This window comes from Amblyomma americanum, chromosome 8, assembly GCF_052857255.1.
Source record: "Amblyomma americanum isolate KBUSLIRL-KWMA chromosome 8, ASM5285725v1, whole genome shotgun sequence".
Classification (NCBI taxonomy): domain Eukaryota; kingdom Metazoa; phylum Arthropoda; class Arachnida; order Ixodida; family Ixodidae; genus Amblyomma; species Amblyomma americanum.
Window position 1 is genome coordinate 51,008,480 of NC_135504.1, and position 144,179 is coordinate 51,152,658.

Below are 144,179 nucleotides of genomic sequence, written 5' to 3' on the forward strand. Positions count from 1 at the left end.
TTCTTTATAAGTATTTTTGCTTACGGAATTGCAACAAAGGAAAGGACAAAAACGAATAGACAGAGGCCCGGCTGCCCCCTTCAACGAACAAAGCTGAAGCCAGGCTGGCTTTTATAATCAGCAGAGTGCAAGGATTGGGTAGATGACAAAACGAAAGCAAGCAAAATGAATAGGCATGTCTGAAAAACGAAACAAAGAAGCAAGCAGCAAGCGTGCTGCTACGGGATGGGGAGATACCGATATAAAACGCTGATACAACAGAACATAAAGGCGGAAGATAAGAACCACGTGTCCTTGACGCTCTGTAAAGGGCATAGCATTGTAAGCGATGTAGTACATCATAATACACCTAAAACGTGCTAACTGGCAGTATGGTTAACTAATAATAATTTAATAGTAAATTTTCTGACAAGAAATGCTCCAATGGCGGCTAGTTGCTTGTCATTGGCGGTTGGTTGGTTTGACAAAGTATAGCGCGCCAACCTGAAGATGAAGAATTTTTTAACTATTATTATTAGGCTCCTTAATTATTGAGAGGCGTGTAGCCTACCGCAAGTAACATTCATATCAGTTTTCGGAATTTCGGAAACGCGGTTACCCTCGGCGCTGTGGCCCAACAAATTATGCCTACATCGCACCAAAATACATGCGCTTTCGGGAAGCTTGCCGGAAAAGCCACCTCTTCAGTGCAGGTAACTCGTCGTGAGCCAAAAAAGGGCTCATGAGTCGCCAACAAACAAAGCTATAAGAAGTAAAACCAGAAAAAAGTGAATAATGTAAAAGATAAAAATGTGAACAAGCAACAGAGAGGAAAAATTGAAATAGCTGTAAAATGATAAAGGTTGTGTGTATATAGGAAGATGAATGGATGTATATATACATTATTAGAGAGGGGTATAAGATTAAAACTTCAAAATACTGCCTGGTGAATGAGGCAACCTTTCGTATATCACCGTACAAAAGGCACGTTATTTCGATTAGAAAGAAATGATAGGCACGTTAACGCACTTCCCTTGGAATAACTATAAAAAGACTTCCCTTTACAAATGTTTTTACGTTTCGCCAGTAAAAAGACAAAACGCTTTATAGCAGTAAGTCCGGTCGCCTAGCTGGGCACTGAGGCGAGCGCTCTTTTATTATCTGTGCCGTACAACCTTGAACACTTGAGATGTCCTCATGCTCAATCCTGTTCTAAATTTTACTGGGTTAACTGACTCAAAGGTGCAGTGGACCCGCTCACCTGTAGCCAGACTCAGGGCTGTCCCCAAGAGCATCGTGAGCAGCAGTCCCATGAAAGCGATCCACAAGAACGACACCTGGTACAGCGGGAAGACGTCCGAGCTGCAAAGAAAAACGAAACAAAAGAAAATTACAGCCGCTCACACTCAGGGTACGAGGCGTCATCAGTGTTAGCTAGTGCGCGAAATGATTTAACACAATGACGACCCCAAGCACGGCTGCCAACGCCACTGAACTAACACAGATAGCCACAATAGCATGTGAATGAATGGGCGGATCCGTGGGCGGAATCGTGACTGTCCCGGTTTGAGCTTCCGGGTCCTATTCGATTCCCGATTTTGTCTTTCGCCCAACGGTGGGCACTAGTGTGGAGTGGCAGTGTAGCCGAGCCGGCAGATTTCTACAAAGCTGCACAGTTATCTGTCTTATGGGGCTTGCATGCGGCATGCAGACGGGACAGCTACGATGACAGCGCGAAACCGGAGGAAATAGGAAAATACAGCTGGCGGGGCCAACAGTGCAACGCGCCGCCTACTCGACCGCGTAGAATGCGTGACGACGACCAATGCCAATATAAGGGCAATTGGTAATTCTCTACTTTACACCGTAGGCAAGGGAAAAGCAGTTCGCAATTGGTAGCCAGGTGCTAGAAGTAGTAAGGGAATACGTCTACTTAGGGCCGGTAATGACTGCTGATCTGGATCATGAGCGGGAAATAACTAGAAGAATAAGAATGGGGTGGAACGCATATGGCAGGTTCTCTCTGATCATAATTGTCATTTTATCAATATTCCCTAAGAAAAAGTGTACAACAGCTGTATCTTATCGGTACTCACCTACGGGGCATAAACGTGGAGGCTAACGAAAAGGGGCTTAAGTTAAGGACAACGCAGCGAGCCGTGGAAAAAAAATTTTTAGGTCTAATATTAAGAGAACGGAAGCGGGCAGAGTGGGTGAGGAAACAAACTCGGGTTAATGGCATCCTAGTCGAAATCAAGAGGAATAAATGGGCTTGCGCAGGGCATGTAATGCGAAGGGAAGAGGACCGCTGGTCCATTATGGTAGCGGAGTGTACTCCAAAAGAAGGCAAACGTAGCAGGGGAGGGGGCCAAATGTTAGGTGGGAGGACGATATTAAATTTGTGGGCATACGGTGGGTGCAGCTGGCAAAGGACAGGCTTAATTGCAGAGACATGGGAGAGGCATTTGCCCTGCGGCGGGCGTAGGCAGGCTGATGATGATGACATTCGTAGATCGCGGGCGCCTTCGTACCATTCCTGGTGCCAGTGGTGCAGCGGTTAAGCGAGAAGCCACTGCTTTCAAACACTGCCATCGGTGGGGCTTGCGAGACCCTGGTTGCGCTTCCGGAGCAACCTGTCCCGACCAATCACTAAGTGAATTGCCACCTCACACAGTGACATGGTGGCACCATGCAGACAGGCTCACAACTGTGAAATCGGTGAGTGGGGTACTAGGTAATCTAGTCACCACCACGCCGTCAGATACACATCTGTAAAAACTATTAAAGAGATGAGCCTTTATTGCCGAGATGTCTTGTGCACTGTTCCGCAACACGTTGGAGCAGTCGCTGTAAAACTATGCACACGCATTTACACGCACTGTGCGCAGCGTTTATAATTATGTACGTGCCACCCATCTCCCTGCGCACTGCCATGTGTCGTCTCTTCTCGACATATGGTTCGGCACGCTCTGCTCCATCTTCCCTATTCATTCTCCCTCTCTTACTTCCCTCTCCTAGTGTTCGAAATGGAAGGAGAAGAGACGGTGACACCGACGACATGGAAGGAGATGGTGGTCACGACAGCGTGAAACAAGGGGAAATAGACATTGTTAGACAAGCGCAAAGACCGACAAAGAAGAAAAGGGATAACAACGCTACGCTGCCAGGAGAGCGCTCAATACTTAAGGGTTTCTGTCGTCAACTTGGTAGTCTATCCTCCCCGCAGCAAAGCATGTGGTTGCGCTCTCGATCAGCCCCACATCCCTCCCAAGCCAGGCACTCTTCAGGCCCTTGGCCTCCCCCGTACTCCAAGCTCTGCATCGTACCCTTTCACCGCAACATGTTCCCGACCCTTCACTAATGAGTGAGTCTATAGTTATAACGAGTCAGCTATTATGAAGCACTCGTGAAGGAAAGAGAGACTTGCGGATCCAGCGCATATGTGTGGCGCTGACGGTCCAGCGCTTAGACAAGCTCTCCCATTTGCGCTACTTTTGGGAGCCGGATAATTCAGTCCATCGAGTTGGTGCCAAATGTCCCTTCCATTCCCAACTCAACCTGACGTGGTTCCTGACGGCATAAATGTTTGACCGCCGCGCATCAGTGGCGTTTGATGCCGCTATATAACAACGTTCCAAAACTTCGTCACTGGAAAATTGGTGCACTGACGTGTGAATAAATGCGAATGCCTACGGTTTGAGAACATAGCTCTCGCGTGCTACGTATGCTAAGAACCAAACAATCTAGATTGGAGCATGCAAGGTGTGCAGTAAGCGCCGTAGTCACTTATTATCTGCGTTGCAAGTTTGGGTACGGCACCAACCTTTGGGGCAGTGACCCATCTACCCGCGCGGTGACACCGGAGCCTTCCTCGGTGTGGTTGGCCTCCAGTGGACATCGGTCCAGCGTCCCTAGTATAACGACTGAGTGCGACGCGCCGGCCAGCATCCGGCCCGCAGCGTGCCACAGCTGGAACGCGCACACGAGCAGGCATGCGCATGCTGTTCCCTGCAATGTAAAGCATCCTGTTAAAACATGTTGCCCTGTTCCGAAAGCAGAATCACTGGTTCGCATACTGCAAACAGCATAGTGCGGCTGAACAGTGGGCACAGACGTTTGTGCTGTGCGGTAATAAGAACGTCTACAATCCGGCTGCCCCATGCAAGGCGAGCAGAGCATGCGCAACAGCCGCATCACAACTCACAGCGCATAGGACACAGAAGATACCACATCTACCGCGACAGGCCTAAAAAAGCGAATTCCTTCTCGAGTAAGTGCACCGAGGTTGTTCTAATGCAATCCTGACCTGACAAAGTGATATGGTACGCTTCCATGATTTCTCGCTCTTGCTTTCCCTTGCCTCTACCAAGAATTATTACATTGCTGAACAGTGGATAACACCCACATTCATTGCAATGGCGAGGCAAGTTGAGAAGGAATTCGGTCTTTTAGGCTGTTCACGGTAGATGTGATATTTTGTGTGCCCTATGAGCTGTGAGTTGTGATGCGGCTCTTGCGCATGCTCTGCTATTCTTGCTGGGACTATGCTTTGTCTAATTAATCTCAGTTGATAGTCCAGTCGTGGCGTGAACACTCCTTCTCTCGTCCCTTGTCTTTTGTGACTGTTTTTTTTTTCAAGTTATTATGAACCAACGGGCCCGCATTTCAACGCTTATGCAAGGCGGATTTAGGTCCTGCGAGGATCAACGATCGACGGATCCTAAGAAAACTCCTAGTATCGTTGATCTTAGGTGTTGTGGTTGGCCAAAAGCGCTTTTACCAATCATTTCATTTCGTAGAATTCGAGCACCACGAAGGATTAAAAAACTGGTGGGTGCACGGTGGCATAGGGTGACCTTACACAGATGTAAGACGCGGATGCTCAGACCACTTGGCCACCGCTGCGGTACTCAACGAATCTCACTGCAACCACGGAGGAACTTTGAAGAACTCGTCTGGACATGAAACACAGAATGTCGATTGGCCCAGCTTGGAGTCCTGGAGTTTAATGTATACTGATAGTGGAGCCTGGTGAGAAGACGCAGCGGATTTCGCGCATTTTTGTGGCGGCTAGTAGATGTGGTGGCCAGAGACCATCGGGTGAGTGTTACGACCGTGTGGTGTGTACCCTGTACTGCGATCGCCTCTTGCAGTATATCACATCCGTCCTCTTGAACTCCCTTCAGAGTGGCGCGGAAAAACATCCTTAAGGGCGTACTCACAGCTGTAGATGGGGGAAATTTTTAGACCATGCCCTGTCGAGCATTATACGCATCTCGTCAGGGGCGAAAGTTATTTCTATGGCATGATGAGATATCCTACATTTAATTACCAGCCCTTTCATTAGCCCCAGCACATGAAATCTTGACAAACGCTTCCAGTTTGCGCGACCTCTGCCTTGTGTCGAATACCGCTGGTCGCTCAAAACCATCGCGGAAATTTGGAATGTTGGGTACAATGCATTTATTTTCTATGGCCGTCAGAAATAGCTGGTGAGAGCGCAGCAAGCATTCTATAGGTCATTTTTTTAGCGATGAGGAAGACTGACCCGTGATAATCACCATGTTCGTTTCGGATCTCTCCGGACTCTCTAATTTTCTCAATGTTACTAGTTTAAAATATCCCTATTTAGTTACGCAGTATTCGTCGCTGGCTGCCAAGAGATGGCGCAAGTTGCTGATGTCAGTTAAGGTGGGGCAAAATTGAAAAATGTTTATTTTTTTTAGGAAAGGAAATGACGCAGTGTCTGTCTCACATATCTAGGTGGACACCCGAACCGCGCCGTAAGGGAAGCGATAAAGAAGGGAGTGAAAGAAGAAAGGAAGAAAGACGTGCCGTAAACTTAGGAGAATAAGGCAGCGGCGCGGTGGTGGTGGTGGTGAAACTTTAGTTATTACTAGAGAACAGACCCAAAACCGCCCCCTATACTTAAACGACGGCCGCTATCCGTTGGACAGCAGCGGCGGCGTCTTCAGCCAGCTGGAGGAGTTCGATCTGTGTCCCCGGGTCGGGGCGAGCATTAGAGCCGCCCAACGATCAGAGTCGGTAAAGAGGCGACTCGCGGGATAGGCATTGCGGGCAGTTCCAGATCATATGATTTAGATCGGCTTTGCTATCACAATTTTCGCATTTGTCTGTGACGCGGATCAAAGCGGAACGTTTGTCGCGGTGAAGAGATGTACTACTAGCATATGCGCACTTTGTCAATATTAGAATGCGTTCTACTTTTTTTTTCTACTTGATCATGTTTGCATGGTTCTGAGTGTTGTTGAGAGGCGACAAAGTGATTTAACGCAGCCGGCGAGAAGCTGTGCGCCAGCTTTGGTAGAGCTGCATGGAAGTATGATATCGGGTGTGAGTATACGTCGATGAAGCATACCTTTGCGTTGACCCATGGCGAGGACATGGCGAGCAAGACGAGGCCCGCGAACGGACCCCCAGCGGTTGAGTACAAGGAAAGGAAGAGCTGCCGACAAAAAGGAACTGAGTTAGGAAAGAAAGTAAAGCAGCCACGGGCAAACAGCGGCTGTAAAAAGAACTCCCGAGAAGCAAGAAATCGTACGTACCTTGGCTGCAGCACCCATGTGAGGCACAGCAGTGGCAAAGAACGTCATTATGATGCCACTTGCGAGGGCTGAAAAGATTTCTTCCTTGTAATAAATTGCTCGCACAACGTGCGGTGCAGGTCAAACATTGTACGAAAATCACAATGCTGCCATGCATTGGAAGAGGTCGAAAAAAATAACTACGGCTTTTATACTATTAAAATTAACAAAAATAATGAGCAAAAACGTCTTTTTTAAGGTCGCATTGTTCCCTGAACGTTTCCTTCCAGACAGTATCTAAAATGCCAATGGCTCAAAACGCAGGACAAAAAAGGATTGTCGGATAATAATGCAGCTCACTTTGGTTATAGCTTACAGTGCTGCGAGCATGGCGTCGGAGACATTAAGTAGGTCACTAGGTGCGATGGCGGCAATGTAGGGGTTGCATAAAGGAAGCAAATGTTTCAAATACTAATTGCGCCTCTGCTGCGACACTAATGTGCAATGAAGAACGGGAAAAGAGCGTCGAGTTTTCCTTCTGCGAAAAATGACCCCCCCCCCCCCCTCCTGTGGTATCTGTGTTCGCGGCAGGCAAGCAGATTCCCTCTCTGCTTCGTTGTTATTTCGGCATTGTAGTAGTAATGCGACAGCATTAAACGCCTGACCGGGCAAAAAAATGTGCCGTTGGTCATAAAAGTCACCCATTCGCTGAAGAGAAGTGATGTCACCAGGCGGGATAATTCCCATTAAATGCGTTAGCAGCTTCTGATATTATCGCATTGCTAACACCTAAGGTAATTAGGTGTCCCTATGAGTTTTCCTATGTCTTTCTACATTTTCTGCTTTCATTCCGCGCTCACGGAGTCTTGTGCTTTATCGCGGTGTTGAGCCCGACAACAGATTCATCACTTCGACGCATAACTTCATTTTCTCTTTGTACGCGCCCCTTCGCATATACTCCCGAAGTCGCGGCGCAAACATGCCGCTCTGTAAAACGCCCTGTAAACAGGGAATAGCAGATGAAAGGGGACAGTCCCTTCCCTGCATTGTCCCGCTGCTCCTTGCACTGTCACGCTAGCAGGGTCACGAGAATCGACCGACGCCATTGGCTGCAAGGGGGTCCTTTGTTTAGGAAAATAATAATAATAATAATTGGTTTTTGGGGAAACGAAATGGCGGTTATATCGTTGGACACCTGAACCGCGCAGCAAGCGAAGGAGGGAAGTAAGGGAAGGAGGGAGTGAAAGAAGAAAGAGGTGCCGTAGTGGAGGGCTCCGGAATAATTTTACCTGGGGATCTTTAACGTGCACTGATATCGCACAGCACACGGGCGCCTTAGCGTTTCGCCTCCATCGAAACGGGTTCGAACCCGGGAACTCCGGATCAGAAGCCGAGTGCCGTAGCCACAGCCTCCGCGGCGCCGCTCGGCCCCCGTGGCGGGTGACCAGGAAAAACCGCTTCGTTCTTGAGAGAGAGAGAAAAAAAACTTTATTGGCGCCAGACATTGGTCGATTCAGCGGGACCCGGGTGTCTTCATGTTGAAGTTCCGAGTCTTCCAGGGGTGGTGCCCTTATTCCAGGGCCCCACTGAGTCTTGCTACCTCATACGCATGTTGGACCAGTCCTTTTTGGACCGCCAGCACGCTGCTGGTGAGCAGGCTCTGCCACTGTTCCACATTGGGCTCTTTTAGTCTATGGAAGGAATAATTGTTTTTACGCTCCCATGTAATATGGTATAAAGTGGGGGTGGCTCCACAGCACTTGCATGTGTCCGCGTACTGGTTCGGAAACATTTTGTGAAGTATGTGTAAGTTATGAAAGCTTCCTGTTTGCAGTCTACGCCAACCGACTGCCTCATATTACGTTAATAGCTGGTGTGGTGGAGGATACGCTATCCTCTGTCCTCTGTAGTGATTTAGGATTTCCGCGTACGATGGTTCCACCGTTGTGGTTGGCTCAGGGTCACTTGATGTATCTGCTCGGTTCGTAAGCTCGCGAGCTAGATCGTCGGCCCTCTGATTACCAGTCACCCCGGTGTGCCCCGGCACCTAGAAAATTTTTTGTTGAATTTCTTTGTTTGGGGGTCCCGCCTTGAGGATGATGCGTAGCGCTCCCTTGCTGATCCTACTATTAGTGTAGTGCCTGCATGCTTCTTTGGAGTCGGGGATTATTGTGAGCGATTTATTTCTGCGGTATCCTTCAGTTACTGCTAGCGCAACAGCAGCTTCTTCCCCCTCGGATACTCTGCAGCCGCTCTGTGATATACTGGTGACTAGGTCCCCTTGATGTTTCACCACCACCGATACTACTCTGTGTTCCTTCGTGTTTCTGTTCCATCGATGCAAAGCCGCATCTGTGTATACTACATTTGTTTTTTTCAGCTAAGTGCTTTTCTACTTACTCTGCTCTCGCAGCCCTTCTCCCTGCGTGCAGATTAGGGTCCATGTTGCGAGGGATTGGGCACACCCTGAGTGTTTGGCGAATATCAGGTATGCCCGCAACCCGATCTTCCACTTCTTCACTTAAGTAGCCCAGCCTTCGGAGGAGCGCTCGGCCGGTGGTTGACTGCTGGAGCCTGTACATTTGGGCCCCTATTTGAGCTTCCTTTAGCTCGTCAAACGTATTGTGTACTCCCAGCATGAGGAGCTTCTCGTCTGACATATTTCTTGGTAGATTTAGGGCCGTCTTGAAAGCCTTCCTGAATAAAGTGTCTGCTTGTTCTTTTTCGTGCTGTGTCATCTTGGGGTAGGGGAGTGAATATGTTATGCGGCTGACCACCAGGTTCTTGACTAACTTGATCGTGTCACTCTCCTTCATGTCAAATCTTCTCGGTGATACTCTGGTGATCATTCTGCTGACCTGTTGCATTGATTGTTGGAGAAGGCTTAGGGTGTGGCTGCACTTCCCTCTGCTTTGGATCCACATTCCCAACATTCTGATCATGTTGCATTCCGGGAGGACCTCCCCTTCAATTTTTATGTTGTATATTTCTTTGGATGGTCTCTATGGATGGTCTCTTGCCCACTCGTAGAATTTCTGACTTCTCGGTGGAGCATGCCAGGCCTCTCTCTCTGACGTAGTTCTCCACGCATGTGGCTGCCTGCCGCAGAAGATCTTGTTTTTGCCCTGGGGAGCCCTGGCTGATCCAGATCGTTATATCATCGGCGTACATAGCGTGCTGTATCCCCTCTATCTGGCTCAGCTGTCTGCCTAGCCCAATCATGGCTATGTTGAAGAGGACCGGCGAGATCACTAAGCCTTGCGGGGTGCCTTTGTTTAGTGTTTAGAAGACCTTGCTGCGTAGGTCCCCCAGTCCAACCGTATATGTGCGGTTTGACAGGAAGGCCCTTACGTAGTCGTGTACTCTTCTTCCGCAGTTGGTGCTGGTTAGCCCTTCCATGATGGCGTCATGACTGACGTTATCGAACGCGCCCTTGATGTTCAGTGCCATGATGATGTTCTCCCCTGTTTTAGGGTGGTTTCTGCGACTTCCTCCTTGATCTGCAAGATGTCCTGCGTCGATAGATTTGTCCTGAAGCCGAACATACTGTGCGTGTACAGATCTTCATCTTCCAGGTATTGGTGTATTCTCCTTGTGATGACTCTCTGAAAAAGCTTTTCTAGGCACGACGTGAGCGAGATAGGGCGCAAATTTTTTATCTCCAAACTGTTTATCTTCGTTCTTGAGTTGTATCCGACTATAACACGTGCAATTGAAACTCAGGCATACAACAGATTTGCGTCCTTTTCAAGTGGAAATATAATAATAATAATAATAATAATAATATTATTATTAATAATAATAATAATAATAATAATAATAATAATCAATCAATCAACCTTTATTTTTCGGTGCCCAGGAACAACCCAAAGGTCTTGGTGCTGGTACACCATTCACACGCACAAAATGTAAATTTGTCTTCCACAAAGGAAGAGGCTCACGGGAGGTAATGCAGCAGTCAAGGCGATAGAAAAAAAGACATAAACTAGGCGTGACAGCAAGCATGAAGCAAAAAAGTGAAAACAAGAAAACAGCGAGAACTGCGGTAAATGAAAACAGCTAGAACAGGCAACAGACATATAAACAACTAATGAAACAATAAACAAAGAGAATGAACACAAGAACGACCGATAACAGCCAAGTACAGCATATAGCAAAATACAAACAAGAATAAAGCCAATACTAATATGAACGAATAAGAAACCTCTGAAATACAAGCTAGAAATACAATCATACACAATAAGAAATGTAATTAGTTAACGCGTTACAGACAGTCAGGCGTGAGTACACAGTATTAAAGAAATAACATTAATGAAAACAAGTAGACGTGATGAACAATTAAGGAGAAAAAAAAAACAATATAATACCAGTGCAAATGCACAAGTGTAGTAAAGTCAGAATGCATGAAAGGGGAAGTTATGTATGAGAAAAAGAGTGCTCAAAGTGGAACGTCACGGACATCCAATATAAAAGAAGGGAGAGAATTTTCGAATATATCAAGGTGAGGACAAAGAGAATTGAACAACTTTTGCATTCTGTCCAGAGGGGAGAGGTAGTGCAGGAGCGCAGAAACTTGGAATGGTCTGAATTCCCTTATGCTCTTTCGCGGTACACGCAAAAGGATACGCGCTGGGAGCTGAGGGCATAGAATGTGACCATGAAGAAGTTTATACAAGAAAATTATATCTGCCCTCACGCGACGGCAGCTAAGAGAAGGAAGCTGCAGTGAGTTACTCCGCCTGGGACGAGAGCTGGAAGTTTTGCAAGAAAACCGAAGTTGAAATATGCGTAAAAACTTTAGCTGAACTCTGTCGATTTTTTCACAGTTCGACTGGCAAGTGCCGTTCCAAACAACAGACGCATATTCCAAAAGCGGCAAGCATACGGAGAGGTAGAGCTTTAAGAAAGGAAGTGGGGCTCGAAACTCTCTCGAAAGCCTGCAGATGAAGCCAAGTGTACGCATAGCCCGCAGAGCAATGCGTTTTGTATGAGAGGAGAAGCTGAGGCTGCGGTCGAAAAGTACGCCGAGGTCATTAATTTCATCAACCCTCGGCAGCAGCCTACCATTCACAGAATAAGAGTAGAGAAGACTGTGCGTTTTACGCGTAAATGAGACAACCTTGGTTTTAGATGAATTGAGAGTGAGCCCATTCTTCAAGCACCAATCAGAGAAGGCGGATATGTCCGATTGCAATGACAAGCAATCATGAAGAGTATGTATTGCCTTGAACATTTTTATATCGTCCGCATAAAGGAGAAACGAGGAGTTTTTGACAACGGAGGAAACGTCATTGATAAAAACAGAGAACAGAAGCGGGCCTAATACCGAGCCCTGAGGAACTCCGCTGGTTGGAGGAATAATAATAATAATAATAATAATAATAATAATAATAATAATAATAATAATAATAATAATAATAATAATAATTGGTTTTTGGGGAAAGGAGATGGCGCAGTATCTGTCTCATATATCGGCGGACAACTGAACCGCGCCGTAAGGGAAGGGATAAAGCAGGGAGTGAAAGAAGAAAGGAAGAAAGAGCTGCCGTAGTGGAGGGCTCCGGAATAATTACGACCACTTGGGGATCTTTAAAGTGCACTGACATCGCACAGCACACGGGCGCGTTAGCGTTTTGCCTCCATAAAAACGCAGTCGCCGCGGTCGGGTTCGAACCCGGGAACTCCGGACCAGTAGCCGAGCGCCCTAAGGAAATGGCGCAGTATCTATCTCATATATCTTTGGACACCTGAACCGCGCCGTAAGGGAAGAGATAAAGGAGGGACTGAGTGAAGAAAGGAAGAAAGAGGTGCCGAAGTAGAACTCCGGTCGTGATTCAGGTCACCTATCTATTCGTGAAGTTTTTGGACACTATGGAAGATCATTTTGGCGCTGCAGTGGCACTGTAATGCTAGCATGTCGGCTTAAGCCCCTCATATCCCTGAAGGATATTATTCGGTGATGTGCAGTAAGCTTCGCACCTAGCAGCCGCACCATGATGACCGCCTTGCGCTCGCCCATTTTGACAAAGGGCGTGACCACATCGATGTAGAAGATGGCAGCATGGGAGTTGACGACGGAGGAGACTGTGCTGAAAAACGAGATGCCAAGGAATGAAGGGTTCACGACAAGCTAATATTATGGCTATGCGATTTTTTTTGCTTTGCAAATAAGATTTGGATCTGTCAGTGGAGGCCCACTTTCATCCCTTCTGAACACTGACAACAGTTTGAGCAGCAAGATTACTTCTGATGGCAGCGTCTATGGATCGCCTGATGTGCAACAATCTTACAGGAGATGAAAGCTTTGTCCTTACAGGGAAAACATTCTCTTCGTCAGTGCATGCAATCGCAGTCTCAATTATGGCCGTTAATTGTTTCCTGCACCAACCGTTATAAGACTTTCCGAGTTGTAGTTATCGGTGGTGGATTTCCTTTACTCTTCTACGCGCCTGTTTCCAGGAACCTTGTTTCTGGCGTCACGAAGTTACCGGAAATGCAAGACCTTACACTAAACCTTGTACTCGAAAATCCTGTAAGAAAGCATGGCCGAAATGCGTTTAGGAACAAATTAAATCATACCATTTGCTTGTAGCCCTCATCCACTACCCCAAATACGCATTGCCTTTCAGAGCGATGCACGACTACGGAACGCACGTACTACACAGCCGGATGAAAACGCGATCACTCTCATGGTTGTTCTTCTAGTATGTAGCGCTACATAGACGCTTAGGCCTTGCGGACTTAGGCAGCGCGCTCAACTTCACAAAAACTCCAAGCTTAACTGGCTTATAATGCCGTTGTGTTCAGCAAGACGCTATGGTTTGCTGGAGCTTGTGGCTAATTGGCAGAGCGAGTTAGCCAGGTAGTACTTAATAATGTAGTGCTTTACCCGGTTTCTTGGTAGCAATTTGACACTCGAGGAGAGGTCACATCATAGCTATGACCTTATTATGAAAGCAGGGTAAAGCACTATCGCAAGTGTTTCCAAACGAAGCAAAACGCTTTAAGTCTTCGGCATCATTGTGCAGGAGACCGCGCCAGAGAAGACGAACACAAGGACAAGTAATCCGTTTGAGCTATACTAGGTTGTAAGGAGACACAATTGCACAAAAATAACTTGCGCGAAGACACACAGAGACAGAACTGGCGCCAACTACAAGCAGAATTTATTTTTCGGAAAAAAAGCCATAACAAACCACACAGGTGTGGCGCCAGTCCTGTCTCTGCGTGTTCGTCCTCGTGTCTTCGCGCAAGTTATTTTTGTGCAGTTATGACAAGTACAAAGGAATGACTGTACCGAAGAAAAGCGTTCTACTGTTCCATCTTTGCTTTGTGTATATATCTTCGACTTACACTAAACACTATGGCGCAGTTTACAGCCCAATGAACAACTAACTAGTCGCCGTTACTTCACTCATGGGCCTCCATATACCCTGGAGAAATTGCGATTTTGGTGATGTCTGCAGGAGGCAGAACCTTTGTTAGGACACGCATTCGACTTGTTACGTGAAGGATCGCTTAAATGTGGAATCACAGCAATTCGTTGGTGACCAGGACTCCAGGTGAGTGTATGTAGGAATCTTACCTTGTGGAAGCGCCAAGAAGTCCTGCCAGAAATAAGCCTCTGAGCATGGTAACTTCGGAGAGGCGCTCTTTTATAAAATATGGAACAATCTGAACCACAAGAGAAAAAAAAAACAAAGAAAAGATAACGTTAAGAGATAATGCTCGAAATTGAAGCCTCATTTTTGAGTAAGGAGCTCGCGAGGCCCGGTGTAGCATGGATGCTCCGAGCTCAAGTGCGTCGGACCTCCACACGAACACTCGGCCTTTTTACGATGGAGTGACTGATAACAGCGTGAGCCGACAGCTTCCAACTTGTGCGATTTGGTCGCGAAAGCGTGAGAAAGGTTCATTTGCGAGAGACGTAGCTTCGCGCTCATAGCTCCTAAAGCCGGAACCAACTCGAGAACAAAGTGGCGAATGTCCATAAAAGGAGGCTTTCCAGCCAATCCCGTCGACCGACTGTCATGACGTCGGACTTGTTCTTGCGTCTTCTAGAGTGACAATGTGGGGACTTCCAAGTACTATGGGATTAATCACGGATGGAGTGGATAAAGAAGACGTTTGGACAACTGGCCGACGTCACTGGCTGAAGGACTTCCTTTCAGGGGCAGTCGCCGCTTCTTTCTTGCGTTGTAATTGGCCATTGCCAATTGGAAGACGTGAGACCACGAGTAATATGCACCGGCCCTCCCCTTTCTGTCTCCCTTTTCCCTTTAACCAGTCCCGTCAAATCTTCCCTCAAGGCGCGGTTCAGGTGTCCACCGAGAGTGAGACATAATAACGAGCTGGTAGAAAGGCAAAAAGCAGCAGAAGGCGACAGCGGAAGAGTTGACTGACGTATGCACTCTTTAATGTGTGTGCACAATAATAATTGTACGGAATACACTGAATAGAGCCTTGTTAAAGCTACTTAAAGCACAAATCAGCAGTGGACTTGGGAAGGAACAGTTGCTTCAAGGATACGAACTGGTGATTTTCACAAAATCGACGCCACGCTGCGGCGGCGTCATGAACTAGTTTAATAAGAATCGGCAGCGCACGGAAACATTTGTTTGCTCCTTTACTAGTGCTTGAAGCGTTCAGATGTTGTTACCATAGCTCTCCTGTTAAATATTGGGGATTTTTACGACATTGACGCCACACACTGCGGCTCGATCACTACTATGAGAAACACGTCCGGCAGATTCGCGCTGCGTGCTACCGGGGCCACGTAGCAAGCACGTCCTCGGAGCATCGTGACAAAAACAAAGCTCGGCAGCACTGCTGAGTGCCATTTTTTACGTCAACGAAACAGAAAAGCCGGGAGATCCCGTATGACAATGACCTATAGACAGTCTGTAGACTTCTTATAGACTATATTGCCTTCCTATAGATATTTCCTTTTCTGAATTCATAGTCTATAGACTGTCTCTCTCTAATATAGTGAAGGGCTCCGGAAATTTTGACCACCTGGGGCTCTTTAACGTGCACTGACATCGCATAGTACACGGGCATCTAAGAATTTCGCCACCATCGAAATGCGACCGCCGCGGCCGGAATCGAGCCAGCGCCTTTATGGTCAGCAGCCGAGTGCCATAACCACTGAGCCACCGCGGCGGCTTATATACAGGGTGTCCCAGCTAAATTTAGCTAAGGTTTAAATATATTCCGTGACATTCTAAGACAACGGGACCAAATGCATGCTGCTGGCTATTATGCGTAGTAAGTCACAGCGTTTTTGTATTGTGCTTAATTGCATAATTCCCGAGATTAGTTAACCAAGTTCGCAAGCAACGAAGACAGGCGAAAAAGTTCAATGAAAAAGTTGTAGAACGGTCCGCAATATGTCCAACTTCGCAGCTTCTAACTTTCCATCTATAACGTATCAGCTTTCTTTCGCTCACTGCAGATGCCTGCTAAATACAAAAATGCCACGTGACATGTCCGCTTCCGCTCCGCGATTGCAGTGCACTCCAACGCTCCGCGTAGGAAATAATAATAATAATTGTTTTTTTTTGGGAAAGGAAATTGCGCAGTATCTGTCTCATATATCGTTGGACACCTGCACCGCGCCGTAAGGGAAGGAATAAAGAAGGTAGTGAAAGTAGAAAGGAATAGGTGCCGTAGTGGAGGGCTCCGGAATAATTTCGACCACCTGGGGATCTGTAACGTGCACTGACAATCGCACAGCACACGGGCGCCTTAGCGTTTTTCCTCCATAAAAACGCCGCCGCCGCGGTCGGGTTCGAACCGGGGAACTCAGGATCAGTAGACGAGCGCCCTAACCACTGAGCCACCGCGGCAGTCCGCGTAGGAACAAACAGATCATTTAGCTCGGTGTGCTGCTGCTTATAAAGGTGATAGGTCTGCGACGCAGGCTGTGCGATTTCCGCGAGCGCAAGCGATAAGGACTGTGTCTGCTTGTCGCTATCAAGTGCCACAAGAGAAGCATACCGCTGGAGTAAATCGCACAGCCAGCTGCTGCGTCGCTGCCCTGTCAGCCTGAAGTACTTGATAGCGGCGACGCCGTTTTCACCGTTTTAACGTGCGTATCCTATTCAAGCGCTGCCGAACAACGCTTATTGTTTCCGTCGATCGAGACTGGGATTCTGCGCATGCGCAGATACGTCGCACTTAAGGCGGTTTGGGTGCGGTGTACATTCATGAAATGGGCGATCTGCGCACTGCAGATGCGATTCCAATAAGGAAAATAACAAGAGCCAAAATAAGACGCGCTCAGAAAATTGGGAAGATGACAGGATAGAGGAAAGGCGGAGGGAAGATCATCATTCCTGTCATCTTCCCTGTTTTTTGTGCGCGTCTTCTTTTGGCTGATGTTACTCTCCTTATTGCAAAGTACCAACTAGCCTAACAACGTGTTTTACTAAAATGCGATTCCCTCTGTCGCGCGCATTCACTATTGGTTTGGTTTCATGGAGTTAAACGTTCCGCAGCGACTCATGCAATGAGGGACGCCGTAGTGGAGGGCTCTGGAATAATTTCGATCACCTGGGGTCCTTTAACGTGCACTGACATCGCACAGCACACGGGCCTCTATCACTTCACCTCCATCGAAATTCGACCGCCGTGGCCGGGATCGAATCCGCGTCTTTCGGGTCAGTAGCCATAACCACTCAGCCACCGCGGTGGCTGCGGATTCATTATTGGTGGCACGTCGGCCTTTCCAGTACACCCGGTATCTTACAACTTTGCAAAGTACCTGCCATGTGTAGACGAATGCATGAGACTCATAAGGGGCCGTTACCTGGTCGTAAGTGGTAATGGCACCGGCAAGGAGTGGATCGCAGTCTCTGTACCAATACAACATGACTACGGCTCCAAGTATCACCAGGGCAAAGAAGGAGAGGACGCAAGCTGCACCTGCGACGGCAACCCTGTTGTAGCAAAATAAGGTAAGCGTGAACAAAGCTCGCTGAAAATTTTCATATGTCGAAAAAAAGAAACGCGTGAAAAAGAAAGAAGAGTCATACGTGCCATCGTGCCTGTCGTAGCGTCTTCGCTGCCATGAACCTCTGCACCGGCATCTGGTCGAATCCTACGCGCACGAGACAGAAAGGCAGCGTCCCAGCCAGGCCACTCCAAACGTTCTCGTCTCTGGTCAGGTCAAACTCGGTGCTGCATGAAGGCAAAGGTAAATAGGGGGAAGGAGGGGCAATTGATGTGAGATTAGGCATACCCGACAATTCTCGACAAAAGCGTCTTTGAACGGGAAAAACTTTATGAGCGCAATTTTTTTTCATATATTGTAAGATTTGACTATAGCAGTCAATATAACTACAGATCTCCCTTCAGCAGACTTGCATTTTTTTTGTTGCTATTAACGAGTTTTCTACCGTCAAAAGCGTCCCCCATTGGCTTTTTATGCAAGCCTTGAGTGCTCGATGCGAGCGATAGAAACATAATAAAAGAAAGATTTTGCTACATATCGGAAAAGGTTCATTACCTTCGGTATTTCTATGCCAGTACCTTACAGTTTCACAATATTCAACATTTTTGTCCCAGAATGTAGGACATGTTCATGGATACTCTGCACCCGATACGCCGAATACTGACACCTTCGCGGCATAATAATAATATTAATAATAATAATAATAATAATAATAATAATAATAATAATAATAATAATAATAATAATAATAATAATAATAATAATAATAATAATAATAATAATAATAATAATAATAATAATAATAATAATAATAATATTAATAATAATAATTGGTTTTGGGGGAAAGGAAATGGCGCAGTATCTGCCTCACATATCGTTGGACACCTGAACCGCACCGCAAGGGAAGGGATAAACGAGGGAGTGAAAGAAGAAAGGAAGAAAGAGGTGCCGTAGTGGAGGGCTCCGGAATAATTTCGACCACCTGGGGATCTTTAGCGTGCACTGACATCGAACAGCACACGGACTCCTTAGCGTTTTGCCTCCATAAAAACGCAGCCGCCGCGGTCGGGTTCGAGCCCGGGAACTTCGGATCAGTAGTCGAGCGCCCTAACCACTCAGCCAACGCGGCGGATCCCTTCGCGGCAGCGTGGAATCGTGGAATCAAAAATTCAGTCGTCTGAATGGAGGGCTTTCATTACAAATACAGCCTCTCCTGCTTAAGTGTTTGTGCAGCACAATGACACAAGTTTAGATTTCGAAGCAAGGGCCACACTCCAGGCTAGACGAGGGCGGAGCAGGGCCTTAACGATTGGTGTAGGCGTGAGTGATACGCGTGTTCTGCTGCTGCGTATGTGTTAAAAATGGGTTCACTCTCTGCAGACGCGTTCACCCAAGCTCTCTGCGAATCACGCGAATTTCTACTCGATAGCGTTAGAGAGCTCGTGTCGCAGAAAATTCAGCGTCGTCGGCGTCGTTGACCGTGAGCGAAAAATCCAGAGTGAAGCAACCTATAGGAGCTAGGCGGGCCAGCTAGGTCACGTGTCTATTTGACGTCATCACAAACGACCCAACGGATTGTGAGGCAAGCTGTCAATTAATGATTGGTCTCGAAAGGTCGCTGGGGAGAAAAACCTGGAGTACACAAGTCCCACCTGTGGCAGCACCTTCCATCGCAGGGCAGTGGCGCATCGCCTAACCGCTGCACCACTGCGCCAGGAGAAGTATGAAAACTCCCAGTGATCTATGAATGTTAAGTAGAGTGCGACCAATGCTGCATATATGGACACTAACTTAATATCTATTTGCGTCATACCCTTAAGGCGTAGCTTGAGTGTCCCCTCCAATATTTATCTGCAAGATCTGAGTTTTGTGGGCTCAAGGAAGTTCGTAATACGCGTGAATGCCAGAGCATACCCTGCACCTAAAGGTGCAGGAAACAAAGGTCAGCAAATACCCGATAAACTTTCCAGGACAAAGTAGGGCAAAGCGTCCTGGGTTGAACTTTTTGCTCCCACAACGACAAAATGAGACTGCATCTCTGAATTTATTTCTAGCATGCGCAGCAGTGGCATACACCATGGTGAAGGTACCCCTCAGGGGCCCTGTACTCCAAACAACCTTCGCAATAAAGCTGCGCCGGGTTTCAGATGCGTATTTCAGCTCAAGAATTTGTTCCAGAAGCACTTACTGACTGTTCTCTACTGACTAAGAACGCGCAAACAGAAAGGATTGAGAAGGCAGCAAACTTTCCTCTAGCGAACACCCTTCTATAAAAGGGTGTGCCTAATGTCACGAAGGCAGGAGGAACTTAAGCTTACAACCGCGTCATGCTTGGGACTATCAAATGTGCTTCAGTGCGCCGCTACACGGCTTGCAAGCAAGTCCTGTGGGCTGCATATTTTTGCTAAAGACTGTACATGTAGTCCATGTGGATACATGCAGTCGTCTACTGACAACATGTATCTTCTGTTCTTCTGGAGCAGTAAATAATGGTGATATCGCAATTTTGAGGTTCGTTTCGCGCGGCTACATTTTCGCATACCCTTATTAACTTTGTACCTGCACAAATCGGGCCTGGACGATTCTCTTTTGTGCCCGCTCTGTGCTGAACCCGAAGGTATTGATGAGTTTTTAATGTACTGTACCGCTTCTTCTCTATAAGGACGCGCCTGCTGGAAATATCCTTTCAAATCTCTCCACGTTTGTCTACTGAGGTTGTTTTCTCTCGCTGAGATTCTTTGCTCCGACACGACTGCAGGAATGCGTATTCCGCCACACAAAACATTTTTTAGAATCAAAAAGTTGGTCTTCTTCATGGTTTTCTTTATTCATAGTTTATATCCTACTGATGCGCATGACTCATTGTTATTCAAATCCTAATATTTCATGCACGTAAAGTTCTCTTCCAACTTTGAGTCCTTAGCCTTCCAACTTTCAGTTGTCCATACAATTCGTATTTAAGATTAATCTATCAGTCGTCTGCTCCAAAATATTTTATTGTAAAATTCTTGTGGGCATCTGGAAGCCAGTTCCTGTGTCTTCTCCATTACCCCACACTGTGTATGCGCCATTTTTACTTGAGGGCTACAATAACAGCAGATGAAAAATACAAAAACTGGCGTTCCTCGCACTGACCGTGATTAAAGCGAACGCTTCAGCAATGAGTGGCAGTATCTGCCTACATAGAAAGTTCAAAGCTTCATCTTCCCAACTGTACCCAAGGAAAAGATAATGCTTATCTAATCAGTGACCGAACAAGGATGTTTATTACCGCAAAAATTGGCCGCTAGCCATTGGCGGCCAAGAGCAGACAACGGCTTAAGTTTGAAGGCTTAACCGCGAAACCCGAGAACAATAGGAGAAAACAAAATATAGATCCGAGCTTTGTGGAAGAAAAAAAATGCTGTTTCAAGGCTTTCCGCGGGCTCTAAAAGCCGTTTTCAGCTTCACTTCAGCTCAGGCCATTTTCAAGCTCAAGAATATTTGTGCACAGAGGGAGATTTATAACAACTTCTAGATTGGCCCGGAAGTCATGAGTGTTGAATCCCTGTCGTCCATATTTGAGGACACGCTGGCATTTTTGTTTAATTTCTGCGCACCGCCCGAGGTCATAATATATTTTAGCTCCCCGACTCGTAAAGAAGCAAAATCGTGAGAAAAAAAAAAAGAGAGGTCATGCTAGAGCAAGGTTTGAATGCGCTAACAGGCAGTCGACCACTGCTACCATCATCTTAATCACACCGCATCATTACTCTTCTTCTTTTGTTGCTTTTATTTCTTAAAACATTTGTTTATTGTTTGTTTTTCACTGCTGCTGATTGCCGCACAGACTATGTTCCCCTCTATCCATCGAGTAACACGGCACTCGTTGTGGCTATGGGGTTCCATGTTCCCTTCGCACGCGATATTGCTGTGTTTGAATTTGACCTGTGGAACTTTTTTCCTTGATTTTTTTTCTGTTTGTCTGACGCAGGAAAACTGCACACGCATCACTGGAATCTCTCACAGTAGCCGGTAATAGTAGCACATAAAAATAAACCTGTGCAGTATGAAACACTCCGGGCTGTGAAAGAGTTAACGGCATTTCCACACACGCACGCACATGTACACGCACACATACGCACACTCACACAGACCGTAAAATCATCCGAACCTTTAACACGATAGCGTATAGGCTTCCCACCTGCAGAAAATTCGTCGTAGGCGTTGTGAGCGACAAATTAGTCGGTGTAGGGTAGCCCAGATGGTCACCTTATGACCAACATGGGACACAAGATTCTGCTCGGCGTCGGACAACCCACCATGGTCGAAAAATGAGGCTTTCACGTGGCTTTGTGGCGTCATCACAACCTGGCCATGGGATTGTGAGCAAACTTTTCCAAACCCAAATTTTCTAAAAAAAAATTCACGGGATGGTTACGACTATGTAACACGAGATTCAGCGTATATGTGTAGGCATTTAGTTTTGGCAGGTGGCTGTTCCAAACAGAGCCATCCGTATGTGCGTGCAACCCAGGTTGGCCGTGACGTAAGGTGACATCAGACGACGAGACTCAAGCAGACGCAAAGCATTAATAGAGGCCTTAACACAACCTACGTGGAGTCATGTGGGATGATAGCCATATCCGGGTTGCCATGGTAACCGGTGTCTGCTTTAGCATTGTTAGCATGGTAACGCACCCACAGGTTACGCCGACGGCGACGCGCAAACAGGAGACGGGCGCCTAACAGCCATAGCTGTAAAACATTGATCGATGCCTATCGATACCTTTCGTGTTTTACCGATAGGTGTCGAAACGCATTACAAGGATGGGGTCTCGATCGCACTCTTCTGCGCTGCAAGCATCGAGGGGTGGCGTGATGTTTCATGTCACACAGGATGGCGCGATAACAACAGCTAGGGCAGCCCTGTACCACGACGGAGCTCGTGGCCAGTTCGCTCCGCGTAATAAATGCAATATAAATCTCTAGAAGGTAACAAAACGGCGGCAACGGCTCGAACGGGAACAAACTCTCACCGCAACATGGAGTGTGTGACGTTGAAATCGCTGAGGGGCCTCAGCGGCGGGTCAACGCTGCCCGAGTCGTAGATTATTTTCCCGATGATGATTAAGGGTGACGCAAGCATCACCAAAGCCTGGATGCAGTCCGCCCACACGACACTGCGCAGGCCTCCCTGTGGTGCGCAGAAAAAAATTTACAGACGATTATGATAGTCAGTAATGCGAAGTTTGAGCGGAGCTCTTCGTAAGCCACCTTACACCGCTGGTAGGTGGCGGGTTACGGTTCTGGCTACCCTCTGGGATCTTCCCGAGGCAGCCACCTTCCGGGTATCTAATCCTCCGATATCACTGCGGCAGGTGGCTCTTCGCTCTGAGGCTCTTAATTTCGATAAATCCAAGGAATTTTTGTTGGATCATTGAGGTGCGAGGCCAATTTATTTTGGTGGCGTAAGCTGGGACTGCGGCGCCCTTCAGTACCTAGGGGTTCCTCTGCATCAAATTAGAAACAATGGAACCTACTGGGATTCACAGGTAATGTCCACGAGGCGACAAGCCCAGGCTTGGTGGGTAGGGAACTCTCGGTGTTTGTTCGGACTCAAGCCTGCAACATTTCTTTATTCGCAAAACTAGCCTGTGTCCTGCAGGTTCTTCATTGTACGGGGAAATAAGTGAGGGTAATGCACAGAATATTCGCTACTTTCATATGGCTCTCCCAATGAGAACCCATGCTTCTTGACAGCCTCTTTCTCTAGAGTCTGGAGGAATAGGCCTTGTTCACTTATTCGTTTATCAGCTTGTTTCGAGTTTTTTTCTTTCTAATCGACAAACCACCCTTTTTGAGTAGTTGTGCTTATTAGGCGTCTAAGGGCTCATTTGCCTTTCCTATTCCCACCGATTGGACACTCCTGTGAGGGGCCTTTATGGGGATTCCTTAAGGAAGTTGCTGACACCTTCATTTTTTTCAAATTGGTTTTTGCGGAAAGTAAATGGCACAGTATCTGTCTCGTATATCTTTGGACACCTGAACCGCGCCGTAAGGGAAGGGATAAAGGAGGGAGTGAAAGAAGAAAGGAAGAAAGAGGTGCCGTAGTGGAGGGCTCCGGAATAATTTCGACCACGTTGGGATCTTTAACGTGCACTGACATCGCACAGCACACTGGCGCCTTAGCGTTTTGCCTCCATAAAAACGCAGCCGCCGCGGTCGGGTTCCTCACTGTGCGATTTTCTTGTATATAGCCTCTCCAGAAGGAAGATGTCTCAGGCACTTACAGAGTATTTTTTTCCTGCACCGTTGTACTGGCAAATTTTTCTGTAGTTCCTTGAAACAAGTGTTTTTACACGTGTTGAGGAAATGTGCATTCATTCTGCTGCAAAGGCGGTCTTCTTTAAACTGCACGCATCAAGGCTGGCTGTGAAGGCATGGCTTCATGCTAAGGAGATGTTTGTGCCATGAACCATTGTTTTATTCTGTGCAATGCTATGTTCCTCTGGGACATATTACAACGAACATTTTAGAAGGGCATTGACATCACAAGCTACGGTATGTTTTTTTGCCTGTGTATAAAAACTGTGCTCTGCCATGTGATCTATTTATGTTGCTGGGACTATTTAGTCTCTGGAAGAGCCGCATGATGGACCGCTACGCCGAATCACCACGGTCGTCGAAATATTTGTTTCATAAACAGTGCGCTTTGATGTGTGGAGTATGTGCTGCCCTGGAAGAACCGCCTGGCTGGCTCCCCAATCTAGATGCATGTATGTGTCTCTCAGGCATTTGATGTTTCGGAAAGTGGGGACATGCAGTGGAATGGCGGCCTGGTGTTTTGGGGCGTAGGTTTGCTTAGATTTTTCTTTTCGGCACTATTTCCATGCAAAAAAAAAAAAACTGCGGCGCTAGCCTAGTGGTCTCGTGCAGGGGGTTTTGAAGCTGATCTGTTCGAGCCGCCGCGGGTTCGACTCCCAGTCGTGGATGTAGATGTGATTTCTTTTCCTCTTTTTTTTATGCTCCCTAGGTGCGCAAACATACACTATATGATTTTGCTATGCTCTGAACCTCCGGATTAGTGCTTTCGCTCTGATAGCCTGCAGGGACAGGCGCGGTGTGAGGAATGTCTTCGCAGTCAGTGATCCTTCCTGAGGAACTGAATATATATTGTGTAACTGTTAATCCAGGGCGCAAACAGAGAGGCTATTGTTAAAAAATACAATGCGCAGCCTTGTTTGAAGCTAGCGCCGACGCTCACAGGCTCGATCTAGTTGTCTTCCAGGAGAGGTAGAGGCCAGACAGCTGTTTCCGTTCTTTTCCGTGTTCTTCGAGAGCTCTCATGCCTAACAATGAAGGAGAAAAGCATTCTTGAACGAGAAAGAGTTTATGAGCGCAGTTTTTTTCATATATTCGAAGATTTCACTATGTAATTCAGCACATCCGCGGATATCCCGTCGGCCGGCTGGCATGTTTTTGCTATTTACGTTTCTGCGATCGACAAAAACGTTCCCCAATGTTGTTCAATGGCAGTATGAGCTGCTCGATGCGGGCAATGGAAACACTATAAGAGAAAAATTTTGCTACATATCGAAAGAATGGACCATTACCTTCGATATTTCCGTCTGAGTATTTTACAATTTTCTAATTTTAGAAATGTTTGTCCAAGAATGTTGGACATGTGCTGTCTGAAGATGAAAACCTCCCGCCCGCTTTGTAGATGCCAAGCGCATTGTTTCTACCTGTACATCAATCCGGTATTGCGGCTTTGGTGACAGGAACACGGGATATGAAAAAAAGGCTCTGTGTCTAAAATTGAAACGTTACGGCTTTGGTTTTACGTCCAACACTTGAGTCGGAAACACTGTAGTTTCTGAGCAGCATCGTCAATATTTAGATTCGTTTTTCATGACCCCTGGGATCAAAATGCTTGAAAGCGTCGTTACCAGAGCTGTGTAAATAGTTCCGGCGAGACCAATGGCCATGTTTGAGTACAGGAGTGGTACTGTAAACACTGAAAAAGAGAAACGGTAAAAAGGCAATAAGAAATCACTTGGAAACACTGAGGAACAGGAATGGTGTGTCAGGTGTGCTAGAAATTATAAAAAGACAAGAAAAGAAAAACAACTGAAACAGTGGACAGGGCTGCTGGTTCTCTGTCCGAGCAGCAACCTCACGCATTGCGAGCGACAGGTGATTCTAATAGAGCATAACCTGCGCAGCCGGGAAGCCCCAGCTTTCCTGACATGCGCTAGAAGGCTTACAGCGACAGATATCGAATCAAACATAACCTATAGATCAAATACCACAACATTCCAGCAATCGTTTTTCCTAAAGACTAGCCGCGAATGGAATGATCTCCCGACTGAAGTGGGGGCCATCACCAACCATCAACTATTCGAGTCCGCCACCGAGGAACTTTATTCATCATAGCAACCATTGTAATGAGGGAGTGATTATTCATTTATATCCACTCGAGCGCCGGCATGCGGCTGCAAAGGAAAGCTATACAGCTATTACTTTATCATGTAACTATTTTCCTCCGTTTTAAATAAAGCATAGTTATCTTTGCTGTGTTACCCCCAACCTCGTGTAATGGCCCGTGTTACGTTTCGCCTACGACGCGCGGTATAGCCGGCGCGGATGCAACGGACGCCGGGGCTTCGTTCAAAGTGGCGGTCATTTTGGGCCCGTTCAGTGCTGCCGTAACGCCTCCCGCCAAGCGCGTCCAGGCAGGTTTCGATGCCCCCGTGTCGTCGTGTGTGCGTGTGTGTGTGTGTGTGCATGTTGGTGCCCACGCTTGTCAAAGCGCGGCAGCCGGGAGAGGAGCTCCCCAACTGGGAGGCGAGGAGGTCTGACCGGCGCCGGGCCCGGCGGACGCGCACGTCACGTCTGAACATGTCAGAGCGTCGCCGTATCGGGCGCCTCATCCCAAGCCGTTCCTTCTTGCCCCTCGACTCCGTGGGTATAAAAGGGAGCTGCGCCGGACGCCAGAGACTTCGATTTCTTCCTTCGAGTAACGTGGTCGCCCTGACCGGCTGCTCTTTTCCGATGCCAGAATAAACAAGTTGTTCTGTTACCAGTCGACTCATCCTTTGCCGGGACCTTCGGATGTTTCCAGCTTTGCCCAGGCCGCCAGCCAACGCTACCCTTGGGGCTTGCAACCCTTTTGCAACACCCGCAAGGAAGCTTTGAGGAATAATAAATAAATAAAAGTAAATACCCTATATAGCGCCAACAATCCGAGGTACGACGTAAAATCCAGAAAATTCTGCGACGTATTTGATAATAAATCGATTAATTTTTGTTTTGAATTGCCGCGAAACAACTTTGCGAAAAGGCTTTGCGGCGGGTAGAACGCACAGAGAAACACTGAAGAGAAATTATTCTCCAAGAAATAGGGAAACAAAAACATTCAATAATAGCAGCAACAACAAAACCTCAATAATATTACATTGACGGCAGTGCCACGGAAATTAGATGATAAATTCAGCGACAGCCGGTGCCCAACAGGAATATACTCGGGTCGGCATTTGGAAACGCCGGTCCGAGCATACAGCGGCAAGGTCGTTGCGTAGGGTTGTCGCGGAACCGCAGATGATGAGACACGGAGAAATTTTACACTCCAAACATGATTTAGGCTATATGGTGTTAAAAAGGAAATAAGTTATCTTGTAAAACACTTATTTTTAGGGGCATTTAGGGTATACTGGCCCTAGATTTCCATCATCAGGGAATAGATTTCCATCACTAAAAATGCGGAATACGCATGGCTGGTAACGGAAACATATTTTCTCTTGAAAACATGCGAAGTTGTGGCAGTTACGAAAATTTTTGACCGCCTTTGAAGTTTCCTCTATTTGGTAACCTCGAAACCCGGTGATGAGGATGGGATTTTTTTTATGGCGCAAGGGCATCTATGGCCAAAGAGCGCCATGGCACAAGGTATTTTCTTCTACTCAAGGTGGGGCCAAAGACCCATTTCGCAAGCATTTCACCCTAAAAAGGCCGAGCGCCAGACCAGGGGAAAGCTTGTGCCCATTGTATCACCGCTGTGTACCTGGCGGCGCTTGGTATCGAACCGCTCACCTCCCGCATGCGACTTCGAAACCTCCGGTACCGAGCTAAATTCCTCCTCCCATTGCTCACTGCATAAAGTAGTACCCCTGTCACACGGCATTTTCAACAAATGCACTATTTTTCACCAAAAGAGCGAAAGCTTAAAGGAGCGGGGACGCAGCTACACGGTGGAGCCCAAAAGTCAAATAGTCGTGGAGGCTTAGCACCCGCTGCTGTGCTACAGGAGGCTGAAGTGAGTGTTTTAAAATTCAAGTGGTGTGTTCTGTTCATTCGTTGTGCTCAGACATTTTTTTTGAAATTCTAACTGCTTCCTTAAAAGAACTGCAACAGCTAGACTCATCAGCAACAGCACGTTTTGTGTATTGCCTTGGCCACCAGGGGCACTCAGTGTTGCTGCAGCACTTTCAGTGTTATGAAATCTGGGCATAAAATATAAACACCCGTACAAAAAACAAAGTCAGACACACCTTTCGTATTTAAAAAAAATCTTCAAGCATTGTTGGGTGCAGATAATTTTTTATTGCTTTTTCTTTTTGACATTGGGCGGCAATGCGATCGCAGGTTCTTGAAGGCCGCGCCTTTGGGCTCCAAAGGTCTCTCACGGGCGCCTTCGCCTCTAGGGCCCTTAGCGGCAAATGCGCAACATTTGTGCTGTGTAGCTGCACTCCTTACGCCTTTGGATATAAGGACCTGATTCTCAAAGGCCTGCGCGGTGCCCGTGTGACAGGGGTATTACTGCGATCGCGGTAGGATTATGCCTCCGCCGTCAAGAGAAATAATTCCGCACATTTGGGATCTAAATTTACCCCTGGACTTCGGCAGCATACCCTGTTCCTAAGAGGCAATGCACTGGAGGACACCATACTCATTTTTGTAGCGGTAGCTACTTTACGGTAGCATTTCGAACCTTCAGCGTGGCTGCGCGCCACCCTGTGGCTGCGCCACCACGCTGTCACGTGGTTGGTTACGTGGTGCAGAGCAGCTGCCGGCGGCGCGGTGCCGTGGCTGATCACGTGGTTGGTCACGTGAACAAGTTCCACTCGGCCAGCTGTAGCTGTCGCCTCACTGCAGGTTTAACCAGAGCTAAACCACCGCCAATGTTTGCTCTTTATAGGCTAATTCGTGCTTAGACTGTAACCAAACGGACTGTTCCGGCGCCCCTTGAGGAACGACTTCATTTTGGTCTTGGTTTTCGCTTGGCTCCGATGTGCAATTTTTTTTTATTTGTGGTGCTTGCATTGTGGAGTTTTTACGATGAAGCCGCCTTGCCTAAGCTTCGGCGGCGCGCACTGAGGTGTCGCGAAGCTGGGAACTATTGGCCTCGCATTCTGCGCTTCGCCAGGTGCGTTGTCTTTATGCGGTCGCCTATTCTTTCCTGCTATTCATTAACTTGTAGCACTCGTTCAGCAGCATGGTTTGTTGTCGCCGGCGGCCGCCAGGTGCCGAACCTGCTGCGTTACACCACACTCATCATTTCTGTACATCAGTGCCAATCCGTACAATCTAAGCACTTTCTGTTTAAGGTGTAGTATGAGAGCTTGGTAAATAGGCGTGGCAAGCTAGCGGCCGCGCTCCTGTGTCGCGTGACCGGTCGTTGAACACCACAGCTCAGATACACGTACAATGCAATACAATACAACACAATACAACACAATACAATACAATACAATACAATACGTCGATACACTTCTCGTCGGCGTCCTGCACAGCAGTCTGCTTTCTCCACACCAACCAACAGACGTATGTGGTCCGTGGACTTCTACGGCTTTTGATGTGTATTATGGCAAGCATAGATCGCGCATCTAAACTGGAGAGTTCAGCAGGCAATGAGCGAGGGAAAGTTTTCTCCTGAAGTTTCACTACCAAACAAGTTAGCCAATAGATTAGTGCGGCGTCGGCTGAAAAAAACTTGTTTTCGAGTCCCAGGCTAATAAGAAGACAAAAGATATAACCCCGCCTGTCACTGTAAACTCCCTGAGTGGATCGAAGTTTATCCACATTTTGAACTTGTTCGCCGAGAAGTTCTCGGCCTTACCGCGATGAATTGTCTAAACATTAAAGGCAGTGGCTTTGGCATATGCACGGGTTGTTTGTACCCATTTGCACATTGTTTGCTTGCGAATTTTGGCAAAGAAAAGAAAATATTTGGTCAAACACATAAATCTGCAAGTCCACTTTCAACGGTGAGGATGGAGGAGAGAAGTTGGGAAGAGGGTGGAAGGTGACAGGTGTCAAAGGGGAAAGAGGGTGAAATTCCCCTGTTCACTAACAGGGGAGAGGAGTACCTGACATGCCCTGATTTACCTCCGGCTCTTGGACTTTGCGAGATAAATTAGAGAACACGTCCGTGAAAAATTCTTTGCTGTCACACCAGAGGTAACGCTCAATCATTCGCGGCACTACTTTCAACCGTTTCGTGACCTTCTTTATTTCTCTCATTTTTGAAATTGCATGTCGAGCTGTGCACATGAAAAAGTATTGCTGAGATCTTTTCTTTTTCGCTGGTAATCATCATGCTAAACGAGAAGTAACAGTGAACGATCACAGATGAGCCACGTCCGTAACAAAAGTGCAGAGCGGGCACCAAAATACGCGGCATTCTCGTCAAAGTTCAGAGAACTTTAGGCGGCCGTTGCCTGGTCCGCAAACTTGCAAAAAAAAAAAGAATGATTGACGATTTGCGTAGTTAAGCCAAATGCAAATTAGGTGCGCTAGCAGTTCGGTTTTCACTTCGGTTTCGGTGTTGAGATCCAGCGTTCACGGATGGCAGTTGTTCAGATAGCGGAAATAAGGTAATTTCTACATAACTGGAATTGGTCACTCTCTACATTGGTAGATCCCAGGTAGTCTTCCTACCACTCCTTACGCAGTGGTGCTCTAGCAGGGTCAAGCGATGCGTCACTACATTTCTATGGCACATGCTGCCATCGGTGGGACTTGGGTTGCGATCCATGCAGGTTGCTATTCCTCAGCAGACTCTCACGATTAAGGGAAGAAGAGAAAAAAGCCGATATGTGATAGATGATAAGATACAAACTGTTCTATGGGACCGTTTCGCGGACCGTTCTACAAATTTCTCATTTGACTTTTTCGCCTCTCTTCTTTTCTTGCAAAGTTGATTAATTATTCTCGACTAATTATATAATTAAGCCCAATATAAAAAAGTGCGAGTTGCTCCATACAATAGCCAGCAACATGAAATTGGTCGCGTAGTCTTAGAGTGTCGCTGCATATTTTTAAACCCTGGCTAAAGTTAGCTGGGACACCCTGTATACATACAGCCACCAGTTACACAGAATGATACCTTCAAATATAGCTTTTTTACAAGGGCGTTTAAAGAATGGAACGAACTACCAGATCCAGTTGCCATATCTTCCTCTGCAAGTTCTTTACTGCTGGCTTAGAGGCTCTCATCTTCTCCGATATTTAATGCGTCTTAGTATGTAATTCTGTTTCCTATGCACATAATCCGAGCGTATTTTTGCCTTTGTTCACCGCATGTCATTTTTATAGATACTGCCACTGTTTTATATTGTCATTTCCTCATTCGACTTGGAGCGACGCTTGCTATCTTTTCTTTGCGGTATTTTTTTCCACTGCTGTGAACGCCCTTAGTTGGGTTTACAGTATAAACAAATCAACAAACAGACAGACTAATGTATAGTTTGCTCATGCAGTTAGTTCCTCCTTCGCGATAAGAAATGCTTCTGAACGTCCTTGGTGGAATTTATTCGTGGGTGTGTATGGCACAACAATGCAGTTAATTTTTCTTAGCCCCCCCCCCTCTCCCCCCTCCCCCCCCCCCCCCCCCCCCCCCCCCGGTCACGCTTTGCTGCGCAGACCTTTGACTGATAGGAGACGATGAAGACAAGCAGGCTGCGCCCGTGAACCTGGTAATGCAAAAAGTGTCTTCTTAATCCGGGAATCCTAAATGTGCTTCGGTACGTGGTTCAATGGTTAGGGTACAGACCCTGTACGGGCCCGCGGTTTAAGCTCCGGTCGCGGCGGCCGCATTTCGGTGAAGGTGACGCTTAAAAGGCGCCCGCGTGCTGTGCATGTCAGCCACGTTAAGAACCGTGGGTTGTCGAAATTGATTCGTACACCTTCGCTACGGCGTTCCTCAAAGTCCACGTGTCGTCTAGAACGTTGAACTAGATAATTTACAACATGCAGTGTTTAACCAGAGTACTATCTTCTTTGCAAGGCTTAGAGAGCATTGGGTGCCCTTCGTTTAGTATCATAAGTTTCGAACATGAATTTAAATAATAATAATAATAATAATAATAATAATAATAATAATAATAATAATAATAATAATAATAATAATTGGTTTTTTGGGAAAGGAAATGGCGCAGTATCTGCCTCACACATAATAATATTAATTGGTTTTGGGGAAAGGAAATGGGGCAGTATCTGTCTCATATATCTTTGGACACCTGAACCGCGCCGTAACGGAAGGGATAAAGGAGGGAGTGAAAGAAGAAAGGAAGAAGTGAGGGCTCCGGCATAATTTCGACCACCTGGGCATCTTTAACGTGCACTGACATCGCAGAGCACACGGGCGCCTTAGCGTTTTTCCTCCACAAAAACGCAGCCTCCGCGGTCGGGTTCGAACCCGGGAACTCCGCATCAGTAGTCGAGCGCCCTAACCACTGAGCCACCGTGGCGGGGAATTTAAAAACTACGTTCGTTGTTTTTGTCGGTGTTCTTATCGCTGCTTTCTCTAACCCGTCAATTCTGGCGTAATCACGGATGTCCGGGCGACTCAAATATTTACCCATTTACCTTGCAGAAATATAATCACCCATAGACTGCTTTGCCATCACCGCTGAGTGGGCGAGTGACTCGAGGCGCGAGTTCACGCTGCGGTAGGCTGTGGGTTCCGGTCCCGGAACGGGGTGGTCGGTAACCGTGAGGATGTCCACCTGACGGTTGCCTCCACTTCCCCCGGTAACTCGGGCCCACGCCGGTGGGATTCCCCGTTGACAGCCGGTCGGACGCGTGGCGTGATTGCTACCCCCGGTTGGTCGCAGCTGCCACCCGACGGCCGAAGCTCGGCACACTCTGTCCGGTCGGCAGTGGGTGGCCGGGGAGAGGGAGAGATGTGCGCGGTGGAGGAGGAGGAATGCGGTCCCGCTTTGTTTTATTCCTTCATTTTGATGGCAGTTTCGAATCGTGAGCGAGTAAGGCTGAGAAACGCCAGGCGCCCAATAGGTAATAGTATCTGTTAGAATATATTATATCCAGTTATAGTAATTATACTAAATGTTTCAAAACGCTATACTTTGCTAAAACACTTGCTCCGTTCCGATTTTGAAACGTGCTGGCGATTCTAATCGGTTTGAATCGCCCTGAATGGGCGATAACATTAGAATTAGTTCTGTAATGTCTTTCTGTTGTATATTGCTTTGACTAAAGGTTTAAATATACCTTTCCCTCACGCAAACAGTGCTACAGCAGCAGAGATACAAGTGCTCTAACTCATCATCGAAAGTGAGATGCAAGTTTGGATAGCTGGAAACGCTTAAACAAATACTTTCAAAAATAACTAGAAGGTGGCTGCGATTTTTCTTTCAATTGGTAATAAATTATTTCGTTCCCCACAAGTAAATTAGGTGCTCCCAATACTCATTAACCTTATACTTTCCAATGTTGCAAATTCTATATGAAGCTCAATTTTTTATTTCCTCTCAAAATACAAAATGCACCATGAGAGAAAGCTTGCTTAAATTTAAAACAATCGAAAATATACTCACTAACGTGTAATTCATCGCTTACACTGTTGGCTGTACTGGCTGGACAGGGACGTGAGGATTTCCTGATACACAAGTCTTCGCTAATGGCTGGTTTTGTCAAAGAAATTAACAAGGGCGTCCCAGTACAAAAAAAAAAGGAAACATTTATCACCATTCTGCGCGAGGCAAGTGAAGCTGTATGTTCAGAGGGAAGTGTCTCTCTTATCAAGGAAAAAAGTAGCTATAGAAGAAGTGAGGGCCGATAACTGCGATCTGGACTGTTTTTGTTGCCTCTATTCGCCACGCTGACTCGTTGGCGCAATGGTAGCGCGTCTGACTCCAGATCAGAAGGTTGCGTGTTCGAATCACGTACGGGTCACTATGCTTTTTTTTTAATGATTGTAGAGAATCACGTTTTGCATGTATGGGAATTAACACACTGCGCTTTCGCGTCATACCCTAAAGGCGGAGTTTATGTGTTCCCTCCACTTTTTAAGAGCGTTAACTCTTACTCATCACGTTTGGAGATTTCGCGGGGTCTGCCACCACCCTTACATCACAGCGCCATCTGTGGCAGCAACTACTCATCACGTTTCTTGATTTCGTGGGGTTTCACTACCACCGTGAGATCACAGCGCCACCTGTGGCAGCAACTAGAAAACAGCACATCTCGCATTGAGACTTGCAGCCCCGTCTACAATAAATAGATTCGTTCGCCTATATATACTCCGACAGCCATCCGGGGACTTCTGTGTACCGAATTTGGTAGGCAAATAAAGCCCTACGGGTTGTGGTATCGAAATAAAACCACAACTAAATAATAGTTTTCTTTCTCCTTGTAATTATGAATTTCTTCTTTGAGCTGAGCTTCCTGCTGTTTAAATAAACGATGCGAACATACTGAAGTTGGCCTGTATTGAGAGATTGAGCATATATTTCATAATTTTCCTTTTTTTCTACATCTACCTCGTTCCCTATTGTCTTACAATTGCAAGTACACAGTATTGGCTTTATATTTGAAATCCCAGATCTCTCTTTCATGTTGACGAAATTTCATTTCTCACGTATGAAATAACCTCTGTATGACGATGTCATTGGTGACCAGGCTGTATAAGAAATTTGATGTTGGTTTCCCTGGTTCGGTTAAATTTAATCGCATTTTTTACATGCTTATGTGATAGCCCTGTCCCCCGCACCAGTGATAACGCTGAAGATTTCCGGCCTTACAAAAGTGAAAAATACTGGGAATGAACACCTAATGCATTGAATTCTACCACGTTCTAATTAAAAAGAGGCTGCATTAACTGAAAACGTTACATTCTTGACGTGATCTGCATAGAACCTAACGCGTTACAACTGACCAACCGGTTTTCTGCTAACAATAAAATAAGTTTTTCGGTCTGGGGCTTGTGCGGTCCGATGAGCGTTTGCGCTGGGTTTATTCACCGCGCAACTACAGCAGCCTTCTCGCATTTCAGTCGGCCCGTCATATTAAACTATAGTGAAGTACGGAATCGCCAAAACGTGCATGAAAGCCGTGTTGTACAGGCCTTGTGTGAATCAAAGTAAAACAAGCTTTGACGCACAAGTAATATGGTTAACCGCTGCAATAAATAATAATAATAATTGGTTTTTGTGGAAAGGAAATGGCGCAGTATCTGTCTCATATATCGTTGGACACCCGAACCGCGCCGTAAGGGATGGGATAAAGGAGGGAATGAAAGAAGAAAGGTAGAAGAGGTGCCGTAGTGGAGGGCTCCGGAATAATTTCGACCACCTGGGGATCTTTAGCGTGCACTGACATCGCACAGCACACAGGCCCCTTTGGAGTTGCTGTCCAACGTAGCAGAATCATTGATTGCCGAACGAAAAATTCGGAAGATAATATGCACCAACGCTGATCAACCAACAAGAAAAAATACCGCGTGTATTCCACATGTACTATTAACAAGAAATGAAACGTGGACAAACGATTGAGCCATAAAGAGAAAAATAACAAGCTCTTAGCCAGCGGAAGCTCAATATTGACTAAAGTTAGCTTAGCTTCAAATGCGCGCAGACTGTTCTGCAGAAGTGTTAATAAACCTAGTTTGTGTTTCCTCTCCAGGAGCTTTGCGTTTTTTGTTGCCACGTCAGTTTTCTTGTTTGCGCTTAATTCGTTGGTGATACACAAGGTATCACGCAGTCTAAAACGATTGGGACCAAAACTGACGTGAAATTGCTTTTCTCCGCCAAAAAAATTACTGGGAGGGGTGATGATGAATGTGAATTTTTATGGCGCAAGGACATCTAGGGCCAAAGAGCGCCATGGCACAAGGCGTTTTGTCTTCTCAAGATGAGGTAAAGACCCATTTCCCAAGCAATTAACCCTAAAGAAGCCGAGCACCAGGCCAGGAGAAAGCTTGCACCTATTGTATCACCGGTGGGCAATAAAATTCCAATAAGGAAGGGGTGGCGGTGGTTTTTCGTCTGCGTCAGCCAGTGGCATACATGACGATGCGAGTTGCCTACGTCAACATATCGGCCGGCCGCTGGTGCGATGCAGTCGAGTCAAGGCTGCAGGTGGTTTCGTTTGCTCAAACCACGCTTGAGAGTTGCACGATCTTGCCGTGCAAGTGCGTTGGTCACGTGGTTTATTTTGTACTTCGCGGGCTTTCTTTGGAGCTGGGAAAAAAAGACACACGTGAGGGTTTCCTTATCGTAAATGATGGAATGGGTGTTTCTGAAGGTGCTCTCCAACTCTTCAAATGCAATTTGTTGTCTAAAAGTAAATATTTATTAATTTAGATAATTAAACTTAATTAAACTATTAATTAATTGAGGAACAAAAATTGCCTGTTGTGTGCAAGAAGGCTGTCACCAATACACCACTGGTTTAACTCGCCTGACTCTATTAGTCTATTCTTTACCCCTAGATCAAGTTAGCTGGGACACCCGGTATAACGGATCAAATGTATCGGTTACTGTTACTACGTGGTATAGTGAGGTCACGTGGGAGCTATTTTGGTCAATTTCCCCTTCATTGTAGACAGACGCATCATTGGCAAATGTAAGTAGTGAGAGCTAACGCTCTTAAAAGCACAGTGCTGAGCACGGCGGCGACGCGAACAGGCTAATGCGCCGTCCGTCCGCGCCACGCGGTCCACCCTGAAGGCGTAAACGTGGCGACGAGAGCCTGAGCCGAAGCTTTCCCTGACATTGCCAGTCACGTGTCACACGTCACAGAAATGCGGCAGTTTCCTTCCCACGCCTATTTTCCACACTCTTGCACTGCACTCTAACACCAAATTAACCCATACAGGAGTAAAAAGGTAGTAAGCTGCACTCTAGACCACTCCATTTTAGGAGCAGGGCATGCTGCCCAAGCCCCGGGTAGATTTCCGTCGCTAAATATAAGGAGTACTGCAGGTTGGCATCGGAAACAAAATCCCTTTTCATAACATGCGAAATTGTAGCAGTTATGAAGATTTGAATAGTATTTTCAGTCTTCTCTATCTGCTGATCTAAGGACATCTGGTAACAAAAAAGGCACACTGAATACATGGCGAAGAATACAATATATTTTGCGGGGATACCATGGCCGCAGCTGGCAGAGGGCACGGTTAATTGAAGAGATATCCGACAGGCCTATGTCGTGCAGTGCACTTATTTACGCTGATGATGATAAGGCTGATAACACTATATATATGGCTGTACAGATTGGAGGACAGGTTATCCGTGATAGCGAAGTGAGGCCTGAACGATAGGAAGATAACAAAGAACATGATGGAAGTGAAAAATAAGGTAGGCGCGATGAAATACACAGGTTCCTGCGAGCAATATGTAGGAATCAATTACTGCAGCAGTTGATCCCAGTGTTCGCCGATGTGTATGAAGATTAAAAAAATATTAGTGCTAAATTATTTGCACTCACTCAACAGAGATCGTCAATATTAAGTAACCGCTCAATGCGAAAGACCCCGCGAATATTACATGACTAGACATACGTACTGGTTGAGATCCCTACAGCCGCGCTGAAGATGCCCACGGCTCCAAGGGTTTGCTGGAATAAAGAGATGGACAAATATAATAAAACGAAGGCAAAGAGGTCGGCCAGGAAGATTGATATCCGGCATGCTACTCTGCACAGGGGAAGAAGAGAAGGAAAACGGTCGTGATGGGTGACATGTGATGAGAAAAGAGGCGACAGTATTTGTGCACACATCTGATGGCATCACAACCGCGAGTCGAGGCCCCTCCCGCTCAAAAAACGGGAATACGCCCGCATTACCGAAGCTGCTTGCCTGCTCTGCAGCCAAGCGCATAGCAGTAAGTCCTCCGAGAGTGGACTGCTGTCTTCAAGGAAGCAGCCAGCTTTATTCTTTGGCGCGCATTTACCGGACAAACCACAAACACATGCTCCACAGTCTCGGCCATGTAACAAGTGTGTTGTGTTTTGGGATAACGTAACAGCAATCTTTATTCTCCTGGGTTACACGTTACACAGGGCCGGCGCTGGCCGTACACACACACACAGCACTTGCTGGGGGCGCTCTGCGGCGGTGGCGCCGTCTCGTGCCACGCACTCATACACGCACACACAGGCGCTGGGATGGTGGCGCCATCTCTTGCCACACACTCAATACACATACACAGCACTCCTCCTTCCTTAAGAAGGTTATCGGTAACGTAGGGGCATGCGAACAGTTCTAGTTGAACGTCTCACAGATGGCATCGCCGCAGCCTCCCAGGTGCTTGCGGTGCTGGCTACGTCTTCCTCGGTGCTTGCAGGTGTACCCGCTGTACCTGGTGCTGGAGTGGCCAAGTGCTTTTTCACTTGGTTGTTGTGACGGCGAACTTTCCCTTGAGGGGTTGAAACCGTTACCATCGAAGTTCCGTTCGTTTCATCAACTTCGCCCAACCACCATTTAGCTCGTCTGCCGAAATTGCGAACTGCAACCTTGTCACCTTTCTTGTATTTGGGTCCCTTTTTCGTCTCTCCGCAATGCCTCTTGGATTCTGTCAGCAACTGCTCGGGTGCACTCTCATTCTCCCTTCTAGGAATGCAAAGATCCAGCTTCGCTTTCATTGGGTATGCCAACATCAGCTCAGATGGTGACGTTCCATTTGGGCGGGGTGCTCTACGGTACATAAGCAGCCATCTCGCTAGCCGGAGCTTGAGATCTCCACCCGTGGTTTTCTTGAGGCCGTCCTTTACAGTTCGAACTGCTCTCTCAGCCAAACCATTTGATGCTGGATGGAAAGGAGCTGTCCGTAGGTGCTTAATGCCATTTTCCGAAAGGAATGCCTGGAAAGCTTGGCCAGTAACTGGGGTTCCATTGTCTGTTACAATGCACCTTGGCAGCCCAAACCGTGCAAAAATATCCCTCAAATGCTCTACAGTGTTTTCCGCTGTTGCACTTGGCACGATGATAACTTCAAGCCACTTTGACTTGGCGTCTACAAGTACAAGGAGCATTTTACCTTCAAATGGTCCGGCATAGTCCAGGTGCACACGTTCCCAGCATGCACCCGGCTCAGGCCATGGCACTGGTTCAGACTTTGCTGGCATTGGAGAATTCTGCAGACACTGTGTACACTGTCGAGCGCACTTTTCGATTTCAGCATCCATACCAGGCCACCAAAACAAAGACCTTGCCATGCCTTTCATGACAACCACTCCCTGGTGCGTTTCATGTAGCCGTTCCAAGATATGCTTCTGGGCAGGAGTAGGCACCACGATTCGGTTACCCCAGTACAAGAGATTTCTGTACGTGTTCAGCTCATCACGTCTTTGCCAGAATGGCTGTAGGGCTTTGTCCGGGGTGCTTTGTCGCCATCCGTCCTTGACCCACCGCAGCACTTGGCTTAGGGCTTGATCACAACTCGTGTAGTGCTGAAGCTGCTTCACTGACACTGTCAGTTTTTCCATGCTTGAGACTGAATTCACCAGCTCTGGTGGTTCAGGTGGATCAGCAAAGAGCACTGCCAGTGGTAGCCTGCTCATGGCATCTGCATTTCCATTGAGACGTCCAGGTCGGTGCTCAATAGTATACGTGTAGGCACCAAGTGTGAGTGCCCAACGCTGGATACGTGAAGCAGTCATGGCTGGAATTGCTTTATCTTCACGGAAGATGCCGACCAGTGGCTTGTGATCAGTGATGAGGATAAAGCTGCGACATAGCAAGTAGTCTCTGAAGCGTGTGACACCAAATATAATGGCTAGTGCCTCCTTTTCCAGATGTGAGTAGTTCCGCTCCGCAGGTGTGAGAGTTCGAGATGCGAATGCTAGTGGGAATTCAACCCCTTTATCACGATGTGAAAGCACCGCACCTACACCATACGGCGAAGCGTCACAGGCTAGCACGAGCTCCTTAGATGGGTCATAGTGTGCCAACACTTTTGCCTCCATGATGGCTTCCTTGCTTTTGACAAAAGCTTTTCGTTCTTCATCTGTCCACCTCCAGTGACTGTTCTTGTGAAGCAGTGCATACAACGGTGCTAGTAGTGTGGACAGGTTCGGCAGAAACTTTCCGTAGTATGACAGGAGTCCAATGAAGGATCTCAGCTCACCAACGTCCTTGGGCTCGGGCGCTTCAATGATGGCTTCTGTGTTTTTCTTTGATGGTTGAAGACCAGTGGCATTGATCTCGTGGCCCAAGTAAATGAGGGATGGTTTGAAAAACTCACACTTTTCCTGTTTGAGCTTCAACCCTGACTCTTTGACTCGTTGCAGAACTTTGCGCAGATTCTGAAGGTGCTCTGCGTCAGTTCTTCCTGTCACCAAAACATCGTCTAAGTAGACTGATGTGCCTGGGATGTCACGAAGGGTTTCTTCCATTCTTCTCTGGAAGAGGGCAGGTGCTGATGAAACACCAAATGCCAGACGGTTGTAAGCAAAGAGACCTTTGTGTGTGTTGATGACCAGTAGCTTACTGGTTTCTTCATCAACAGGCACCTGATTGTAAGCTTCGCGGAAATCCAACTTGGAAAACTTGACTCCGCCTTGCAAGGATGCGAATATGTCTTCAACTTTTGGCAATGGGTACTGTGTCGTTACCACTGCTGGATTCACACCGATCTTATAGTCTCCACAAATCCTGACACTTTGGCCATCTGCTTTGAGTACTGGTACAATCGGTGAAGCCCACTCAGAATGGTCCACTGGTGTGATGATGTTTTCACGTTCTAGACGCTGAAGTTCATTTTCAACCTTGGCCCGAAGTGCGTAGGGTACCGTGCGAGGTCTGAAGTATCGTAGCTGTGCATCCGGTCGAACGTTGATATGCACCTGTGGTCCTTTCAGTGTCCCGCAGCCTGGTCTGAAGATCTCTTCAAACTCCTGCAGCATTTCTTTCACTTTCCCTTCAGTGGTGCTTTCGAGCTGTGTCGCATTTACTTGGCGTGGTAGCAGGTCAAATGCTGTAAGCCAATCCCTGCCGCACAGGTTAGGGCTCTTGCAGGCTACTACAAGCAGTGTCTGCTGACATGTAGTCTTGCTAAGACATACGTCAACCACCAGCGTTCCCTGCACCGGTATTGTTCCACGTATGCAGTTCAGCTTGATGTCTGTCCGTGAAAGCTGCGGCAAAACACCTTGGTGCTGCCGGTAAGTATCTTTTGAGATTAACGAAACGGGAGAACCTGAATCCAACTCCATTTCCAGTGGCACTCCATTGACTATGAATGTCACTGTGATTGGCTTCAGGGGTGACTGTGCACGCAAAGAATGCAGGTAGTACTCAGGTGGCTTCTCGGTCGACTGTACTGCATTCACTGCAGTTGCGCTCAACTTCTTCCCTTTCTCAGCACCAGACAAACAGTAGTTCGCCAGGTGACCTACTTTGTCGAACTTGTAACACCTTGTGTTGATGTGCTTGCATTCCGGGGGCCTGTGATCACGGGATCCGCAGCGTACACACGGCCTGGACTTCTCTTGGCGACCGGTTTTGATTTTGCCTTTAGGCTTCGGGTCTTGCCCTTTTTGGCCACCGAGCCCTTGCAGGTGCTGCTTTTTCTTGTGCTTGACATAATTCGCTGAGCCTTCTTGAACCGGGGAAGTCGGTATGTCCGCGTGGCCCTTTCGCAGCTCGTTTGCGTTGAGTTCCGCCGCCTCTGCCGTTCTAGCAATCTCCAGCGCTTTATCTAGGGTGAGGCTCTTCTCAACTAACAACCGTTGCTGCACGGCTCTGTCACGAATTCCACACACAAGTCTGTCTCTCAGCATGCGGTTCAGCGCCGTACCGAAGTTGCAGTGTTCCGCCATTTGCCGGAGCTCGGCGACGAACACCGCGACGCTTTCATTCTCGAGCTGTACTCTGGTGTGGAAGCGATAACTTTCGGCTATTTCCGATGGAGCGGGGCTGAAGTGGCTGTTGAGAATAGCCAGGAGTTCAGTAAACTTCTTTTCTTTAGGCTTTACGGGCGCTAGCAAACTACGGAGCGTCGCGTACGTGCTTGTGCCGACCGTCGACAAAAATACCCACTTTTTCTTATCGTCGTCTTCGATGCCATTTGCCTTGAAGAACGCATCCAGCCGTTCCGTGTATGACGACCACGGCTCTTTGTTGTCGTATTCTTCGACTCGACCAAACGTCGCCATGTTTGCGCGGGAACGAAGCGTGCTTCACTTCACTGGCTACTGGCGCAAGTTCACTTGCCTGCGTGCATCACGATGCGATGTCTTCGCTTGCGTCCGGGTCCCCGTTATCCCATCCTCGTCGCCAGTTGTTGTGTTTTGGGATAACGTAACAGCAATCTTTATTCTCCTGGGTTACACGTTACACAGGGCCGGCGCTGGCCGTACACACACACACAGCACTTGCTGGGGGCGCTCTGCGGTGGTGGCGCCGTCTCGTGCCACGCACTCATACACGCACACACAGGCGCTGGGATGGTGGCGCCATCTCTTGCCACACACTCAATACACATACACAGCAAAGTGAAACAGTCCGGGGCGGCCGCTCGTTCCACCAAATGTAAGTACTTTCGCGTGAAGGCGACGTCTAAACGAGGTCGATGCATCAAGCATGCATGAGGCGGCGGAATTCCAAGCGATACCCAAAATTTCATATTTGAATCTAGTCTTTCAGGCGGATGTAATAAACTAGGATTGAAAAGTTCCTTTTGAAAAGTGTCCTTTGATAGTGTGAGAAAACCAACACGGCTGAATGTGCCTTACGCTTCAGTACGACAAAAACGCAAATGTGCAGAAACTGAGCAACGAGTAATTGTTGTTCCATTGCCCAATGAAGCTAACACTCATAATACGTTCAGTGGCCAATCAGATCACGCTGATATTTCATGGATTCCGTGTTTATTGAAAACCTATCCTAAAAGGCAACGCAGTGTTACGCGCGAGATATTTGTTCACTGCGTGAACTTGCCACCTATAACAATACAAACCAAGTGAACAAAAGTGGTTTCTAACCATGCAACTTTTCCGTTAGGAAAATATAATCTGTGATGAGGTATTTTTAAAAATTATTTTCCTCGTGCAATGAAACACAGAACACTGCTGATCACATGTCTCGAGGACGCGCTTGAAAATTTCTGCTGTGCTTCAAAATCCTGTATTGAGATTTGCAAGACCTCAGTAGACTGAAGCTGACAATGGCCGAGCAAGCAGCGGGCGTTTCCTTCGAGATCAAAGCTTAGTGATTGCAGGCGTTAGTTCCCTGCACCTTAAGTAGTAGTAAACTTTTTACTACTATCCCATGTCCAGGAAACTCTGTCGCGTGGCTGGCGCATCAGTAAACATAACTGGTCTTCAAAGACGACGAAGTGGAGAAAAAGCAAACTACAACACGTGACGTTAGAACGAACAAAAATCTTTCAGTAGATGTGTATGCTGAGGCACAGCTGGAGTTACCTGATTCGGATTACGATTTTGAATACTGATTTGGAATACGGACAGCCTAATTCACGCCTGAAATTGTAAATACGTCAAAACTGCCATTTCGGTCTCCCTTTCCGCACTCCTCAAATAGTACGAATACCTTTCTTAATAGGTGAAATTTCTTTCTGGACCTCTGTTATTAGCTTTTCCAATATTTGTTTTTTCTTCTCCATTCATGCTTTTCTCGTTCAGTCATTATTTTTATCCTCTACCGTCCCTCCTGATTACCTCTTATTTCGCGCATTAACGCCATCATCCACTACCATCGCCACCTTCCGGTGAAAGATTCGTTCTACCAGGGAAGTTACAGCGACCTAAAAACATAATGAGACGGGACAAGTGACCACTCACTCATTAGCGAAACGTTGAGCTTCACATTCATGTTAAACACGAGAGAGCAGTCGGTAGGCGCTTGGTGATTTATAATGGCGGCACGAAAAAACACTACGTCTCAAAACGGCACGCGTCACAACAGCGTATAAAAAACAAAACAGCGACAACACAGCACAGAGAAAAAATGGCACAGCGACATAACAGCACAGGGAAAAAACAGCATGACGGCAAAACAGCACAAAACAAAAGCTGCACGCGTCAAAATAGCAGACAGGATAAAACGGCGCAGCGGCAAAACAGCACAGCGAAAAAAGTACACAACGATTGAAGATTGATTTGATTTATGGGTGTTTAACGTCCCAAAGCGACTCAGGCTATGAGTGACGCCGTAGTGAAGGGCTCCGGAAATTTCGACCACATGGGGTTCTTTAACGTGCAATGGCATCGCACAGTACACGGGCCTCTAGAATTACTCCGCCATCGAAATTCTACCGCCGCGGCCGGAGCCGAGCGCCATAACCACTCAGCCACCGCGGCGGCCACAACGAAAGAAGAGCGCAGGAAAAAAATTGGCAGTGGCTTAGCTCGGCTATGCTAGGATATACGTAGCGAAAGCTAAGGCATAGCATGGTTAGCCTTGGTCAATCTTGATTGCAAGTACAAGTTAGTCTGGTTGTCTAGCTATGTTGTCGCATTAAAGACGACACAATTGTGGTTGCGGCGCACGCGAGCTCTCCTTTTCAATCCTCCGACATGTTGTCAGGCATGCGATGCACCTGGCGAAGTGAGCGGAGACGAGCGCAACGAGGATGAACGCGGTGTGACGTCATACCAAACGGCGGCGGCGGGGAGCCGCACGGTGTGACGTCATGCCAGATGGCGCGGCGAGCGCGCAAAGCACAGTAACTATCTCACATATCTAGGTGGACACCCGAACTGCGCCGTAAAGGAAGAGATAAAGGAGAAGAGGGAAAGACGAAAGCGCGGTTCGGGTGTCCACCGAGATATGTGAGGCGCGCTTTGGGACGTCATGTGCCTCCTCGGAGGGCGCCACGGCGAAATTCCAAGTTCGCGGCTAGTAAAACTTTCGCTTTAAAAACAGCATGACGACAAAACAGGACATCGGAGTAATGTGCAGTGCTGCTGTAGGGGGGGGGGGACTATTATGGCCATAGCCACAAACTATAAATCACATCACTTGCAGAAGCGACCTTTGGAGATAGCGAGTGATATATGATGCGCTCCTACAGGCAACACTAAGAAACTTGGCAGCAGTGATGAGATGCCTCCGGAGCTCAAAGCCCGCCTCCTCGCTTATCAACAATGTCAAATTCTGCACGCAGCATCTCGTTAAGTAAGCTGCGAACATAGCTTTCGCGTGGCATTCACACTGAATACGGCAGTAGGTTGTATCATATTTAAAGCATCTATACAATCTGCAATAATACATGCCATCTTTGGCATGTGCAGATCGTAAAGAAATGGTAATAGTCAAACTTGAAGCCAAATGCTTACGCTGAAGACAAAGTATACGACGCAAGCGGTGATGCCGACCTTGTTGTCGAAGCGCAGCCGCAGGTACTTGAGACCATGGAAAGAAAAAAAAAACAATTATTGGCTAAGCTAGCACCATCTGTTTCAAGTGTTACTGTCCCGACTTGTCAATTTTTTTTGTACATTTTTCAAACAATTGCTTTTCTTGTTTCGAAAGCGTAACAGATGGGTCGCAAAGCGTAACAGACGGGTCTCACTCCAATGCTTATGTGTGCGCAATTACTGTCACTTGGCCGTTCACATAGTTTAATCAGAAGAATTGAAATCCACAGGCCTTTTAATAAAAAAGGCTCACCCCCACAGCTAAACAGTCATTGAGCAAATGCATTCGGAAAACATTGTGACTTCCCAGACTTCGATGTGTAAAAAAAGCTCATGCTGAGTGGTGTGAGCGCATGTTAAAGAACCATAGCTGGTCTAAATTAATCTGGAGCCCTCCACTACGCTGTCCGCTGTCCCTCATAGCCAGTATTCACCATTTTGGGGCCATTAAATTCAACTATTCACAGTTTTCTTCCAAGTGTTTGAACAGGCTTAAACGGACATACTGTGGGAATGAAAAGGTTAACGAAAGCAAATGTTTGACTCCACGCACTGTCGTAATTTCAAATTGGAAGAACTTGGCACTGATTCTATTTCATCTAAAATCGCGGGAGTCGGGGTATCATTTTGTTGGTCCACAGTTAACAGTATGATTAAATTCTCCAGATTGTGCAGTCAATGCCACTGTAAACCATTAAATCGCAGCAAGAAAGTACTGTCAGCGCCATTTGTCGTTATACCTGTTAATAGTGGTTGTACGAGGCACGAAGCAAGCCATCCTTCAGGTGCGGAAATGTTTCAATGACTATTCAAAATTTCTCCTTAGTCTCTAGCAGTTGAAAGAGTCGACTTCCAGGGGGCCAAAGCAGTATCTATATTTGACTACTCCGTCTGGTGTGGCACCAATTACAGCTACACCAGGGTTGACGCGCAGGCCATGGTGATACGCTACAACCGACGTGCCCTTCTCAACATGTCACTGCACAACGCTCTCTTCATTTTGCAAGCTGTCCCTCATATATATGGTTTGCAAGGTACTTGATCCAAACCCATGCTTCAAAAACTTTCCATCTGCTGGCTTCTGGTGCTTAACAATGTCGCGAAAGGGCGATGCAGTCAGACGCTTTGCCCTCTCAAGGGACCATGTTGCAGAGCTGCTCTGAGCTCTTGTGCTTTCTTCTGCCCACGCCTCTTCGAGTGTTACAGAGCGGTCAGCAAAATCATAGCATGCTAGCAAAAGCTCGCTCCAAAACACTTTTGTGGGGATCCTCAGCGTTAGCTTTGCAGATACTGTGTCCTGCAGGATGACTGGAAGGGGGATTGAAAGAAACCAGTTGTCTTGCTACGTATCACGCAGCATAGGGTGCATTTGTTCCTCGCACAGTGTTTGAGGCATTCATGTATGTCTCCTTTAGTTAACTCAATGCATGCAGTTATCTTCGCATGATTATTTTTGCTTTGTTGGACATTGGGCGGTTTCTATCAGAGACACCACTATAGGGTGTGTGCCACCCATGTTGCTCTTCCTGACCATACTCTCGCGCAGCTGGCGCGAAGCTCCTCCGAAATTACCCGAGCTTACCTCAGTACTGCCCGAGCTTACCCGAGTAACTCGGCTAAGCTCGGGTAGTAACTCGGGTTGCTAGGCAACGGCACAAGACCGCACGTACGTACTGTACATACGGTTACAAGATTCTTGGTCGGTGTTGGTGAGCGTATGAGTGCTATCGCTCTAAAAATCTGGAGGTCACAAGGTCATCGAACAGAATTAATTGCGGGTGCTGCTGGTGGTCTGGATCCTCCCCCCTCCCCCCCCCCCCCCCCACACACACACATCTTCAAAATGTGAATCACGCTTTAAGTTCCGAAGAACCGCTTACGTAGCCACACAAGATGCGAGATAGTACGGTATCGCGGCAGTTAATATCGGTTGGCCATACCATAGCCTCCAGAAGTTTGCACCCCCAGTACATTTCGGTGGCACAAAACACGGTGGTATAAAAGACATGAAATGTGCCGGCAACGTTTGTACCAAATATGCAGCTGGATAATTAGCACGACTATCGTACGCGCTTGGTGGAGCATTTCTTGACAGAACAGTATTAAGGGCAATGTAGTCATTCAAGCAGGCCTACTGCGAATTCTTCTGAAGATACATCCACTAAGTCCAGTTCACAGCTGCATAAGTAGTGGTAATTCTATAAGTAATACAAGGCATTTGTTTTCACAAAGCAAGACTTTGGTATTCTGGATTTAAATGCATCATATTTTTCCCCGATTTTTTAACCATATTTAGGCGATATTTAGGCCATATTTTTCTACGTAATCTCCGATGAAATCTATGGACTTATGCCAGCTAATTAGAAAAAACTTGTTTTCCCTAATGGCGCCACTCTACTGGTCTGTGTCTCAGCAAGGATATTACTTCATTGATGACTTATTTATAGTTTCTGTAGTCCATCCTTCAGTGGGTCAAAAAGATGGCAGTCAGAAGATGCAGTCAGAAGATGCGAGATCCGAGCTGTAGGTTGAATGACGAAGAGTGCAATGAAGTTTTGTGATCTCCTCTCGGTTGCGCAGGCTTATGCGTGGCCTCGCATTGTTGTGGAGAAGCAAACGATCCGTCACATTTTTGCACCGACGAACACGCATGAATCATTTTGTGCACTTTCCTAACAGTCTTGCAGTAGGCTTCGAAGTCGATCGTTTCACCATGAGAGAGTACGTCAGTAAGGGTCCTCAAGGGTCCCTCAAGAATAAGGGTCGGTAAGGGTGGTTCAGGGTCCTGAGTTAGCCATGAGTTTGCAAACGGAGGGTGCTGTTTTGCATTTCGATTTCCCGTGGTGAAGTTGTGTGGTGACACTTCAGGAATTCCCGTTTTGTTTCAGGCTTGAAGTTATGAACTCATGTTTCATCACCTCTGACATTTTTCGAGAAAAAATGATGATGACAGAAAAACAGACTCACGATTACGATAGTCGATAATGCGAAATTTTAGCGCACCTCTTCACGTATTGTCACGCCACCTGCCACAATTGGCAGGTGGCGTGTTAAGCTGCTTGGCAACCCTCCGTGATCTTCCCGTGGAAGCCACCTTCCGGTTGTCCATTCCACCGCTTTCGTCGTAGCAGGTGGCGTTTCGCTCTGCTACTACCTACCAACACGCCATTTGTCATACGTCTACACACGCCCCCTTTCAGTGTCAAATGGCGTGTTACGCCACAAACGCCGACGACTACGACGCGGAACGCAGGAACGGGCGACTAAAGGCGGACTCACACTGGCGAGTCGCAGAGGTCACGCGACAGGTTTAAATCGATTGGCTACGCTCCCTCCCCGCTTTCCTAGTGCTTCAGAAACCGTAACTAATTGCGCGAAGTTGGTCGTGCGACGTTTTCGACTCGCCTGTGTGAATCCGCCTCAAGAGCTATACGCTCGAAAACTGTTACCATTAGCCTCAAAACGAGAAAGCGAATCGGCATAGATATTTAACCTGCCGCGGTGGCTCAGTGGTTAGGGCACACGGCTACTGATCCGGAGTTCCCGGGTTCGAACCCGACCGCGGCGGCCGCGTTTCGATGGAGGCGAAACGCTAAGGCGCCCGTGTGTTGTGCGATGTCAGTGCACAATAAAGATCCCCAGGTGGTCGAAATTATTCAGGAGCCCTCCACTACGGCACCCCTTTCTTCCTTTCCTCTTTTACTGCCTCCTTTAACCCTTCCCTTACGGCGCGGTTCAGGCGTTCACCGATATGCGAGAGAGATACTGTGCCATTTCCTTTCCCCCCAAACCAATATTTTTTCAATAGGTGTTCCTTCTTTGCTGCTTATGGCCCTCTGTTAGGCTGCGATGAACCCAGCGGACCCGACCTTTAGGTAGCCTAACTATAGACAGATGCGTCGGGACTACCAACAAATGTGTCAGGTTGTTCAGCGAATTGTTTGATTTCAATTTGTCGAACAGTTCGACTAAGAGTGTTCGCACATTGCAAAGTTTGCAGTCGTCAGAGCTATCTGCGAGCGGCCGGTGCGCGAGAGATCAGACTTCTTTGCTCTCGTGCTCGTGGCGACAGGCGCTTCGTCCAACCTCGCACCATTGTTTCATACACTGCCAACTCTCTGTAGGCATCCTTCAAGCTCCTGTAAACATTTGTAATGGTCTCGTTTTCCGCTAAAAGGAACTAATTCATCACTCTGCTTGGAGGCTACTCTGACTTACAAACGACGTTTTGATAGCTGGTTGCAGCGCAGTCGTCCATTGAAAAATAATTAAAATTCCAAAATGACATTGCAATGTTAAACAATGTCTCGTGCAAATTTTTAAATGTTTTGAAGCAAAAATTGGAGGGGACACAATGCTTCGCGTTAAGGGTATGACGCAAATGCGGTAATGGGTTAAGAGGGTCTCGACCCGGTATCGATGACAGTTGCAGTCATTCTGTGTTTTGCCGCACTTTAACAAGCAAACGTACACGCTGAGGCATCGAACGATCCCGCAACAACTGCATAAAGCGGCTCCAGCTCTGCGGCTTGACGGGTACTCTTGTGGCGCCATCTTTTCTCTTCCAAAGAGGAGTGAGGAGAATCGAACTATATCTGAGCCTACTGTTCGGCGGATTGTCAACACCTAAATATTTCTTACACCATAGAAATTGGCAAATGGCCCATCTTCGCCTTGTAAGAGTATTACTCGAATGTAATTATGTATCGAAGAGTAGGAATTAAGTATGCTGTTTACCGTGTGCAAGTCATGGCGTTTGGCGCCACGTTGGGAACCAGGACCCCCAGACATCTACCGGCGAAAGTATGTTTCCATCTCTATATCTTCGCGTCTCACCATGCTGGCAGCACCTAATATACAAGCAGTCAGCGAGTCTCGACTGCTGCGTGAAGATTAACCATCATCGTCATTATCACCATGACGCAGCTCAACCAACAGAGGGCATTGCGACCGACAGCGAGGTGAACGAACAAAAAGCCATTTCCAAGGCCAGGGCGGTCGAAAAGGCAAAACGCCGCCTTGAAAATTGGAATACTCTCAAATGATAGGTGGTGGTGATGACACGGCGGGACAGACTCCGCCGTAGTGTCTCAAAGCTGGCTAGGACTTTGGTGTAATGTCCACCCGTTATAAAGGGACAAGCCCCACATCCAATCCAATCCAATCCAAACTAGTATAACCAAACCAATCCAAACTACTATAACCTAACTGCAGGATTAAGGTATTTCTTGGTGGTACACAGTTACTCGCGCTTTCTATCGCCGCGGTCCCGTCATCTCCACAGATCTTTCTCTGCGTTATAATTCCACCTGACTGTCTGCAGCACCAGACTGCGCTTCATCCCTTTGGTATCCTTCTGGTTAAATCACCGGGTATTTCTGGAGAAAGCAGCGGGAATCAATTTATCAACACACTTTGTTCATTTATTGAAAGAAATCACTATAAGAACCAATAAAATAAATAAATAAATAAATATTTTGTTTTGGGGAAAAGAAATGGCGAAGTATCTGTCTCATATATCGTTGGACTCCTCAACCGCGCCGAAAGGGAAGAGATGAAGAAGGGAGTGAAAGAAGAAAGGAAAAATAATGTGAATTAGCTCAGCTAATCCAGGATATACAAAGCGAAAGATGCCGGCGTTCACTGTGTTCGTTCGCGTTGACAGTTTTCTAGACGGCGATGGCTTTGAGGAAAGGAAGGGCCCACAACTGGCTCCCTGGATATGTGGACGCCTCATTCGTGCTTTGAAACATGTGGCGGCGGTCTCCACTGGCCCACGGAGCCGTTTTTGCGCCTTTTCTTTCGTGAAAATGAACGGCCATTGCAAAGTTGGCAACGCCAATGAACTCTATGATCGCCGTCGGCTCACTTGTTTTGTTTGGTTTTTGAGGAAAAGAAATGGCACAGTAACTATCTCACATATCTCGGTGGATGTCCGACCTTGTGCCCAGAACCATTCGCCTCTTCCCTCCACATCCTCTCCCTCTGCCCGGTGGACCCTCCCCCGCGCGGCCTAGAGGACCTCAAGACCTGGGAGGACTGGGAGACCCTGCTGCACTCGGAGGACCCGGCCGTGCAGACAATCGCCACCGGCCGGGCTGCCAGTGTTATGGACCTTAGGGACATAAACACTTGAGTGCAGTGGGGTCGTGCGGAGACCCAGGGGCATGCCCCGACTTCCTCTCCAACAATAAAATTTCTCTCTCTCTCTCGGTGGACACCCGAACCGCGCCGTAAAGGAAGGGATAAAGGAGGGAAAGAAGAAAAAATAATAGAAAACTGAAAATTGAAAGTCGGATTTCGAGGAAAGGCGCGGCGCCGTGCAGCGGCGGAACACCTGTGGCTCGGTGCTACTAGTGGCGCATGCGCAGTAGTGACTAGGGAGCGAGCGAGTAACGCGCGGCAGCTGCGAAAGGTCAGGCGACGGAGTCGGCGGCGGCCACCTGCGCCGTGCGTGTCGTCACTCGTGCTCCGACATACGCCGGCTCGCGCGAAGCGCGGTGTTGAATAGCGTAGTGAAGCTTTTCGCTTCAAAAATTAGGTCCCGTAGCAGAGGGCCCCGGAATAATTTCTACTACCTGGGGATCTTTAACGTGCACTGACATCGCGAGCACACGGGCGACTTTGCATTTCGCCTCCATAAAAACGCAGCCGCTGCGGTCGGGATCGAATCCGGGAACTCAGGATCAGTAGCCGAGCGCCATACTATCCTACTTCAGCACTGTCCTACTATACTACTTTCAGCGCGCGGCAGCGAGCGTGGTTCGTCTTGAGCCAGTAGGCAGGCCCGTGCACTTTTCTTCCTATCAGCAACAGCAGCAGCACCACCTTGGGATCCCAAACGTGCACCGGCATCGCACAGCACACGGGCGCCTTCGGAGTCAGGTGGAGAGAGAAGTCCTGGTGCTTGGTTTATCTAATCATTATCTGTATCTGGGTTCTTGCTGTCGCAACACACGGAACTTGCACAGATTCCCAGGCCGCATACAGACACAACCTAAAGGGCGCGGCGACGCCGGCCGCACACCATATTCTTGTCAGAGCCACCTCTCTCGACCGAGCGGGTACTCTATCGTGGATCCCTGGGCTAGCCTCGATCCCCGGTAATGAGCGCGTTCATGCTCTGGCCCGAGAACTCTTCTCCCGGACCGCGAACGATCAGGTACCCAACCCCGCGCAAAACCTTACAGAATTGCTGGTGGATCGGGCTTTATGTGAAGCGCAAGCTTGTGGACTCCAGGACCTGTAGGGGACCACCCTGGAAGATTATTATTTCGTCTAATAAAAGTTGTTTCGTTCCATCCATACACATCGGACTTCTCTACATACCATCAAATCACGGCTTTCTACAAAATGAGCCGCATGACACTGCCAACACCCCCCAGTACCTTGTCGCCCTTATCCTGCGCCACATGGCGACAATTACCGACGAGCTGCTTTATTTCACCTTGCCGTCTCTCATGCTTTCACGTCAGCTTCCCCGCCCTCCCGCGCTTCATTGTAACTCCTGCGGCGCGCCCATACCCACACTTATGCACTACCTGTGGGAATGCCCTTCCCCATGGGCAGTACCCGCATCCCGCATCCCACTCATTCTTCTTTGGAGGCTGCTTATAATAATAATAATAATAATAATAATAATAATAATAATAATAATAATAATAATAATAATAATAATAATAATAATAATAATAATAATAATAATAATAATAATAATAATAATAATAATAATATAATAATAATAATAATAATAATAATAATAATAATAATAATAATAATAATAATAATAATAATAATAATAATAATAATAATAATAATAATAATAATAATAATAATAATATTAATATTATTAATAATAATAATAATAATAATAATAATAATAATAATAATAATAATAATAATCAATCTTTATTTTTCGGTTCCCAGGAACAACCCAAAGGTCTTGGTGCTGGTACACCATTCACACGCACAAAATGTAAATTTATTTCACCGCAAAGGAAGACACTCAGGGGAGGTAATGCAGCAGTCAAGGCGATAGAAAAAAAAGACACATAAACTAGGCGTGACAGCAAGCATGAAGCAAAAAAGCGAAAACAAGAAAACAGCGAGAGCAGCGGTAAATGAAAACAGCTAGAACAGGCAACAGACATATAAATAACTAATGAAACAAAAAACAAGGAGAATGAACACAAGAACGACCGATAACAGTTAAGTACAGCATATAGCAAAATACAAACAAGAATAATAATAATAATAATAATAATATTAATAATAATAATAATAATAATAATAATAATAATAATAATAATAATAATAATAATAATATCTTTTTGGATAAAGGAAATGGCTGAGTATCTATCTCATATACCTTTGGACACCTGAACCGCGCCGTAAGGGAAGTTATAAGGGAGGGAGTAAAAGAAGAGAAGGAAGAAAGACGTGCCGTACTGGAGGGCTCCGGAATAAATTCGACCACCTGGGGTCTTTAACGTGCGCTGGCATCGCACAGCACACGGGTGCCTTAGCGTTTTTCCTCCATAAAAACGCAGCCGCTTTGAAAATTGGGGTTTTTGGGGAACGGAAATGGCGCAGTATTTGTCATACATAGCGGCGGACACCTGAACTGTGTCGTAAGGGAAGGGATAAACGAGGGAGTGGGAGAAGAAAGCAAGGGAGAGGTGCAGTAGTGGAGGGCACCACTCTTCCTGGGAGGCTGCTTTACGGACCGCTCCGCCCGTCGGCCGGAAATGGCTGGTGGATCGTGCTTTATATGAAGCTCAAAGGGAACCACCCTGTTAGATTTCTTTTTTTTTGTTCATCTAATAAAGTTGTTGCCATCCATCCACACGCACGCACGCATGCATGCATGCACAAATTGAGAAGAATCTCCGGACTGATTAACGCCCTTCCGGCCTTGTCATCGTATTGGCTACGACTTCTTTCGTAGACGACTTATTATTCCGGATCTGACGGATGCGAATCCCAACAGTGGACACACGCAAAGTAGTAGTTCTCTCTTACGGGAGTGCTAGTTTCCTCAGTTGCTACCTCACTTCACGCGCGGTTTACTTTCTGTGTCTTCGCTGTTAAGTTTACGGGGACAGATTAATGCGCGTGACGCCGCCTTTGGCAAAAAATCCTTATTCTGAAGGACTGCTCCTACCGCAACGGGCTCTGAACTCGCGCTTTTTCAGCCTCGAAATTGCGCTGACTTGGTGCTCTAACAGCAGCACGGCTTGGAGTACGGTGTGGAGGAGATTAAAGAAAATTGGAGAGAACACCTAAGCTCCCCCATAAGGGTGTGACGCGGTAGCGTACTGGGTTAGCGTTTCTGTTCTTCGCAGTTAGAAATCGAAAATTAAAAATTGGCTTTTTGGCGAATGGAAATGGCGCAATATCTGTCTCTCACATTTCGGCGGACACCTGAAGGGCGCAGTAACGGAAGAGATAAAATAGAGTGCCGTAGTGGAGGGCTCCGGAATAATTTCGACCACCTGGGAATCTTTAATGTGCACTGACATCGCTCAGCACATGGGCGCCTTTGCGTTTGTGCACTTACCAGATGCTGCGAAACCTGGGTGCGCAGCAGCGACAGATCCTTCTGCAGCAGATCAACCTGGTGTGGGAACGCGGGGAGCTACCGGAGGAATAGCGAACCGCTGTCGTTTGTCCCATCCGAAAGGCAGGGCGCCCACCTACGGAGCTGAGCGGATACGGGCCAGTGGCATTAACATCGGCGGCAGGTAAGCTCATGGAGCATATGGCATTGCAGCGTCTCAACGAGCGGGCTGCGGAGGCTGATTTTTTTGACGGGCGGCAGACGGGTTTCCGTGGGATGCGGTGCACGGCTGATTCTATATCGGACGTTGTTACAGCACTGGAGCATGCCAGGGCGGCAGGCCAGGTTGCGTTGCTGCTACTACTGGATGTCTCGGGCGCTTTTGGCAACGTTCACCGCGCACCAATTCTCGCGGTGCTTGAGGGGGCTGGTGTGAGCGGGCGCCTTTTGCGATACGTTCATGGCTTCCTGAGCGGGCGCACCATGCGCGTACGAGTAGGTGGTAAGCTCTCCAAGCCTCGCCCGGTGGACATGGGCGTGCCGCAGGGCTCTGTCTTATCACCATTTCTCTTTAATGTGGCCATGTCGGTGGTGCCGGCCTCCCTCCCCACGAGCGGCCGACACCATGTGTACATGTCCATATATGCAGACGACATAGCTCTGTGGTGCCGGAGACCATCGGGCGAAGCGTTCCGCGTGCGGGGGTGTCTTCAGGGAGCTCTGACCGCAATCCATGTCAGCTTGCGTGGCCTTGGTCTGTCGCTGAGCGCGGACAAATCGGTGGCCATGGCCTGCGTTTCGCGCTCGCGCGCGCACCTTGCACCACTGTTACTGGATGGGATTCCGATTCCTTGGCGTAAATCGGTGCGGTACCTTGGCTGGACATAGACTGGCGCCTTTCCTTCCGCCCCGCGGCGACCAAGGCCTGTCTGCAGATGAAGAGGATCACCGCCGCCGTGCACAAGCTCACCGCTCGAGGCCAGGGCATCTCCCAGCAAGCCGCGCTGCGGCTATACAATGCCGCAGCTTTGGGGGCGGGGCTCTATGCGTTGCCGCTGGTCACGGTGCGCAAGCCGTGCTGGAAGAAACTCGAGCTTCAGCACCGCAAGTCCCTGCGCGTGTGCCTAGGCCTGCCCAAAAACTCGCAGTGCGCCGCAACGTTGGCCGAGGCAGGAGCGTGGCCACTTGACCTCCAAGCAGCGCGCAGGGCATTGAATCACATCGACCGGCTTCACCGCGCACCAGACGGCGGCTCGCTGCTGCAGCGTATGCGCTCGCACCCGCGCTCACGAATGGGCGCGGCGCTGCTCGAGTATGAGCAATTGACCCAAGGCCCACCCCCCTACGGCTCCTGCGCGCCCTGGCCTGCGACCTAAGAGGTACAGCGAGAGATCGTCGGCATCGCGTGAAAGCGGAGGACACCCCTCTGTGCTGTGCAGCAGCTGGCCAGAGCCGTCATACACGAGGAGCGCCATCTCCTCGTGTACACCGACGGCTCAGTCGCCCGCGACAGCTGCTCCCTTGCTGCGGCGGCCACCATCCCCGCCCTGCGACTGCACAGCCAGCAACACGCAGCCTTCCTGGGCTCCTCCACCACGGCGGAGTTGATGGGGATCCGGCTCGGGCTGGACCTGCTCCTCACCCTCGGCCCTTAGCTGCCCAGGAGTGCTCTGCTGTGCGACTCCCGCGCCAACCTCAGCCGCCTGCAATCTAACGGCCGCGGTACCCCACTAGTGCGGGAAATTCGCTCGCGCATCGAGCGCCTCGCGCAGAGAGGTTGTGCCGTGCGTGCACAGTTGGTGCCCGGTCACTGCGGCATCGCCGGCAACGAAGAAGCTGACGACCTCGCGACCGCTGCACACCAACTACCTGCCAGTGATCTGCCCCTTGTGCTGAAGGATGTGCGTGCGGCCATCCACGACCATCTCCGAAAGCAGCACCCCGACCCACGCATCGCGGGAGGTGAGCGCATCGACAGTGTCACCGGCTGTCGCGCACTTACACGGTCACAACGTGCAATGATCCTCCGAGCGCGCATTGGCTGCGTGTGGCCCGGGGAACGACGGGTGCGTCACGGAATCGTGAGGAGTGATGTGTGTGACGGATGCGGTGCAGTGGAAACACTAGAACGCCTGCTCCTTCACTGTGCCGCGTTCGCCGATGCTCGTCGCGATATGCTCGCGGCCTATAGGGCGCAGGGCATACTACCAGACTCCATCAAGACGCTATTGTGGCCGCAGGGTAGTGCGCGCACTAGTGAGCGAACTTTGGTGAGCCTCTGTGCATTCCTCGAACACACGAGCTTGACGTCCAGTCTGTTCTCTGTCAGGTAGTTACACGCAGTGACCGAACGCTCCGCGAGTGCTACCTTGAACGATTAATAACTGGACGGCCCACTCTAGTTGTAGCCAACACAGTGATGTGCGCGTATGTGATTTAATTCCTCTAAAATGAACTAATCACGCGCACAACCTGGACACATTTCTTATTGTGTAAATAGTTTGTACATATTACTTCTCCCCCTATCCTCTCTTCCTGTCCCCTCACCTCTTTCTTTTCATTTCTCCATTCTGCCTGCTATCCTTTATTTCCGCTGCCCCAGCTCAGGTGCTTCAGTATCGATGGCAGATGCCGGGGCTAGCAAAAATCTTTTCCTTTCTTTTTACTATTATTTTTAATAAAACCACTACCACCACCGTTTCTCCATCATCTAAACGCGGCCGCCGCGGTCGGGTTCGTAGCCGGGTACTCCGGATGAGTAGCCGAGCGCGTTAACCACTCAGCCACCGCTCCGGGATCAACTTAATAATAATAATAATAATAATAATAATAATAATAATAATAATAATAATAATAATAATAATAATAATAATAATAATAATAATAATAATAATAATAATAATAATAATAATAATAGTAATTTATTTTGTCACCGTCGGTAGCAAATACAGGAGAGACAGGGCGGTGTAAGCCTTAAAATGGCTTGTAGGACTGCCTAAAAAAATACATAGTGACAGAAAAGTATGACTCATGCGTATGTATATAGGAGAAGAAAGCAAAATAATAATGAACATGAAATAGAGCACACTGAATATTAGTAAGTTGATTCGAAACACAGAAAAGATTATAAAGGCGCAAAGTCTAATAAGGCGAAACATATTGCAGCAATCCTAAAGCTAATTTTTTCATTCATTCTTCAGCAAGTCTCTTGAGTTTGCTTCTAGAGCTTGCCTTAAATATTTCAGCTGGCCGTTTGTTGAGGGTAGCCGGAACATAAGCGCAACGCCTGGCCGCACCATACCTCGTGTTTGACCGAGGAACAAAGTAACGGTTATGTTTTCTAGGTTGTCTCGTCGGGGTAGTTTCGTGTTTAAATTCGCTGTACCAATAGTGCTTAAGGACAACAGTATCAATGAATAAGGATCTGTATTTTGGGAGCCCTAGTTCACGGAAGATATTTTTAGTTCTCAAAATGGGTGCGTTGTACGCAACGTTTTTAACAATATTCTTTAAAATGCTGTTGATCCTACATACCAAACGATCCGATCAAAAGGCAAAGATGGTAATTCCGTATTTTAACACACTGTACGCCAAAGCATGTACAATCGTTTTTTTTACATAAAAAAGCCCAATACGTTTAATCTTAAACAACAACCATGCCACTGACCTCAATTTACAACAAACATGAGATAAATGGTAATACCAGGTTAAGCTACTGCCGAAAGACACTCCTAGATACTTGACACATTCCACATATTCAATAGGTGAACATTTAGAAGAAACAGCTTGAAATATGCAAGTAAATAGGATTGTTAATAAAAGTTGTCTTTAGTGGAGAACAAAAACAGACGAGCTGTGTTTTTAGTGCGTTGACAGCAATTCCATTGTCAGGAAACCAGCGTATTGCATTGTAAATGTCATTTTGCAACAAATCAGAGGTCAATTTGTAGGATATATGCTTTGCCAGTAACGCTGTGTCATCAGCACATTGGAACACCAAACAATTTGAAATAGCCAAAGGAATGTCATTCACAAAAATATCAAACAACAATGAAGATAAAATTGACCCCTGAGGCACACCCGCATTTAGTGGCAATTTACGACTGAAAACGCCCTTATCACCGGTAGCGACCACTTGATGACAATTTCTGAGGTAGTCTTCGAGAATGTGTTAAAAAGGCCCGCGGAATCCTGACAAATACAGCTTGCCTAACAAGATTTGATGGTTAAGAGTGAAGTGCTTTCGCTGCATCTAAGAAGAGAGCGCACGTGAAAAGGTTCTGAACAAACGCTGACAACAGTTCATCCGAAAATTCACCGAGAAGGGCAAGAGTACCGCGCCCAGAGACAAAGAAAAACTGGCGATCATTTAGGACAGAAAATTTGTTAAGAAAAGAAGACATAGTGCCAAAAAGAAATTTTTCCAAAACCTGGGCAATTACAGGTAGGATAGAAATTGGCCGATAGTTTTCAATCTTATCTTTATGTCCTGACTTGTGTAGGGGTAAAACAACTGCAGTTTTCAGGCGTTCAGGAATTTCGTCGCCCTCCAAAAAACCATTCAGTATGCAAAGGAGAATATCTGCCAGAACATTAAAATTTCTGCGAAGGATGCGTAATGGTATTCCAACATATCCAGTATGCTTGGTTGGGCGGAAACTGAAAAGAATCCCTTCCATATCACACCTCAAGATCCTAGGAAGAAAAGCGGACGCAGGTATGGACTGCATTAACGAACTAGAGTTAGTGGTTGGAGCAAGCGCACTTTGCGACGCTTTTACAAAGTGTTTGTTGAACGCATCAGCTACTGCTGGCGGAGGCTGACTACATGATTCGAAAACAGAACTTTTATTAGAATTCATACCTCGGAGATAATTTACCGAAGACCAAGTTTTGCTCAGATTATTTGAAGATTGCTGGAATTTATGAAAGAAGTAACGGCGCTTGGCGCCGCGTAAAAGTGCGACAACCCTGTTTCTTGCTGACTTGAATTCTAAACGCAGAGCTAGATTTTCTGGACTTCTTTTGCACTGTTTCCATAAACTATCTCTATACGAAATTGCATTAAGAATGTCCGGCCTCATCCAGCAGTGACCCTTTCTGACTGTGATAGTTACCACCCGAGTGCACTGTAATTCAAAGTTTTTCAGCCGCATACAAAACTTTTCATATACCTTGCCAGCTGAAACTTCCTTAGTTAGCGATGCCCAATAAAATGAAGCGATAAGGTTATCAAGCTTGGACTGATTGACAATGGGGAGTGATTCGCGTTGACCAAACCAGTGACCGTATCAAGGGTTCCAGGCGCGTTCTGTAAAGCAAGACGGCATGACACGAAATAGTGGTCGGCCAACCTTTGTAAAATCGTACACGACCGAAATGACCAATCAGGAGCACTAACCGATTTGTGATCTAGGCACAACTGTACTAGTGGTTATTAACTAATTCCACTCTAGTAGGAGCTCCAATTGTGCATTCTAGGCCATAAGCAGACAACCTCGATAGGTAATCACAAAATGATACTTTCGTAGGGCATAAAATGTTAATATTAAGGTCACCAGTCAAACAGAAGTGATCCACGGCACTCCAACGCAGCAAAGTTTCTTCAGGCTCAATAAGAAATAGTGAAAGGCTGGAGGAGGGCGGTCGATAAAGAGATAACAGGTGCACAGAAAATGTCTCTACTGATTTTGAGCATTAGGGACTCAGCATGCTCAAAAGATGCATCTACAGGTGAAATAGCACAGTTGTCGCTCACAAAAACAGCAATACTACCGCCACGATGTCCGTTTCGGGTAATATAATGGGCAGAAAAACCTTGCAAAGTAAATGAATCAATGCACGCCTGAGAAACATTGATTTCAGTTACTACAAACACGTCCACATATCCAGCGGCAGATTCAGCTATAAACTGAAACTCTTCCCAATATTTGCGTAAAATTCGAATGTTTACGCTCACAACCATGAAATAGTGATCCAAGTTGTATCCAAATTATGTTTTAAATGAAGTAAAATTGGGTAGTTAGCAAAACGAAAACGGCATAGTGCTTAAACAATGTTTTTCAGGTCTGCTTGTTTACCAATTCGAACAAGAGACGCTGTTTCGTTCTTTTTCACAAGTATTTTTCCTCCCTTCACCCAACAAATGTGACAACCCTCGAGATCGGCATTACAGGTCGTACAAACTTATCTCAAACCAAGAGCATGCGAGCAGCTGGTTCAACAGATTGTGCTTTTGTTAGCCGAGGCTTTCCACCGCGGCCATATCATAAAGTTTCAATGGATACCGAGCCATTGCGGCATAGCGGGAAACGAGCGTGCTGACGCCGAGGCTCGGATGGCACATAGTGATGGTGCTTTCATTGAGATAGCCTTTTCAAGATCAGACATTGGAGCCTTGTTGGCGCATTTAATGCAGGCGGCAATGCAGTCGCACTGGCATGATCCGATTCATCAACAGGACCGCGTGTGTAAGCTTGACGCTGGCTCACGATTACATTTCCCATCTGTGGTGGTGCGACGTCGTGGGACTTTACTCCACCGGCTACGGCTTGGCGTTGCCTACACCAAACACTATCTTCACAAGATCGGCATCGAAAGTAACCCAAATTGCGCACAGTGCAACACACCAGAGACTATTGGACACCTTCTTTGCGCGTGCCCGAAGTATACTTCTGAAAGAACAAGATTGGAGGCGACCGTGAAAAACCTGGACTCTCGCCCTCTCTCTGAGGAAACTCTTCTGGGCGCAAGGACGAGACGTTCTGATTGGTGGCGTGTGACAAAAGCCCTGCTCAACTTTTTGTGTGAAACAGGCCTGGATACTCGTTTGTGACCGCCTGTGCACAACCTACATGGTTAATGACATGTGTCGGTGTTGTGTTGCAGACACCAGTTTTGAGTTTTATGTGTGTCCAGTAACCGCGATGCGAGCGCCAGCCAGTGTTATGTGTGTGTGTGTGTGCGTGTGCATAGACATCACCCGTGAAATTCATTGTATTATGCCATCATCAGCCTTCATTCACACTTTCCTTTTCCTCCTCTTCCCTTTCCCCTGTGTGGAGTAGCAGGCCAGGGCCCTGTTACCACCGGCCGACCTCTCCGCCTTTCTTTCATTAAAATTCCCTTTCTTCTTCTTCTCCGCCTTTGCCTTGGTCCTTGCTTTCCAGAACAGGTCACGGTTAGCTTTAGTCAAGTTGTCATTGAAAAAGATCTTTGCAAAGGATTCTTCTTCACACAGCTGTCTCAGCTTACAACGAGCGTCAAACCATTTTTGCTTCCAGGCTATCATAATAATAATAATAATAATAATAATAATAATAATAATAATAATAATAATAATAATAATAATAATAATAATAATAATAATAATAATAATAATAATAATAATAATAATAATAATAATAATAATAATAATAATTTTTTGGGGAAAGGAAAGAGCGCAGTATCTGTCTCATATATATCATTGGACACCTGAACCGCGCCGTAAGGGAAGATATAAAGGAGGGAGTGAAAGAAGAAAGGAAGAAGAGGTGCCGTAGTGGAGGGCTCCGGAATAATTTCTACCACCTGGGTATCTTTAACGTGCACTGACATCGCACAGCACACGGGTGCCTTAGTGTTTTGCCTCCATAAAAACGGAGCCGCCGCTGTCGGGTTCGAACCCGGGAACTTCGAATCAGAATCGCAGATCTCTTTTTTGCAGGTGGTTAGGGCGCTCGACTACTGATCCGGAGTTCCCGGGTTCGAACCCGACCGCGGCGGCTGCGTTTTTATGAAGGAAAAACGCTAAGGCGCCCGTGTGCTGTGCGATGTCAGTGCACGTTAAAGATCCCCAGGTGGTCGAAATTATTCCGGAGCCCTCCACTACGGCACCTCCTTCTTCCTTTCTTCTTTCACTCCCTCCCTTATCCCTTCCCTTACGGCGCGGTTCAGGTGTCCAACGATATATGAGACAGATACTGCGCCATTTCTTTTCCCCTAAAACCAATTAATAATAATTAATAATAATAATAATTGCAGGCTTCCATTTTTTGCTATTAAAGTTTTTTCTGACGTGAAAAGCGTTCCGCATTGTTTCTTAGTGCAGTCTCAAATACTCGATGCGAGCGATGGAAAAACGATGAAAAAGATTTTGCTGCTTATCGGTAGAATGGGCCATTACCTTCAATTTTTCCATAACAGTACTTTACAATATAATAATAATAATTGGTTTTTGGGGAAAGGAAATGGCGAAGTATCTGTCTCATATATCGTTGGACACCTGAACCGCGCAGTAAGGGAAGGGATATTCGAAATTTTCGGCCAAGAATGCTGGATTTGATCCTCTGCTCGTGCCAATTCCCAGTTATGAATTTCGGCGGCACCAACTCGCGTTAATTTTCTGATACACGCCGATTTCTTTCACTTGACGCTGCAGCCGCCATTTCCGTCACATTGCTGACTGTGCTTTCTTTTGACTCTTAACTAGTTGCACTACAATTCATGTTTTCGCCCAAGTGATAAGGACTTGCATGACACATCGGTTGCACAAATACTTTTTCGGGGATGTGAGACATAATTAAAGTCATAATTACGACCGAATTCGTCGAGTGCTCACCTGAAATATGGACACCGTCCGAAGGTCGTACAGGAGTGGCACAAGCGCCACGGATGTGACCACCATCGACAGCGGCATCGAGAAGAGGAGCCAAATTATGTGAAAGCCGTGCCCGTAAAAGTGTCCCATGAAGGTGATCACGGACATGGCGTTCACCGCTGAGGCCAGGATGGAAACCGTGAGGGCCGATGCTGGGAGGCTGCGGCCGCCCAGGAACGCCTCCATCTCGGCATTGGCGCCTGCCGTGCTTCCGCGGGGCGCCGCCTACGATTAGGCAGTGTGCTCGTTTTGGCAGAGTGGTCTGCTCTGTGCAGGGATGCTAGAAAATGAAGAGAACTAGCTGCATCCGCTGAGGCTTTGTTCTAACAGTAAAGGCCCGTTTAACTGTACCTGCACTATTGCGAATGCTTGCACAATTGGTTCTACACTTTTTCAAGAAATTTGCTTCGTGATCAGAAAAATTCCCGCATTGACAGGGAAGACGCCCTGGCATGGCGGGCAGTTGCCTGCAGAATCTCCAGGATGTGTAAAGCAGCTTCGCTCTTCTCAGGCCCGTCTTGAGCTTTCTATTTTATGATATAAAAGAACCACTGCTTTTTTAAAAAAAGCGGGGCGCTTAGGTTATAGTAACAGTGGAATGCCATAGCAGTCGATTTCACATTTTTTGCAGTTTCTGTTGCCACGTCTGTGTGTGCGTCTGCTCGCGTCAAACTCTGCGATTGTCGGTCCATCGATCGCCCTAGTCGGACTGTTAGCTACAGTTGCAGGCACCCGCTATGCTGTGCCGCAAATATCACATTTCTGATGCGATAGCTCTAAAGGCCCCGCTACCGAGAAAATCCGGCGTCGGCGTTGCGAGCGAAAAATAGGGTGGCGTATGGTGGCCCATGTGACCACCCGCCGAAGAAGCATCCTATTTGAGCCACCAAGGTCACGTGACTTGCAGCAACCTTACAAGCTGCCCACCGGATTGTGCGCAAACTGACCATCGCGACAGGTGGCTGTTGAATTAATGATTCATCGCGACAGGTTGCTCTGGGAGAGCAACTTGGGTCACACATTAAGCCCCACCGGTGGCAGCGCCTGCCATCGAAGGGTGGTGGCGCATTCCTTAAACGCTGCACTACTGCGGAAGGAGTAGCGTCCTGACTCCCAGGATTGTATGAATGTAAAGTTAAGAATGACCAATTTCGCATGTATTGTCATGAACTGATTATCGCGTCATATCCTTACGGCGGAGCTGAAGTGTCCAGTCCAAATTTTTTCTGATTTTTGATTTCAATTCTCTATCTAGGTTGCTGTTTAGCACCTATATGATGTTCACAACCCGGTGGGCAGGTTTCCATGACGTCAGAGGTCATTTGGTTTATCTAGAACAATCTTTAATTTAATTGCCATCTGCCACACTGGGAAGGTTGCTTACAAACCGGTGGCCTTGTTGCCACCTTCCCCGGTGGGCAGGTTGTGACCACGTCGCAGGGTCACTTGACCTCTTTCGACCAGTCGGGGTGGGCCGTCTGGGCAGGTTGTGATGACGTCAAAAGGTGACTTGACTTATCTCGACCGATCAGCGCATTTCGTAACAACGCAGATCGGCGGCGTTCTAGTGTGACGACAGCTATACTGTTATCGTATTAAAAAAGTTTTCGCCTCTTTTTTCTTCTTTATTCACGCTCTCTCTCGATGAAGACCGTTAAATAAGTGTTGTCTCCTGTGCTTTAACTTTGTTATCAAGCGGTTCGATCAAAAGCTTTTGCATTAACGCTGGAGTTGAAAGAAAATCATAGTCGGCCTGAATGTGTCCACTGCCGGACGAACGCCTCACCCATCAACTTTGAATTAACGTTGTCCTGTGCCAACTGCGATCCCCTTTTTCTGGAAAGCTCGTAACTATTGGAGTATACGAGTGCACTAAAATCTCTATATGCGAAACGAGGGCGCCTGTTGACATCTACAGCGCGCTGAAATCGTCACCCCTTATTTGGACTCTCATTCGTAGATGTTCATTCGTGTTTGTAAATACGGGGAGGCGAGGTCCTATCTGTAGCTGCACCCACCGTATGCCTGCAAACTTAATCTCAGGCATCCACCTAACTTTCTGCCGCCCCCTACTACGCTTGCCTTCTCTTCACGTTTAAAATACAACTTGGAGCCCACGAGACACAAGTTGTGAGCACTCCACGCGCTATATAGAAGGGTTTAAGGGAAACACGCCTTTATGTCATTCTTCCAACGTGCAGCTCGACGTCCATTTGTTGTGTTTACTGAGGAGGAATCTGTTGAGTAAAATGATAAATCACTTTGATCGCTGAATACATCGTAGTGAGCCCAGATATTGTGTTTTGCTTGCAGGCAATGCGCACATTTGCCTCCGTGCTGATAGTACATGAAAAATGAAAATTTGTTTTTGAGGAAAAGAAATGACGGAGTAACTGTTTCACATATCTCGGTGGACACCCGAACCACGCCGTAAGAGAAGGGGTAAAAGAAGAGGTGAAAGAAGAAAGAGTTGCCGCAGTGGAGGGATTCAGGATAATTTCGATGACCTGGGGATGTTTAACGTGCTGCACTGACATCGCACCGCACACGGGCGCCTTTCGTGTTTCGCCCTCATCGAGACGCGGCCGCCGCGGTCGGGTTCGAATCCGGGTACTCCGGATCATCAGACAAGCGCCTTACCCACTGAGCCACCGCGGCGGGTGATGGCACGTCAACATTTTTGAAATATGGACTCTTTTTTCCACGTTAAAGATCCCCAGATGGTCGAAATTATTCCAGAGGCTTCCACCACAGTACCTCTTCCTTTCTTCTCTCAGTCCCTCCTTTATCCCTTCCCTTACGGCGCGGTTCAGGTGTCCACCAAGATGTGAGACCTATACTGCGCCATTTCTTTTCCCCAGAAGCCAAAAAACAAAATCTTTGCCTCTGTTAAATTAACTTAAATCTGAACCTCAGAAACCAAACAACTACTAAATTGTTTTAAATTGGAGGGGCCATCTCTGATTTATTCGGGCTTCTCTTAATTCGTTTGGCTTTATGGTTCAGTTCTGTTAGATGGTTTTACTGCTGCACTCTAAAGACTGCTAGAAAGCATTTTAATTCTTTAAAAGTGGTCATAAACGAGCGGGATCAGCCTTCTCCAAGATGTATCATCTTATAACTAAGCTTTCGGGATTCTCACTCTAATACCGGCATCTTAAAACTGCCGACCTGTCAGTAACGTTATTTCCAAGTAACGCAACCCATTGTCCCAAATGCTGAACTCTACAGTTCGTTCTGAGATGAATCGATGGTAGTCCATCCTTGTGCGGAAACGTACCTGGCACCGTTGACGGGCCACGGAGAAGTAGATGCCGACCAGGTACCCAAGGGCGGTGAGCACGCCGAACACGGCGCAGTCCGCAGCATCCAGACTCTTGGGGAGAGTCATGCCTCAGTAGTTTCTCTCCCCGCTATGAAACTACTTTCGTCTCTGTCGACCCTCACGTTTTCTCGCGTAGGCAAGCAATGCGGATCTGTCTTGGTGTCTACGGAAATGGATGATCGACCTTTGTACCTTTGAATCCCGTGATTGCTTTATGAAATGCAAACTTCCTTTCAACTGTTCTGACGGCACTGTCCAAGACTCTCTCTTGTTCTTTATCCTTCTGAAGCAGACTTCCGGGGATGTTTAATGTCCAGTTCACCCAACCTACCTGCTTTCTTCGGCACAATCGGTTACTGTGTCCTGCCTGCGTCCGCCTATGTGGTTGCTGGTGGCTGTGTTTCTCTTGGTCCAAGCCTCTTGCGCCAGATTTCGCCGTATTCGCGAATCACGTGTACAATTCTTCTTCAGCGAGGTGGTGTCATGATGCCGCCCAGGATGGCACAGAAGCGCAGCAAAACATCTACTCAAAGCCTACCAGTGTCCGAATAGACGTCTCGCCCATGCACACAGTCAGATGAACGCTGTCAATCTGCCTCACCTCAATCTGCTTCAAATGAAGCGGGCGGTGTCCTCTCTTGCAGGTTGCACTCATTACAGTTAGCTACGATGATGACGTAAGCGGCCGCACAACGATCACAGCGTCGGCTCTCCACAAGGCACTGTACGTATGCTATGGTATCGCACTGTGCTCTGTCGAGGCTGTATATAACCTTTCCCTAGGCTCTCAGTTGGTCACTTCAGAAGGGATGGCCTTAATAAGAGAGGCTCGGTGTAATTACTATCACAACTGCAGGGAAAGAAAAAAAGTCTGCTGTCGGCCTCACCTGCTTTCCAGCTGACTATTTCCTCCCGAATACTGACGAGAAGAAGAAAGAAACAGTGCAACGCTGTATTCGCTTACACACAGGTGCGCGTGAGATAGCACGGTAAGTTGGGGCTGGTCCTGTCGTGTTTGGTTCTCTTTTGTCCCCATTCTTCGCGCCGTTTTCTTTGTGAATCATGAACCAACTATCAGAAACTAGAGTTCTCCTTTTTTAGTTGAACTGCCTTTGTATTAAACATGGCCGCAGTTAGGCGTGCTGCTCGCTTTCATTGCGAGTTTTGTGCGATATCGGACTTTAGAACTCGTAATTATAATTTATGTTGGAGCAACCCGATAATGAAAACTACGCAAATGAAAGTTTGCACAAGTAATGCGCAGAATTAGCAGATACAAACGTGGCTTAAAATTTTGGCATAAAATCTTAGAATTAATTTTAGTGTACGCCTTTACACGACTGTACCTTTTTCTCTGAAATTATTCTTCGCAACGCGCTCAAATTCCCAGTACGGAAAGGCACATTTCTGTTACGGACCTGGAATTGTAATTATAGATAACAGAAAGTACTGCGTTATCTAGAAAATTTTCTTTGATTTGAATAACGAATTCACTAGATTCTATTATAAACATGGTTTTTAGCTTTCTGTCGACTTGGTATATACTCTATTTCCTTCCTATTCATATTCCTTTTGTCTGTTCATAGTCTATATACTGTTTATAGGTAACAGTCTTCTAAAAGTGTGCGGCCTTAAATCTATAGGTTCTCTACAGATTGTCCATAAGGCTTGCATTGCCTATAGACTGGAATATAGAATTAGCCTATAAAAATCCATATGCGTTAGTAACAAAAGTGTATAGGCAGTCTGTAGACTACCTAAAGAGACTTTTGTAAGGGTTGAAACAAGAGGAGAAGAAAAAGTTTTATTCTAGACTCTCATTCCTAGTTCCTGGTCTTTAACATAAATGACTTTTCGGGCTGCTAATTTCAGGGGTGCGTGAAAATCCGTCTCATAGAAAAAGTACGAATTTGTAAACGAAATAATAAACATATAAAAATTGCGCACATGTTTCTGACAAACTTTGCGCTTTTTTCAAATTGTGCATCTGTGGATTAGTACCAGTTTTAGTCTACCTAACATTCGTGAAACCTTTCCATGGTGAAAAAAGCTGTATGATTCAATAACCTAATACGGTTTGTCATACAAACGTCGTTAATTTTTTGCTAAATCATACGTTTGTCAAGGAAATGTCGTACAATATCTTAAAAATTGTATAGTATTTGCATGCCCTACAATCTTGGACAAAACATTTTTGAGTGGGAAACTGTTCATGAACGCAACTTTTTCATACAATGTGAGATTTCACTATAGCAGTCGATATATCCACAGATCACCCTACAGCAGTCTTGCAATTTTTTCTATTAGCATTTTCCCAATCGTCAAAACCGTTCCCTATTGGTTTTCTATGGCTTACTTAATTGTTTGATGCATTCCATGAAAACAGTTTAAAAGAAAGGCATTGCTACTTATAAGAAGAATGGACCATCACCTTCAGTATTCCCATACCTGTATCTTACAATTTTCAAATCTTCAAAATTTTTGCCCGAGAATGCTGGACATGTGACGAAGCCTGTACGAGGTTATTGCATCATATAATTTTCTTGGAAGGACTACTACATCGTATTTTATTATTACTTCTTCAAGTCCCACCCCAACCTAAACCTGGCACTACTTTTCTGGGTATTACCCGTGGCTTGCAACACCTGCAGACTTCCTCCACCGACATCTGCGCCCACCACCGGAGGCCAAGGAGCTCGTAATGTGTGACTTCAGATGACTTTAGATATGCAGAGTCAAAGAGGAGAGATTGTAAAATTAGTTCTGCGCGCAAACGCGTGCACGCACGACCACACGCCAGTGCCGCTTCATGCATCTCCATAGCGGCAGCGACGCTCAAATATCGCCTGCAGTTCACTCCTACGGCGACGAGCGCTGCGTACCAAAAACCATTAAACTCGCACCACCTGTTTGGTCCCAGTTCTTTTCACGATTACTTAACAGCGTCAACATCCGTACTCTTCGCATAGTGCATGCTCTAAGGAAAAGCTGGAATGGTTTTTGATAATTCTATGTTGTTCAAGAATTTTAATGTATGTAGCTTCTAGGTACATAACGCAAAGTAGTTTTGCGCTAGAATTTGGTAATGGTGACGTAATCACCGATTAAAATCGCGACGATGTTCAGGCGTCTCCTCACTGGGTTTGAGAAGTGTCCGGAAACTTGTGACCACGTAATTGTTGTCGAAATTTGAGATGCCCGTTGCCGTCGCCCATATGCTGCCGTGCGTAGTACAGTGCCGGCAACAAACAGCGGCAAATAGCGCTCGTGGTGTTCGTCTCTTGTGTCCTCGTCTTTTGCTGCGCTACAGTGTATTGGAACTATGTACCAACAAGCCCAAAAAGCCACGCTACTGAACAAACAGTGCTTTGTGGCCTTTGTCTTCAATGGCGTTGGTTTTCTTCCTTGAACAGCAGTTTCTTCAACGAAACGTAACGCTGACACGTTGCGCCACCACATGTGACATCATCATTGCGAGCTCTGCCTCTTGCTGTGCACAGCAGAGAAGCCTTAACACTGTGGGGTTGAATTCGGGAGATAAATACGTTCTCCCCATTTAATCGCGGCTTACACGGTTCAAAGCTGCCCGGACCCCACCACGTGATCGCGTACGATACCAAGCGCACGCCAGCCACGGCGGGCCTTGCTCTGAGGGAAGAGAGGAACACACTGGCTGACACAAACAGGCATTTATTGCTACAGCAACAATAACGCCAACTAGCAACAAGGTGCGCTAATGAATCAAGGTCGTCCAACTCACCAGCAAGGTTACGAGCGAATGTTCGGCCGCTCTAGGGCAAGGAATATTCCGAAGGCCGGACGGAACGAGATACGGGAGCGGGTCTCCCTGTCGCTTCCTCGCCCCGCTGGCGAAGAGCGGAGCCGTGAGCGACACGTCCGCTCGCGCCGACGATCCCAGCCGAAGAGATTCATACCCTCTCCCGCGCGCGGTCTCGAGAATTCTCTCACGCTGCGACGCTGGCGCCCTCTATTGCTAGTTAATGTAACTGACAAGGGAATGTGTTCCTCCTCTAGGTGAGGCTGCTGCTGCACGGTGCCTCGCGGGGAAGCAAACACAAGGGACTGCAGGGCAGGTCCTCACAACGCCGACGCGGCTTTATTTGTCGATTACGTCCGTGATTATAATGCTAGCACAAATAAAAACTTTCCAATGTTTATCTGCAGATTTCACACATTCAATACCTTTAACCTCGTCGAATTCTAAAACCTCTACAGTTACCCTCTAATCCCTTAACTGTAGCGCATTCTTGCCGTTTCCGGTGCCTGAGGCAGGTGGTCGCTCTTAAAAAAATACTTCCTGCCTGTCGATACTCTTTCCCTCCGTCGATAGCTTTGTGTTCTAGCTTTTCCTACGAGAATGCTGTTCCTCAGCTGATTGGCGAGCCTGCTAAACGAAGCCCCAGTATCCGTGCTAAAGACTGGCAGTCCTGCAGTTGCACCGCTGTACCAGAAACTTGGTCACGTGCAAAAGCATAGAATTCGGCCTAACTTCTTAGGTATTATCTGTCACCACTAAGGCATGGCGTGGCGACAGCGTCAGGTTAATCGCGCTGTTCAGGCGCACGAACGGCAACACGCCTCGAGGTGGTCGCATAATTTCCTGTGCATCGCAGCTCAGTTGCCACCGGAACATGTCTGCGAGGAAGAAAGTACCCTGTTGTAGCATTTGTGAGTTTTCACAATGGCGCCGCTTGGCTGGCACTCACGATTGCTTATTTTATTAATCGCTGCTTGTGATAAAAGTGTTTAGGCCGGCTGGTAATTGTTGTACATGTCTAGCTAGCACTACATGAAAAAAATATAATGCCGGTCTAGCAAGGCATGAACAAAGACGTAAGCTGTAACCACAGTTTGCAAGCTTTTGGAGGTAAACACGCCTGTGCATGACAGAACAGTCGGGCGCCTGTCTTGTCGCGATGAAACCGCGCTAATTTCGTCTCAGTATCTCCACGGCAACAAGTGCACTTCTACTCAATACAACCCTTTGGACTGAAGGCACAAACGACTATGGTTGACATGGAAGCGTTGTGTTTTAACAAAAAAAAGTGTTTTAATTTTACTTGTTCGAGAGAAACGGCTTAAAATGCTGGAAAGAACGGCAGGGGCAAGACTGCGGTTACTGCCGCAATGGCTGGATTGCAATCCTGGTGCTAAGTACACGTTTACCTCACGTAGAGAGGAATACGCAGTTAGACAGGAAACCTTTTTTTCTTCTTCCCATGGCTCCAAACTGAAAGTGCAGTCCATATATAATTACTGTTTGAGAAAGAGGAGGAGGAAGTGCTTCACATCGGACAGTTCGAGCCCCGAGAGCCTCCGCCAGCTAATGTTAAACACGAGCATTGACTCCTTGAATTGACAAATTCTCCTCGATCATCATGACCATCACCATCATCATCATCAGCCTGACTGCACCCACTGCAGGCGAAAGGCCTCTCCCATGTCTCTCCAATTAACCCTTTTCTTTGCTAGCTACGCCCACCCTATGCCTGCAAACTTCCTATCTCATCTACCCACCTAACCTGCCGCCCCTGCTATGCTTGCCTTTTCTTGGAATCCACTCCGTTACCCTTAAACACCAGCGGTTATCTTGCCTTCGCATTACATGCTCGGCCCAAGCCCATTTCTTCCTCTTGATTTCGACTAGGATGTCATTAACCCGCGTTTGTTCCCTCACCCACTCTACCAGCTTCAGGCCTCTAAACGTTACACCTATCATTTCTCTTTTCGCAGCTGGCTGCGTTGTCCTGAACTTAAGCTGAATCTTTTTCGTTAGCCTCCACGTTTCTGCCGCATAGGTGAGTGCCGGAGGTACGGCTGGGCAACTATCGCAAGTGGACACTTGATAATCGCTTTATCAAGAACTTTTGCCACTTTTTTTAGCAAGGCTTGTCTACACTCCTTCTAACTTCTCTTCATATCTTTCCCCTCTTCCTTTCTCATTATGCCTCACGGCAAACATCTGGAATAAAAAAAAAGATCATTTTCAGAATACCAGGAGTTCAGTACGAGCGAATATTGGATCATATCTTTATCCGGCGTTGTTGAACAATTGCGCTGGCGCTTTTAAGCGACCCGCCATTGTACGCGGGCTGTAGCTGCGACCGTAGATACCTGACTAGACACCATGCTGCTTATTATTTCTCCTCGTTAGCAAGCACATGGGTGTTATAGAATGTAACGTGCTGCCCTCGTCACAAAAACGAAGTGAGTTACGCGGTACGAGGTGAATTTGGACAGGAAACTACATCTCTTATTTTAAATGATTAGATTAAAAAATAAGCGATGGCATATATTCACGTGTCGGTGGCTAAATCCGAGCAGGGCGGGCGGGATTAATTTGCGAGCAGGTCTACGTGGCACCGGGAACATCTGTCAAGCAGGCGACTGATGTGGTTGCCACGTGAATACCAGCCTAGGGAACGGTTTCAGAGTTGTGTGTGACTTTGGTTGATTTCAACAGGAAACAGGACTCTCTTAGTCAGTGTATGAAAGAAAAGTTTGATTTCAATTTAGATTCAGACCCTCACGTCCTGACTACACAATGAGGAACTACTACAGAGCTTGTATACTACAGAGCCTCTACCAAATCGAAATAGTGTATCGACAAAACTGAGACCGCTGCATGCAACTTCACAGATCATCGGGAAGTCTTCGTCTGTGTTAAGAAAATGAATAAAAGATGTGTATTCCAAATGTCTCTCATTGACAAACATAGTGACCACAACAAGCTCAGCCAGGGAAACGTACCTCTCGCTACCTATATCCTAGCATAGTCGAGCTAAGCGACTGCCAATTTTTTTACTGGGCGCTTTTGTCCAGGTCGTCGGCCGCTTCACTGCCACCGAGATGGTGCAGGGCTGCCAGGGATCCGATCAGGAGGACAGCTTCCGCCAAGTACAATTGTTACGCTATAAGATCGGCCGCCTGGCATAGACCATTGAGCTCGGTTGTCCTAGAAGAGGCCACGAAAGCCGGCCGGTAGTGGGGCGACCTCATAATATCTTGCAATGGATGGCTGATAAACTCTTGGATTTCATTTCCTGATGAGTGGAGAGAGGGGACAAACTTTTTTGTAAAGAAAAATTATTTCGCAATACAAAAAATTTTTGGACATGAAGATCTGAACTGCTGTGCTTACGCCCGCTCTCGTTTTTGCCAGCTTTGGTTACGAACAACAAAATACATCAGAAGAATACGTCTAAAATTGTATGTCCAAATCTATGATGGCCATATATAGTACGCATATTTATTCTTGATGAATTTTATACTTTAATCAGCTGGGTGGTTTTAATTTTTTTTTGCTAAATGTGGAGGTCTTTATTTAAAGAATAAGCTATAATCGCAAATATTTAACGCTCCAATCTACAGAAAGTTATCTACTAATTAATATATAACTCACCGACATATGTTTCAAGTATAAGCAGATATTATTACGCATAGTTCATGAAAGCATAGGACCGAAAGAACTTTGTGTGGCGATTAGGACAAAAAAACCGTTTGTGATAGTGTATGTATTCTTTGTACAAACTGTACATTATGTGAATATTCACAAGCATTGAATATGTTCCATAATATTATGGTTTAGTAGATAACATCAACTCAAAGTAAGAATCTTTTTTACGCACGTCGTGGGTTTAGCCAACTCTGGTTGTCACGAGAAATCATCTTGCAGGAACATGTCTAAAAATTTCAAATATTTATAATTACCGGATTGTGTGCCCAGTTAATCTTCTTGATTTGAAATTTTTGGATCTTGGTGCCCAAATTTTTTTTTCTGAATTGGAAGGTATTTATTTTACGTAAGAAATATACTATCACGGTGGTGGTAACAACGCCTTGAATAACATACGAGCAGACTGGCGTGGCAGGCGAACTCTCCACTGGGCTGAGTCGTGTCCACAGATACTTGAACAACTCGGCGGCGGCGATAGCACAAGTTTGCTCAGTGGTCATCGGTCGTCGAAAAACAGACTTAGCTGACAAAGAACATTCGGGGTAAGGCGCGACAACCACCTGATGTAATGTTGAAAAACGCAAAGTGGAACGTATACGTGAAATCATTACAGAAATCTCTGGCGACATCTCGCGTTACAAATAAAATGATTAAGCCTCGATGCAGCTGGTTTCAGCATAGACAAACATTGTAGAAAAAACTTGGCGCGTTTAACTTCCTCTAAAATAAGCAATGAACCGATGCTCGAGAGGAAAACAGCAAATGTTCAGTAAAAACACTGGAAATGCCAGCACTAGTGTACTACATCAGCGCGCGCAATACAACAACAAAAACAAAACCTGAAAATGCAAACAGTAGTGTCCATTACCGCGCGTAATTGGGTTCCAGGCACACGACACGAACCAATTCCGGGAGTGCGCGGCGCCACGGCGATCGTATCGCGCCATCAGAAACGAATAAATAAACTAGCCAAAAGACGAAGGGCAGAGAATAGACGAGGCGGGACAATGTTAGACAATTACGGCGCAATTTACTTTCCTAAAAAAATCCGGGGGGGGGGGGGGCACTTTGTTGACCTAAAGTGCGGTGAGGCAAAAGCCTTTAGCGCGGTGTTGCTGCTTGTGTCAATGATGTGTGGTTAAGATGTTGATTAAGTACACAATTGTTTGTGAATCTGTAATGCTGGAAACACTGGAGGGCGTTTGGGAGGCATCCGTCTTATTCGACGCCTTTCTGCAAACACTCTCCAGCGTCCTAGACAAGGAGAACTAGATATGCGTTGGCAGGAAGTAGCGATGTCGTTAGCATGAAACAAAGGCGCTGATGTCTAGTTCCCATCAGAGCCTTTGTTTCATGCTAATGACTACGCTAATTACTGCCAACGCATCTGTAGTTCTTGTCTAGGACGCTGGAGAGTGTTTTGCGGAAAGGCGTCGAATGCAAGTGTAAAAAGGTCACATGTCCCTTCCAAGTACCCAGGTGTTCCTCTTGAGAAGTATCGAGATAAAGATGACTTTTGGAAGGAGAAAATTCAAGAACTGTCCATGCGTGCACAGAAATGGTCGGTAAAGCAGCTGTTTATATTCGCGCGTGCAAACATATGTAGTGTGTACCTGGTTTCAAAACTGTGCTATTTGTTGCAGGTCCTTTCGTGCTCTCGACTTAACGTTCAAAAGTTTCATCGCCTCTTCGCTGTTTTTGTTTGGCAGTCCTCATGGGAGAGGACTAAACGTGATAATTCATTTCTGCGTTTGAGAAAAGGGGGTCGTCTTTCTTTGCCACATTTGTGCCTGAGGCAGGTGGTCTCAAGATTTATGTTTCTTCGAGATCAACGCGACCCTTTCCTGCGGACTTTTATTAAAGTGAGGCTTTCTTCTGCTTTGCCAAACTATGTTATTTTCACTTAAAGACGGGTTGCCATACAGTGCAAGTAGATTATTGAAATAAGTGGTCGTTGCTTTCCGGTTTTTAAATGCTCGGTTCAGTATGGAATACCTTTCAAATGTCACGCGTAAGAAATTGCTAAAAGATTTACTTGTCTGTGTCTTCCCTGAGCCAATATATCGATCTCTGTATAGTGGAGGCCAAGGAGGAAATTTTTTAAAAAGAGTAAGGAAAATGGTGGTGCCAGCGGGTGTGAAGACGTTTTTCTTCAAGTTGCATACTGGTACGTTGCCGGTTAAAACATGGATGGAGGAGAAGGGATTGTCTTTGCCATGGGGTGCTGACTGCTTGTTATGTCACAAACCAGAGTCAATAGCACACGTCTTTATTGATTGCTGCGATGCGCTGCTCTTTTGGGACGTGCTCCAGCGTGCAATAAAGAAAGACTTATCCTTGATGCCGTACGGGATAAGATTACTGGACGTTGAGTACGATCTTTATAAATACGATGTAATTTTCCTTCTTGGCCTGCACAGCAGTTGGCGAAGCAGGATGGCTGTACGTCACTGCAATGAAGATGCGCGGTCTTTCCGAGATTATACTTCAAATAAAACATATTTAAGGTGCGAGAGGTGTACAAGGAGCTATGGTTCGGAGATGAAGTTATCGAGTTGATGGGAGAGTTGTGTTCTTGGAAACAGTTTTGATTTTCTCACGTGAGTGAAACGCATGTCCGCTCTTGATGTTTGAGAATGTAGCGCAGAACATGTCTGGGATCTGTTGTAAACTGTCGAAACAGGCAATAAAGACAAAGCGTGATCGTTAGCATGCTCGGCTGCGGAACGGAAGCATGGTGGTTCGAATCCAATCGTGCACCAAGATTTTTTTCTTATCGAGTTGAGGAGCGTAACGGACGGACGGACCATATGACGTCACTTACGTTGTCGTGACTTCCGGTTGGCAATGCAACGGACGGACAAGATCTCGACCGGGAGTATGAGCCATTAAAGGCTTTCACCTTAAAAGGCAATTTCATTTTTGTTTTATTCTTTACACCTACTCACAGCGCAACTGAGGCGTCCACCGGTCCATGGAGCCAGTTACAATTACTAATCAAACGCTTCACGTACATAGACACACACCGCTGAGACCCGGGAAGTGATGCTACAAGTGGTTGCGAACTAAAAAAGCATAGAACTTGATGAGGGAGAGAAACCTCGCGAAGGAGCGACAAGCTTTCATGCTCTTCGCTCCTCGGCACGAACATTCAGGCCGACGGTACGTCGAAGATAATGTGCGCTGTTGTGAACGAAACAAATACGTTTTTCTTTTTGCCGGTGACAAAGCTCGTTAATTGCCGCCGGTATTTGGCTTGGAAGCTATGGGGATGTCATCAATTCAGGTGCATGGTACGTTGAATGTATTGCGCAAATCCACATCTTGAATCGTAGTTAGGTAGCGCAGTCTGCTTTTGTGTCACCGGATCTTTTTAGGAGTTCCCGTGCCTCATAAAGCGTAGCCAGTTCGGCGCCAAGATGTTTGTCGTCACAGAACGCGCAGGACGTCTTCAAGCCGTCGTTTTCATTCGCCTCTTCGTCGAGCTGTTAAGATTGGATACGTCGTAATTACATTCTTGCAAGATTACTCAACTTGTCAAGCTACCTGCGCATGGCGCAGTGTCAGCTGAAATATTCCGCATCTTGCAGTTTGCTTAGTAATTCATTTTACGAAATACACAATCATGACCCGCCGCGGTGGCTCAGTGGTTAGGGCGCTGGACTACTGATCTGCAGTACCCGGGTTCGAACCCGACGGCGGCGGCCGCGTTTCGATGGAGGCGAAACGCAAAGGCGCCCGTGTGCTGAGTGATGTCAGTGCGCGTTAAAGATCCCCAGGTGGTCGAAATTATTCCGGAGCCCTCCACTCGGCATCTCTTCCTTTCTCCTCTCAGTCCCTCCTTTATCCCTTCCCTTACGGCGTAGTTCAGGTGTCCACAGAGATATGTGAGACAGATACTGCGCTATTTACTTTCCCCAACAACAAATTTTCCAATTTATTAATCATCATCATCAACCTGACTACACCCACTGCAGTGAAAAGGCCTCTCCTATGTCGCTCCAATTAGTCCTCTCCTCTGGCTGCTGAGCCCACCCCATGCCTGCAAACTTCCTAATCTCATCCGCCCACCTAACTTTCTGCCGCCCCCTTCTACGCTTGCCTTCTCTTGGAATCCACTCCGTTACCCTTAAGGAGCAGCGGTTATCTTTCCTTCGCATTACATGCCCTGCCCAAGCCCATTTATTCCTCATGATTTTGACTAGGATGTCATTAACCGGCATTTGTTCCCTCACCCACTCTACCAGCTTTCTGTCTCTTAACGTTACACCTATAATTTTTTCTTTCCATTGGTGGCTGCGTTGTCTTAAGTTGAACCCTTTTCGTTAGCCTTCATGTTTTTGCCCCAAACGTGAGTACCTGCAAGATACAGCTGTTATATACTTTTCTATGGAGGAATACTGGTAAACTTCAATTCGTGATTTGAGAGTGCCTGCTAAATGCCATCCAACGCATTATTCTTCTTCTAGTTATTTTCGCTCTCGTGGTTCGAATCTGTAAACAGTACCTGCTCTAAGTAGACATATTTCCTTACAACTTCCAGCGCCTCGCTCCCTATTGTGAACTGCTGCTCCCTTCCGAGAGTGTTAAAAACCTAACGACCGCATCATAAGAAATAAGTATGCTGATTAAATTTAAACGCTAATACTTTGAGCAAAAAGGGGCTCGTTGAGGCTAGCCTATGCTGTTTCAGCGCGTACTTCCGCAAGCCAGAAATATACTGGTTAAGAAACGTCACTTGCTGTACAGCTGTCCCGCTCTATGATAGGTGAGAAGAATCGCACGTCCACATTTCTGCTCTTGAGTAACAATATCTGCATAAATAATAGCATCATTCTTAGCTTCTCATTTAATAATTTATGATTTCGCGCGACCGCGAGCTTAATACAACGCTTGTTGGGAAATTTCCTTATGAAAATGGTCTATTGACTTTCTATAGACTTCTTATAAACACTATTTCCTTCTAAAAAATATTTCCTATTGTCAACTCGTGGTCTTTAGACGGTCTGTAGAAAAGTCTACTAAAGGTGTATGACCATAAAACTATAGATCGTCTATAGACTGTATATATTATTTGTATTGCCTTTAGACTAGTCTACAGAATTTGTCAGCAGAAAATTTATAAGCTTTATAGATAAAAGTGTATGGGCAGTCTGCAGGCTGTCTAAATTTTTTTTTTGTAAGGGTAGCGTCAATCTAATCGTAGCCTAAGATTGGCGCTAGCTGGGCTCACCCCAAGTGTTTTCCGAACAATTTTGAAGCGACACCAAAGCTTCCTCAATACTGGGCTTGTGAGACGCATGTTTTTTCTCGCCTCTTGAGCACCACCTGAAAAAAAAAAGAAGACACAAACGAACATGAATATTCTACCCGAAATGCCAATTCCAGAATCTTTACACGCACGAAAACGAGTAGTTTCACCACATTCAACAAATACGCCGCTTCTTTCAAAAACGACCCAGTGAACGTAAATGAACATAAAGTGAACATAGTTACAGCTGGTCAAGGATACAATCCTTCAATGGTGCTGTTCGTTTTGAGCGAACAGTTAATCAGTGCTCAAAGTAACCAGAATATGTCATTTAATCAGTATGTACTAGGAAAGCTGGGTTACATGACTCGTTCGGCTAGCATCTCTTTCTTCTTTCCATCGCATATCCGTGCTAGTTTTGCAGTGTATGGAATTCTGGTCCGAGCTATGATCCTTTTTGTATTAGTGAGATGTTTACGTAAAGACTGGTCTACTTTGTATACCAACCAAGGCGTAGCTCTCTAATAGAAACGTTCGGAAAGGTCGTTAGGAAGGAGAGCTTAGTTTACTTGTGAAAAACAAATGACTTATTGAAGCATGACTTGACTGCCGTCGTCTCCACATGAAATTTGCTTTCCATAAATAGGCATTCATCTATCTCGACTATCTTGCGTGGTGAACTCTGCACTTGGCACTAATACAGTCGAACATCTTTATAACGAAATGATGGATGTAACGAAGGAATGATTACTGTTCAATGCTCGGTCAACACGGGCTATAATCAAGCTACGGCTATAAGGAAGTAATCACCTAGCCCGTTCAACTGTAGTAAATTTCTTGCGTGCGCAGCCAAGCGGTTCCTCTTTGAGGGAAAACTCTCAGCACATCGAGGACCTTTCTTTATGGAGAGAGAGAAGAGAAGAGAATGGCAAACAAAGAATTATACGGAGTCCAGTTTTTAAGCTTGCGTGCCGGTGCAGAAATATCCTAGTCTCAACAATGTGAAACACGGTGTGCGTGATGCGTGTCCAGAATACAGGGGCAATATTCTGTACAGTTTTTTTCCTCATCCATTCGTTTTCTATTCTCCCCCCCCCCCCCCCCCCCCCCGGCATGATACAGGAGCTAGGAACAGATACTGGGTGCTACCTATGAGAACTGAAGTCACAAGTAAAGAGAAGACAGTCCCATGTACTAGTCAGAGACTGACAACTGCTTTATAAGAATTTTTGCTTACGGAATAGCAACAAAGGAAAGGATATAAACGAAACGACAGGGGCGCGGCTTCCCCCTTCAACGAACAAAGCTGAACCCAGGCTGGCTTTTATAAACAGCAGAGTGCAAGGAATGGGTATATGACAAAACCAAAGCAAGAAAAAGTAAATAGGCGTGTCTGAAAAACGAAACAAAGAAGCAAGCAGCAAGCGTGCTGGTACGAAATTGGCAGATACCGAGATAAAACGCTGATACCACAGAACATGAAGGAGGAAGACAAGAACCACTTTTCCTTGACGCACTGTAAAGGACATAGCATTGTCAGCGGTGCAGTACATCATAATACAGCTAAGAGGTGCTAACTGGCAGTATTGTTAACTAAAATTAAATAGTTAATTTTCTGACAAGAAATGCTGTAATGGCGGCTAGTTGGTTTGTCATTGGCGGTTGGTTGGTTTGACAAAGTATAGCGCGCCAACCTGAAGGTGAAGAATTTTTTACCTATTATTATTAGGCTCCTAATTATCGAGAGGCGTGTAGCCCACCGCAAGTAACATTCATATCAGTTGCCAGAATTTCGGAAACGCGGTTACCGTCGGCACTGTGGCCCAACAAAGCTTGCCTACATCGCACAAAAAATACATGCACTTTCGTGAAGCTTGTGGGCAGCAACCTCCCCAGTGCAGGTAACTCGTCGTCAGCCAAGAAGGGCTCATGAGACGCCAACAAACAAAGCTATAAGTAGTAAAAGCAGAAAAAGTGAATAATGTAAAAGATAAAAATGTGAACAAGCAACAGAGAGGAAAAAATTGAAATAGCTGTAAATTGATAAAAGTAGTGTATATACAGGGAGATGAATGGACGTATATGCATGATTAAAGATGGGTATAAGATTAGAAGTTTAAAAAGATAACGTGGTGAATAGGGCAAACTTCCGTACATCAACGTACAAAAGGCGGGTTAGTTCGATGACACAGAAATGGAAGGCGCGCGCTAACACACTTGTCTTTGAATAATTAAAAAATGCTTCCTTATAGAAATCTTTTTACTTTTCGCCAGTGTATACACGAAACGCTTTATAGCCGTCAGTCCGGTCTCCTAGCTGCGCACTGAGGCGAGCGCTCTCTTATTATCTGTGCCGTACAACATTGACACTTGAAATGTCCTCACGGTCAATCCTGGACGAAATTAGTCACTGGGTTAGCTTACTCAAAGGTGCCGAGCACCCACTCACCTGTAGCCAGACTCAGGGCTGTCCCTGAGAACATCGTGAGCAGCAGTCCCATGAAAGCGATCCACAAGAACGACACCTGATACAGCGGGAAGACGTCCGAGCTGCAAATGAAAACGAAACAAAAGAAAATTACAGCCGCCCACACTCAGGGTACGAGGCGTCATCAGTGTTAGCTAGCGCGCAAAATGATTTAACACAATGACGACCCCAAGCACGGCTGCCAACGCCACTGAATCCACACAGATAGCCACAATAGCATGTGAATGATTGGACGGATCCGTGGGCGGAATCGTGACTGTCCGGGTTTGAGCCTCCGGTTCCTATTCGATTCCCGATGTAGTCTTTCGCCGAACGGTGGGCACTAGTGCGGAGTGGCCGTGTACCCGAACCGGCAGATTTCTACAAAACTGTACAGCTGTCTGTCTTATGAGGCATGCATGCGGCATGCAGACGGGACAGCTACGACGACAGCGTGAAACCGGAGGAAATAGGCAAATACAGCTGGCGCTGCCAACAGTGCAACGCACCACCTAAGCGACCGCGTATAGAATGCGTGGCGACGACCAATGCCAATATATGGGCAATTTATAATTCTCTACATCCGTAGGCAAGGGAAAAGCAGTTCGCAATTGGTAGCGAGGTACTTGAAGTAGTAAGGGAATACGTCTACTTAGGGCAGGTAGTGACCGCTGATCCGGATCATGAGATGGAAATAACTATAAGGATAAGAATGGGGTAGAGCGCATATGGAAGGTTCTCTCAGATCATGAGTGGCAGATTACTAATATCCCGCAAGAAAAAAGTGTACAACAGCTGTATCTTACCGGTACTCACCTACGGGGCAGAAACGTGGAGGCTAACGGAAAGGGTTAAGCTTAAGTTAAGGACAACGCAGCGCGCTATAGGAAGAAAAATGTAGGTGTAAAGTTACGAGACCGGAAGCGGGCAGAGTGGGTGAGGGAACAAACGCGGGTTTATGACATCTTAGTGGAAATCAAGAGGGAGAAATGGGCTTGGGCAGGGCATGTGAAGCGAAGGCAAGATAACCGCTGGTCCTTCAGGGTAGCGGAGTGGATTCCAAGAGAAGGCAAGGGTAGCAGAGGAGGAAGCCAAAAGTTAGGTTGGAGGACGAGATTAAGTTTTTGGGCATACGGTGGGCGCAGCTGGCAAAGGGCGGGGTTAATTGGAGAGACATGGGAGAGGCGTTTGCCCTGCAGTGGGCGTAGTCAGGCTGATGATGATGACATTCGTAGGTCGCCGGCGCCCTCGTACCATTCCTGGTGCCAGTGGTGCAGCGGTTAAGCGAGAAGCCACTGCCCTGGCAGGTGGCTCTATCAAACACTGCCATCGGTTGGGCTTGCGAGACCCTGGTTGCGGTTCCCGAGCAACCTCTCCCGACCAATCATAAAGTGAATTGACACCTCACACGGTGGACACGGCGGGAACATGGAGACAGACTCACAACGGCAAAATCGGTGAGGGGGGTGCTAGAAAAACCACCACACACAAAGCCACCGTCAGATACACATTTATAAAAACGGTTAAAGAAATGAGCCTTTATTGCATAGATGTCCTGTTCACTGTTCCGCAGCGTGTTGGAGCCGTCGCTGTAAAACTACGCACACTGTGCGCAGCGTGTATAATTATGTGCGTGCCACCCATCTCCCTGCGCGCCGCCATGTGTCGTCTCTTCCCGGCATATGGTTCGGTACGCTCTGCTCCGTCTTCCCTATTCACTCTCCCTCTCTTAGTTCTCTCTTCTCGTGTTCGAAAGAGACGGTGACCCCGATGACATGGAAGGAGACGGTGACCACGACAACGCGAAACGAGGGGAAATAGATTGTTAGACCAGCGCAAGGACCGACGAAGAAGAAAAGGGATAACAACACGACGCTGCCAGGAGAGCGCTCAATACTGAAGGATTGCTGTCGTCAACGTGCTAGCCTATCCTCCACTCAACAAAGCAGACGGTTGCGCTCTCGATCAGCCCCACATCCCTCCCAAGACCGGCACTCTTCAGGCCCTTGGCCTCCTCCCTACTCCAAGCTCCGCAATGTACCCTTTCACCGCAACATGTTCCCGACCCTTCACTAATGAGAGAGTCTAGTTTATGACGAGTCAGCCATTGTGAAACACTCGTCAAGGAAAGAGAGACTCACGGATCCAGCACATAAGTGTGGCGCTGACGGTCCAGTGCTTAGACAAGCTCTCCCATGTGCGCTACTTTTGGGAGCCGGATAATTCAGTGGTCTGGCAGTGTTTATCAGTCAATCGAGTTAGTGCCAAATGTCGCTTGCACTCCCAACTCAACCTGACGTAGTTCCTGACGGCATAACGTTTTGACCGCCGCGCATCGGTGGCGTTTGGTGCCGCTGTATAACAACGTTCCAAAACTTCGTCACTGGGAAATTGGTGCACTGACGTGTGAATAAATCCGAATGCCTACGGTTTGAGTACATAGCTCTCGCGTGCTACGTGTGCTAAGAACCAAACAATCTAGATTAGAGCATGCGAGGTGCGCAGTAAGCGCCGTAGTCACTTATTATCTGCGTTGAAAGTTTGGGTACGGCACCAACCTTTGGGGCAGTGACCCATCTACCCGCGCGGTGACACCGGAGCCTTCCTCGGTGTGGTTGGCCTCCAGTGGACATCGGTCCAGCGTCCCTGGTATAACGACTGAGTGCGACGCGCCGGCCAGCATCCGGCCCACAGCGTGCCACAGCTGGAACGCGCACACGAGCAGGCATGCGCATGCTGTTCCCTGCAATGTAAAGCATCCTGTTAAAACATGTTGCCCTGTTCCGAAAGCAGAATCACTGGTTCGCATACTCCAAACAGCATAGTGCGGCTGAACAGTGGGTACAGGCGTTTGTGCTGTGTGGTAATAAAAACGTCTACAATCCGGCTGCCCCATGCAAGGCGAGCAGAGCACGCGCAACAGCCGCATCACAACTCACAGCGCATAGGACACTGAAGATACCACATCTACCGCGACAGGCCTAAAAAAGCGAATTCCTTCTCGAGTAAAACGCTAAGGCGCCCGTTTGCTGTGCGATGTCAGTGCACGTTAAAGATCCCCAGGTGGTCGAAATTATTCCGGAGCCCTCCACTACGGCACCTCTTCTTCCTTTCTTCTTTCACTCCCTCCTTTATCCCTTCCCTTACGGCGCGGTTCAGGTGTCCAAATATATATGAGACAGATACTGCGCCATTTCCTTTCCCCAAAAACCAATTATTATTATTATTCTCGAGTAAGTGCACCGAGGTTGTGCTAATGTAATCCTGACCTGACAAAGTGATATGGTACGCTTCCATGATTTCTCGCTCTTGCTTTCCCTTGCCTCTACCAAGAATTATTACATTGATGAACAGTGGATAACACCCACATTCATTGCAATGGCGAGGCATGTTGAGAAGGAATTCGCTCTTTTAGGCCGTTCACGGTAGATGTGATATTTTGTGTGCCCTATGAGCTGTGAGTTGTGATGCGGCTCTTGCGCATGCTCTGCTATTCTTGCTGGGACTATGCCTTGTCTAATTAATCTCAGTTGATAGTCCAGTCGTTGTGGCGTGAACACTCCTTCTCTCGTCCCTTGTCTTTTGTGACTGTTTTTTTTTCAAGTTATTATGAACCAACGGGCCCGCATTTCAACGCTTATGCAAGGCGGATTTAGGTCCTGCGAGGATCAACGATCGACGGATCCTAAGAAAACTCCTAGTATCGTTGATCTTAGGTGTTGTGGTTGGCCAAAAGCGCTTTTACCAATCATTTCATTCCTGAGAAGTCGAGCACCACGAAGGATTAAAAAACTGGTGGGTGCACGGTGGCATAGGGTGGCCTTACAAAAATGTAAGGCGCGGATCCTCAGACCACTTGGCCACCGCTGCGGTTCTCAACGAATCTCACTGCAAGCACGGAACTTTGAAGAACTCGTTTGGACATGAAACACAGAATGTCGATGGGCCCAGCTTGGAGTCCTGGAGTTTAATGTATACTGATAGTGGAGCCTGGTGAGAAGACGCAGCGGTTTTCGCGCATTTTTGTGGCGGCTAGTAGATGTGGTGGCCAGAGGCCATCGGGTGAGTGTTACGACCGTGTGGTGTGTACCCTGTACTGCGACCGCCTCTTGCAGTATATCACATCCGTCCTCTTGAACTCCCTTCAGAGTGACGCGGAAAAACATCCTTAAGGACGTACTCACAGCTGTAGATGGGGATGTAGATGCCCTGTCGAGCATTATACGCATCTCGTCAGGGGTCGAAAGTTATTCCTATGGCTTGATGAGATATCCTACATTTAATTACCAACCCTTTCGTTAGCCCCAGCACATGAAATCTGGACAAACGCTTCCAGTTTGCGCGACCGCTGCCTTGTGTCGAATACCGCTCAATGCTCAAAATCATCGCGGGAATTTGGAATGTTGGGTACAATCCATTGATTTTCTATGGTCGTCAAAAATAGGTGGTGAGAGCGCAGAAAGCATTCTGAGGTCAATTTTTTTAGCGATGAGGAACACTGACCTATGATTATCACCATGTCCGTTTCGGATCTTTCAGGACTCTCTAATTTTCTCAATGTTACTAGTTTAAAATATCCCTATTTAGTTACGCAGTATTCGTCGCTGGCAGCCAAGAGATGGCGCAAGTTGCTGATGTCAGTTAAGGTGGGGCAAAATTGATAATTATTGGTTTTTGGGGAAAGGAAATGGCGCAGTATCTGTCTCATATATCGTTGGACACCTGAACCGCGCCGTAAGTGAAGCGATAAAGGAGGGAGTGAAAGAAGAAAGGAAGAAGAGGTGCCGTAGTGGAGGGCTCCGGAATAATTTCGACCACCTGGGGATCTTTAACGTGCACTGACATCGCACAGCACACGGGCGCTTTAGCGTTTTTCCTCCATAAAAACGCAGCCGCCGCGGAAGGACAAGATTTTTGAAAAATGTTTTTTTTAGGAAAGGAAATGACGCAGTGTCTGTCTCACATATCTAGGTGGACACCCGAACCGCGCCGTAAAGGAAGGGGTAAAGAAAGGAAGAAAGACGTGCCGTAAACTCAGGAGAATAAGGCAGTGGCGCGGTGGTGGTGGTGTTGGTGAAACTTTGTTACCAGCGGATACAGAGGACAGACCTGAAGCCGCCCCCTATACTTAAACGACGGCCGCTATCCGTTGGGTAGCAGCGGCAGCGTCTTCAGCCAGCTGGAGGAGTTTGATCTGTGTCCCCGGGTCGGGGCTGAGCATTAGAGCCGCCCAATGATCAGAGTCGGTAATGAAGCGACTCGCGGGATAGGGACTACGGGCAGTTCCATATCATATGAATTAGATCGGCTTTACTATCGCAATTCTTGGAATTGTTTGCGATGCGGATTAAACCGGAACGTTTGTCGCGGTGAAATATGGCAGTGTAAGGCACTAAGATGTCCTACTTGCATATGCGCAGTTTGTCAGTATTAAAATGCGTTTTATTTTTTTTTAACTCGATCATGTATGCAGGGTTCTGAGTGTTGTTGAGAGGCGACAAAGTGATTTAAGGCAGCCGGCAAGAAGCTGTGCGCCAGCTTTGGTAGAGCTTCATGCGAAGTATGATATCGGGTGTGAGTATACGTTGCGGTGAAGCATACCTTTGCGTTGACCCATGGCGAGGACATGGCGAGCAAGACGAGGCCCGCGAACGGACCCCCAGCGGTTGAGTACAAGGAAAGGAAGAGCTGCCGACAAAAAGGATCTGAGTTCGGAATGAAAAAAAAAAAGCAGGCACGGGTAAACAGCGGCTGTAAAAAGAACTCCCGAGAAGCAAGAAATCTACGTACCTTGGCTGCAGCACCCATGTAAGGCACAGCAGTGGCAAAGAACGTCATTATGATGCCACTTGCGAGGGCTGAAAAAATTTCTTCCTTGTATTAAATTGTTTGCACAACGTGCGGTGCAGGTAAAACATTGTACGAAAATCACAATGCTGCCATGCATTGGGAGGGGTGGCAAAAATATAAATAACTACGGCTTTTAAACTATTAAAATTAACAAAAGTAATGGGTAAAAATGTCGTTCCTAAGGTCGCATTGTTCCCTGAACGTTTCCTTTCAGACAGTATCTAAAATGCCAATGGTTCAAAACGCAAGACAAAAAAGGATTATGGGATAATACTGCAGCTCACTTTGGTGATAGCTTACAGTGCTACGAGCATGGCGTCGGAGACATTAAGTAGGTCACTAGGTGTGGAGGCGGCACTGTACGGGTTGAATAAAAGAAGCAAATGTTTCAAATACTTCAGGAGAGCAAGCTGCCGGGCTAGTTGGTGATGCATGTTGTAAACTAGGAAGCGCAAAGTACCGGACGACGGACAGAGTAAGGGACACTGTAATTTACTTATTTATTTATTTCTGTACCCTCAGGGCCCGAGGGCATTACAGAGGGGAGTGGGGTACAATAGACAAAATAACAAAGGAACAGCAGTCAGAAGTAACACAAAAATGTGAACAAGAATATGGCTCGCACAAATCAGTAGGTTACAGCAAATACAATCAAACGAATTAACAGTCATTTAACACGAAATTATGAGCAAAGAATAAAAGTAAGCATAAAAGTAAGCATACCGCGCAAACAAGCATACCACGCAGACGAGGTCTGTTTTAACTACCACATAAGCTGAAAGAAATAAACGGCAGGGCGCAAGAATTACATGTACTATGTTACCATCAAGTTAGTTAAAGCCGATTTAAAAACAGAATGGTTACTTATTTCGACGACCGATCGGGGAAGGTGATTCCATTGTGCCGATGTGCTGGGGATGAATGAGTTGTAAAAGTGGTTTGTTTGGCATGAAAGAATACCAACTTTATGACGATGATCGATCCGAGCTGAAACGTAGCAAGGTGGCGTTATAAATTTTCTCTTAAGGATGGGGTTATCGTAGTAAATCTTATGGAATAGACAAAGGCGGGATATATTTCTACGTTGCGACAGTAGTGGGAGTGATAACCTTGATTTCATGGCACTGACACTGAGTTACGGTGATAATTCGAGAGAATGAAACGGGCCGCATGGTTCTGTATAGATTCAAGTTGGTATATTAGTGTCTCTTGATAGGGGTCCCTGATAGATGCAGCATATTCTAGTTTACTACGAACCAACGACTTGTAGAGAAGCAGTTTTACGGAGCTAGAAGAAAGATTAAAGTTACGGCGTTTGTAGCACAGCATGCGGTTAGCGTTATTGCTTACATAGTCTATGTGTACTTTCCAAGAAAGATTATGGGAAATGAAGACACCTAAATATTTGTAAAAAGGCACAGACTCAAGGCTGCAATTATTAAGACGATATGAAGGCAATGTGGTGTTACGACGAGAAACCCGCATGTACTTGCACTTTTTTATGTTTAGTTCCATGTTCCATCTGTTAGTCCATTCAAGAGCATGATCAATATCCGATTGAAGAAGAGCTATATCAGAGTCACTGTTAATTTCGCGGTATATGACGCAGTCATCAGAAAAAAGGAACTCTGCAAAGGAATTGCACCTCTGCTGCGACATGACACCCCCCCCCCCCCCTTTCCTGTGGTATCTGTGTTCGCGGCAGGCAAGCAGATTCCTTCTCTGCTTCGTTGTTATTTCGGCATTGTAGTAGTAATGCGACAGCATTAAACGCCTGATCGGGGGAAAAAATGTGCCGTTGGTCATAAAAGTCACCCATTCGCTGAAGAGAAGTGATGTCACCTGACGGGATAATTCCGATTAAATGCGTTAGCGGCTTCTAATGTTATCGCATTGCTAAAAAATAAGGTAAATAGGTGTCCCTGTGAGTTTTTCTATGTCTTACTACATTCTCTGCTTTCGTTCTGCGCTCACGGAGTCTTGTGCTTTATCGCGGTGTTGAGCCCGAAAACAGATTCGTCATTGCGGTGCTGTCCCGCCGCGGTGGCTCAGTGGTTAGGGCGCTCGACTACTGATCCGGAGTTCCCGGGTTCGAACCCGACCGCGGCGGCTGCGTTTTTATGGAGGAAAAACGCTAAGGCGCCCGTGTGCTGTGCGATGTCAGTGCACGTTAAAGATCCCCAGGTGGTCGAAATGATGCCGGAGCCCTCCACTACGGCACCTATTATACCTTTCTTCTTTCACTCCCTCCTTATTCCTTCCCTTACGGCGCGGTTCAGGTGTCCAAAGATATATGAGACAGATACTGCGCCATTCCCTTTCCCCAAAAAGAACCAATTGCGGTGCTGTGCGATGTCAGTGCACGTTAAAGATCCCCAGGTGGTCGAAATTATTCCGGAGCCCTCCACTACAGCACCTCTCTCTTCCTTTCTTCTTTACTTCATTCTTTATCCCTTCCCTTACGGCGCGGTTCAGGTGTCCAACGATATATGAGACAGATACTGCGGCATTTACTTTCCCTAAAAACCAATTATCATTTCGACGCGTAGCTTCTTTTTATCTTTGTACGCGTCCCTTCACATATACTTCCGAAGTCGCGGCGCAAGCATGCCGCTCTGTAAAACGCCCTGTAAACAGGGAGTAGCAGATGGAGGGGGACAGTTCCTTCCCTTCATGTTCCGGGACAGTCCCGTCCCTGCATTGTCCGGCCGCTCCTTGAATTGTCACGCTAGCAGGGTCACGAGAATCGACTGACGCCATTGGCTGCAACGGGGTCATTTGACCAGGAAATAATAATAATAATAATTGGTTTTTGCGGAAACGAAATGGCACAGTTATATCGTTAGACACCGGAGCCGCGCTGTAAGGGGAGCGATAAAGGAGGGAGGGAATGAAGAGAGAGGTGCCGTAGTGGAGGGCTTCAGAATAATTTCGAACACCTGGGGATCTTTAACGTGAACTGACAAATAATAATAATAATAATAATAATAATAATAATAATAATAATAATAATAATAATAATAATAATAATAATAATAATAATAATAATAATAATAATAATAATAATAATAATAATAATAATAATAATAATAATAATAATAATAATAATAATAATAATAACAACAATAATAATAATAATAATAATAATAATAATAATAATTGGTTTTTGGGGGAAAGGAAATCATGCAGTATCTGTCTCATATATCGTTGGACACCATAACTGCGCCGTAAGGGAAGCGATAAAGGAGGGAGTGAAAGAAGAAAGGAAGAAAGAGGGGCTGTAATGAAGGGTTCCGGAATAATTTCGATAACAATAACAATTGGTTTTGGGGGAAAGGAAATGGCGCAGTATCTGTCTCATATATCGCTGGAAACCTGAACCGCGCCGTAATAATAATAGTAATTGGCTTTTGGGGAAAGGAAATGGCGCAGTATCTGTCTCATATATCGTTGGACACCTGAACCGCGCCGTATGGGAAGGGATAAGGGAGGGAGTGAAAGAAGAAAGGAAGAAATAGGTGCCGTAGTGGAGGGCTCCGGAACAATTTCGACCACCTGGGGATCTTTAACTTGCTCTGACATCGCACAGCACACGGGCGCCTTAGCGTTTTTCCTCCATAAAAACGCAGCCGCCACGGTCGGGTTCTAACCCGGGAACTCCGACTCAGTAGTCGAGCGCCCTAACCACTGAGCCACCGCGGCGGGTTGAACCGCGCCGTAAGAGAAAGGATAAAGGAGGGAGTGAATGAAGAAAGGAAAAGGTGCCGTAGTGGAGGGCTCCGGAATAATTTCGACCAACTGGGGATCTTTAACGTGCACTGACAATTTAATAATAATAATAATAATAATAATTGTTTTTGGGGGAAAGGAAATGGTATCGACCTCATATATCGTTTGACACCTGAACGGCGCCGTAAGGGAAGGGATAAAGGAGTGAGTGAAAGAAGAAAGGAATAAAGAGGTGCCGTAGTGGAGGGCTCCGGAATAATTTCGACCACCTGGGGATCTTTAACGTGCACTGACATCGCCCAGCACACGGGCGCCTTAGCGTTTTTCTTCCATAAAAACGCAGCCGCCGGGGTCGGGTTCGAACCCGGGCATTCCGGATCAGTAGTCCAGCGCCCTAACCACTGATAAAAAAAAATAATTGGATTTTTTTGGGGAAAGGAAATGGCGCAGTATCTAGCTGTCTCATATATGGTTGGAGACCTGAACCGCGCCGTAAGGGAAGGAATAAAGGAGGGAGTGAAAGAAGAAAGGAAGAGATAGGTGCCGTAGTGGAGGGCACCGGAAGAATTTCGACCATCTGGGGATCTTTAACGTGCACTGACATCGCACAGCACACGGGCGCCTTAGCGTTTTTCCTTCATCAAAACGCAGCCGCCACCCTAACCACTGATGAAATTGGTTTTTAGGGGAAGGAAAGGGCGTAGTATTTGTCTCACATCTAGGCGGACACCTGAACCGCGTCGTAAGGAAAGAGATAATGGAGGGACTGAGAGAAGAAAGTAAGAAAGAGGTGCCGAAGTAGAACTCCGGTCGTGATTCAGGTCACCTATCTAATCGTAAAGTTTTTGGACACGAGGGTAGATCATTTTGACGCTGCAGTGGCACTGTATTACCAGCGCATCGGCTTAAGCCCCTGATATCCCTGAAGGAAATTTTTCGGTGATGTGCAGTAAGCTTCGCACCTAGCAGCCGCACCATGATGACCGCCTTGCGCTCGCCCATTTTGACAAAGGGCGTGACCACATCGATGTAGAAGATGGCAGCGTGGGAGTTGACGACGGAGGAGACTGTGCTGAAAAACGAGATACCAAAGAATGAAGGGTTCACGACACGCTAATATTATGGTTATGCGATTTTTTTTACATTGCAAATAAGATCTGGAACTGTCAGCGGAGGCCCCCTTTTATCCCTTCTGAACACTGACAACTGTTTGAGCAGCAAGATTACTTCTGATGGCAGCGTCTATGGATAGCCTGATGTGCAACAATCTTACAGGAGATGAAAGCTTTATCTTTAGAGGAAAAACATTCTCTTTGTCAGTGCATGCAATCGCAGTCTCACTTATGGCCGTTGTTTCCTCCACCAACCGTTATAAGACTTTCCGAGTAGTAGTTATCGGCCGTGGATTTCCTTTACTCTTCGACGCGCCTGTTTCCAGGAACCTTGTTTCTGGCGTCACGAAGTTACCGAAAATGCAAGACCTTACACTAAAATTTGTTCTCGGAGATACTCTGAAAAAGCAGGGCCGAAATTCGTTTACGAACAAATTATATAGCATTTGCTTGTAGCCCCCACCCTCTATCCCAAATGCGCATTGCCTTTCAGAGCGATGCACGACTACGGAACGCACGTACTACACAGCCGGATGAAAACGCGATCACTCTCATTATTGTTCTTCTAGTATGTAGCGCTACACAGACGCTTAGGCCTTGCGGACTTAGACAGCGCGCTCAACTTCACCAAAACTTCAAGCTTAACTGGCTTATAATGCCGCAGTGTTCAGGAAGGCGCTATGGTTTGCTGGAGCTTGTGGCTAATTGGCAGAGCGAGTTAGCCAGGCAGTACTTTATAATATAGTGCTTTACCCGGTTTCTTGGTAAAGAACTATTGCAAGTGTTTCCAAACGAAGCAAAACGCTTTAAGTCTTCGGCATCATTGTGCAGGAGACCACGCCAGAGAAGACGAACACAAGGAGAACTAGTACTTCGTTTCAGCTATACTTGGTTACAACGAGACATAATTGCACAAATCCGAACTGGCGAGAAGACACGTGCGAGGACGAACACACAGAGACAAGACTGGCGCCAACTACAAGCAGAATTTATTTTTCGGATAAAGCCACAAGAAACCACACACGTGTGGCGCCAGTCCTGTCTCTGCGTGTTCGTCCTTGTGTCTTCGCGCAAGTTATTTTTGTGCAGTTATGACAAGTACAAAGGAATGACTGTACCGAAGAAAAGCGTTCTACTGTTCTATCTTTCCTTTGTGTATATATCTTCGACTTTACTAAACATTATGGCGCAGTTTACAGCCCAATGAACAGCTAACTAGTCACCGTTACTTCACTCATGGGCCTCCATATACTCTGGAGAAATTGCGGTCTTGGTGATGTCTGCAGGAGGCAGAACCTTCGTTAGGACACGCATTCGACTTGTTACGTGAAGGATCGCTTAAATGTGGCACCACAGCAATTCGGTGGTGACCAGGACTCCAGGTGAGTGTATGTAGGAATCTTACCTTGTTGAAGCGCCAAGAAGTCCTGCCAGAAATAAGCCCCTGAGCATGGTAACTTCGGAGAGGCGCTCTTTTATAAAATATGGAACAATCTGAACCACGAGAGAAAAAAAAACAAAGAAAAGATAACGTTAAGAGATAATGCTCGAAATTGAAGCCTCATTTTCGAGTAAGGAGCTCGCGAGGCCCGGTGTAGCATGGATGCTCCGAGCTCAAGTGCGTCGGACCTCCACACGAACACCCGGCCTTTTTACGATGGAGTGACTGATAACCGCGCGAGCCGACAACTTCCAACTTGTGCGATTTGGTCGCGAAAGCGTGAGAAAGGTTCATTTGCGAGAGACGTAGCTTAGCGTTCATAGCTCCTAAAGCCGGAACCAACTCGAGAACAATGTGGCGAATGTCCATAAAAAGAGGCTTTCCAGCCAATCCCGTCGACCGACTGTCATGACGTCGGACTTGTTCTTGCATCTTCTAGAGTGACAATGTGGGGACTTGCAAGTACTATGGTATTAATCACGAATGGAGTGGATAAAAAAAGACGTTTGGACAACTGGCCGACGTCACTGGCTGAAGGACTTCCTTTCAGGGGCATTCGCCGCTTCTTTCTTGCGTTGCAAATGGCCATTGCCTACTGGAAGACGTGAGACCACAAGTAATATGCACTTGCCCTCCCCTTTCTGTCTCCCTTTTCCCTTTAACCAGTCCCGTCAAATCTTCCCTCAAGGCGCGGTTCAGGTGTCCACCGAGAGTGAGACATAATAGCGAGCTGGTAGAAAGGCAAAAAGCAGCAGAAGGCGACAGCGGAAGAGTTGACTGACGTATGCACTATTTAATGTGTGTGCACAATAATAATAGTACGGAATACACTGAATAGAGCCTTGTTAAAGCTACTTAAAGCACAAATCTGCAGTGGACTTGGGAAGGAACAGTTGCTTCAAGGATACGAATTGGTGATTTTCACAAAATCGACGCCACGCTGCGGCGGCGTCATGAACTAGTTTAATAAGAATCGGCAGCGCACGGAAACATTTGTTTGCTCCTTTACTAGTGCTTCAAGCGTTCAGATGTTATTACCATAGCTCTCCGGTTAAATATTGGGGGTTTTTACGGCATTGACGCCACACACTGCGGCTCGATCACTACTATGAGAAACACGTCCGGCAGATTCGCGCTGCGTGCTACCGGGGCCACGTAGCAAGCACGTCCTCGGAGCAACGTGACAAAAACAAAGCTCGGCAGCACTGCTGAGTGCCATTTTGTACGTCAACGAAATAGAAAAGCCGGGAGGTACCGTATGACACTGGCCTATAGACAGTTCGTAGATTTCTTATAGACTATATTGCCTTCCTATAGATATTTCCTTTTCTCAATTCATAGTCTATAGACTGTCTCTCTCTAATATACTGAAGGGCTTCGGAAATTTTGACCACCTGGGGTTCTTTAACGTGCACTGACATCGCATAGTACACGGGCATCTAAGAATTTCGCCTCCATCGAAATGCGACCGCCGCGGCCGGAATCGAGCCCGTGTCTTTATGGTCAGCAGCCGAGTGCCATAACCACTGGGCCACCGCGGCTGCTTATATACATGGTGCCCCGGCTAAATTAAGCTAAGGTTTAAATATATGCCATGACATTCTAAGACAACGGGACCAAATGCATGCTGCTGGCTATTGTACGTAGTAAGTCACAGTGTTTTTGTACTGTGCTTAATTGCATAATTAACGGGATTAATTAACGAAGTTCGCAAGCAACGAAGATAGGCGAAAAAGTCCAATGAAAAAGTTGTAGAACGGTACGCAAAACGTCCAACTCAGCAGTTTCTAACTTTCAATCTATTACGTATTGGCTTTCTTTCGCTCACTTCTGATGCCTGCGAAATAAAATAAAAATACCACGTGACATGTCCGCTTCCGCTCCGCGATTGCAGTGCTCTCAAACGCTCCGCGTAGGAACAAACATCATTTAGCTCGGCGTGCTGCTGCTTATAAAGGTGATAGGGCGGCGACGCAGGCTGTGCGATTTACGCAAGCGCAAGCGATAAGGACTGTGTCTGCTTGTCGCTATCAAGGGCCACAAGAGAAGCATACCGCTGGCGTAAATCGCACAGCCAGCTGCGGCGTCGCTGCCCTGTCAGCCTGAAGTACTTGATAGCGGCGACGCCGTTTTCACCGTTTTAACGTGCGTATCCTATTCAAGCGCTGCCGAACAACGCTTATTGTTTCCGTCGATCGAGACTGGGATTCTGCGCATGCGCAGATACGTCGCACGTAAGGCGATTTGGGTGCGGTGTACATTCATGAAATGGGCGATCTGCGCACTGCAGAGGCGATTCCAATAAGGAAAACATGAGCCAAAATAAGACGCGCTCAGGAAATTGGGAAGATGACAGGATAGAGGGAAGGGAGAGGAAAGGTCATCTTTTATGTCATCTTCCCAGTTTTCTGTGCGCGCCTTCTTTTGGCTGATGTTACTTTCCGTATTCCAAAGTACCAACTAGCCTAACAACGTGTTTTACTGAAATGCGATTCCCTCTGTCGCGCACATTCACTATTGGCTTGGTTTTATGAAGTTTAACGTTCCTCAGCGACTCGGGCAATGAGGGACGCCGTAGTGGAGGGCTACGGATAATTTCGATCACCTGGGGTTCTTTAACGTGCGCTGACCTCGCACAGCACACGGGCCTCTATTGCTTCACTTCCATCGAAATTCGACCGCCGTGGCCGGGATCGAATCCGCGTCTTTCGCGTCAGCAGCCGAGCGCCATAACCAGTCAGCCACCGCGGTGGCTGCGGATTCACTATTGGTGGCACGCCCGCCTTTTCAGTACACCCGGTATCTTACCACTATGCAAAGTACCTGTCATGTATAGACGAATGCATGAGACTCATAAGGGGCCGTTACCCGGTCGTAAGTGGTAATGGCACCGGCAAGGAGTGGATCGCAGTCTCTGTACCAATACAACATGGCTACGGCTCCAAGTATTACCAGGGCAAAGAAGGAGAGGACGCAAGCTGCACCTGCGACGGCAACCCTGTTGTAGCAAAACACGGTAAGCGTGAACAAAGCTCGCTGAAAATTTTCATATGTCGAAAAAAAGCGTGAAAAAGAAAGAAGTGTCATACGTGCCATCGTGCCTGTCGTAGCGTCTTCGCTGCCATGAACCTCTGCACCGGCATCTGGTCGAATCCTACGCGCACGAGACAGAAAGGCAGCGTCCCAGCCAGGCCGCTCCAAACGTTCTCGTCGCTGGTCAGGTCAAACTCGGTGCTGCTTGAAGGCAAAGGTAAATAGGGGGAAGGAGGGGCAATTGATGTGAGATTAGGCATACCCGACAATTCTCGATAAAAGCGTCTTTGAACGGGAAAAACTTTATGAGCGCAATTTTTTTCATATATTGTAAGATTTGACTATAGCAGTCAATATAACCACAGATCTCCCTTCAGCAGACTTGCATTTTTTTTTGTTGCTATTAACGAGTTTTCTATCGTCAAAAGCGTCCCCCATTGACTTTTTATGCAAGCCTTGAGTGCTCGATGCGAGCGATAGAAACATAATAAAAGAAAGATTTTGATACATATCGGAAAAGGTTCATTACCTTCGGTATTTCTATGCCAGTACCTTACAGTTTCACAATATTCAAAATATTTGTCCCAGAATGTTGGACATGTTCATGGATACTCTGCACCCGATACGCCGAATACTGACACCTTCGCGGAATAATAATAATAATAATAATAATAATAATAATAATAATAATAATAATAATAATAATAATAATAATAATAATAATAATAATAATAATAATAATAATAATAATAACAATAATAATAATAATAATAATAATAATAATAATAATAATAATAATCAATCAATCAATCAATCAATCTTTATTTTTCGGTGCCCAGGAACAACCCAAAGGTCTTGGTGCTGGTACACCATTCACACGCACAAAATGTAAATTTATTTCACTACAAAGGAAGACACTCAGGGGAGGTAATGCAGCAGTCAAGGCGATAGAAAAAAAAAGACATATAAACTAGGCGTGACAGCAAGCATGAAGCAAAAAAGCGAAAACAAGAAAACAGCGAGAACAGCGGTAAATGAAAACAGCTAGAACAGGCAACAGACATATAAATAACTAATGAAACAATAAACAAAGAGAATGAACGACCGATAACAGCCAAGTACAGCATATAGCAAAATACAAACAAGAATAAAGCCAATACTAATATGAACGAATATGAAACCTCTGAAATACAAGCTAGAAATACAATCATACACAATAAGAAACGTAATTAGTGAACGCGTTACAGACAATCAGGCGTGAGTATACAGTATTAAAGAAATAATATTAATGAAAACAAGTACACGTGATGAACAATTAAGGAGAGAAAAAACAATATAATACCGGTGCAAACGCACAAGTGTAGTCAAGACAAAATGCATGAAAGGGGAAGTTATGTATGAGAAAAAGAGTGCTCAAAGTGGAACGTCACGGACATCCAATATAAAGGAAGGGAGAGAATTTTCGAATATATCAAGGTGAGGACAAAGAGAATTAAACAACTTTTGCATTCTGTCCAGAGGGGAGAGGGAGTGCAGGAGCGCAGAAACTTGGAATGGTCTGAATTCCCTTATGCGCTTTCGCGGTACACGCAAAAGGATACGCGCTAGGAGCTGAGGGCATAGAATGTGACCATGAAGAAGTTTATACAAGAAAATTATATCTGCCCTCACGCGACGGCAGCTAAGAGAAGGAAGCTGCAGTGAGTTACTCCGTCTGGGACGAGAGCTGGAAGTTTTGCAAGAAAACCGATGTTGAAATATGCGTAAAAACTTTAGCTGAACTCTGTCGATTTTTTCACAGTTCGACTGGCAAGTGCCGTTCCAAACAACAGACGCATATTCCAAAAGCGGCAAGCATATGGAGAGGTAGAGCTTTAAGAAAGGAAGTGGGGATTGAAACTCTCTCGAAAGCCTGCAGATGAAGCCGAGTGTACGCATAGCCCGTAGAGCAATGCGTTTTGTATGAGAGGAGAAGCTGAGGCTACGGTCGAAAAGTACGCCGAGGTCATTAATTTCATCAACCCTGGGCAGCGGCCTACCATTCACAGAATAAGAGTAGAGAAGACTGTGCGTTTTACGCGTAAATGAGACAACCTTGGTTTTAGATGAATTGAGAGTGAGCCCATTCTTCAAGCACCAATCAGAGAAGGCGGATATGTCAGATTGCAATGACAAGCAATCGTGAAGAGTATGTATTGCCTTGAACATTTTTATATCGTCCGCATAAAGGAGAAATGAGGAGTTTTTGACCACGGAGGAAACGTCATCGATAAAAACAGAGAACAGAAGCGGGCCTAATACCGAGCCCTGAGGAACTCCGCCGGTTGGAGTGTAAACAAATGAGGTCTGTCCATTTACACTGACAAAGCAGGACCGATAAAGAAGATAATAATAATAATAATAATAATAATAATAATAATAATAATTGGTTTTGGGGGAAAGGAAATGGCGCAGTACCTGTCTCATATATCGTTGGACACCTGAACCGCACCGCAAAGGAAGGCGTAAAGGAGGGAGTGAAAGAAGAAAGGAAGAAAGAGGTGCCGTAGTGGAGGGCTCCGGAATAATTTCGACCACCTGGGGATCTTTAGCGTGCACTGACATCGCACAGCACACGGACTCCTTAGCGTTTTGCCTCCATAAAAACGCAGCCGCCGCGGTCGGGTTCGAGCCCGGGAACTCCGGATCAGTAGTCGAGCGCCCTAACCACTGAGCCACCGCGGCGGGTCCCTTCGCGGCAGCGTGGAATCGTGGAATCAAAAATTCGGTCGTCTGAATGGAGGGTTTTCATTACAAATACAGCCTCTCCTGCTTAAGTGTTTGTGCAGCACAATGACACAAGTTTAGATTTCGAAGCAAGGGCCACACTCCAGGCTAGACGAGGGCGGAGCAGGGCCTTAACGATTGGTGTAGGCGTTAGTGATACGCGTGTTCTGCTGCTGCGTATGTTTTAAAAATGGGTTCACTCTCTGCAGGCGCGTTCACCCTAGCTCTCTACGAATCACGCGAATTTTATCGCGATTGCGTTAGGGAGCTCGCGTCGCAGAAAATTCAGCGTCGTCATCGTCGGCGTCGTTGACCGTGAGTGAAAAATACCGAGAGAAACAGGTAGGCGGGCCAGCTAGGTCACGTGTCATTTTGGCGTCATCACAACCGGCGCAACGGATTGTGAAACAAGCTGTCAATTAATGGTTGGTCTCGAGAGGTCGCTGGGAAGAAAAACCTGGAGTACACAAGTCCCACCTGTGGCAGCACCTTCCATCGCAGGGCAGTGGCGCATCGCCTAACCGCTGCACCACTGCGCCAGGAGGAGTATGAAGACACCCAGTGATCTATGAATGTTAAGTAGAGTGCGACCAATGCCGCATATATATGGACACTAACTTAATATCTATTTGCCTCATACCCTTATGGCGTAGCTTGAGTGTCCCCTCCAATATTTATCTGCAAGATCTGAGTTTTGTGGGCTCAAGGAAGTTCGTAATACGCGTGAATGCCAGAGAATCCCCTGCACCTAAAGGTGCAGTAAACAAAGGTCAGTAAATACCCGATAAACTTTCCAGGACAAAGTAGGGCAAAGCGTCCTGGGTTGAACTTTTTGCTCCCACAACGACAAAATGAGACTGCATCTCTGAATTTATTTCTAGCATGCGCAGCAGTGACAGACACCGTGGTGAAGGTACCCCTTAGGGGCCCTGTACTCCAACCTACAATTGCACTCCTACCAACTTTCGCACTAAAGCGGCGCCGGGTTTCAGATGCGTATTTCAGCTCAAGAATTTGTTCCAGAAGCACTTACTGACTGTTCTCTACTGACTAAGAACGCAAACAGAAAGGATTGAGAAGACAGCAAACTTTCCTCTAGCGAACACCCTTCTATAAAAAGGTGTGCCTAATGTCACGAAGGCAGTAGGAACTTAAGCCCACAACCGCCTGAGGCTTAGGACTGTCAAATGGGCTTCAGTGCGCCGCTACACGGCTTGCAAGCAAGTCCCGTGGGCTGCATATTTTTGCTAAATACTGTACATGTAGTCCATGTGGATACATGCAGTCGTCTACTGACAACATGTATCTTCTGTTTTTCTGGAGCAGTAAATAATGGTGATATCGCAAGTTTGAGGTTCGTTTCGCGCGGCTACATTTTCGCATACCCTTAATAACTTTGTACCTGCACAAATCGGGCCTGGACGATTCTCTTTTGTGCCCGCTCTGTGCTGAACCCGAAGCTATTGATGAGTTTTTAATGTACTGTACCGCTTATTTTCTATAAGGACGCGCCTGCTGGAAATATCCTTTCAAATCTCTCCGCGTTTGTCTACTTAGGTTGTTTTCTCTCGCTGAGCTTTTTTGCTCCGACACGGCTGCAGGAATGCGTATTCCGCCACACAAAACATTTTTTAGAATCAAGAAGTTGGTCTTCTTCACGGTTTTCTTTATTCATAGTTTATATCCTACTGATGCGCATGATTCGTTGTTATTCAAATCCTAATATTTCATGCACGTAATGTTCTCTTCCAACATTGAGTCCTTAGCCTTCCAACTTTGAGCTGTCCATACAATTCGTATTTAAGATTAATCTAGCAGTCGTCTGCTCCAAAATATTTTATTGTAAAATTCTTGTGGGCATCTGGAAACCAGGGCCTGTGTCTTCTCCAATACTGTGTATGCGCCATTTTTACTTGAGGGCTACAATAACAGCAGATGAAAAATACGAAAACTGGGGTTCCTCGCACTGACCGTGATTAAAGTGACTGCTTCAGCAATGAGTGGCAGTATCTGCCTATATAGAAAGGTCAAAGGGACGTCTTCCCTATTGTACCCAAGGAAAAGATAATGCTTATCTAAGCAGTGACCGAACAAGGATGCTTATTACCGCAAAAATTGGCCGCTAGCCATTGGCGGCCAAGAGCAGACAACGGCTTAAGCTTGAAGGCCAAACCGCGAAACCCGAAATCAATAGGAGTAAAAAAAGAGATACAGATCCCAGCTTATGGAAGAAAAAAATGCTGTTTCAAGGCTTTCCACGCGCTATAAAAGCCGCTTTCAGCTTCGCTTGAGCTCAGACAATTTTCTAGCTCAATATTAATTGTGCACCGAGGGAGATTTATAACAACTTCTAGATTGGCCCGGAAGTCCTGAGTGTTGAATCCCTGTCGTCCTTATTTGAGGACACGCTGGCATTTTTGTTCATTTCTGCGCATCGTCCGAAGTCATTATATATTTTAGCTCCCCGACTCGTAAAGAAGCATAATCGTGAGAAAAAAAAGAGAGGTCATGCTAGAGCAAGGTTTGAATGCGCTAATAGGCAGTTGACCACTGCTACCATCATCTTAATCATACCGCATCATTACTCTTCGTCTTTTGTTGCTTTTATTTCTTAAAACATTTGTTTATCGTTTGTTTTTCACTGCTGCTGATTGCCGCACAGACTATGTTCCCCTCTATCCATCGAGTAACACGGCACTCGTTGTGGCTATGGGGTTCCATGCTCCCTTCGCACGCGAAATCGCTGTGTTTGAATTTGACCTGTGGAACTTTTGTCCTGGAAATTTTTTTTCTGTTTGTGTCACGCAGGAAAACTGCACACGCATCACTGGAATCTCTCACAGCGGCCGGTAATACTAGCGCATTAAAAATATGCATGTGCAGTATGAAACACTAAGGGCTGTGGAAGAGTTAACGGCATTTCCACACACGCACGCACATGTACACGCACACATACACACACTCACGAAGACAGTAAAAACATTCGAACATTTAACATAATAGCGTAGAGGCTTCCCTTCTGCAGAAAATTCGTCGCAGGCGTTGTGAGCGACAAATTGGTCGGTGTAGGGTAGCCCAGGTGGTCACCCTATGGCCAACATGGGACACAAGATTCTGCTCGGCGTCGGGTAACCCACCATGGTCGAAAAATGAGCCTTTCATGTGACCTTGTGGCGTCGTCACATCCTGCCCATTGGATTTTGATCAAACTTATCCAAACGCAAATTTTCTAAAAAAAATTCACAGGACGGTTACGATTATGCAACGCGAGATTCAGCGTAGATGTGTTGGCATTTAGTTTTGGCGGGTGGCTGTTCCAAACAGAGCCATCTGTAGGCACGTGCGACCCAGGTTGACCGTGACGTAAGGTGACGTAAGGTGACATCAGACGACGAGACTCAAGCAGACGCACAGCATTAATAAAGGCCTTAACACATCCTACGTGGTGTCATGCGGGAAGATAGCCATATCCGGGTTGCGATGGTAACCGGTGTGTGCTTTAGCATTGGTAGCATGGTAACACACCCACAGGTTACGCCGACGGCGACGCGCAAATCAAGGACGGGCGCCTAACAGCTATCGCTGTAAAACATTGATCGATGCCTATCGATACCTTTCGTGTTTTACCGGTAGGTGTCGAAACGCATTACTAGGATGGGGCCTTGATCGCACTCTTCTGCGCTGCAAGCATCGAGAGGTGGCGTGATGTTTCATGTCATACAGGATGGCGCGATAACTACAGCTAGGGCAGCCCTGTACCACGACGGAGCTCGTGGCCAGTTCGCTCCGCGTAATAAATGCAATATAAATCTCTAGAAGGTAACAAAAGGTCGGCAACGGCTCGAACGGTAACAAACTCTCACCGCAACATGGAATGTGTGACGTCGAAATCGCTGAGGGGCCTCAGCGGCGGGTCGACGCTTCCCGAGTCGTAGATTATTTTCCCGATGATGATTAAGGGTGACGCAAGCATCACCAAAGCCTGGATGCAGTCCGCCCACACGACACTGCGCAGGCCTCCCTGCGGTGTTCAGAAAAAAATTTACAGGCGATTATGATAGTTAGTAATGTCCATGAGGCGGAAAACCCAGGCTTGGTGGGCAGGGAACTCTCAGTGTTTGTTCGGGCTCAATCCTGCAACATTTCTTTATTTGCAAAACTAGCTTATGTCCTGCAGGTTCTTCATTGTGCGAGGAAAATAGTGAGGGGGATGCACAGAATATTCGCTACATTCATATGGCGCTCCCAATGAGAACCCATGCGTCTTGACAGCCTCTTTCTCTAGGGTCTGGTGGAATAGGCCTTGCTCACTTATTCGTGCATCAGCTTGTCTCGCCTTTCTTCTTTCTCAAATCGCCAAACCACGCCTTTTTAGTAGCCGTGCTTATTAGGAGTCTCAGTGCTCATTTGACTTTCCTGTTGGCACCGACTGGACACACTCGTGAGGGGCCTTTATGGGGATTCCTTAAGGAGGTTGCTGACACCTTCAGTTTCCTCACTGTGCGCTTTTCTTTAGACTACCTGTACAGCCTCTCCAGAAGGCAGATGACTCAAACACTCACAGAGTATTTGTTTTCTGCACCGTTGCATCGCCAACTTTTTCTGTAGTTCCTTGACACCAGTGTTTTAAAACGTGTTGAGCAAATGTGCACTTATTCTGCTGCAAAAGCGTTCTTCGTTAAACTGCAGGCATCGACGCTGGCTGTGAAGGCATGGCTTCATGCTAAGGAGATGTTTGTGCCATACACCATTGTTTTCTTCTGTACAATTCTATTTTATTGTGGGACATATTACAACGAACAATTAAGAAGGGCATTGACATCACACCCTACAGTATGTTTTTTTTGCCTGTGTATAAAAACTGTGTTGTGCCATGTGATCTATTTATGTTGCTGGGACTATTTAGTCTCTGGAGAAGCCGCATGATGGACCGCCACGCCGAATCACCACGGTCGTCGAAATATTTGTTCCATGAGCAGTCCGCTTTGATGTGTGGAGTATATGCTGCCCTGCAAGAGACGCCTAGCTGGCTCCCCTATCTGGATGCATGTGTGTGCCTCACAGACATTTATGTTTGGGAAGGAGGGCTCATGCAGCGGTATGGTGGCCTGGTGTTTTGTGGCGTAAGCGTGCTTAGACTTTTCTTTTCGCAGCTGTTTTCAAGCAAAAAGAAAAAAGAAACTGTGGCGCTAGCCTAGTGGTCTCGTGCAGGGAGTTTTGAAGCTGATCTGTTAGCGCCTCCGCGGGTTCGACTCCCAGTCGTGGATGTAGATCTGATTTCCTTTTCTCTTTTTTCTATGCTCCATAGATGCGCTAACATACGCTGGATGATTTTGCTGGGCTCTGAACCTCCGGATTAGTGCTTTCGCTCTGATGGCCTGCAGGGACGGGCGTGGTGTGAGGAAGGTCTTCGCAGTCAGTGATCCTTCCTGAGGAACTGAATATGTATTGTGTAACTGTTAATCTAGGGCGGAAACAAAGAGCCTAGTGTTAAAAAATACAATGTGCAGCGTTGTTTGGAGCTAGCGCCGACGCTCACAGGCTCGAGCTAGTTGTCTTCCAGGAGAGGTAAAGGCCAGACAGCTGTTTCCGTTTATTTCCGTGTTCTTGGAGACCTCGCATGCCTAACAATGAAGAAGAAGAGCATTCCTGACCGAGAAAGAGTTTATGAGCGCAGTTTTTTTCATATATTCGAAGATTTCACTATGTAATTCAGCACATCGGCGGATATCTCGTCGGCCGGCTGGCATGTTTTTGCTATTAACGTTTTTGCGATCGACAAAAACGTTCCCCACTGTTTTTCAATGGCAGTATGAGCTGCTCGATGCGGGCAATGGAAACACTATAAGAGAAAAATTTTGCTACATATCGAAAGAATGGACCATTACCTTCGATATTTTCGTCTGAGGATTTTACAATTTTCCAATTTTAGAAATTTTTGTCCAAGAATGTTGGACATGTGCTATCTGAAGATGAAAACTTCTCGCCCGCTTTGTAGATGCCAAGCATAATGTTTCTACCTGTACATCAATCCGGTATTGCGGCATTAGTGACAGGAACACCAGATATGAAAAAAAAGGCTCTGTGTCTAAAATTGAAACGTTACGGCTTTGGTTTTACGTCCAATACTTGAGTCGGAAACTTTGCAGTTTCTGAGCAGCATCGTCAATATTTAGATTCGGTTTTCATAACCTCTGGGATCAAAATGCTTGAAAGCGTCGTTACCAGAGCTGTGTAAATAGTTCCGGCGAGACCAATGGCCATGTTTGAGTACAGGAGTGGTACTGGAAACACTGAAAAAGAGAAACGGTAAAAAGGTAATAAGAAATCACTTGGAAACACTGAGGAACAGGGATGGTGTGTCAGGTGTGCTAGAAATTATAAAAAGAAAAGAAAAACAACTGCAACAGTGGACAGGGCTGCTGATTCTCTGTCCGAGCAGCAACGTCACGCATTGCGAGCGACAGGTGATTCCAATAGAGCATAACCTGCGCAGCCGGGAAGCCCCAGCTTTCCTGACATACGCCAGAAGGCTTACAGCGACAGATATCGAATCAAACATAACCTATAGATCAAATACCACAACATTCCAGTAATCGTTTTTCCTAAAGACTACCCGCGACTGGAATGATCTCCCCAGTTCCAGAGACTACAGCAGACTCCGTCTGGCAGGGAGCTTCTGCAGAAGTTGGGATGCAACGAACAAATACAAGAAATCCAGCGAACCGCGACTATCCCGGACGGCATACGGGGCACAATTAGAGTGACCCCCATCCCCAAGAACACGGACCCCAACCTACACATGAACGCAGAAAGGCGAGAGCCGAGTACATCCAAAACTCACTAGCCCGCCAGACAACAACGGTGTATGTGGACACAGCCACATACCCCAGAAAGACGGGACGAAACAACCCCAACGCGGTAGCGGCTGTGATAAACTCGGGAATGCGGAAAATCATCAGCGCGTCGCTACGGGACTGCACGGCAGTCGAGGCTGAAGAAGTGGCCGTCGCTCTAGCGGCAGCGGAGGGCTACCGGACTAAGCGATCCTTAACAATACTAGCCGACTCTCAAACGGCATGCCAAAACTTCATGTTAGGCAGAATAGGTCACAGAGTACACCGCTCTGGGGACCGACCCAAACAAAGCGCAGAAGAAGAACCAATAAAACATGCGATAGTATGGACGCCGGGACACGCGGGAGTGGAAGGCAACCAAGCGGTCGACAGGGTAGCTCGAGGGTACACTTTTTACCGAGCTCACCCCACAAGCGACCTCGAGGAAGCCGAACCTGTCCCTAGAGATTACTCGGCAATCTTAAACCACTACAAGGGCTGCAGGAAACGGTACTCCCCACCACATAAATCTCTTTCCAGGGAAGACGCCGTCGCCTGGAGGCTGCTACAGACGGGCTCATACCCGAATCTAAATACACTCAACGAAATACAACCCACACAATACACAGACAAATGCCCACGGTGCCATGAAACACCCACGATCTATCACATAACGTGGGCCTGCCAGAAAATAGAGGTGGCACCAAAATACCAAACCCGAGTGCGGAGCAATGGGAAGGAATGCTCTCCAGCGACCGTTAGGACGTCCAACTTGGGATGATCCGGCGAGCACAGCTGGCAGCGGCATCCAGCGGAGCCCTGGACTGGGGGCAGACGACCATTGCTAAGAAGACGGACGACACATCTGACTCCGCCAAATTGCTCACCTACTCTCTAGAGCTCAATAAACGTTTTCCTTCCTTCCTTCCTTCCCGACTGAAGTGGCGGCATCACCAACCATCAACTATTCGAGTCCGCCATCGAGGAATTTTATTCATCAATGTAACCATTGTAATAAGGGAGTGATTATTCATTTATATCCACTCGAGCGCCGGCATCGGCATCAAAGGAAAGCTATACAGCTTTTACTTTATCATCTAACTATTTTCCTCCATTTTAAATAATGTATAGTTATCTTTGGTGTGTTACCCCCACCCCTCGTGTACTGGCCCGCAAGAAATCTTTGAGGAATAATAAATAAATAAAAGTAAATACCCTATATAGCGCTAACAATCGAGGTATGACGTAAAATCTAGAAAATTCTGCGACGTATTTGATAATAAATCGATTATTGTTTATTTTGAATTGCCGGGAAACAACTCTAAGGCTTTGCGGCTGGTAGAGCGAACAGAGAAACACTGAAGAGAAATTTTTCTCCAAGAAATAGGGAAACAAAACATTCAATAGTAGCAGCAACAACAAAAACCACAATAATATTACATTGACAGCAGTGCCATGGAAATGAGATGATAAATTCAGCGACAGTCGGTGCCCAACAGGAATATACTCGGGTCGGCATTCGGAAACGCCTGTCCGAGCATACAGCGGCAAGGTCGTTGCGTAGGGTTGTCGCGGAACCGCAGATGATGAGACACGGAGAAATTCTACACTCCAAACATGATTTAGGCTATATGGGATTAAAAAGGAAATAAGTTATCTTGTAAAACACTTATTTTTAGGGGCATTTAGGGTATACTGCCCCTAGATTTCCATCATGAGGGAATAGATTTCCATCACTAAAAATGCGGAATACGTATGGCTGGTAACGGACACACAATTTCTCTTGATAACATGCGAAGATGTGGCAGTTACGAAAATTTTTTACCGCATTTTAAGTTTCCTCTATTTGGTAACCTCGAAACCTGGTGATGAGGATGGATTTTTAACGGCGCAAGGCCATCTATGGCCAAAGAGCGCCATGGCACAAGATATTTTCTTCTACCTAAGCTGGCGCCAAAGACCTATTTCGCAAGAATTTCACCCTAAAAAGGCCGAACATCAGACCAGGGGAAAGCTTGTGCCCATTGTATCACCGCTGTGTACCTGGCGGCGCTTGGTATCGAACCGCGCACCTCCCGCATGCGACTTCGAAACCTCCGGTACCGAGCTAGATTCCTCTCCCATTGTTCACTGCATAAAGTAATACCCCTGTCACACGGCATTCCTCTAAGGCCTTTTCAGCAAAGGCATCTTTTTTGACCAAAAGAGCGAAAGCTTAAAGGAGCGGGGACGCAGCTACACGGTGGAGCCCAAAAGTCAAATAGTCGTGGAGGCTTAGCACCCGCTGCTGTGCTACCGGAGGCTGAAGTGAGTGTTTTAAAATTCAAGTGGTGTGTTCTGTTCATTCGTTGTGCTCAGACATTTTTTTGAAATTCTAACTGCTTCCTTAAAAGAACTGCAACAGCTAGACTCATCAGCAACAGCACGTTTTGTGTATTGCCTTGGCCACCAGGGGCACTCAGTGTTGCTGCAGCACTTTCAGTGTTATGAAATCTGGGCATAAAATATAAACACCCGTACAAAAAGCAAAATCAGACACACCTTTCGTATTTAAAAAAAATCTTCAAGCATTGTTGGGTGCAGATAATTTTTTATTGCTTTTTCTTTTTGACATTGGGCGGCAATGCGATCGCAGGTTCTTGAAGGCCGCGCCTTTGGGCTCCAAAGGTCTCTCACGGGCGCCTTCGCCTCTAGGGCCCTTAGCGGCAAATGCGCAACATTTGTGCTGTGTAGCTGCACTCCTTACGCCTTTGGATATAAGGACCTGATTCTCAAAGGCCTGCGCGGTGCCCGTGTGACAAGGGTATTACTGTGATCGCGGTAGGATTATGCGTCCGTCGCCAAGAGAAATAATTCCGCACATTTGGGATCTAAATTTACCCCTGGACTTCGGCAGCATACCCTGTTCCTAAGAGGCAATGCACTGGAGGACACCATACTCAATTTTGTAGCGGTAGCTACTTTACGGTAGCATTTCGAACCTTCAGCGTGGCTGCGCGCCACCCTGTGGCTGCGCCACCACGCTGTCACGTGGTTGGTTACGTGGTGCAGAGCAGGTGCCGGCGGCGCGGTGCCGTGGCTGATCACCTGGTTGGTCACGTGAACAAGTTACACTCGGCCAGCTGTAGCTGTCGCCTCACTGCAGGTTTAACCAGAGCTAAACCACCGCCAATGTTTGCTCGTTATAGGCTAATTCGTGCTTAGACTGTAACCAAACGGACTGTTCCGGCGCCCCTTGAGGAACGACTTCATTTTGGTCTTGGTTTTCGCTTGGCTCCGACGTGCAATTTTTTTTTTATTTGTGGTGCTTGCATTGTGGAGTTTTTACGATGAAGCCGCCTTGCCTAAGCTTCGGCGGCGCGCACTGTGGGGTCGCGAAGCTGGGAACTATTGGCCTCGCATTCTGCGCTTCGCCAGGTGCGTTGTCTTTATGCGGTCGCCTATTCTTTCCTGCTATTCATTAACTTGCAGCACTCGTTCAGCAGCATGGTTTGTTGTCGCCGGCGGCCGCCAGGCGCCGAACCTGCTGCGTTACACCACACTCATCATTTCTGTACATCAGTGTCGATCCGTACCATCTAAGCACTTTCTGTTTAGGGTGTAGTATGAGAGCTTGGTAAATAGGCGTGGAAAGCTAGCGGCCGCGCTCCTGTGTCGTGTGACAGGTCGTTGAAAACCACAGCTCAGATACACGTACAATGCAATACAATACAACACAATACAACACAACACAATACAATACAATACAATACAATACAATACGTCGATACACTTCTCGTCGGCGCCCTGCACAGCAGTCTGCTTTCTCCACACCAACCAACAGACGTATGTGGTCCGTGGACTTCTGCGGCTTTTGATGTGTATTATGGCAAGCATCGATCGCGCATCTAAACTGGAGAGTTCAGCAGGCAATGGGCGAGGGAAAGTTTTCTCCTGAAGTTTCACTACCAAACAAGTTAGCCAATAGATTACTGCGGCGTCGGCTGAAAAAACTTGTTTTCGAGTCCCAGGCTAATAAGAAGACAAAAGATATAACCCCGCCTGTCACTGTCAACTCCCTGAGTGGATCGAAGTTTATCCACATTTTGAACTTGTTTGCCGAGAGGTTCTCGGCCTTACCGCGATGAATTCTCTGAACATTAAAGGCAGTGGCTTTGGCATAGGCGCGGGTTGTTTGTACCCATTTGCACATTGTTTGCTTGCGAATTTTGGTAAAGAAAAGAGAATATTTGGTCAAACACATAAATCTTCCTGTCCCCTTTCAACGGTGAGGAGGGAGAAGAGAAGTTGGGAAGAGGGTGGAAGGTGACAGGTATCAAAGGGGAAAAAGGGAGAAATTTCCCTGTTCACTAACAGGGGAGAGGAGTACCTGACATGTCCTGATTTACCTCCGGCTCTTGGGCTTTGCGAGATAAATTAGAGATGACGTCCGTGAAAAATTCTTTGCTGTCACACCCTAGCTAACGCTCAAGCATTCGCGGTACCAATGGCAACCGTTTCGTGACCTTTTTTATTTCTCTCATTTTTTAAATTGCATGTCGAGCTGTGCACATGAAAAAGTACAGCTCAGATCTTTTAATTTTCGCTGGTAATCATCATGCTAAACGAAAAGTAACAGTGAAAGATCACAGGTGAGCCACGTCCGTAACAAAAGTGCAGCGCGGGCACAAAATACGCTGCATTCTCGTCACATTTCGACAACATTTAGGTGGCCGTTGCCTGATCCGCGAACTTGCAAAAACAAAAACAAATGATTGACGATTTGCGTAGTTAAGTCAAATGCAAATTAGGTGCGCTAGCAGTTCGGTTTTCACTTCGGTGCCGGTGTTCAAATCCACCGTTCACGGATGGCAGTTGTTAATAATAATAATAATTGGTTTTTTGGGGAATGGAAATGGCGCAGTATCTGTCTCATATATCGTTGGACACCTGAACCGCGCTGTATCGGAAGGGATAAAGGAGGGAGTGAAAAAAGAAAGAAAGAAAGGGGTGCCCGTAGTGGAGGGCTCCGGAATAATTTCGACCACTTGGAGATCTTTAACGTGCACTGACATCGCACAGCACACGGGCGCCTTAGCGTTTTGCCTCCATAAAAACGCAGCCTCCGCGGTCGGGTTCGAACCCGGGAACTCCGGATCGGTAGCCGAGCGCCCTAACCACAGAGCCACCGCGGCGGATAATGACAGTTGTTCAGATAGCGAAAATAATGTAATTTCTACATAAGTGGAATTGGTCACTTTCCACATTCATAGATCCCAGGGACTCTTCCTACCACTCCTGACGCAGTGGTGCAGCGGTCAAGCGATGCGTCACTACATTTCTATGGCACATGCTGCCATCGGTGGGACTTGGGTTGCCATCCATGCAGGTTGCTATTCCTGAGCAGACTCTCACGATTAAGGGAAGAAGAGAAAAAAGCCGATATGTGATAGATGATAAGTTACAAACTGTTCTATGGGACCTTTCGCGGACCGTTCTACAAATTTCTCATTTGACTTTTTCGCCTATCTTCTTTTCTTGCAAAGTTGATTAATTAATCTCGACTAATTATATAATTAAGCCCAATATAAAAAAGTGCGAGTTGCTCCATACAATAGCCAGCAACATGAAATTGGTCGCGTCGTCTTAGAGTGTCGCTGCTTATTTTTAAACCCTGGCTAAAGTTAGCTAGTACACCCTGTATACATACAGCCACCAGTTACATGGAATGATACCTTCAAATATAGCTTTTTTACAAGGGCGATTAAAGAATGGAACGAACTACCAGATCCAGTTGCCATATCTTCCTCTGCAAGTTCTTTTACTGCTGGCTTAGAGGCTCTCATCTTCTCCGATATGAATGCGTCTTAGTACGTAATTCTGTTTCCTATGCGCATAATCCGAGCGTATTTTTGCCTTTGTTCACCGCATGTCATTTTTATAGATACTGCCACTGTTTTATATTGTCATTTTTCGTTCGACTTGGAGCGACGCTTGCTATCTTTTCTTTGCGGTATTTTTTCCACTGCTGTGAACGCCCTTAGTTGGGTTTACAGTATAAACAAATCAACAAACAGACAGACTAATGTATAGTTTGCTCATGCAGTTAGTTCCTCCTTCGCGATAAGAAATGCTTCTGAACGTCCTTGGTGGAATTTATTCGTGGGTGTGTATGGCACAACAATGCAGTTAATTTTTCTTAGCCCCCCCCCCCCCCCCACCCACCCCCGGTCACGCTTTGCTGCGCAGACCTTTGACTGATAGGAGACGATGAAGACAAGCAGGCTTCGCCCGTGAACCTGGTAATGCAAAAAGTGTCTTCTTAATCCGGGAATCCTAAATGTGCTTCGGTACGTGGTTCAATGGTTAGGGTACAGACCCTGTACGGGCCCGCGGTTTAAGCTCCGGTCGCGGCGGCCGCATTTCGGTGAAGGTGACGCTTAAAAGGCGCCCGCGTGCTGTGCATGTCAGCCACGTTAAGAACCGTGGGTGGTCGAAATTGATTCGTACACCTTCGCTACGGCGTTCCTCAAAGTCCACGTGTCGTCTAGAACCTTGAACTAGATAATTTACAACATGCAGTGTTTAACCAGAGTGCTATCTTCTTTGTAAGGCTTAGAGAGCATTGGGTACCCTTCGTTTAGTATCATAAGTTTTGAAATAAAACATGAATAATAATAATAACAATAATAATAATAATAATAATAATAATATTAATAATAATAATAATAATAATAATAATAATAATAATAATAATTGGTTTTTTGGGGAAAGGAAATGGCGCGGTATCTGTCTCATATATCTTTGGACACCTGAACCGCGCCGTAAGGGAAGGGATAAAGGAGGGAGTGAAAGAAGAAAGGAAGAAGTGGAGGGCTCCGGAATAATTTCGACCACCTGGGGATCTTTAACGTGCACTGACATCGCAGAGCACACGGGAGCCCTAGCGTTTTTCCTCCATAAAAACGCAGCCTCCGCGGTCGGGTTCGAACCCGGGAACTCCGGATCAGTAGTCGAGCGCCCTAAGCACTGAGCCACCGCGGCGGGGAATTTAAAACTACTTTCGTTGTTTTTGTCGGTGTTCTTGTCGCTGCTTTCTCTAACCCCTCAATTCTGGCGTAATCACGGATGTCCGGGCGACTCAAATATTTACCCATTTACCTTGCAGAAATATAATCACCCATAGACCCCTGTACCATCACCGCTGAGTGGGCGAGTGACTCGAGGCGCGAGTTCACGCTGCGGTAGGCTGTGGGTTCCGGTGCCGGAACGGGGTGGTCGGTAACCGTGAGGATGTCCACCTGACGGTTGCCTCCACTTCCCCCGGTAACTCGGGCCCACGCCGGTGGGATTCGCGTTGACGCCGGTCGGACGCGTGGCGTGATTGCGACCCCGGTTGGTCGCAGCTGCCACCCGACGGCCGAAGCTCGGCACACTGTCCGGTCGGCAGTGGGTGGCCGGGGAGAGGGAGAGATGTGCGCGGTGGAGGAGGAATGCGGTCCCGCTTTGTTTTATTAATTCTTTTTGATGGCAGTTACAAATCGTGAGCGAGTAAGGCTGAGAAACGCCAGGCGCCAATAGGTAATGATATCTGTTAGAATATATTATATCCAGTTTTAGTAATTACACTAAATGTTTTAAAATGCTATACTTTGCTAAAACACTTGCTCCGCTCCGATTTTGAAACGTGCTGGCGATTGTAATCGGTGTGAATCGCCCTGAATGGGCGATAACATTGGAATTGGTTCTGTTATGTCTTTCTGTTGTATATTGCTTTGACTAAAGGCTTAAATATACCTTTCCCTCACGTAAACAATGCTACAGCAGCCGAGATACAAGCGCACTGACTCGTCATCGAAAGTGAGATGCAAGCTTGGATAACTGGAAACGCTTAAACAAATTCTTTCAAGAAATAATTAGAAGGTGGGTGCGATTTTTCTTTCAATTGGTATTAAATTATTTCGTTCCCCACAAGTAAATTAGGTGTTCCCAATACTCATGAACCTTATACTTTCCAATGTTGCGAAATCTATATGAAGCTCAATTTTTTATTTCCTCTCAATATACAAAATGCAACATGAAAGAAAGCATTTTTAAATTTAAAACAATCGTAAATATACTCACTAACGTGTATTTCATCGCTTACACTGTTGGCTGTGCTGGCTGGACAGGGACGTCAGGATTTCCTGATACACAAGTCTTCGCTAATGGCTGGTTTTGTCAGAGAAATTAACAAGGGCGTCCCAGTACAAAAAAAAAAGGAAACATTTCTCACCACTCTGCGCGAGGCCAGTGAAGCTGTATTTTCAGAGGGAAGTGTCTCTCTTATCAAGGAAAAAAGTAGCTATAGAAGAAGCGAGGGCTGATAACTGCGATCTCGACTGTTTTTGCTGCCTCTATTGCCACGCTGACTCGTTGGCGCAACGGTAGCGCGTCTGACTCCAGATCAGAAGGTTGCGTGTTCGAATCACGTACGGGTCACTGTATTTTTTTAATGACTGTAGAGAATCACGTTTTGCATGTATGGGAATTAACACACGGCGCTTTCGCGTCATACCCTAAGGGCGGAGTTTATGTGTTCCCTCCTCTTTTTAAGAGCGTTAACTCTTACTCATCACGTTTGGAGATTTCGCGGGGTCTGCCACCACCCTTACATCACAGCGCCATCTGTGGCAGCAACTACTCATCACGTTTCTTGATTTCGTGGGGTTTCACTACCACCGTGAGATCACAGCGCCACCTGTGGCAGCAACTAGAAAACAGCACATCTCGCATTGAGACTTGCAGCCCCGTCTACAATAAATAGATTCGTTCCGCTATATATACTCCGACAGCCATCCGAGAACTTCTGTGTACCGAATTTGTTAGGCAAATAAAGCCCTACGGGTTGTGGTATAGAAATAAAACCACAACCAAATAATAGTTTTCTTCCTCCTTGTAATTATGAATTTCTTCTTTGAGCGGAGCTTTCCGCTGTTTAAATAAACGATGCGGACATACTGAAGTTGGCCTGTATTGAGAGATTGAGCATATATTTCATAATTTTCCTTTTTTTCTACATCTACCTCGTTCCCTATTGTCTTACAATTGCAAGTACACAGTATTGGCTTTATATTTGTAATCCCAGATCTCTCTTTCATGTTGACTAAATTTCATTTCTCACGTATGAAATAACCTCTGTATGACGATGTCATTGGCGACCAGGCTGTATAAGAAATTTGATGTTGGTTTCCTTGGTTCGGTTAAATTTAATCGCATTTTTTACATGCTTATGTGATAGCCCTGTCCCCCGCACCAGTGGTAACGCTGAAGATTTCCGGCCTTACAAAAGTGAAAAATACTGGGAACCAACACCTAATGCATTAAATTCTGGTTTGGTTTATGGTTTATGGGGGGTTTTACGTCCCAAAGCGACTAAGGCTGAGAGACGCCGTAGTGAAGGGCTCCGAAAATTTCGACCACCTGGGTTTCTTTAACGTGCACTGACATCGCACAGCACACGGGCCTCTAGAATTTCGCCTCCATCGAAATTCGACCGCCACGGCCAGGATCGTACCCGCGCCTTCCGGGTCAGCAGCCTAGCGCCATAACCATTGAGCCACCGCGGCGGTTGCATTCAATTCTACCACGTTCTAATTAAAAAGAGGCTGCATTCACTGAAAACGTTGTATTTTTGACGTGATCTGCATAGAACCTAACGCGTTACAACTGACCAACCGGGTTTCTGCTAACAATAAAATGAGTTTTTTGATCTGGGGCTTGTGCTATCCGATGAGCGTTTGCGCTGGGTTTATTCACCGCGCAACTACAGCAACCGTCTCGCATTTCAGTCGGGTCATATTACACGATAGTGAAGTACGGAATCGCCAAAACGTGCATGAAAGCCGCGTTGTACGGCCCTTGTGTGAATCAAAGTAAAACAAGCTTTGACGTACAAGTAATATGGTTAACCGCTGTAAGATACCCTTTGAAGTTGCTGTCCAACGTAGCAGAATCATTGATTGCCGAACGAAAAATTCTGAAGAATATATGCACCAACGCTGATCAACCAGCAAGGAAAAATACCGCGTGTATTCCACATATACTATTAGCAAGAAATGAAACGTAAACAAACGATTGAGCCATAAAGACCAAAATAACAAGTGGAATTTCAATACTGACTCAAGTTAGCTTAACTTCAAATGCGCGCAGACTCTTCTGCAGAAGTGTTAATCAACCTCATTTGTGTTTCCTCTCCAGGAGCTTTGCGTTTTTCTGTTCCACCTCAGTTTTCTTGTTCGCGTTTCATTCGTTGGTGATACACAAGGTATCACGCAGTCTAAAACGATTGGGACCAAAACTGACGTGAAATTGCTTTTCTCCGCCAAAAAAAAATTACTGGCAGGGATGATGATGAATGTGAATTTTTATGGCTCAAGGACATCTAGGGCCAAAGAGCGCCATGGCACAAGGCGTTTTGTCTTCTCAAGATGAGGTAAAGACCCATTTCCCAAGCAATTAACCCTAAAGAAGCCGAGCACCAGGCCAGGAGAAAGCTTGCACCCTTTGTATCACCGGAGGGCAATAAAATTCCAATAAGGAAGGGGTGGCGGTGGTTTTTCGTCTGCGTCAGCCAGTGGCATACATGACGGTGCGAGTTGCCTCCGTCAACATATCGGCCGGCCGCTGGTGCGATGCAGTCGAGTCAAGGCTGCAGGTGGTTTCGTTTGCTCAAACCACGCTTGAGAGTTGCACGATCTTGCCGTGCAAGTGCGTTGGTCACGTGGTTTATTTTGTACTTCGCGGGCTTTCTTTGGAGCTGGGAAAAAAAGACACACGTGAGGGTTTCCTTATCGTAAATGATGGAATGGGGGTTTCTGAAGGTGCTCTCCAACTCTTCAAATGCAATTTGTTGTCTACAGTAAATATTTATTAATTTAGATATTTAAACTTAATTAAACTATTAATTAATTGAGGAACAAAAATTGCCTCTTGTATGCAAGAAGGCTGTCACCAATACGCCACTGGTTTAACTCGCCTGTCTCTATTAGTCTATTCTTTAACCCCTAGATCAAGTTAGCTGGGACACCCGGTATAACGGATCAAATGTATCGGTTACTGTTACTACGTGGTATAGTGAGGTCACGTGGGAACTATTTTGGTCAATTTCCCCTTCATTGTAGACAGACGCATCATTGACAAATGTAAGTAGTGAGAGCTAACGCTCTTAAAAGCACAGTGCTGAGCACGGTGGTGACGCGAACAGGCTAATGCGCCGTTCGTCCGCGCCACGCGGTCCACCCTGAAAGCGTAAACGTGGCGACGAGAGCCTGAGCCGAGGCTTTCCCTGACATTGCCAGTCACGTGTCACACGTCACAGAAACGCGGCAGTTTCCTTCCCACGCCTATTTTCCACACTCTTACACTGCACTCTAAGACCGAATTAGCACATACAGGAGTAAAAAGGTAGTAAGCTGCACTCTAGACCACTCTATTTTAGGAGCAGGGCATGCTGCCCAAGCCCCGGGTAGATTTCCGTCGCTAAATATAAGGAGTACTGCAGGTTGGCATCGGAAACAAAATCCCTTTTCATAACATGCGAAATTGTAGCAGTTATGAAGATTTGAATAGAATTTTCAGTCTTCTCTATCTGCTGACCTAAGGACCTCTGGTGATGCGTTTAAAAGCCTCCTCTAATTGCTGACTGCATGAAGTTACCAGGTTTTGCATTGGGAATATGCCTCCGTCGACAAGAGTAAGCATTCCGCGTATTTAGTGATCAAAATCTACCCCGGGACTTGGGCAGCATACCCTTCCCCTAAGAGGGAGCGCTCTAAAGGGCAGCTTACTGCCTCTTTACTCCCGTGTAAGCTAATGACTGTTTTAGAGTGTGCGGATGGGATCTGGTGGCGGCTCCGGTAGGAATATCTATATTACGGTCGCATTTCGAGCTTCAGCGTGGCGACGCCGCCACGTCGTGGCTGCGCCGCCACGCTGTCACGTGGCTCGTCACGTGGTGCGGAGCAGCTGCCGGCGGCGCGGCGCCGTGGCTGATGACGTGGTTCGTAACGTGGTTGGTCACGTGAACAAGTTCCACTCGGCCAGCTGTAGCTATCGCGTCACTCCAGGTTTAACCAGAGTTAAACCACCGACAATTTTTTTAACCCGCTTAGTCGCTACAGACCCACACTTAATGGCACCCAGGTCCATTCTCAACAGGATAATAATAAAAGCTGTTAGCGTTGTAACAAAAAAGGCACACTGCATACATGGCGAAGAATACAATATATTTTGCGGGGATACCATGGCCGCAACTGGCAGAGGGCACGGTTAATTGAAGAGATATCCGACAGGCCTATGTCGTGCAGTGCACTTATTTACGTTGATGATGATAAGGCTGATGACACTATATATATATGGCTGTACAGGTTGGAGGACAGGTTATCCGCGATAGCGAAGTGAGGCCTGAACGATAGGAAGATAACAAAGAACATGATGGAAGTGAAAAATAAGGTAGGCGCGATGAAATACACAGGTTCCTGCGAGGAATATGTAGGAATCAATTACTGCAGCAGTTGATCCCAGTGTTCGCCGATGTGTATGAAGATTAAAAAAATATTAGTGCTAAATTATTTGCACTCACTCAACAGAGATCGTAAATATTAAGTAACCGCTCAATGCGAAAGACCCCGCGAATATTACATGACTAGACATACGTACTGGTTGAGATCCCTACAGCCGCGCTGAAGATGCCCACGGCTCCAAGGGTTTGCTGGAATAAATAGATAGACAAATATAATGAAACGAAGGCAAAGAGGTCGGCCAGGAAGATTGATATCCGGCATGCTACTCTGGACAGGGGAAGAAGAGAAGGAAAACGGTTGTGATGGATGACATCCATTGTGTGAGGTCAACAACAACAACAACAACAACAACAACATGTGGTGAGAAAAGAGGCGACAGTATTTGTGCACACATCTGATGGCATCACAACCGCGAGTCGAGGCCCCTCCCGCTCAAAAAAACGGGAATACGCCCGCATTACCGAAGCTGCTTGCCTGCTCTGCGGCCAAGCACATAGCAGTAAGTCCTCCGAGAGTGGACTGCTGTCTTCAAGGAAGCAGCCAGCTTTATTCTTTGGCGCGCATTTACCGGACAAACCACAAACACGTGCTCCACAGTCTCGGCCATGTAACAAGTGAAACAGTCCGGGCGGCCGCTCGTTCCACCAAATGTAAGTACTTTCGCGTGAAGGCGACGTCTAAACGAGGTCGATGCATCAAGCATGCATGAGGCGGCGGAATTCTAAGCGATACCCAATATTTCATATTTGAATCTAGTCTTTTAGGCGGATGTAATAAACTAGGATTGAAAAGTTTCTTTTGAAAAGTGTCCTTTGATAGTGTGAGAAAACCAACACGGCTGAATGTGCCTTACGCTTCAGTACGACAAAAACGCAAATGTGCAGAAACTGAGCAACGAGTAATTGTTGTTCCATTGCCCAATGAAGCTAACACTCATAATACGTTCAGTGGCCAATCAGATCACGCTGATATTTCATGTATTCCATGTTTATTGAAAACCTATCCTACCAGGCAACGCAGTGTTACGCGTGAGATTTTTGTTCACTGCGTGAACTTGCGACCTATACAATACAAACCAAGGCAACAAAAATGGTTTCTAACCATGCAACTTTTTCGTTAGGAAAATATAACTTCTAATGAGGTATTTTTCAAAATTATTTTCTTCATTCAATGAAACACAGAACACCGCTGATCATATATCTCGACGACGAGCTCGAAAATCTCGGCTGTGCTTCAAAATCTTGTATTGTGTTTTGCAAGACCGCAGTCGACTGAAGCTGACAATAGCCGAGCAAGCAGCGGGTGTTTCCTTCGAGATCAGAGCTCAGTGATTGTAGGCGCGCGTTTCCTGCACCTTAAGTAGTAGTAAAGTTTTTACAACTACTCCATGTCCAGGAAACTCTCTCGCGTAGCTTGCGCATCAGTAAACATAACCGGTGTTCGAAGACGACGAGGCGGAGAAAAAGCAAACTACAACACGTGACGTTAGAACGAATAAAAATCTTTCAGTAGATGTGTATACTGAGGCACAGCTGGAGTTACCTGATTTGGAACTCTATACGGACAGCCTAATTCACTCCTGAAATTGTAAATACGTCAAAACTGGCATTTCGGTCTTCCTTTCCACATGCTTCAAATAGTACGAATACCTTGCTTAATACGTGAAATTTTTTTATGGACCTCTATTAGTAGCCTCTCCCATGTTTGTTTTTTCTTCTCCATCCGTGCTTTTCTCGTTCAGTCATGATTTTTATCTTCTACCGTCCCTCCTGATTACCTCTTATTTCGCGCATTAACGCTATCATCCAATGCCATCGCCACCTTCCGGTGAAAGATTTGTTCTACCAGGGAGGTTGCAGGGACCTAAAAGCATAATGAGACGGGACAAGTGACCACTCGCTCATTAGCGAAACGTTGAGCTTGACATTTATGTTAGACACGAGAGAGCAGTCGGTAGGCGCTTGGTGATTTATAATGGGGACACGAAAAAACACTTTGCGTCAAAACAGCATGCGTCACAACAGCGTAAAACAAAACAGCGACAACACAGCACAGAGAAAAAAACGGTACAGAGACAAAACAGCACAGGGAAAAAACAGCATGCATGACGGCAAAACAGTACAAGACAAAGGAAGCACGCGTCAAAACAGCACACAGGATAAAACGGCGCAACGACAAAACAGCACAGTGAAAGAAGAGCGCAGGAAAAAAAATTGGCAGTGGCTTAGCTCTGCTATGCATGGTTAGCCTTGTTTAATCTTGACTGCAAGTCCAGGTTAGTCTGGTTGCCTAGCTATGTTGTCGCATTAACGACTGTGGTTGCGGCGCACGCGAGCTCTCGTTTTCAATCCTCCGACACGTTGTCAGGCATGCGACGCAGCTGGCGAAGTGAGCGGAGGCGAGGGCAACGACGAGGAACTCGGTGTGACGTCATACCAAACGGCGGCGGCAGGGGCGCCGGCCGGTGTGACGTCATGCCAGATGGCGCGGCGAGCGCGCCAAGCACACTAACCGTCTCACGTATATACCTCGGTGGACACCCGAACCGCGCCGTAAAGGAAGAGATAAAGGAGGGAGGGAAATAAGAAAGCGCGGTTCGGGTGTCCACCGAGATATGTGATGCGCGTGTTCTGACGTCATGTGCCTCCTCGGAGTGCGGCCACGGCGAAATCGCAAGTTCGCGGCCAGTAAAGCTTTCGCTCTAAAACAGCATGACGACAAAACAGGACATCAAAGTATAGTGCAGCGCTGCTGTAGGGGTAACTATTGTAGCGATAACCGAAAACGATAAATCACAACACATGCGGAAGCGACCTTTGGATATAGCGAGTGCTATATGATGCGCTTCTAAAGGCAACACAAGAAACTTGCAGCAGGGATGAGATGCCTCCTAAGCTCAAAGCCCGCCTCCTCGCTTATCAACAATGTCAAATTCTGCACGCAGCATCTCGTTAAGTAAGCTGCGAACATAGCTTTTGCTTGGCATTCACACTGAATACGGCAGTAGGTTGTATCATATTTAAAGCAGCTCTACAATCTGCAATAATACATGCCATCTTTCGCGTGTGCAGATCGTACCGAAATGGTAATAGTCAAACTTGCAGCCAAATGCTTACGCTGAAGACGAAGTAGACGACGCAAGCGGTTATGCCGACCTTGTTGTCGAAGCGCAGCCGCAGGTACTTGAGACCATGGAAAGAAAAAAAAACAAATATTGGCTAAGCTAGCATCATCCATTTCAAGCGTTACTGTCCCGACTTCTCTATTTTTCTTTGTGTACACTCCAAAGAATTTCTTTTCTTGGCTCGAAAGCGTAACAGATGGGTCGCCAAGCGTAACAGAATGGTCTCTATCCAATGACAATGTGTGCACAAATACTGTCACTTGGCCGTTCACATAGTTTAATCAGAAGAATTAAAATCCATAGGCCTTTAAATAAAAAGCTCACCCCCACAGCTAAACAGTCATGGAGCAAATGCATTCGGGAAGCACTGTGACTTCCCAGACTTCGATGTGTCAGAAAAGCTCATGCTGAGTGGTGTGAGTGCATGTTAAATGACCATAATTGGTCTAAATTAACCTGGAGCTCTCCACTACGATGTTCCTCATAGCCAGTATTCACCATTTTGGGACCATTAAATTCAACTATTTACAGTTTTCTTCCAAGTGTTTGGAAAGGCTGAAACGGACATACTGTGGGAATGAAAAGGTAAACGAAAACAAATGTTGAACTGCGCGCACTGTCGTAATTTCAAACTGGAAGAACTTGGCACTGCTTGTAGTCCATCTAAAAAGCCTCATTTTGTTGGTCTACAGTGAACAGCCCAATTAAATTCTCCAGAATGTGCAGTCAATGCCACTGTAAACCATTAAATCGCAGCAAGAAAGTCCTGTCGGCGCCATTTGTCGTAATACCTGTTAATAGTGGTTGTGCGAGGTGCGAAGCAAGCCATCCTTCAGGTGCGGTACTGTTTCAATGACTTTATTCAGAATTTCTTCTTAGTCTCCAGCAGCTGAAAGAGTCGACTTCCAGGGGCCAATGCAGTCTCTATCTTTCACTACTCCGTCTGGTGTGGCACCAATTACAGCTACACCAGAGTTGACGCGCAGGCCATGGCGATACGCTACAACCCACGTGCCCTTCTCCACATACCGCTGCACAACGCTCTCTTCATTGAGCAAGCTGTTCCTAATATAGTTGATTTGCAAGGTACTTGATCCAAACGCTCGCTTCAAAAACTTTCCATCTGCCGGCTTCTGGCGGCTAACAATGTTTCGAAAGTGCGACGCAGTCAGACGCTTTGCCCTCTCAAGGGACTCCATGTTGCAGAGCTGCTCTGGGCTCTTGTGCTTTCTTCTAGTGCCCACGCCTCTTCGAGTGTTACAGAGCGGTCGGCAAAATCGTAGCACGTGGGCACATGCTCGTTCCAAAGCACTTTTGTGGGGAGTCTAAGGGATATCTTTGTAGATACTGTGTCCTACTGGATGACTGGCAGGGGCATTGGAAGAAACGAGTTGTCTTGCAACGTATCACGCAGCATAGTATGCATTTCTTTCTCGCACAGTGTTTGATGCAGTCCTTGTATGTCTCCTTTAGTTAACTGAATGCGTGCGGTTATCTTCGCATGGTTGCTTTTTTTTTGCTTTGTTGGACATGTACTCCTGATCCGCCGCGGTGGCTCAGTGGTTAGGGCGCTCGGCTACTGATCCGGAGTTCCTGGGTTCGAACCCGACCGCGGCGGCTGTGTTTTTATGGAGGAAAAGCGCTAAGACACCCGTGTGCTGTGCGATGTCAGTGCACGTTAAAGATCCCCAGGTGGTCGAAATTATTCCGGAGCCTTCCACTACGGACCTATTTGTTCCTCTCTTCTTTCACTCCCTCCTTTATTCCTTCCCTTACGGCGCGGTTCATGTGTCCAAAGATATATGAGACAGATACTGCGCCATTTCCTTTCCCCCAAAACCAATTATTATTATTATTATTACATGTACTCCTCAAAGTTCGAATCAAATAATTTTAACGACAGCATGTTCCTACGTTTTGTGCCAGTTGACCAGGCTCTTGGCTGTGCTGTGTATGAAGCATTGTCTTGAATATAGGCGTGTCCCGAGCGCTTCATGTTGAGGACAAAAACATTAGGGCTGCTACACGTTTGCACGCTCCTGATGCTCCTGTACGGCTGTCGCGCCAACATTTTCCCACAGGCTGAAACGGACATATTGTGTTAATGAAAAGGTTAACGCAAACAAATGTTTGACTGCACGGACTGTCGTAATTTCAAACTGGGAGAGCTTGTCACTGCTTGTAGTCCATCTGAAATCGCAGGAGTCGGGGCGGAGTAGACACAGAAATCGATGTCGCCGAGATGACTTCCAGTTGCACCTCCCCATCAGCCTCGCATAGCAGTGCCTCGCGCACCTTTTAGGTCTGAACATTCTGAACCCGGCTACACAATGTCTGGCGGGAGATCGAGCCTTGTCATGCTGCAAAATTACGTCCTCTGAAAACCTTCTCTGCACGTCATTCAGTGGCTTGGTCCACGTTCCTCCCGGGAGACTCGATGAAAGGGGCAGAACATTTTCCACGGCTTGCAGTGGTGCCTGGAACATAGAGATAAACCAGTGCTTGATACCCATACCCAACAAGTCTGGAAAAAAGCATTTTTAAACAAGAAATAGTTTATGAACGCCGGTTTTTCATGTATTCTAAGATTTCTCTACAACAATCAATATCTCCGCATATCTCTCGTGCTCAGGCCTGCATTTTTTTGCTATTAACGTTCTTCCTATCGTCAAAACCATTCCCCTTTGGTTTTCTGTGCAGTCCTAACTGCTCGATGCGAACGACGGCGAAACTTTAAAGAGAAAATTTTGCTACACCTTGGAAGAATGATCCATTAGCACCAATATTCCTATAACAGTAGCTTTCAATACTGCAATATTCAAAATTTTAATCTGCGACTGTTAGACATGTTTTAGGTGTAAGCATTATATTATGCAAAAAATTATACATAAACGTTGTTGCCGCTACAATTAGTCACTGATGAATGAGCAATGAAAATTCTTTCTGTGCTGACACTGTCAAAACTCTGTAAAGGGGAGACAGTAACATGTATGCTCGAGGCAATTACGGACAAGATGTTATGCGCCGTCGAAAACATGCTACGTTAACACAAAATCGCGTCAGTAGTTCACTCACTTTCAATGGTTCTGTGCATGTAAAAAAATATGTTTAGGCACTACTTTGCAGAAAACAAGCACGAAGCAAAATATCTGTGCGTTTACAGAACGAAAATATCTGTTCGTTTACACAACGAAAAGTTTACCAGCTTAGTATGTTCTTTGTAAATAAAAGTAACTTCTATTATTTAGTACAAAACTGGTCAGTACGAAATTTTCCACTGGAAATTTATTTCTGTGGTTAATCTCAGTCTGAAAGTTCACAACATAGTACTCGGCTTACGCTAGCGTTTCACGAGTCACCCTGTCGATAAGGATACTTTTTTTTACAAGAATCATGCGCATATTATTGCAGCGCAAACTCGCAGACACGGAAGGAAGCGCACGGCGTATTTTCCTGGTTAGATAACGTGCAAACAACTAGCCTAAGCTTCTACTTTTGTCTTGCGTAACATGCATATGAGCCCGATTTAATGCAACGTCCCATCACACGCCCGAGCGTTGACGGAAGCATTGGCGACAAAACCACTTCACCCTCTTCTCGCGCGGACTGTTTTTCGAGTCCGAACAGCTACTACTGTACGTCGAGTAAATGGCATCAACGATGCGAGCATATTTATTTGCTGCGGAGGTGAAAAGAACACAGTCGCGAACGATCATTGCACGCCCAAGTTGCCCGACGTCTAGCACCAGCAACAACAAAACCTCACCTGGAAGCGGAACATACCACAGACTTAAAGGGTACGCTAATTTCGAAGTGCTCATTTATGCTCCGTGCACAGCAGCGGGACGCGAAGCTATGCGCACGTGTGCAGAGTGGGCTGGACTTCCACATGCAGAGAATGTACGCCGGTCTTCGCTTCTACTTACCGTGCTCGGCTGGTGATCCATAGTCGCAGAGCACAGCACCCAGCTGTGCCTTGCGATTCAAAGCAACAGCGGGTACAACAGGATGACCAGGAAACAGCGCAAAACACCAGCGCATCAACGACGAAAAGATGGCAGAGATAGGCTTACCAGCGGAGTTGGAGAGACGTGAGTGCGGTGTTTTCCTAGAGTGCTTTGCGTGGCCGCTTAATGGCGCGGCGGAATTACTGAAAAGGTCCAATGGCTCATGCAGGTTGGGTCAAGTATAACGGCACTCGCCGTAAAAGCGTGCGCCAAAATGTTGAGGTTTGAGGCAGTGCCTCCTAGAAAAAAAAGGCCTCTGCTCTGTGACGTCACGCACCTTGCGCGGTTGAGCATATCACGGAATGAATTTAGAGCACAAAGCTCAAGAATTGAGGGCCATTAAGATCTTGGAGTAATAGTGTTTTCGTATCTCCACAAGATTTCCCATAATCTGAAAAAAAAAACTCGCAACGAGCTGAAGTTCCAGCACGTGATAAACTTACAAAATTGTCCCGGATGACTGATCCTTTTGCCGTTAAGAAACAGGCGTTGACTGAAAAAGCATCAAAAGAAATCTGTAGATAGTGCTGAAGGAGTGAATTCCTGGTCATTGTTACACTTTAGGTTCTAATCAGATCAAACCGGGAGCTGTTTGAACGAGAGGATTGGTGAACCGAACAAAACCTTTACAAAAATAAGTTAAACTTTGAAGAACACTGTTTGGAGAGAAGCTCGGATGGGGATCATCAGATTTTCAAGGAATGTAAAAGAACGACTAACACGTGAAATCACGGAGGCTAGAAAAATGTATAAAAAAAACTGAAAGATGACTTTCTGAGTGTCGCATCTATAGTGCTCTAAAAGAAAGATTAATTGTCTTGAAAACTGAAACAGGGGTTAAGCTGTGTTATATGTAGCGACTTGCGGTGCGATGACCTGTTGGAATGTTATCCACTACCTTAGTATGTAAAAACCTGTACTAGCAAGGAATCCAATCAGTTGACAGTTAATTAGTGCATGTGCTCTCTACCTCGTATCTGTGCATGTCTGTCGAGCGCTAAATATTTCGTCATAATAAATTCAAATACTGCAGTTCAACGTCCCGAAGCAGCACGTTGGCTAAGGGGGATGCCGAAGTGACATCGCACAGCGCACGGGTGCCTTTTTTCGTTTCGCCTCAATCGACACGCTAGCACCGCAACCGGATCGCACCCGTATCCGCCGCTTCAGTAGCCGAGAGCCGTAAGCACTGAGGCAATCCCGGGCTCAAACATTTTTGGGGTTTAACATTGTTAAACTAAGTAGATGTGCGAAACCAGGTGTCCAGTCTTCAATTGCAGGGGGAGCTTAAAGGGACACTGAGGAGAACCCTATCAAAATTTTTTTGTTAGCAATATCTGATAGTTCGGCATTTCATGGCTTTGTTGACGCTTGTCCGGGAGCGAAAGATGCATTTATTTCAAAGAAATTTGGATTCGAAGTTGAAAATTTTTTTCGCGCCGCTCCGATTCAAACTCGAGGACTCTTATGACGACACAGAACGGAGTGACGTGGAACGTGACGTAAACGCAGACTCCGCGATTTCTGACGGGTAGCGGTGCGGTGCGCTACCTTCCTTTGCAAGCTTCAGAGATTCGTGACATCGATGAAGTAAGGAAAATTCCTCCATGGTGGCGCCTCTTGTCCTAGGAAGTCATCACGCTTGTACTTGCGAGATTGGCCTGTGGCGGCGATACCTGTATTTTGGTTCTTGCTATTTTCTACATTACAAGAGCTTTATTTTCAGGAAGAGTGGCGTTTTTGTAATCAGGAGCTGGTATTCTATGGATACAAGCCAACTTGAATTTCTCCTCAGTGTCCCTTTAAGTTCCACCTTAAGTGTATTACCTGATATCATTAGTGGCTTAATGCCCACACATGCACAATTGGTCATTCTCTACTTCACATTCATTGATAGTGGTGAGTCCTCACACCCCTACTAGCACAGCGAAGCAATGGCAAAGTGAGGGCCATTGCATTTGCAGGTGGCTGTTTCTATCACAGACACCAGTATAGGCTGTGTGGCACCCATGTTGCTCTTCCCGAGGAACCTCTCGCACAGCTGGCGCGAACCTCCTCCGAACTTACCCGAGTTTACCTCAGTTACTGCCCGAGCTTACCCGAGTAACTCGGCTAAGCTCGGCTAGTAACTCGGGTTGCTAGGCAACGGCACAAGATCGTACGTACGTACAGTACATACAGTTACAAGATTCTTGGTCGGTGTTGGTGAGCGTATGAGTGCTTTCGCTCTAAAAATCTGGAGGTCACAATGTCATCGAACAGAATTAATTGCGGGTGCTGCTGGTGGTCTGGATCCTCCCCCCTCCCCCCCCACACACACACGCACATCTTGTAAATGTGAATCACGCTTTACGTTCCGAAGAACCACCTTCGTAGCCCCACAAGATGCGAGATGGTACGGTATCGCAGCAGTTAATAGAGAGTTATAGCACATTGTGACCGTGTTTACGTAACTGTTTACCTTGTTACCGGACGCCGGACTTTCCGGTTAGCGCGGCGCACTCCAGAACACATTTTAGCGTACCGTCTCTTCCGTAACAAGTTACCGTAAGGCTAAAACAAGTGATAATGATGGCAGATGCCCAGCTTTTATTGCAAACAAAATTACGGATGAATTGCAATCATTTCTATGAAGTGAGATGCTACATGCACTTTAATAATCTTTTTCTCTGCATATAAAGACGTACCGACTACACTTCAGCTAACAGCCGACTAAGCGGCTTTTCAAATGTGTTTGTGAAGCTAGACACCTTTGCCTACCCTGGCCAGTAGACAATTTAACTACGTAGTCCTCAGTAAGTTTGCATACGCAGCGCACGTTGCGTTCCGAGCGCTGTAAAAAAGCGCAACTACGACACCTGTTTGCCGTGCCGCATCGTGACTTTGTGTGTTTGGATGTAAACACAGTGGCGCCATCTAGTGACAGGGAGTTAAAGGGCGCTAACTCCGGGCTGGAGAAACTTTTTATTTTCTGCAATTACTGATAAATATAGTAAACGAATTAATTGTCTTTTTTTCAGAAAAAAATCATGGAAATATAGAAAAATGTTACATTGGCCGCAAAACTGAAGAGCTGCAGTGAAGTTGCTATATGGCTATGTACGCGACATATGGTTAGGCTTAACTGCTCAAAAATCGGAAAATATTTAAAAAAACATGGCCTCGTTGTTACTCAAACCTCGACGTATGAGTGAGAGTCTCCAAATTAAAAGCGGATGCCGTCATTTATAGCGAGAAATGACGCCGAAGAACGCGGCGGCGGTGCTGTATTTGGTCCGAAGTGGCCGCGCAGGGCGCCGCCATGTTTGTTTACGAGGAAACGCTAACTCTCCGCAACGCTAAAAGAGATTCCGTAAAGTGCTAGTGGACCGGTAAGTGGCTGCGCATGCGCAGATGTCGCTAGCCGGGCTCGGTAGACGGTAACGTAAACACGGTAACGATACGCTATAACTATCTAATATTGTTCGGCCATACGACAGCCTCCAGAAGTTTGCACCCCCAGTACAGTTAGGTGGCACAGAAGACGGTGGTATGAAAGGCATAAAATATACCTGCAACGTTTGTACCAAATATTCAGCTGGATAATAAGCACGACTATCGGACGCCCGGTGGAGCATTTCTTGACAGAACAGTACTGAGGGCGATGTAGTCACTCAAGCAGGCCTACTGTAATTATTCTGAAGTGACGTCCACTAAGTCCAGTTCACAGTTGCATAAGTAAGGGTAATTCTATAAGTAATACAAGGCATTTGTTTTCACAAAGCAAGATAGTTGTATTCCCGATTGAAATGCATCATACTGTTCCCTGATTATTTAACTACAGGGACCTCTTTTTCTACATAATCTCCGATGAAATCTATGAACTTATGCCAGATAATTAGAAAAACTTGTTTGCCCTAATGGTACCACTCGACTGGTCTGTGTCTCAGCAAGGATATCACTTCATGAATAACTTATTTAATGTTTGTGAAGTGTTTTTTCTGGAGTCCATTCTTCAGTGGGACAAAAAGATGGCGGTCAGAAGGCGCGAGATCCGAGCTGTAGGTTGGATGACGAAGAAGAGTCCACTGAACTTTTATGATCTCCTCTTGGGTGCGCAGGCTTATGCGTGGCCTCACGTTGTTGTGGAGAAGCAAAAGATCGTTCATATTTTTGCAGCGAAGAAGACGCATGAATAATTTTTTCAGCTTCATAACAGTCTTGCACTAAGCTTCGAAATTGATAGTTTCACCACGAGAGAGTACGTCGGTAAAGGTCCTCAAGGGTCCTTCAAGGGAAAGGGTCCTGAGTTTGCCATGAGTTTCCAAACGGTACCGCAGCGGTGGCCAAGTGGTTGATCATCCGCCCCGCATGCGGGAGGTGCGGGGTTCGATCCCAATGCCGCCGGCTACCCACCGGTGATACAATGGGTACAAGCTTACCTCTGGCCTGGTGCTCGGGTTATCGGCTTATGATCGGTGAAATGCTTGGAAAATGGATCTTTGACACCACCTTGAGAAGACGAAAATACGTTGTGCCATGACACTTTTTGCCATAGATGCCCTTGCGCCATAAAAAAATCCATAATCATCAGTTTGCAAACGGAGGGTGCTGTTTTGCATTTTTTGTTCCGTGGAGAAGTTGTGTGGTGACACTCCATGGATGACAGTTTTGTTTCAGGCTCGAAATGATGAACCCATGTTTCATCACCTCTGACATTTTTTGATAAAAAATTAATGGTGGCAGAGAAACAGACACGCCATTACGATAGTCGCTAATCCGAAATTTTAGCGCACCTCTTGACGTAATGTCAGGCCACCCGCCACCTTTGACAGGTGGCGTGTTAAGCTGCTGGCCACTCTCCGTGATCTTCCCGTGGAAGCCACCTTCCGGTTGTCGATTCCTCCGCTCTCGTCGTAGCAGGTGGCGTTTCGCTCTGCTAATACCTGCCGACACGCCATTTGTCATACGTCTACACACGCCACCTCGGTGGCGTGCTAAGCGTTGATCGCATGGAGCGTTTTTTGCCCGCGAAATCGCGTCGCGCGCCCGACGCCCACGCCGGCGTCGACGAATTAACTCCTGCATGGTCAGCAGCCGAGCGGCGTTTTTTTGCCGCCGAGTTCTGCGATGCGCGCGCCCCCATCCACACTGAAATAAGACGGATGCGCAAGAAACGAAGCGAAGCCGCTGGCTCTCGCGCGCATCCTCCATGCGAGCGCTTCTCTCTCGGTCGGCGTGGCTCCGTCCAGAATCACGTGACGCCCGCTCCGGCTGTCATTGGCCCTCTGTCACCGCCCTCTCCCGGCGTCGGCGCGGCGTCGGCGTTTTTTTTCTGTTCCGCCAGAACCCGACGATTTCGCAAAAACGTCCTCTCCGGTGGCAAAAAAACGCTCCGCTGCCGTCGACGCCGACGAATCGCCCGGAAAAACGCTCCTTACGGGCCACGCTTACGCCGACAACGTCGGCAACGCCTACGACTACGACGCGGAACCCAGGAACGGGCGACTAAAGGCAGATTGACATTGGCGAGTCGCGGAGGTCGCGCTACAGGTTTAAATCGATTGGCTACGCTCCCTTCCCACTTCCCCAGTGCTTCGGAAACCGTAACCAATTGCGCGTAGTCGGTCTTGCAACGTTTTCGACTCGCCAGTGTGAATCCGCCTTAAGAGCTACACGCTCTAAAATTGTCACCATTAGCCTCACAACGAGAAAGCAAATCGGCATAGATGTTCAACCTGTCGCGGTGGCTGAGTGGTGAGGGCGCTCGGCTACTGATCCGGAGTACCCGGGTTCGAACCCGACCCCGGCGACCGCGTTTTGATGGAGGCGAAACGCTAAGGCGCCAGTGTGTTGTGAGATGTCAGTGCACGTTAAAGATCCCCAGGTGGTCAAAATTATTCCGGAGACCTCCACTACGGCAGCTCTTTCTTTCTTTCTTTTTTTCTTTCTTTCTTTCTTCTCTTATTCCCTCTTTTATCCCTTCCTTTACGGCGCGGTTCAGGTGTCCAACGATATATGAGACAGATACTGCGCCATTTCCTTTTCCCAAAAACCAATATTTTTTCGATAGATGTTCCTTCTTTGCTGTTTATGGCCCTCTGTTAGCTGCGATGAACCCAGCGGTCCCGACCTTTAGGTAGCCGAACTATAGACAGTTGCGCCGGCGCTACCAGCAAATGTGTCAAGTTGTTCAGCGAATTGTTTGATTTCGATTTGTCGATCAGTTCGAATAAGAGTGTTCGCACGTTGCAAAGTTGCAGGCGTCATAGCTGTCTGCGAGCGGCGGGCGCGCTAGAGATCACTTCTTTGCTCTTGTTCTCGTGGTGACAGACGCTTCGTCCAACCACGCACCATGGTTTTATACACTGCCAACTCTCTACAGGCATCCTATAAGCTCCTGTAAACATTTGTGATGGTCTGGTTTTCCGCTAAAATGAACTAAATCATCACTGTGTTTTGAGCCTACCTTGACTTATAAACGACATTTTCATAGCTGGTAAGAGCGCTTTCGTCTATTGCAAAAAAAAAGAACATTAAAAAATGACATTGCAATTTTAAGGAATGTCTCGCGCAAATTATTTAATGTTTTGAAGTAAAAACTGGACGAGACACTTAAGTTCCGCCTTAAGGGTATGATGCAATCGCGTTAATGGGTTAACCCGGTCTCGACCAGGTATCGATAACAGCTGCAGTGCTTCTGTGTTTTGCCGCACCTTAACAAGCAAACGTACACGCCGAGGGACCGAACGATCCCGCAACACCTGCAGTACGCCCGCTCCAGCTCTGCGGATTGACGGGCACTCTTGTCGTGGCGCCATCTTTTCTCTTTCAAAGAGGAATGAGGAGAATCGAACAAGATCTGAGCCTGCTGTTCAGCGGAGTGTCAACACCTAAATAGTTCTTACACCATGGAACTTGGAAAGTGGCCCATCGTCGCCTTGTACGAGTATTACTCTTGTGTAAGTATGTATCGAAGAGTGCACTGGGAATTAAGTATGTTGTTTACCGTGTGCAAGTCATGGCGTTTGGCGCCACGTTGGGAACCAGGACCTCCAAAGGTCGAACCGCGAAAGTATATTTCCATCTCTATATCTTCGCGTCTCATCACGCTGGCAGCACCTAATAACCAAGCAGTCAGCTACGTCTCGACGGCGGTGTGAAGATTAATCATCATAATCATTAATCATGACGCAGCTCAACCGACAGAGGAAATTGCTACCGACAGCGAGATGAACGAACAAAAAGCCATTTCCAAGGCCAGGGCGGTCGAAACAGCAAAAGGCCGCCTTGAAAATTGGAATACGCTCAAATGATAGGTGGTGGTGACGACACGGCGGGACAGACTCCGCTGTAGTGTCTCAAAGTTGGCTAGGACTTTGGTGTAATGTCCGCCCGTTATAAAGGGACAAGCCCCGCTTTAATTCAATCCAATCCAAACTAGTATAACCTGCTTGATTAAGGTATTTCTTGATGATACACAATTACTCGCGCTATCTCTCGCCGCGGTCCCGTTATCTCCACAGATATTTCTCTGCGTCATAATTTCACCTGACTGTCTGCAGCACCAGACTGCGCTTCATCCCTTTGGTATCCGCTGTTTAAATTACCGGGTATTTCTGGAGAAAAGCAACGGGAATGAGTTTATCAACACACTTTTCTCATTTATTGTAAGAAATCCCTATAACAACCAATATAATAAATAAATAAATAAATAAATAAATAAAGTGGTTCTGGGGAAGGAAATGGCGCAGTATCTGTCTCATATATCGTTGGACATGAACCAACCGCGCCGTAAGGGAAGGAATAAAGAAGGGAGTGAAAGAGGAAAGGAAAAAATTAATGTATATTAGCTCAGCTAATCCACGATACACAAAGCAAAAGATGTCGGCGTTCACTTCGTTCGTTGGCGTTGACACTGCTCTAGACAGCGATGGCTTTGAGGAAAGAAGGGCCTATAACTGGCTCCCTGGATATGCGGACGCCTCATTCGTGCTTTGATACATGTGGCGGCGGTCTCCACTGGCCCACAGAGCCGGTTGTGCGCCTTTCCTTTCGCGAAAATGAACGGCCATTGCAAAGTTGACAACGGCAATGAACTCTATGAACGCCGTCGGCTCTCTTGTTTTGTTTGGTTTTTGAGGAAAGGAAATGGCACAGTAACTATCTCACATATCTCGGTGGACACCCGAACCGCGCCGTAAAGGAAAGGATAAAGGAGGGAGGGAAAGGAGAAAGACTGAAAATTGAAAGTTGGATTTTGAGGAAAGGCGCGGCGCTGCGCAGCGGCGAAACACCTGTGGCTCGGTGCTATTAGTGGCGCATGCGCAGTAGTGACTAGGAAGCGAGCGAGAAACACGCGCGGCAGCGGCGAAAGGTCAGGCGACGGAGTCGTCGGCGGCCACCTGCACCGTGCGTGACGTCACTCGTGCTCCGACATTCGCCGGCTCGCGCGAAGCGTGGTGTTCACTATGGTAGTGAAGCTTTTCACTTCAAAAAATAGGTCCCGTAGCAGAGGGCCCCGGAATAATTTCTATCACCTGGGGATCTTTAACGTGCACTGACATCGCGCAGCACACGGGCGCCTTTGCATTTCGCCTCCATAAAAACGCAGCCGCTGCGGTCGGGATCGAATCCGGGAACTCAGGATCAGTAGCCGAGCGCCCTACTATCCTACTTCAGCACTGTTCTACTATCCTACTTTCAGCACGCGGCAGCGAGCATGGTTCGGCTTGAGCCAGTAGGCAGGCCCGGGCACTTTTCTTCCGATCAGCAACAGCAGCAGCAGCACCCTGGGATCCCAAACGTGCACCGGCATCGCACAGCACACGGGCGCCTTCGGAGTCAGATGGAGAGAGAAGTCCTGGTGTTTGGTTTATCTAATCGTTATCTGTATCTGGGTTCTTGCTGTCGCAACACACAGAACTTGCACAGATACCCAGGCCGCATACAGACACAACCTAAAGAGCGCGGCGACGCCGGCGGCACACCATATTCTTGTCATAGCCACATCTCTCGACCGAGCGGTTACTCTGTCGTGGATCCCTGGGCTAGCCTCGATCCCCGGTAATGAGCGCGTTCAATGCGCTGGCCCGAGAACTCTTCTCCCGGACCGCGAACGATCAGGCACCCAACCCCGCGCAAAACCTCACATTCCATTACCGTTGGGAATGTCCTTCCCCACAGGCAGTACCTCCGTCCCCGATCCCACTCATTCTTCCTGGGAGGCTGCTTTACGGACCGCTCAGCCCGCCGGCCAGGAATTGCTGGTGGATCGGGCTTTATGTGAAGCGCAAGCTTGTGGACTCCTGGACCTGTAGGGGACCACCCTGGAAGATTCTTACTTCGTCTAATAAAAGCTGTTTCGTTCCATCCATACACATCGGACTTCTCTACATACCATCAAATCACGGCTTTCTACAAAATCAGCCGCATGACACTGCCACCACCCCACAGTACCTTGTCGCCCTTATCCAGCGCCACATGGCGACAATTACCGACGAGCTGCTTTATTTCACCTTGCCGTCTCTCATGCTTTCACGTCAGCTTCCCCGCCCTCCCGCGCTTCATTGTAACTCCTGCGGCGCGCCCATACCCACACTTATGCACTACCTGTGGGAATGCCCTTCCCCATGGGCAGTACCCGCATCCCGCATCCCACTCATTCTTCTTTGGAGGCTGCTTATAATAATAATAATAATAATAATAATAATAATAATAATAATAATAATAATAATAATAATAATAATAATAATAATAATAATAATAATAATAATAATAATAATAATAATAATAATAATAATAATAATAATCAATCTTTATTTTTCGGTTCCCAGGAACAACCCAAAGGTCTTGGTGCTGGTACACCATTCACACGCACAAAATGTAAATTTATTTCACCGCAAAGGAAGACACTCAGGGGAGGTAATGCAGCAGTCAAGGCGATAGAAAAAAAAGACACATAAACTAGGCGTGACAGCAAGCATGAAGCAAAAAAGCGAAAACAAGAAAACAGCGAGAGCAGCGGTAAATGAAAACAGCTAGAACAGGCAACAGACATATAAATAACTAATGAAACAAAAAACAAGGAGAATGAACACAAAAACGACCGATAACAGTTAAGTACAGCATATAGCAAAATACAAACAATAATAATAATAATAATAATAATAATAATAATAATAATAATAATAATAATAATAATAATAATAATAATAATAATAATAATAATAATAATAATAATAATAATAATAATAATAATAATAATAATAATAATAATAATAATATCTTTTTGGATAAAGGAAATGGCTCAGTATCTATCTCATATACCTTTGGACACCTGAACCGCGCCGTAAGGGAAGTTATAAGGGAGGGAGTAAAAGAAGAGAAGGAAGAAAGACGTGCCGTACTGGAGGGCTCCGGAATAAATTCGACCACCTGGGGTCTTTAACGTCGCTGGTTAGCGTTTTTCCTCCATAAAAACGCAGCCGCTTTGAAAATTGGGGTTTTTGGGGAACGGAAATGGCGCAGTATTTGTCATACATAGCGGCGGACACCTGAACTGTGTCGTAAGGGAAGGGATAAACGAGGGAGTGGGAGAAGAAAGCAAGGGAGAGGTGCAGTAGTGGAGGGCACCACTCTTCCTGGGAGGCTGCTTTACGGACCGCTCCGCCCGTCGGCCGGAAATGGCTGGTGGATCGTGCTTTATATGAAGCTCAAAGGGAACCACCCTGTTAGATTTCTTTTTTTTTGTTCATCTAATAAAGTTGTTGCCATCCATCCACACGCACGCACGCATGCATGCACAAATTGAGAAGAATCTCCGGACTGATTAACGCCCTTCCGGCCTTGTCATCGTATTGGCTACGACTTCTTTCGTAGACGACTTATTATTCCTGATCGGACGGATACGAATCCCAACCGTGGACACACGCAAAGTAGTAGTTCTCTCTTCCGGGAGTGCTAGTTTCCTCAGTTGCTACCTCACTTCACGCGCGGTTTACTTTCTGTGTCTTCGCTGTTAAGTTTACGGGGACAGATTAATGCGCGTGACGCCGCCTTTGGCAAAAAATCCTTATTCTGAAGGACTGCTCCTACCGCAACGGGCTCTGAACTCGCGCTTTTTCAGCCTCGAAATAGCGCTGACTTGGTGCTCTAACAGCAGCACGGCTTGGAGTACGGTGTGGAGGAGATTAAAGAAAATTGGAGAGAACACCTAAGCTCCCCCATGAGGGTGTGACCGGGTAGCGTACTGGGTTAGCGTTTCTGTTCTTCGCAGTTCGAAATCGAAAATTAAAAATTGGCTTTTTGGCGAATGGAAATGGCGCAATATCTGTCTCTCACATTTCGGCGGACACCTGAAGGGCGCAGTAACGGAAGAGATAAAATAGAGTGCCGTCGTGGAGGGCTCCGGAATAATTTCGACCACCTGGGAATCTTTAATGTGCACTGACATCGCTCAGCACATGGGCGCCTTTGCGTTTGTGCACTTACCAGATGCTGCGAAACCTGGATGCGCAGCAGCGACAGATCCTTCTGCAGCAGATCAACCTGGTGTGGGAACGCGGGGAGCTACGGGAGGAATAGCGAACCGCTGTCGTTTGTCCCATCCGAAAGGCAGGGCGCCCACCTACGGAGCTGAGCGGATACGGGCCAGTGGCATTAACATCGGCGGCAGGTAAGCTCATGGAGCATATGGCATTGCAGCGTCTCAACGAGCGGGCTGCGGAGGCTGATTTTTTTGACGGGCGGCAGACGGGTTTCCGTGGGATGCGGTGCACGGCTGATTCTATATCGGACGTTGTTACAGCACTGGAGCATGCCAGAGCGGCAGGCCAGGTTGCGCTGCTGCTACTACTGGATGTCTCGGGCGCTTTTGGCAACGTTCACCGCGCACCAATTCTCGCGGTGCTTGAGGGGGCTGGTGTGAGCGGGCGCCTTCTGCGATACGTTCATGGCTTCCTGAGCGGGCGCACCATGCGCGTACGAGTAGGTGGTAAGCTCTCCAAGCCTCGCCCGGTGGACATGGGCGTGCCGCAGGGCTCTGTCTTATCACCATTTCTCTTTAATGTGGCCATGTCGGTGGTGCCGGCCTCCCTCCCCACGAGCGGCCGACACCATGTGTACATGTCCATATATGCAGACGACATAGCTCTGTGGTGCCGGAGACCATCGGGCGAAGCGTTCCGCGTGCGGGGGTGTATTCAGGGAGCTCTGACCGCAATCCATGTCAGCTTGCGTGGCCTTGGTCTGTCGCTGAGCGCGGACAAATCGGTGGCCATGGCCTGCGTTTCGCGCTCGCGCGCGCACCTTGCACCACTGTCACTGGATGGGATTCCGATTCCTTGGCGTAAATCGATGCGGTACCTTGGGCTGGACATAGACTGGCGCCTTTCCTTCCGCCCCGCGGCGACCAAGGCCTGTCTGCAGATGAAGAGGATCACCGCCGCCGTGCACAAGCTCACCGCTCGAGGCCAGGGCATCTCCCAGCAAGCCGCGCTGCGGCTATACAATGCCGCAGCTTTGGGGGCGGGGCTCTATGCGGTGCCGCTGGTCACGGTGCGCAAGCCGTGCTGGAAGAAACTCGAGCTTCAGCACCGCAAGTCCCTGCGCGTGTGCCTAGGCCTGCCCAAAAACTCGCAGTGCGCCGCAACGTTGGCCGAGGCAGGAGCGTGGCCACTTGACCTCCAAGCAGCGCGCAGGGCATTGAATCACATCGACCGGCTTCACCGCGCACCAGACGGCGGCTCGCTGCTGCAGCGTATGCGCTCGCACCCGCGCTCACGAATGGGCGCGGCGCTGCTCGAGTATGAGCAATTGACCCAAGGCCCACCCCCCTGCGGCTCCTGCGCGCCCTGGCCTGCGGCCTAAGAGGTACAGCGAGAGATCGTCGGCATCGCGTGAAAGCGGAGGACACCCCTCTATGCTGTGCAGCAGCTGGCCAGAGCCGTCATACACGAGGAGCGCCATCTCCTCGTGTACACCGACGGCTCAGTCGCCCGCGACAGCTGCTCCCTTGCTGCGGCGGCCACCATCCCCGCCCTGCGACTGCACAGCCAGCAACACGCAGCCTTCCTGGGCTCCTCCACCACGGCGGAGTTGATGGGGATCAGGCTCGGGCTGGACCTGCTCCTCACCCTCGGCCCTTAGCTGCCCAGGAGTGCTCTGCTGTGCGACTCCCGCGCCAACCTCAGCCGCCTGCAATCTAACGGCCGCGGTACCCCACTAGTGCGGAAAATTCGCTCGCGCATCGAGCGCCTCGCGCAGAGAGGTTGTGCCGTGCGTGCACAGTTGGTGCCCGGTCACTGCGGCATCGCCGGCAACGAAGAAGCTGACGACCTCGCGACCGCTGCACACCAACTACCTGCCAGTGATCTGCCCCTTGTGCTGAAGGATGTGCGTGCGGCCATCCACGACCATCTCCGAAAGCAGCACCCCGACCCACGCATCGCGGGAGGTGAGCGCATCGACAGTGTCACCGGCTGTCGCGCACTTACACGGTCACAACGTGCAATGATCCTCCGAGCGCGCATTGGCTGCGTGTGGCCCGGGGAACGACGGGTGCGTCACGGAATCGTGAGGAGTGATGTGTGTGACGGATGCGGTGCAGTGGAAACACTAGAACGCCTGCTCCTTCACTGTGCCGCGTTCGCCGATGCTCGTCGCGATATGCTCGCGGCCTATAGGGCGCAGGGCATACTACCAGACTCCATCAAGACGCTATTGTGGCCGCAGGGTAGTGCGCGCACTAGTGAGCGAACTTTGGTGAGCCTCTGTGCATTCCTCGAACACACGAGCTTGACGTCCAGTCTGTTCTCTGTCAGGTAGTTACACGCAGTGACCGAACGCTCCGCGAGTGCTACCTTGAACGATTAATAACTGGACGGCCCACTCTAGTTGTAGCCAACACAGTGATGTGCGCGTATGTGATTTAATTCCTCTAAAATGAACTAATCACGCGCACAACCTGGACACATTTCTTATTGTGTAAATAGTTTGTACATATTACTTCTCCCCATATCCTCTCTTCCTGTCCCCTCACCTCTTTCTTTTCATTTCTCCATTCTGCCTGCTATCCTTTATTTCCGCTGCCCCAGCTCAGGTGCTTCAGTATCGATGGCAGATGCCGGGGCTAGCAAAAATCTTTTCCTTTCTTTTCACTAATATTTTTAATAAAACCACTACCACCACCGTTTCTCCATCATCTAAACGCGGCCGCCGCGGTCGGGTTCGTAGCCGGGTACTCCGGATGAGTAGCCGAGCGCGTTAACCACTCAGCCACCGCTCCGGGATCAACTTAATAACAATAATAATAATAATAATAATAATAATAATAATAATAATAATAATAATAATAATAATAATAATAATAATAATAATAATAATAATAATAATAATAATAATAATAATAATAATAATAATAATAATAATAATAATAATAATAATAATAATAATAATAATAATAATAATAATAATATATAATAATAATAATAATAATTTATTTTGTCACCCTCGGTAGCAAATACAGGAGAGACAGGGCGGTGTAAGCCTTAAAATGGCTTGTAGGACTGCCTAAAAAAATACATAGTGACAGAAAAGTATGACTCATGCGTATGTATATAGGAGAAGAAAGCAAAATAATAATGAACATGAAATAGAGCACACTGAATATTAGTAAGTTGATTCGAAACACAGAAAAGATTATAAAGGCGCAAGGTCTAATAAGGCGAAACATATTGCAGCAATCCTAAAGCTAATTTTTTCATTCATTCTTCAGCAAGTCTCTTGAGTTTGCTTCTAGAGCTTGCCTTAAATATTTCAGCTGGCCGTTTGTTGAGGGTAGCCGGAACATAAGCGCAACGCCTGGCCGCACCATACCTCGTGTTTGACCGAGGAACAAAGTAACGGTTATGTTTTCTAAGTTGCCTCGTCGGGGTAGTTTCGTGTTTAAATTCGCTGTACCAATAGTGCTTAAGGACAACAGTATCAATGAATAAGGATCTGTATTTTGGGAGCCCTAGTTCACGGAATATATTTTTAGTTCTCAAAATGGGTGCGTTGTACGCAACGTTTTTAACAATATTCTTTAAAACGCTGTTGATCCTACATACCAAACGATCCGATCAAAAGGCAAAGATGGTAATTCCGTATTTTAACACACTGTACGCCAAAGCATGTACAATCGTTTTTTTTTACATAAAAAAGCACAAAACGTTTAATATTAAACAACAACCATGCCACTGACCTCAATTTACAACAAACATGAGATAAATGGTAATACCAGGTTAAGCTACTGCTGAAAGACACTCCTAGATACTTGACAGATTCCACATATTCAATAGGTGAACATTTAGAAGAAACAGTTTGAAATATGCAAGTAAATAGGATTGTTAATAAAAGTTGTCTTTAGTGGAGAACAAAAACAGACGAGCTGTGTTTTTAGTGCGTTGACAGCAATTCCATTGTCAGGAAACCAGCGTATTGCATTGTAAATGTCATTTTGCAACAAATCAGAGGTCAATTTGTAGGATATATGCTTTGCCAGTAACGCTGTGTCATCAGCACATTGGAACACCAAACAATTTGAAATAGCCAAAGGAATGTCATTCACAAAAATATCAAACAACAATGAAGATAAAATTGACCCCTGAGGCACACCCGCATTTAGTGGCAATTTACGACTGAAAACGCCCTTATCACCGGTAGCGACCACTTGATGACAATTTCTGAGGTAGTCTTCGAGAATGTGGTAAAAAGGCCCGCGGAATCCTGACAAATACAGCTTGCCTAACAAGATTTGATGGTTAAGAGGGAAATGCTTTCGCTGCATCTAAGAAGAGAGCGCACGTGAAAAGGTTCTGAACAAACGCTGACAACAGTTCATCCGAAAATTCCCCGAGAAGGGCAAGAGTACCGCGCCCAGAGACAAAGAAAAACTGGCGATCATTTAGGACAGAAAATTTGTTAAGAAAAGAAGACATAGCGCCAAAAAGAAATTTTTCCAAAACCTGGGCAATTACAGGTAGGATAGAAATTGGCCGATAGTTTTCAATCTTATCTTTATGTCCTGACTTGTGTAGGGGTAAAACAACTGCAGTTTTCAGGCGTTCAGGAATTTCGTCGCCCTCCAAAAAACCATTCAGTATGCAAAGGAGAATATCTGCCAGAAGATTAAAAATTCTGCGAAGTATGCGTAATGGTATTCCAACATATCCAGTATGCTTGGTTGGGCGGAAACTGAAAAGAATCCCTTCCATATCACACCTCAAGATCCTAGGAAGAAAAGCGGACGCAGGTATGGATTGCATACGAACTAGAGCTAGTAGTTAGAGTAAGCGCACTTTGCGACGCTTTTACAAAGTGTTTGTTGAACGCATCAGCTACTGCTGGCGGAGGCTGACTACATGATTCGAAAACAGAACTTTTATTAGAATTCATACCTCGGAGATAATTTACCGAAGACCAAGTTTTGCTCAGATTATTTGAAGATTGCTGGAATTTATGAAAGAAGTAACGGCGCTTGGCGCCGCGTAAAAGTGTGACAACCCTGTTTCTTGCTGACTTGAATTCTAAACGCAGAGCTAGGTTTTTTGAACTTCTTTTGCAGTGTTTCCACAAACTATCTCGATACGAAATTGCATTAAGAATGTCCGGCCTTATCCAGCAGTGACTATTTCTCACTGTTTTAGTTACCACCCGAGCGCACTGTAATTCAAAGTTTTTCAGCCGCATACAAAACTTTTCATAGACCTTGCCAGCTGAAGCTTCCTCAGTTAGCGATGCCCAATAAAATGAAGCGATAAGATTATCAAGCTTGGACTGATTGACAATGGGGAGTGATTCGCGTTGACCAAACCAGTGACCGTATCAAGGGTTCCAGGCGCGTTCTGTAAAGCAGGACGGCATGACACGAAATAGTGGTCGGCCAACCTTTGTAAAATCGTACACGACCGAAATGACCAATCAGGAGCACTAACGGATTTGTGATCTAGGCACAACTGTACTAGTGGTTATTAACTAATTCCACTCTAGTAGGAGCTCCAATTGTGCATTCTAGGCCATAAGCAGACAACCTCGATAGGTAATCACAAAATGGTACTTTCGTAGGGCATAAATTGTTAATATGAAGGTCACCAGTCAAACAGAATTGATCTACGGCACTCCAACGCAGCAAAGTTTCTTCAATCTCAATAAGAAATCGTGAAAGGCTGGAGGAGTGCGGTCGATAAAGAGATAACAGGTGCACAGAAAATGTCTCTTTACAGATTTTGAGCATTAGGGACTCAGCATGCTCAAAAGATGCAACTACAGGCGAAATAGCACAGTTGTCATGCCCAAAAACAGCAATACCACCGCCACGACGTCTGTTTCGTGTAATATAATGGGCAGAAAAACCCTGCAAAGTAAATTCATCAATGCATGCCTGAGAAACATTGATTTCAGTTACTACAAACACGTCCACATATCCAGCGGCAGATTCAGCTATAAACCGAAACTGTTCCCAATATTTGCGCAAACTTCGAATGTTTACGCTCACAACCGTGAAATAGTGATCCAAGTTGTATACAAATTCTGTTTTAAATGAAGTAAAATTGGGTAGTTAGCAAAACGCAAACGGCATAGTGCTTAAACAATGTTTTTCAGGTCTGCTTGTTTACCGATTCGAACAAGAGACGCTGTTCCGTTCTTTTTCACGAATATTTTTCCTCCCTTCACCCAACAAAAGTGACAACCCTCCGCCTTTGCCTTGGTCCTTGCTTTCCAGAACAGGTCACGGTTAGCTTTAGTCAAGTTGTCATTGAAAAAGATCTTTGGAAAGGATTCTTCTTCACACAGCTGTCTCAGCTTACAACGAGCGTCAAACCATTTTTAATTCCAGGCTATATAATAATAATAATAATAATAATAATAATAATAATAATAATAATAATAATAATAATAATAATAATAATAATAATAA

General features: G+C 46.8%; 2 protein-coding genes and 2 non-coding genes across 4 annotated transcripts in view; 2 read left to right on the plus strand and 2 right to left on the minus strand.

Moving 5' to 3' along the window:
* Positions 1-719: 719 nt before the first annotated feature.
* LOC144102370 (putative sodium-dependent multivitamin transporter) lies at positions 720-66,976 on the minus strand. The gene is made up of 15 exons (XM_077635661.1): positions 66,562-66,976; positions 63,243-63,506; positions 45,004-45,069; positions 37,269-37,320; positions 25,410-25,477; positions 22,497-22,654; positions 17,565-17,705; positions 17,335-17,464; positions 14,110-14,198; positions 12,504-12,613; positions 6,546-6,613; positions 6,359-6,445; positions 3,803-3,987; positions 1,241-1,341; positions 720-742 (listed from the first exon to the last, which is right to left on the minus strand). Exons 1-15 carry the CDS (start codon positions 66,670-66,672, stop codon positions 720-722), a joined length of 1,653 nt encoding a protein of 550 aa, XP_077491787.1. The 5' UTR covers positions 66,673-66,976.
* Positions 33,586-33,657, plus strand: TRNAW-CCA (transfer RNA tryptophan (anticodon CCA)). Its single transcript has one exon. It is a non-coding gene; the product is annotated as a tRNA-Trp (tRNA).
* Positions 66,977-79,274: 12,298 nt separating the features above from the next.
* LOC144102372 (sodium-coupled monocarboxylate transporter 1-like) overlaps positions 79,275-144,179 on the minus strand; it is a 69,214-nt gene continuing 4,309 nt past the window's right edge. Inside the window, exons 3-16 of the mRNA XM_077635662.1 lie at positions 122,227-122,292; positions 119,247-119,298; positions 105,958-106,025; positions 103,596-103,753; positions 97,027-97,167; positions 96,802-96,931; positions 93,898-93,986; positions 92,343-92,452; positions 87,592-87,659; positions 87,403-87,489; positions 84,387-84,544; positions 83,238-83,270; positions 81,784-81,884; positions 79,275-79,411 (exon numbers count right to left, since the gene is read on the minus strand). Of these exons, the coding sequence (XP_077491788.1) occupies positions 79,275-79,411; positions 81,784-81,884; positions 83,238-83,270; positions 84,387-84,544; positions 87,403-87,489; positions 87,592-87,659; positions 92,343-92,452; positions 93,898-93,986; positions 96,802-96,931; positions 97,027-97,167; positions 103,596-103,753; positions 105,958-106,025; positions 119,247-119,298; positions 122,227-122,292 (1,398 nt within the window). The remainder of the gene's footprint in view (positions 79,412-81,783; positions 81,885-83,237; positions 83,271-84,386; positions 84,545-87,402; positions 87,490-87,591; positions 87,660-92,342; positions 92,453-93,897; positions 93,987-96,801; positions 96,932-97,026; positions 97,168-103,595; positions 103,754-105,957; positions 106,026-119,246; positions 119,299-122,226; positions 122,293-144,179) is intronic.
* TRNAW-CCA (transfer RNA tryptophan (anticodon CCA)) lies at positions 114,957-115,028 on the plus strand. The gene has a single exon. It is a non-coding gene; the product is annotated as a tRNA-Trp (tRNA).

Excerpts from the sequence above, each read along its gene's own strand:
- LOC144102370 (XM_077635661.1), bottom strand. The coding sequence starts at position 66,672 with ATGACTCTCCCCAAGAGTCTGGATGCTGCGGACTGCGCCGTGTTCGGC. Across the intron at positions 22,655-25,409 it reads GAACTATTTACACAGCTCTG|GGAGGCCTGCGCAGTGTCGT; the intron begins GTAACGACGCTT and ends TGCGCACCACAG. Across the intron at positions 1,342-3,802 it reads GATGGGTCACTGCCCCAAAG|CTCGGACGTCTTCCCGCTGT; the intron begins GTTGGTGCCGTA and ends TTTTCTTTGCAG.